We start from the raw sequence: 139,830 nt of genomic DNA on the forward strand, positions 1-139,830 counted from the left end.
AGCATTTTCGAGCGCAAAGTTGCGGCTGACAGAGAAGGAGCTAGAGCGAGAAAGAGAGAGGAAAAGCCTGTTTGGGTGAAGTGTGGGTGGGAGAGGGGAGGGGGGATGCCGAGAAAGAGAGGAGTAAGAGCAAAAACTGGTTTTTCATGTTGCACAGTCAATTTTTGATATATGGTGAAATTGATAAAAAAAAACAAAACCAATAACAAGAAATATCCAAATCAGAAATATTGAAAATCAGTCGGAACTTGACTTGAAATTTTAAATATTTTTTACATATTGAACACATACAACACATTCCAATAAGAAATAAAAAAATGCATTTCTATGGCACATATTTATGGTTCCAAATAGAAGACAAGAAACAAAAAACTAAACCAAAAATGTCATTCTTATTTCACAATTTTACACCTGACATATTCCCCTTTTTTTCAATAAAACCTAATCAACATCTACTAAAAATATCATAAGAGTTAATTCCAAATTAGAAAGAATATTTACATTTATTTGGTTAATTCTAAAGGACTGTAAAAATCCAATAAATTTAACTCCTATTAAATAAAATGACTTCTTTTTTGTCTACTACCTTTTTAATACTTTATTCTGGTCCGTTTGAAGATTCTGCTCCCAAACACTCACACTATTTCTACTGCTTTTTTGAGGCCTCTTAAAAACGCTCGCTCTCCTTTTTCTCTCTTTTTTTCAACATATAAAAATCAAAATCAAAAGGCAAGAGCAAAATGCAATAGCAACAACCACAAGCGGAGAGAATTGTACAATTGCAGTTTTTGTTTTGCTTTGACGTTCGCTGGGCAGCGCAGTTGGCGTCACTGCCTCCGCTCATTCTACTGACTCTTCTTCTTCTTCAGCATTTACCTGCTCAACAAGATCTTTGTGTACCCACACACATACATGGGTATACCCACACTAACAGACAACCTACCCACTCACTCTCAGTTGAAACGAGATAGAATGTTCTGTTCTGAGATCAAGTTTGAGTATACCCTTTAATTATTTACTTGTCACTAGTTTACTTATTTAATTTGCATAAAATGTTCTTAACAGCATTTAAGTGTAATACAATTTTTGTAATTTATTATTTTAGATTTTATGACAATTTTATGTTGATTAAACATAAGCAAGATTCTCTGTATAGCAACTGAGATACGACATTTAATATACCCACAAGCTCATCGACTCATAAAGGGCACACAAAGAGCGAGATTTTTTAAGTTTTTTCTCTCACCATGCCACCGCCTCCTCCCCATCACCACTGGCCCCTTCTATAACTACCTGCATGCATGCATGTGCATGTACAGGAGAGGGAGCGAGCGAGAGCGAGAGAGATTGCGATTGCACTGGCTGCGGCCTACGTTGCGCCTACGCCGCCTCGCTGCCGACGCCGCTGCCGAGGCACTGTTGCCGTAGTTTGAGGCTCCAGTACGAACAGTTCTTTTTTAGCCGCGGAGCCAGTAAGACGTGTTTCCTGCCCTCATTCTTTGAGTCTGCGACACGTTTTAAGTGCTCTTCCCCAATTGACAACAACAGCAAAACGAAAAACAACAAATTAATGCCATCGCGAGAAAAGTTGTTTGTGTTTTTAAATCAGTTCTGAACACGAAAAAGCTTGATGAAAAACGCAAAAGAATCCGAAAAACTAACCAAACCATCGAATACTTGACTTGAGTGTTGCTTGACAAATCAAGAAAAAAAGAAAAGAAGAAAAAACAAACCATAACAAAAAACTGCACGAAAAATGCAAAAGTTTCTAATATTCAAAATCTTGCGCAAGAAATACAAAATCAATTAAAGTGAACTCTAACCAAAAAGTTAAACGAAGAAATAAAACAAAACAAACCAGCAAAGAACAATCAGAAGAAGAGCAAAGTGCAAGCAAAGAACAGGAAGGAAGGAAACGGATAAGGACAAAAAGGAACCCAGCTCTCACACACACACACCACCACAATGGCCGTGCCCTTTTATTTGCCCGAGGGCGGCGCCGATGACGTAGCTTCGAGTTCATCGGGAGCCTCGGGCAACTCCTCCCCCCACAACCTCCCACTTTCCTCCAGCGCATCCTCCACTGCCTCCTCCTCGGGCGTGTCCTCCGTCTCCTCGGCCTCGTCCTCGTCGTCCTCTTCCGCATCTTCGTCCTCGGACGGGGCCAGCAGCGTTGCTTCGCAATCGCCGAACACCACCACCTCGTCGGCCACGCAGACGCCGATGCAGTCGCCTCTGCCCACCGACCAGGTGCTCTACGCCCTATACGAGTGGGTCAGGATGTACCAGAGCCAGCAGAGCGGTAAGTCTACAAATATCTTGGAATATCTCTAATAACTTTATCTTCTATACTTTATTATTTTACTGTTAGGGAGGTAATATTTAATTTATTTTAGAGATTTTTATGTTTTGTAGGAATTTTTCATTTTTTTATAGAAATAAAACAATTTAAAAAATCAAAAATTAAAAGATATTTGGATTATTTTTGATTATCATACTGTTTTTCAGACCATTGTATTAAAAGTGACCCCAACTAATTTGTCTCTTGGATTTTGATAATCATTATAGATATTTCAGCAAAAACAAACACCTCAAAATTTTAAGTTTTTTTAAATCTGATAATTTACTTTTACTTACGTTTACTTTCCAATAAAAAACAAAAATATCAAAAACTATCTCATAGTTGAAATTAAGCTCATTTGTAAAATATTGGAAGGACAGTTTCTATTCAAAAAGACACGATCCAGACAAAAGAACGAAACGAATTTATAGTTTCTTGGATGTTAATCATTACTTTATGATTATAACAATAAACAAAAGAAAGTGCAGAGGCTTTTGACTAATTTTAGAGGACATACAAAAATGTTTACTAATGTTATGTTAGAGTATAAAAAAATGATGTAAAAAACAAAGAAATGACGACTAAAAAAGCCGTCCTCTTAGGAATGTATTTATTTTTCTAAAAAATAATGATCGACGATCTGACATAAAGTGACTGTTAGGAACTGAAAAGTGACTAAAACTAGACAAATGTGATATTTATATTAAATCGGTTGGAAAAGTTATCTTAAAATTTGCGTAATTTCACTGTTGCAGTATACCTTTAGAAACTCCTACTAGGGACAAAATAAAAAAGAAAATTGACAAGTTTAGATAATGGTTTTAAGTATTTGAAACCTATTTTGTGTTTCATCTAAGAGTGATCTGAAACTAATTTTTAAGTAAACCTATTTTCAAGAATTTCTTTCTTTCTCTCGGAAATAATTTCCTAAATCAATTACATTTTAAGAAATATTAAATCAAACTATTTCTTCTTTTGGGATTAATGCAATCATAATCCACTGACATATTTAATTTTGTCGAATTCACAAAGATATATTGGGAGGCAAGAAAGTTTTTCTCATTTTTAAATGGGTCAGCAATTAGCCAAGTTGTTGTTGTGACTTTATTTGTTAAATGCTTCAGTTCCCCTTGTGCAAGTTTCACTTTTCAAGGTTGTTGACTCATCCAGCGATTCGAGCAACTGCGTCAACTGCCTCCAGCTTGTTTTTGTTTTCTTTTTTCATTTTTTTCTTATTTTTTTTACTTATATTTTGTGTATGGTCAGGTCAGCACTTTGTCAGCTTATCAGCCAAGAAAAAAGGGAGAGCGGAGGCAACACGAAATTTGCATTAAGTTACTCGGCCACACTCGAAAGGAAGCCGCAACCGAAAACGGTAATTCAATAAAAATTAATCGAACAAGTTCAAAAAGGGGAAAATTGAGAAGTAATTGAGAAGTTTCGAGTGGGGCAGAGGGAGTTGGCCAAATAAACTGGAAGTCACAAAAATGCAAAAACACAAACATGTGGGGGGAATCACTGGATCAGGTAACAGTGAATTGGTAAGCATGTTTAGTTAACTTGGTAAATAGGACAAGATACTCAGATAGGATAAACGATATTACATATTAACATGTGAAAACTCTAAGGTGATCAAGGTAATGATCAATGCGGCTGTGATCATTATCCATTTATCCAGTATCTTTAAGATGAATGCATTTTAGCCTGCACTTGAAAATGAAGTAATAGAAGTTATAACTAGAACAATAAATCAAGCTAAGATCGATATCCTTCGTTTAAAACCCCTTAACTAGGCTCATAAATCTTCCGCCAATCCTGGCTAAAATCTGCTAATGTGGTAAGCTCAACAAACAAAAAAGCGAGACAGATGCAAGACAATTGCCAAGTTGGCTGTCAGGCGATATTATTACCCGTATATCTTGGCAACATAAAAATTGGGCGTGTGCTGGACCAGCAAAAAAAGAGCTGGCCAAAAGCAGGGGAACAGAAACATAAACCAAAAGCGGCAAAACAGAGCTGGGAGCAAAGAGCTAAGCACGTTTAATTGGCACGCGCCAAACTCGAGTCGAATGTCTTACTTTTGAGTTTTTCGAGTAGTTTGAGTCTTTTGAGTATGTGTGGCTATGTATCTGGGTATCTGCGAGATACGTATCTCTGTGGCGTATCTGTTACAGTTCGGCTAACCCAAATTATTAAACGCCATTTGACCTTAGGCAACTAGTTTTCCAATTTTCCAATGGGGGCCGTACAGGGGCTGAGGGTGTGGGCCATTTGCAAAGTGTTTGACTTAACGGTTGTTTAAGTAGCTTTTGTGCTCGGCCACGTTGAGTGCGGTCAGTTTTCTGCATTGTTTTTCTGTTTTTTTGCGCGCGCGCTTTTCATGTTTGCTTTGCGGTTTTCCATTCGCGTTCCTTAATTTTTGTTGCCTTTGCATAATAGATTTTGTCGCTGTCGATGATTGCCAGCTGCGGTCGGTCTATACCGAATCGTTGTTTTATTATTTTCGCTTTTTTATTATTTGGTTTGTTACCTTTTTCGCGACTGTCAGCAACAGTTGGTCAGCCAAAAATAAAAAACTGAAAAGAGTTCCCTTCTTGGTTTTCGGGGTGACTCACTTTTGGGCGTTTCTATATTTTTCAGCCGTTAAGATCATATTTTATAATTATTTGGAAGGGAGAGGTTTAGGCTAACTAAAAATTGTGATTGCAAAGCTTTTTTAATCTGATTTTCGGTTTTCAATAGCTACCCTCCAAAGTCAAGTCTCATTTTTCCCAAACATGTCTTTAAACAGCCCTTAACTACACTCAACGACCATGTACTTCAGTTAGCCACTCGAGTGGATAATTTATCTAATAGTGACACATCCCGAAACTAGTGAACAATGCTTAAGGCACTCGAATCAAGAACGGGATAAACTGTAGTTAACCAAGAAGCGGGCACCCTTTTCCTGGTTCCCCTTGCATGCATCGATGTAAGCCAGAATTACGGAATACTTTTAGCCACAAACGCGCTTAGTCATCAGCCAGCTAGCTAACAACCCTAAAAGCCTAAAAATGCGAGGCGCAAACAACCCCGACAAAATTCCTAAATACCAACAGAGCTTTTCCCTACCAAAAACAAAAAAAACCCAAAGGGAGCCTTTTGTTTTGGGAGAGGATTAAGCACCCAGCAGCCAACATCCAAAGAGCCCAACACCCTTTTAACCCATTCCAAACGGCGCCCAACAAAAGGTGCAATGACAGCAGTGGTTCCTAATCAGTGATGAGCAAAGATGGTACTTTAAGTCGTACCCAGTTGAAGTTTATAGATATTTCTTGAATAGACTTAAAAGATTGATTTTAACAAGCAAAATCATACCGATTATTGATCAAATTCTTAACTTTAAGTTTGTACCAAGTACCTAGATTTGCATCCTAAAAAGTACCCCAAGTTCCGAGCATCACTGTTGCCACCTAACATAACCCCAAAATGTTTATTCGCTCCGTTTTGGCCTGCCAATTCGCATCATTCGCTTGGCTTGGCTTTATTTTGCCGCTGTTGCCAACAGCTGTTTTGCTGCTAGGCGTTGTTTTCGCTGCCGGCGTCTCTGCCGCACTTGACATTTTCAACCATTTTGTTTTGCTCGGCAACTTCGTGGATGCCACTGCCGAAGCTAACGGTAAAAGAGGCTGCATAATGGCGGCAAAAATGGCGACCCTGCCGCATCCTGCCTGCCTGGCAACAAAACACAGCTGACTGCTGCGCAGAAAGAGAAAGAGATGTGATGATGCCAGTAGAAAGAGAGGGCAGACAAGGGCTCCGATTAACCGCAAGTTTTGAACTCTTTTTTTTTTTGTACAGCCTACCCAAAAGAGGGTGGGAAAGGGGAAAATGGGAGGAGGATAGGATGTTGCTTCTGCTTTCATCATCGTCATTTGCATCTCGATTTGTTTGGCCTGTTGCCAAGCTGATTTATACGAAGCTTTTTTTTTTTATTTATTTTCCACTTTGCTTTTTTCTGCTTCTTTTTTCCCTTTTCTTTTTGCATTTTTCGTTGTTATTATGGCTTTGCCTTTACATTGACCGTGAATTTCTGTTTTCCTCTGTTTTTGTCTTGCGTTTCTTTATTTTTCCTCAGCAAATTGTGTTTTTATTGAGCTGCCTCTTTTGTAATTGTTTTTTGTTTCATTTCATTTAAGACAACAGTTTTTTATGGTTTTATTTTTTCGTACAGCTTAGTTTTTTATGAGTTTACTGGCTTAATAAACATTTTTTGATGATCTGCCCGAAACAGCTGCGACAAATCGAATCGGAAATCTTTACTCGAATATTATTTGCTCATAAAAGTTGAAAGTAGTTGGTGAGGGAAAAACTTAGGAGCCAGCTGTGAGACACATTTTTCATTTTGAATTGGCGAGAGAAGTGAGAAGACATCTTAAAAAGTTGGTTTATTGAGAATGCATAACTTCTATCTTGAGATTGCCAATTTATCAAAAGGTTTTTCTATGATTAAGCTTAAATTCTTGCAATTACTCGTTTCACAGCAACTATTCGGTCTGTCAGCAAGCTAGAGAAAAACCTTCTCCAGCCTGTTTACATTTAACACCATTCAGCGCAATGAACTTTACACATTTTTCAAGTTTAAATGGCCGCCAGGCACTCTGTCTAATAAGAAAAAAACGTATTACCTGAATATGAATATAAACTTGACACTTTTGAGGCACTATAAGCGTCGACTGATTCAAGCTCTGGCTCAGACGACAGTCTGCCAGGATCCCTAAGTTGGCTTTTGATTAAGTCTCCGCTGAGGCCGTGCTAAATTGTTTGCACTGAGGCGTTTGGGTTAAGTTTCGAGGGGGTGCGGAGGGGCTAAGGATAGAACGTGCTCAAGTTTTTGTTATGAAATTGAGCCTAGACAAGCCAAGCCATAAGGCCCCAATCCTCCTCGCTGACAACTCGACTCCTTTTCAGCAAACTGAGGACAATGGAACTTGTGCGACACGCTCAAGGCAGAAGTGGAAAAGGATATGTATCAAAAGGCGGAAAACTAAGAACAGGATATACTCCTCGTCACAAAAAAAGACGGCAGACAGCATACCTGGCTACTTGTTATAATTGGCAACCTGGCGAACGCTCCAGACACCAGTTAACTTTCAAATTTTCCTCGCGATGAGCTCTCAAAGGAACATTCTCGCTGAAGGTGTTCTCTGATTCTCAAAGGGGAAATGTTTGTAAGGCTTAATGAGAGATGGGAGAGATCTTTGCTTTTGAGGGTTTAAATTGGAGGAAAAGTTAGCGAATTTAATCATTTCAAGACTTTATATTGAATCCTAACGAAGTTTTAAGTTCTTCCAAATGAAAAAGGCCTGAAAAATATCCATAAAAACCTACTTAACGAAACCCGATCCCACTTCCCAAGCATCGATATCAACTTCTTTGGTAAACAAATCAAATGCGCTTACTAAATGTGCAAACAAAGTGCCAAACGACAATTAAATCAACAAATAAGCTGGTGTAATTGTGTACGCCAAAGGCAGTCAGTCAGTCGGTGGGTGGTGGGGAGGTTCAGTTGGCTTACATGCATCGGTGGATCGAGTATAGATAACCCTTCGGGCACGCCAGCACCGAGTGGCTGTGGCTTGGATGACGCAGCGAAGACAGCCAGTCTGGCCCAGTCGCATATGCAATTCCCATTCATTTATTAATAACTTTTTTTCCGCGGCCGTTGAGACGTGCAGTTTGCCGTTTTGCGGCTGCAGTTTTGTATTTTTTCTCTTTTTCACTCTTTTTAATTATTTTAATTGCGTTGCATCTGATCGAATGCTGGCGTACAGTTTTATTTATTGTTTAATTGTGATTTTCGCATTTACGTTGTTAATTGCATGGAAGCTTTGGGCGGAGATTCGGTTTATTCATAAAATTTGGTTAAGTGGCGATGGCAAAATTTATGGCCACGGTTTTAGTGCGGAAGTTTAAAAAATGCACCAAAAAGGCTATTACTGAAGGAATAAAGCAGTGCCTTGCTTTGCCAGTTAAAGATTTAATGAGTTTTAGCTTTTAGGAATTGATAATTTAGTTCTAGTCCATAAAAATGTGGAAAATATTCTCAAAGATATTGCCTTTTCTTTAAGACCTTTGTTTATATTTGTTTGATCCTATTTCAAGCTGATTCAGCCAGTTATATTTTACTGCTTTCCCCCAGCCATTTTTATATGTTCCTCTGGCACACAAAACACATGCTCGCCACTTTTTCACTCCTGCGGAAAATCCTTTAGATGCCCGGAAAATATGCAAACAACTGCAAAGACCAAAGACTTGTGTTTCGCTCAGTTTCCTGTCAATCGATGTGCATCGTATAAGTTCCTTGGGAACGTCGTCTTATGCCTGATTTTCCTTTGGCTTTTTATAGCCTTTTAAGCTGTTTTCCCTTTGTTGTGTGTGTGTGTGTGTGGGCTTGGAGTGAAGAGAGGAAATTGAAAAATTGCATTTGTCTGTCGCTGATAAAATATTGAGCAGCTTGCACATTCTGTAGCTCCCTGGCTCTGGCTGGGCTGTCGTGATAAGCGTTTGAGCTATTTCCAGAAAATGCTCTCATGGGGTGGAGGTTTTCGGAATTCTATTCAGCTGTCCCTCAAAGGGTTTTCCTCATTCCTTAAAGCCGCCGCCCAACGGCACTAAGTTCTTGAAATATTTTATTAAATTCCTGCATATTAACTCTAAGATTGCGTGTTGGCTGGCCCCGTTTTGTTTTTTTAACCTTCATTTGAGATGATTAAAAATATTTTTTAAACGCAAAGCTAACTGGACTGAATTGCCTCATCAAAGTCTGAATTAGAATTGCCGACGATATGAGATTTAATTTCTTTAAGCACTTGACCTTAGGCTTTATTATCAAGTGTAATGTGCTGATGCATGCGGCCGTTTGATAAATTTATATAATATTTGTTTTTTGTTTTGATATCTGAAGAATGCAATGCGTGAACTTGATTCCCTCTGAAATCGTCAACAAAGAAACTTTCTCTTTGTCTTTGTGGCATTACGCAAGTTAATTAAATTGCTGTGGATCAAAGAATCATCCTTGTAACATCTCCAGAACTTTCTCCTTCTTTTCTCAATGAATCACTTGTGGACTTTCCCAAATTTGTCATTAACTTCCGCATATTTCTCACCGTTCTCTTTTGGCCATTTATACAATGTTACAAACTTCTCGGATTCCACAAATGGCTAATTAGCGGCTTACCAAAATTGGTAATTAACAGCGGGATATCTGATCTATAGATTGAAGCTACGTACATAGATCGACACCTGATTGACATGCAGTTCGAGACAAAAAAGTTGATCGAATTGTGAAAAACAGCCAAAAAAGGCATCTTTTGTCATATATAGAGAACACAGAGTTTCTTAATCGGGCTTAAGCGACATTGTTTCCCGAATTCTCAAGCAATTTCCTGAAGATCAATTAATTAGTCACTTGCCTTGGCCATGAGCAATAGTACCGTTGATCTGTAGTAGAGGGGAAAACATTGGCAATCGGCAGCTGTTTGTTGCCTAATTAAATCGAGGTGATAGACGACGATCAACTGAAATGCGAGTTGGCCAGCCAAATTAGTAATCTCGCATCGTGACAGACGACAAATCGCCTTAAATGAACGACTTCAAAAATGTAATTTTTGTGGGATTTTATTCACTGTTTTTGGTTGTTATGGCTTATTGTGTGCTTCCTCTTCGTGTGTGGGCGTTTTGTGTTAACTGTAAAATGAGTTGGCCAAGTTATTCAGGCCTCTGACATGCATTTCATGTTGTAATCTTGAGCTTTGCTTAACCCCAACACGGAGTTCGCTGTGGAGTGTTCCTTTGTTCTGTCATCTTGAGCTTGTTTCGGTTCTGTTTTTCTCTCTTCTGTTTTTTTTTTTTTTTGTTAATTTTAAATTAAATATTCATCAATGTCAAGTGAAGTTGCCGCTGGCTTTGAGGAGTCTCGAGATTTTGGGAGAAGAGATTGCAGTTTGCTGAAAGATTCAACGACGATTGGAGGAGTTTTGAAGGCAAAAATGAAACATGAGATTGTTTGGTTGGAAGAGGGATTTATATTCGATGTTGTTTGATCAAAGATATCATTAGGTTTCAGCCAGAATATACTTTAAGCCTTTATTGAATACTGATTATTTTTTTAAAAATTTTATTTAATATTTAAAGATACATTAATGAGTAACCAAATGATCTCTCTAGATTACATAACATATTTAATTCCCATCTCATTGCCAGGTCAGCCACAACTTCCTTCCTATATCTCAGCTCAAGCTTCCTTCCCCGAGATATATATCTGTCCGATCCATATGGCATTTCCCATTCCGTTCCACTGACCAACTTATAGAACTCGCACTTTGCAAACTCGTTTGGCCGCCGATTCCGAAGTGCGACGCAATTGTTCGAGTTGGGCTGTTTGAGATACGAGTACTCGTATTTATTCATACTCACCCGTGCGGTGCGGTGACTCTAGTATATTTTTATGTGTAGTTTTATTTTTTATTTTTGCATTTAGCCAGCACTTCAAGGTTATAATGAGCAACATATGCTGCGGGTAAGCCAGCCACCAGCCACCAGCCACCAGCAAACTGCAATTGCAACTGCACTGCAAATGCAATCAACTGCAAAGGCACAACTAAAAATGCATTTCAACGTTGCCGACGACGATTTGTTCTTTTGTGTGGCAACTAAAGCGAGGCATTTTTCACGTTTTTCCGCTGCCTCCGAGAGCTGTTCTTGAGCTTTTTCTAAGGCGTTCTGCTTAGTTAAACTTTTGCCTGATTGATGTTTGTCAGCTGGTGCTAGTGCTGCTGCTGCTGCTGCCCAGCGGCCTTAGAAATGGTTGCAACATCGCCTAGAACCGACGGAGAATTAAAGTGAATTATCCACATAATTGCATTTTTTTCATTTCAAACTCCGTTCTTCTGTCCAGATGCAACTGCTTGGCACTCGTAATTCAATTAAACATTTTGCACATATTGTCGCCCCTGGAAATATAACTGAGATCGAACAAAAAACAATACTGAAGTAATCCCAACAATCGGTCACGTTTCGTCACCAACAACTACGGCAGTGCCCGCATCGAGTTGTGATCATAAAAACTGTTAAGGTGTCGTGAATGATGATTGTGCTCAACTGGCTTATAGAGGTGGTCAGAAAAGGAACTCCACTTGGAATATTTTATACTTTAAACAAGAATATAATATTTTCTGTGTGATTTTAGAGAAGAATTCTAAGTTATCAAGCTTGTTTTTATTGAATTTATAAACCAATAAACCAAGACCCTTGATTAGCACCTATTTAAAGCGTTAATAAAATAACATAAAATTTACCCTTAATTAGTATTAATGTTCGTTAATATAACCTTCTTAAATAATCAACTTTATAAGCTCACAAATAAGCACACAAAAATTCAGATAAAATCAAACCTAATCACAGGTTTTAGCATATTCGCAAATTTGTTCTGAGATTTTAGATAAAAGTTACTATTGTTAAACCAAATTACCGTTTAACTAAGGAATCTAAAACTTGCTAACTAAGTTAAAGATTAAATCTTATAGCAGATAGTTAGCCTACACATTTTCTAGATCTCGGATTAAATCACAGTTTAGTAAGTTACAGCAACTTATGCGATTTCCAATCACTTGGCTAATTTAAATTGATGATGTAGAGAAAATATAACTCATATGTAAATGGGAAAGCCAAGGAAATGTGTAGGTAAATAATTTTCCAGACAATTTGCGATTAGCAGAAGTATTTTTATCGTGCTTTGGTTGTGGATTTTATACCTCGTCAGTTCGATCATAAAGGCTGTACACAGGAAGAAAAGGGAAGAAAGTAGAACTTGTCTTAATGATCAAAAATGATACTAAAATGTTATAGAAAATACATCTGGTACTTAAAGTACCATCTTTATTAATGAATCGTATTTGATATCAACAAGATAATTCTTGAAAAAAGTGTTGGAAAACCCAAATATTAATTTTCGAAATGGAAAAAGATTTTAGAGGAAAAGTTACAGAATAATTGACCATTTAAAGAGTACTTTTTTCCAAGTGCACCAGCAGCGACATGGCTTGGCTAGTTATATAAGTTGGCCAGGCAGTAATGATCCCTGCCGTTGGCTTCGCTTCGTTTTTCTGAAGCTAAAGCTGAAGCTGAAGCTGAAGCTATAAAGCTGGCAGATTTTCAAGGTTAAAAGCGACTTGGCGATGGCGCGCGGTGAGCGCACGTGAGTTGGCTCAGCTGCTGGCATAGCAAACTAGTTTCAAATGCCTGGCACAGTATCTTACAGATACAGATGCTAAGGCTGCAGTACAAGGAGTGGCTCTTGGCTCGCTTCGCTTCGCTTTGGTTCGGTTCGGTTCGGTTCGGCTTGGATCTTGGCCTGCAATTAAATACAGATTTTTTGCGCTCTTGCAACTGCAACTGCAACTGCAATAGCAAAGGCAAAGGCAAACGCAACAGCTGTGGGCTCGTTTCGATTCGATTCGAGTTCAAGGCTATTGGGTCAAATTGCAAATTAGTCGCCTGCAGGTTGACAGTGAGTGACATTATTGTGTACGAGTATCTGCAAACGGCTGACCACCGACAAAGCCGAAAGACAGACAGATGGATGTATCGGCTAGATTGTTGGACATTCCCTGCGGTCAATTATCGTTCCTGCTGTCTGTTAATCGTAAAGATACTTCTACTTTTGCCGGCGGCTGCCTAGCTAGCTGCTGGCTGTTGGCTGTTGGCGATTTGTATAAATTTTGCATTACAATCAATCATTTGTCGCTGGCCAATGGCTTTTTAAGTAAATAAACATTAAGAAATCACACAGATGAAAATGAAAATGAAAATGTACACCCAACTAATGGGGGGAGCTCACAATTTATGCGCATATCAAGTGGCCAGCTAAGCTGGGCGCATTTACCTATCAACGCTTTTGTTGTCGATTTGCATGAAATTGCAGTTGTAGAAGAGTAGAAAAATTGAAATACAACTGCTGGCCAAACAGAAGATACAGATACGCTTCTCTTTACATGCATAAATGATGCTGAGCTGAAAGATTCCATTGTCAGATACAGATACTTTTCAAGTTGGCCCAATCAAGTAGATGCTCTTGGCAATGTTTGCCAAAGATACAAAAAAAAAAATGAAACTTTGGGGCAAGCCAGCTTCAGAATCGGCAATGATGTGTAAACAACTCAGATACAAATGTATCTTGAGGCGGCTTTTGAGATACTTAAGACTGCGAATAAGTGGATTATTATTTGCCATTGTTCGTGGATATGTATCAAAAGGGAAATAAATCGATCAAAATGTGTACTTAGGAAGTGATTATGACTATCTTTAGGGTTATAGTCCCTAAAATATTCCATTTTAACTTACTTAATACTTTTAATGTAAAGTTTTATTGTTAATTTCGCCATATTACTTAATTAAGCGACTTGAAGTGAAGGTAAAACCGAAACTGTATAACATCTTATTTGTGCATTTATCTTAAAAACACCATTTTGTGGTTTCCTGCTGCACTTCGCATATGGAGATATTCCATTTTAATGTTCACTGAGGCCTGTAACTGGCGGGGGCTACCAGATCTCGTTTTATGGATGGTTTTACGATCGGAGAGGACTTGCCATAATTACGGCGGGCTTTACAGTCAGTCGGCTAAGTGGCAGTTGGCAAGACAATGCCCCGACCTTAGACACTTCCCTACATTGTCACTGACTCAAGTCGTCTTGCTTCCAGACCCGGCCAATGCCACCTTTGTTTACCTCATCCATTGTTGGGTGCTCTTTATGGCGGGTATAAATTATAGGCACAGTAAAATATCAAAAGGGCGAACTAATTTTAATATATAATAGAATATTAGTCACTAAACTTGAATGTGATTAAATGTTACTGGAAAAATGACTCTTTATGGCGGGTATAAATTATAGGCACAGTAAAATATTAAAAGGGCGAACTAATTTTAATATATAATAGAATATTAGTCACTAAACTTGAATGTGATTAAATGTTACTGGAAAAATGACTCTTTATGGCGGGTATAAATTATAGGCACAGTAAAATATCAAAAGGGCGAACTAATTTTAATATATAATAGAATATTAGTCACTAAACTTGAATGTGATTAAATGTTACTGGAAAAATGACTGACAACCGCAAAACTGCAACTAAAAACTTGTATTTGCTTACAAAGCGAGACTTAAATTAAGATAAAAGTCTTCTAACTTTTTAATCTTCATTAATCTACAGAAAAAGCTTAACTTTAAGATATAATAAATTTACAGATTACGTCGTTAAAGTAAATATTTAAATCGAATTTAACTTATAAACTATTTCCCTTTCGTTGCAGCCCCGCAAATCTTCCAGTATCCGCCACCGCCGAGCCCCTCTTGCAATTTCACGGGCGGCGATGTGTTCTTCCCCCACGGCCATCCGAATCCGCACCCGCGCACACCCCGCACCAGCGTGAGCTTCTCCTCCGGCGAGGAGTACAACTTCTTCCGGCAGCAGCAGCCACAGCCACATCCGCCGTATCCGGCGCCATCGACACCGCAGCCAATGCCACCGCAGTCAGCGCCGGCGATGCACTGCAGCCACAGCTACCCACAGCAGTCGGCGCACATGATGCACCATCACTCCGCCCCCTTCGGGATGGGCGGTCCCTACTATGCCGCCTACACGCCGCCACCCACTCCGAATACGGCCAGTGCGGGCACATCCACCTCGTCGGCGGCCTTCGGCTGGCACGGCCACATCCATAGCCCCCTTTTGTCGACGTCCACGCCCCTGTCGGCGCCAGTGGCGCCCAAGATGCGCCTGCAACGCAGCCAGTCGGATGCGGCCAGACGGTGAGTAGCCAGCCATGCAGGGTGCCAAAAGATACAGCACTGCCTGGGGGACATCGATGCAGGTTCAGATCGATGGGCTGCTAGAAATCAGGTGGACGAACTTTGGAAATGTGATGAGAGGTTATCAGTTAGGTCAAACAAGAACTAAAGGGTAGTAGGAAGTCAGTAGAAAAGGGGCAGTTGGTTACAGATGAAGATTTGTTAACATTTTATGTCATAGAAGGGTTTCAGCTCTTCGGCTTCGCTGATTCTTTCAAGCAAATATAGTCTATAAAATATGCGCATGCTATATAATAGATTCAAAATAAATTACTCAGCTAATATCAAGACTATTCTACGCAATCTCAGCACCTTACGTCCCACCCGACCCCCATTTCCATTCCCATGACACGACGCCAAGTTTTTAATTAATGAAATCGCCAAGTTGTCGCTGGATTATGCGAACTGAACCGAACCGACTGATAATTGCTGATGACGTTCCCAAGTCACTCGTCTATATACTGTACATTCATACGGCGATATTTATAGTGCCCATTATGCGTCTCTTCCCACAGCAAGCGATTGACCTCGACGGGCGAGGATGAGCGCGAATACCAGAGCGACCATGAGACCAGTTGGGATGAGTTTGGCGATCGCTACGACAACTTTACAGCCGGACGGGAGCGGCTCCAGGAGTTCAACGGACGTATTCCACCCAGGAAGAAGAAGAGCTCCAACAGCCACTGCAATGGTACCAATAATCCAGTCTGCCAGATCAGCAACAGCCAGCCCAGCAATGCCTCGTCCGATGCGGAGGGCAATGCCACCAATAGCAATAGCAGTCAGCAGCGGCAGGTGGAGCGGGAACGACAGAAGGCGAAGGCCGAGAAGAAGGTAAGAAAGTGTTAGTTTTTATAGTAGTATTTGGTACTTTTTCTGCGATTTCAAGTATCTTTTTCTAATACTCATCAAAGTTTAGATACATTGCAAAATCCAAAATAGAACTTGAAATTCATATCCCAACATATCCAAAACTAGTTGGTATATTTAGAGAAATATTTAAAAAGTGACAGGCCCCTTCTATACGAAATTCGCTTGCAGCATTTCCCCTTGCCACACCACACCTAGCCATCCGACAATTAGAATAACAAGAGGAGATAAGTTGGGGAGTTCATTAACTTGGGGGACTGCTAAACATCTGCTAGCTGGTAGCCGTGGCACGTGGCAAACATTTTTCAAAGGCTCAACGAGAGAGGAGAATGCTAAAAATAAGCGGCAAGGAATGACAAATTGCCACACGCGAAAGGAGTCGCAGATTCAGAATCGCACTACAAAATGTATCTGCAACTAGCGAAGTAGAGTAGAGTGTGTATAGCACTTTTTGCACATGCTAAATGTGTGATAAAAATTAATTGCGCAGTGCGGAGGAAAGAGTCGCTCTTGTCACTTGTCTCCGCTGCTCTCGTCCCGGTTTACATATATATATATGTTAATCAAGGCAGGCGCCTCTATATAAGCCCATATATTTATATTTACGCGTCGCGTTTTTTAGTTTTAGTTTCTTGCGCGTTTGCCTGCGCAATTGAAAGAAATGCAAACTTGAAGAAATTCAATCGCAATCGCATGACACACACATTGACTCAGAGACCTGATACCATTTTCCCATTTCAGTCCAGTCCCAATACAATATTATTTCTATTCACTTTGATTTGTTTTTATTGTAATTGATGTTGGATCTGGTATGGGCTGGTTGGTCGGGCCAAGCTGCTGCTCCTCTTATCGCCCATCACGTTGTGGGGGCTCATCCTTGGGGAAGCTGGGAGCTGATCGGCAGCTCTCAGTCAGCTCTCTGGGATCTGACCTTATCCGAGACTCTGTCAGCTGCTAAATGAGAGCGTGAGAAATTCCGTAATCTGAAATGAAAAGGCATATATACTAGTGATTGTACTTTTGCAGATGTTAATGCATTTGGAACATTCTATAGGGTTCTTGTTCTTCTAAGGGAAGGATTTTAATGAGTATAACTAACAGTTTATTATATTATATTTTTATGACTTTTCCTCAGTTTGGTAGTTCATAGTTAAAACTTAGATAAATATTGAGAAGTCATACAATAAGTAAAAGTACAGAAATGAAAATAATATTCATTTCATACAAATCATTCAATACCCAATTACCCACCAACTCATACCAAAAATCGAATCAATATATAGCCACATGTTCGATGGCCTTTCATGCCATTAACCGCAACGACAAAGCCACAAAAGTCCTATCAAAATATAGTCCAAAATTCAAACAAATTTTCCTGCAAAACTAGCAGAAAAGCAAATTTGCATAATAAATATCCGAAGGGTCAGTTGGATTTTTGGTGGTTGCACTTGCACCACCTCACCGCTCGAACGTGCAGCCAGTGAAGCGAGGACTATTGGACAAATAAATGGTGTAAATTATATAACCATTGATGCGGGTTGTGGGTGGTGGTGGGGGAGCAGAGGAGTCAAGTGCGTTATATAGAAAAATAATTACACCAGTGACCGGAGAAAAGTTGACCGCCCATTTGGGTCAGGCCACATGAAGTTCATCTGTTCAGCTGGACAGTCAATAGTTTCGCTTGATTTACGGTTCAAATTGATTTAGGGGAGGAGGGGTGGTGATGTTTTTCAGAGGGGTGGTTAGGTCACGTGTGTGGTTTTAGATATTTTATGCCACACAGGGGAGCTATTGGTTAAAGTGAGAGAGAGACTCTTTTGAGGGGTGGGCGATGATAGATACTTCTATTGTCTCAAATATTGAATTAATGTTGCATTTAAGCAGTGTTTTTATGAAAAAATATAATATTACTATATAAAATTACTATTTTCGCTTCATTTCAGAAACCACAAAGCTTCACTTGGCCAACTGTTGTGACCGTTTTCGTTTTGGCCATGGGCTGCGGCTTCTTTGCGGCGCGATGAAACCGCGTGGACGATCGATCTATAGTGAAATCAGCTAGTGCTTAAGTTATATGCCGATCTATGTCTATATATAGATATAGCCAAACCGTAAATAAGTGCAACGAATTTATTGAGCTGCTAATTCCGGAAGCAGAAAGTCATTAATTCGTAAACGGATTGTTATATATATACGAGAATATACAGCCAGAGTTAAGATTAAGAAGGTTGACGGGACACAAGAACAATATATATATATATTCTATCTGTCTATGGTGAACTGCATTTGTATTTCTAAATCGAAACGAAACAGATCTTTCCTCAAAACTGCTCAAAGTAACGAAAACTCTTAGACTGGCAAGAGACTCAAATCACACTTATATTTTGCTGCTGCTGATGCATATTTTTGTACAACCTTTTGAGAGAGATATATACAAATTATACAAGTACAAAAACAAAAAACAGAAAACAGAATGGAAAACTGCCAACTTTTGAGATACTTTTGATAATCTTTGATTTGCATTTAATCATTTCCAAACAAACACACTTGCATTTTCTTAGAACAAACAAACAAAATTACTTTCATTTGTAGAACAAAGTAAACTGCAATTTCAATGTCTTCGCATTTGTAATTCCGAATTGCAAGCAAAACAAAAATTATATATATTTTAAATATGTTTAACTAGTAGAATTTTTTAAACGTAAGTCCACAAAAAAATCACACACCTAGCTTTAATTGTTAAAACAAAAGCAGAAAAAACGCAACAAACAAACAAACAAACAAAAAAATGAATGAAAAATCATTAAATTAATTTTGTATATAGTTTTTATGCCATTTTTGTGATGTTTTGTGTCTACGGTTTATGTCATGTTATTTTAGTTAAATTTCTTATGATTTATGTTTATGTGTAACGTTTTTTTTGTCATTGTTTGTTCATCATCATATTCAAATTGGTCTCACAATATACATATATATTAGGTAATAAGCTCCACGCCCAGGAAGTTGATGGCAAAACGATTGAAACTTGGCCAGGAGAGAGATGGTTTTCCCATTCTTACACAGTCTTTTTTGGAATGCACATAAATGATCTCTCACAATGGAAATTAATGCAAATTGATCTCCACAGCTAGCCAAAGTAAAACAAAACAAGAAATGAAAACATATTTTATAGGCAATTTTCACTATTTGCTTAGAATTTCCAGGGCGTTTCAATGCTAATCGAATACCGTGACATGAAAGCAAACATAGCGACAAATATTAAGAGAAAATCAATCAAAAAGAAAGAAAAAACAATTCCCAAAAATCGCATTGATCTCATGGATTTATACAATACAAATACATCAACCGTTTTTTACAATGAGAAATGTTATAAAAAGCAGCAAGTGAAACAGAGAAACAGAAACAAAAATTAACGAAAAGTCTAGGATAAGTTTCGCCAAGCGTTTTAGTTCTACATTCTAGAGTGTCTAAGTCGGTTTAGTGCGTTTATTGAGTTTATTTGTATATAAAGCAATATTATTTGTTTAGCCTAAGTGACGATCCCAATCAAAGACCCAATCCAGTTCCCCCCACGACAACTCCCAGCCAAGCAATAGAAAACTTGTATCAATCTTAATTTGAATTACCACAAAAACAGAAAACAAAAACAAAAACTACATCCATATACCCAAAATGAAAAATTATTTTTGTAAATTTTTTGCATCAAATGAACTGGGGAAATGTGAGCCATGGAATTTTCCTGGCTCCTTCCTCGGTTCATTGCTAATTAGTTTTCACAATGATCTCGGTAAAGTTTTGTGGCCTTGAGTCCGGAAATCTGTTTAAGATTTCTGGCTTGCCATGAATACTCGAACAAAAAGTTAAAGAAAAACGAAGCAAATGGATAAAAAATCAGAATGAAAAGCACACAAGAAATTTATATTTTTGACCCAATGCGACTTAATCCGTTTTTAAATTTAAGTATCTTTACTCGACCTTGTATATAGCGCAGTTCGAATCATAGAATCAAATGCCATTTTTTGTATAGAATTTTGTTTGGTGCCAAAACAGTGACAGCTAAATGTCTATGATCACACACACACGTGTATTTCGCATATTATACATTTACATACATACGCTATCGTAAACTTCGATCATAAGTTTTGATTCAGCACTTTTTGTCAATTCAGTTTAAGAAAACATTTTCTGTCTTAGTTTTATGTTCGAGAGCAGAAAACACTTTGTTTAATTGTACATTTTTTATTATGCTGTAATATTTTAATATACATAAATATCATTACTGATCTCATGAATATGTTCATAAGACAACAAAAATTATATATATATATATGAATACATCTATGTGTATGTGTACATGAAATAAAAACGCATAAATATTATGTAAGATTTACAGAACAAGTGAAAATAAAAGAAAAAAATGTTTGAAAACAAAAGATAGTTGTTTTAAATAAATGGCCATTTTATTTCATTTCCAAGACCACCGAAACATGAAAAAGCTGCTATTAAAATTCATAATTATGGTGGATTTTTGAATATGTAAAGTCTATCACTAACTTCGAAATTTATAAGCATTCTCTTATAATTCTTAACATTCAAAAATAAACCCTTCTCTACATTTATATCTGATTAACAAATTTTTACATGAATATTACACCGATCAATTCAACAATGAATTTTTAGAAGCATACTTTTAGGCTTATTTGGAAACCACGATCACTGAATCATTGCGTGCAGTTTTTCCTTCACCAGAAGAAAACGGACCCCTCCCCTTCTATTATTTTAAGGGTTGAGATGTGCGTGCTGGAAAACTCAGATTTAAATGCCAAATGCTGGCCACTTAAGCGGCAAATAAGCAATTTGTAGTTCGTATTTCTTTTGTAATTTGCGGATTAAGTGGTCATAATTGCTGCTTCTGCAGGAAGGCCACGCGACTTGGTAACAGGATACTAGGCCACGTTGGTCATGTCACAAAAATGATGTGTTATTAGCGGCTTAGGCAGGCGATGACGATTATAATAGAACAAGGTGGCCTTGCTGGGCAATTATGTTAACCTGGCCACCCGCAAAACCTCAGGCTCAGCGGTCATGACATCCGTTTCCGCCTTCAATCACGGACACATGCCGGTGTCAATCAAAACGGCATATTAAAATCTGTAACTGGTATGTTCATTGAATTCGTGCGCGTGTCCGTTTCGCCTGAATGGATTTCGAATAGCGAGTCTGCTAATCGCGGGAAATCTTACAAGTTTTCAATTAAATTTGAAACAAAACTAATCAATAGTGCCATTCCCTACGCTTGGTTTAGGATAATTACTTTTTGGTTCGACACCTGCCAACGGCAATAAACAAAAGGAAGCAGGACTTTGTGGCATATATTAGCAGAGTTTGAACCCTCCTTCCCCTCAAAACACTCACCGCAAAACAGTCCGTTTATTAAAATTATTTTAAGACTAATAACATTTGTGCTTTGCATTTGCCAATTTTCCGTAAATTAAACTTAATTGACTGCCTGCGGTTTTTGAAGGGTTGGCTGTGAAAAGTGTTGAAAGGGTTTTCCAATTTATTATACTTTAAAATGTTTAAGGTACTTTTTAATATAACAATACGTAAAACTGTGAATACAAACTGGTATAAGAAACAAGTTACTTAATAGTCTTACTGGCTTACACTTAAACAGTTCCCATTTGGCTTTAATCTTAATGATTTTTCTTACCCAACCCCACTTAGTTTTTCCTACCCAGGAGTAATGTTTTCATATGTTTTAATTAGATTGTACCCTGCTTAACTATTCGCCACTTGAAAGCCACTTAAAAGTAATTCAATTATAAATAAAACTCATTGAGAGTGTAAGGCATCAGCTTATTTCAGCAAAAGAAAAAGTTAATTTCATTAAAGGAGAAGCTCTCCCAGACATCGAATAGCCTAACCCTGCTGGTTGTGTGAAACACACGGGTAGCAAAAGTGCATTAAAAATGTATAGCCAAATGCACACGAAGGAAAAATCCTTCCTTCCCTTCCTCCTTGTCGAAAGGAGCCACAGGTATGGATGCAGATAAGTGGCTCATGGAACATGTACACAAATGTAAGAAACTTGTCTCGTTTGTCTGCGATGTAATTCCCATTCCTTCTGCCATCCTCCAGTTACATGTGAAATTTACCACAGATATTTTCACATGTTTTCATATTTGATTTTGAGATGCGGTATGAGCTTAAGAGAACATAAATACTTAATCGATATTTTATAAATTTTATGTTTAAATTAAGCCTAAGGGCAATTTACAATATATTTCAGTTTACAGTTGAGCCAACCTCCCATTTAACTATATTAAAGCTCTCTTTTGGAAACAGTAATAGGAAATTGTTGTTCAATTATTTAGTATAAGATATTTACTAGTTTCCTTATTCATTTTAAAGTACCAGCCTTTGATTTCTTTTCTAAAAAGGTCTGTTTACTTTGCTTGCCCTCGGCACTTTAGTATTTACTCAGCTCAAAGTTGTTCATATCGAGAAACTGATAACTGTCGCTGCAGAAATAGGAAAATAGAAAGCACAAGGACATGCCTCTCAAGGATTCCGAGAAAACAGCTAAGAAGTACGTAAGCAAACGGAAGGAAATAAACAATCTCATATCTGGAAAAAGGTTTAAGCACAACTCGTAAATTTTCCTGGCCTGCAGGCCATCAGCCGGATAGCTCATATGAGAGGCAATATATGGTGATCATAATCAACGTCTTTTGGCACTTTATTGACAAACTAATAAAAGCCCAGAGAGAGAGGGAGGATATCCAAGCTCAAAAGCATGTCCGACGACGAGAGACGAAGAGATACTCATAGATGGTAGCAAACGATTTATTAAAATCCCTGTACATGGCATACATAATAAAAAGCCACCAGAACAGGAGACCCTTGCTGACCGTTGATGTGATGAGTAATTTGCTTTTGCCTTTTAATACTGGCCAAATGCACTTAACAAAAATTGCATACTTTTCGGGATATAAGAAACGCGAAAACCTTATATACTATATTTTGTGATAATCACAACTTCTACAGCATTCAAGTGTTTTTATTACTTAAAAAATTTCTTCTTATCTCTGATAATCTGTGATTATAATTTTTCCAAGTGCATCAACCCGGCCAGACAACGAATAGTTGCAGGACACGGAAATTAGTGCGGAAACGCTTACTACGCTTAGCAATCTGTCAAAAAGCCAAAATGTAATAAATGAGACCCGCACGACGGATGGGTGGGGACATGAGGGGGCCATCAACATAATTCATACGACATATCCTGCCATGGCAGGACAAAAGGCTGACCAGCCAAGGACAAAGGCGCCAACCGAGAGGGTTGGGCTGTCTTTTATGGCAGCAGATGCACCATATTTCATTACACGTTGATAAGTGGTCATTTGTCCAGGACGAAAAACGTTAGCAAAATGGCTGGAACTCGGACTGAAGTTGGTTTCCTGCATGCCAACAGGCATTTCATAATAATTTTAACAACCTTTTTACGCAAACCTGCAGCCGGGACTCATTTTTATTAAATACGAAAAGAGTAGTTTTGGTGGTACGACATCGCATTTTAATCCCTTCTTGTGAACAGGAAATATACATTTAAGGTGATGATCACGTTCATATGTTTGTTAATTTATGTATAAAATATACTTATACAGGTCCGTACTTTTTGTAAATAATAAAATAAGCCTTCTTTTGACTATTTTGTAAAATTATAAAGACCAAGCAGCGCTGACTAGCGGTATATTTTTTGCTATTTTATAGAAAGATAAGTTCTGGATTATTATTAGTCTAAGCAAATGAACATTTCATATTTGTATCTTAATTTAGAACGTAAATGAAACTGAAGTTTCATTAATGCTTTTTAGTGCGTACCATTTCCAAGATTCCGAACACGATAAAACCATTTCTAAAACTATCAGTTGGAATTAGATGGCATCTTATCTGAATATCGATACTTTGTAACAAACCACGCAAATCGATAATTCGACCCTTTATTCACAAAATCTAAAAGTTGCAAATAAGCTGGACAAAAAATCTTCAGTTATTAATATCAAATGTTAGACTTAACAAATGTTACCTTTTTAACCAACCTAAGTATTCAAATTCTGTAAATTATTTATAGAGTATAATATCTTATTTCAATTTTAATGCAATTTTCGTTTTGTTTATTTTATGTTGTATGTTTATATGCAGAAATGTTACATTTCTGGTCTTTTCTGAAATACCAAAAATTTATTTAAATCAAACGACCAATAAATCTATAATTAATTATCTTAAAGAGACAATTATAAATTCAAAAGAAACAGTCATACCACATTATATCATAAATGTCCTAAGAATGATTTTTTCCGATAAAAGTTAAATTTATTTCAAGTGCTAATTGATAATTAACAGTCATAATTTCCATATTTTCTCGTTTTTACCAAATTTCTTAAAAACGAAACAAACAGCAACTTATTAATTTATATTTCTTAAAAGTGAAACAAGTGGAATTTGAACATGCTAACCGATTTCGATTAAATTTCAACCCTGGAAAAAGTTTTTACTCCTCTCAAACCGCGCCAGTTCCAGTATTTGCTGACTTAAGCCCTGGGCACGGAAGTTTTGGCAAATCTCTAAGTCATATCTCGTTTGATTTGCTAAAAGTATCTTACAAAATGATAATAATAATTAAAATCGTCATTCCATTGGAATTTACTGAGCGCCTTTTTGAAGGCTTGAGTCATGATCATCAGTTGCATTTGGCCCTAAGCAATCCAGTTTACGCGCACGTTTTTGCCAATTACTGTAAGCAAAAGTACACAACTCTAGACCTCGATAAATTCGAACATGAGGCTCAATATCTGTCTCATATTATACCCATTTGTGGTTCCTCCGTGGAAGAGATAACTGGCGATTCATGTCGCTACTCAAATCTGGAACTCATTCAGCAGCATTGTACCAATGTAAAATCGATTACACTAGCCGTAGGCAATTTGTCGCACTATACTTTTGTGCAAAACATGAAGAGCATCACTACTTTGAATTTGTTTCTGCACTACGATGATCCTGCCATATACGATGTCCTGCAGGAACTGCCTCTTCTGACGGCCTTGTTACTGACACCCTTTTCCGAGACATATAGTAAGTTTAATATGATTGAATGAAATATTTGTGGTTATTAATGAGGTTGTTTTTCTAATTAGTTGACAAGATTCTGCGATTGGTTGATCTGGAAATGTTGTGCCTTGGATACGGCAAGAAAGAGTGCCCTCTCAACATCATCCAGATATGCAACACATTCAAGAAACTAAGCTTTTTGGTTATCCAAACTGGTGAAATAACTGGCGGGACTTTGATTCAAACTCACTCATATTCCACTCTTCGAATGGTTTCCTTAAGTGCCGACAAGGTCGCCCATTTGCCATCCTTTCCAAAAGCTATATTCTTGAGCATCGGTGGCGACTCATTTAGGGCCAAGTATGACTGGAACAGTTGGATCATGAAGCATGCAAATACAGTCCTGGCCCTGGAAATAGGTACTACTAAAAATGCCATTGTGGCAATTGAAAGCTGCAAAGCATTGCGGGCTTTAAAGGTATTAATCTGGTCTGCTGAGGCCAGCGAGGGTTACTTAAGCAGCCTTTTAGAAGTAGCTCGTCGTAAGGGCTGCTCCTTGGAATTGGTTGTGAATTGTCTGCTGGGCTATTTAACCGTAAGCAAAGTGGTAAGCGAAGTTACAAAAAATAATACAAATTAATGTATAATAAGTAAACCATTCTATTAACAGTTGAAGGACACCCCAAATACTGATTTTGCATGGGTAACCATGACTTGCTAATGCTTTACCTTAAAATATTGATTAAAAAGCTGGAGCCCAAGTACAGTTTTCATTTGCAACTATAAATATTTTATATACTAATGTACTTTTTTTTTGTAATCACTAATTTTCACAAAAATAAACATTAACTTCAACTAACTTCCAAGTGTTTCTCTTTAACAATATCCTGTAACTTAAATGGGTTTTTCTAGTTTTAATCATTTTTGGCAATCTTTCAATGAGGTATTAAACACCCTTCAATAGTTTTATATTTCAAATTTTACCATGCTAGCTTTGGGCTTTACCCTATTGCCATATTGTACTACAAACTAAAAAACAAATCGCCGACTCATCGACGACCTTTCATGGTCGGGCAACACACCCAGATATACTCCCACAGGCGGATATAAAAATCCGGCGACTTGCCATTCATCAATCATGACCCGAAGAAGGCAGTTCGCGCTTTTTGCATAACTCAGCCGAATGTAAACAAATTGCGAGACTGCCGCAAAAACCGAAATGCGAAGCGGGTTGAATGACAGACATTGGCACAGATTTTGGACTTGGGGACTAAGTTCGGGGAACAGCCCACGATATTAGGATGATATTTGGTTTTGCTTTCGTTTGACCGCCAAATCTGTACCAATGAGAGCCCATGGATGCTGGGTTACCTCAGAGGCGATAAAAAGTGTAAATTATTATTACCAACAGTTAAGATGGGGAAAAGAAAGCCGCTTTTGGGGGGCGGAGGAGGTGAGCGACTAGAGCAGAAAATTACTCAACTCGAGTCTGTTTCGGTTTTTTTGGTATCTGTTTATGTTTCTGTTTCAGTTGGGTTCAGCTTGGCTGTTGTTGGGGCTTGTTAGTTGGTTAGCTGATTGGCCTGCTCTCTGGGGCCTCAACTTTCACTCAGACTGACTGACGACTGACAATTTGCTGGCCGCCTCGCCTGTTGGCCCATTATAATTAAGCCATTTGGCTGGCCAACTGCCTCGTTGGACAATCATTTCTCACTCGAAAAGTGTAACAAATGCGCCAATTAATCGCCGCATTGCAGATGTAATTGTAATTGATAACGTCGTGTGTAACCGAGTTGAATGGTCATCTGAAAGGAAAATGCTGGAAAATCCGATTAGTAAGTGCAATATTTTAAGTAGTTCGTTGGCAATATTTCTTAAATGCAAACTATTTTATAGTTTCAGAGTTGGTTGGAAATTTTAATTTTGATGCCTAAAAGGTAGGAATACTTTTTTTTAATGTTTCATTAAAACATATTTTTGGTCTTTTTGTTTAAAACTCTATTTTTTGTTGGTTTTCCTGTTAAATGGGATTTTTTATCAAAATTTAATCAGTAGTTGAAAAATCTGTTTTTCAAGTTTAAATTTCGTTGAAAAACCCAAAATTTTCTAGTATTATACATTGACCTTCAGAGAGGTCTCTTTCAAGTTTCTGCTCTTGTTTAGCCAAGCCAGGCAGCTCTCCGATGACGCTAATCTGAATCCACCTGGCCAAGCCAAGATTGTAGTGGAGTTGGAGCTCTCTCTGGCGGACCAGCAGACTTCGGCTGAATCTCCAGAGAAATGGCTTGGTGGCTTTTCTGTGCCGGCGTCGCGTGTCAAACGATCGCCGAACTTAAAGCCGGAAAGACGTCGTCGTCGAATCGTCTGCGTTTTGCCTTTAGTTTTAGTTTTACACCGCTTACGTCTGCGGTTGCGTCTGCGCTCGGGCTCAAAAGTTAACCAGTTTTGAATCGAATTTCGCTTTCAGTTTCGTTTGAGACACGCGGAGAAAAAGAAGCAGCGGCGTGTCCACACATAAAGTGCAGTGAGTAAGTGAGTAAGTTGGGTAAAAACCCACGGCGAAAATCGAAACTGAAAGTGTGCAAATCAAAATCAAAAGCCGGGCCCCTTAAAAAACACAAAACCTCTTCAAATGTAGCAATTCAAAAACCAAACAAAGCATGGCAATTGTGTCTAGAAACGAGCCCGGCCAATTTCCGAGTTCAGCCAGCCAGGAAGGGCGAAAAGAAAGTTGTGGAAAGAAGTGGCTCTGGCACCATCACAGAATTGCGCAAAAATGGCATTACAAAAATCGGTGCTTGCCAGTGACTCATTTGGGTGCACAGAGAAAATTGTGTAAATTTAATTTTACGGAGTTGAATTTTAAGCAAGATTGCAAAACAAACAAGATGTGCTTAATTAGTAATGATTTAAGCGGTGGAAAAATATACAAAGCTAGTACATGATAACATACGGCTGAGGAAAAGCTGAGGAAAAGTAGCTTTTTCATGTTTTTAAAGAATTCCAAACAAAGATGCCTTTTTAAATGTTTTTTTAAATGTCAAATTTAAAGAGATATATAAAATATATATATAAAAAATTGGTTAATAAAAATATATACAAAATGAGGATTTAAATTTTATGAAATCTGTTTTTAAATTTATAGTTAAAGTTACGACTAAAGTAAATCTCTTTATTTTATGAAGTTCTCTCTCTACTCTTCGAAAAAATAATAACAAAATTTAATAATACGATAAAAGTTATCAATATAAAAAAGAAACATTTTTTTGAAGTGAATAACTAAACAAATATTTAAACTGATTAAAACAAGAAACGCCTTTCCTCAGGAGTCTTAAAATAAACATCAGCAATTCCATACCCCTTAAAAATATCTTGGAAATTTGAACTTGCAAAAACTTCAACTTAAATTTCTTCCTGTGCCAGTCCAACAATAATAAGACTCAGATCGAACCTCAGCACGCCTTGGACATTAAGGCTAATTGGTGGGCGGTCGAGGACGGGGGCGTGTTGAGTGGATTATGTAATTTGACAAGCAGAGGATACTTCCCCAAAGAATTCACAACACGTACGCCACATCCACATCCGCATCCGTATCCGTGTTCGTCTTTGCCCGCACAATTTGGAACGCATCTCGAGCGTAAAGTGTCCTTTCGTGTTGCCGCCTTCTCGTTCAGTATTTCGGTGTCCTTCCCCCATTCGGCCAGCCACCCCCTCAATGTGCATTTTGTGATCTGTGCACCTGCTGCAGCTAGACTCCAACATCTCCTGCCCCTTCTAAAATTAGCTGCCATTTCTTGTTGTAAACTTCCATTGCCGTCTGCTGTCTTTCGGTTTAGTGCAGCGCCCTCTGGCGCCAGCCAATGGCAAATGCAGTTTTCTGGTACCTTCCCGAATATCCCCCCTTATATCTTCCCCCCTTCAATGGGATCATAAAATTTTTGGCTGCAATTACAGCTGGAAAAGTCTGTTGCCCGTCTCTCCTAGCAATTGCTAGGAATTTAAATTTTATATTCAACAAGACATTTGGCAGGGGAGTTGTTTTTGTTTCTTATATTGCAAAAGCAAAAATATAAATAATATATATTTTAAACTCCGCACAGATGCTGCTAGCTTTACACTGATGATTTCCAAATTCCCTGTGCGTCATCTTTAAAAAGTCTTTAATATTTTTTACACAAAACACTCAGACTGTCTCGTACTACAACCTTGACTCCATTTAAATGCAAATGCAAATCGAAGAGCGCTAAATGACGCACTAAACAAGGCGACAAACTGTGCATATTTATACCCGTTACTCGTAGAGTAAAAGGGTATACTAGATTCGTTGAAAAGTATGTAACAGATAGAACGAAGCTTTTGCGACCCTATAAAGTATATATATTCTTGATCAGGATCAATAGCGAAGTCGATTGAGCCATGTCCGTCTGTCCGTCCGTCCGTCCGTCCGTCCGTCCGTCCGTCCGTCCGTCCGTCTGTCCGTCCGTCCGTCCGTCCGTATGAACGCTGAGATCTCAGGAACTATAGCAGATACAAGGTTGAGATTAAGCATGAAGATTCTTGAGGTCCCGGGACAGCGCAAGTTTATTACAGCATCCTGCCACGCCCACTCTAACGCCCCCAAATCGCGAAAAACTAAAATTGCTGAAATCTCAGGAACTATTGCAGTTAGAAAGTTGAAATTCAGAAAGTATAATCTTTAGATGGCAGCGCATCTTATAGTAGTACTACTATCCGGCCACACCCACGCATACGCCCACAAGGCTTAAAAGACGGTTTTCGGATTTTCTAGAAAAGCTGATATCTTGGTAACTATAAGAGATAGAAAGTTCGGATCAAGCATGTATGTTTCTATGATGCTCCCACTGCGAATTGTTTTTTTCCGATCACGCCACGCCCACTCTAACGTCCACAAAACCCGAAAAACCAAAAATGCAAAAATCTCGAAAACTATAAGAGCTACACAATTTTGCTTAGGAATACGTATTAAGGAGATGCCTCTGCAACTTGTCACGAAGTTGCATCCGGCCACGCCCACTCTAACGCCCACAAACCGCGGAAAACTGTGGAGTCTATAATATTATTATGAATGCCTTCGTTTGACCTTGTGTAACTTATTTCTGTTAATATCTATCGATTTACAAAAGATTTTTGAAATCGGAACATTATTTCGCTATTTATGAAGAAATTAATGTTATAAGGCTCCACATGGGCAGTGACGTCACTATAAGCATACTCAACATACTTCCTCTGACAATAGATGGCGCCTTGTGAATTTCCACTAGCAAAATAGTATTTTAAAATGTTGTAAAACAGTAACGGGTATCTTATAGTCGCGGCACTCGACTATAGCGTTTCCTCTTGTTTATGGTGAAATTTATGGTTTGCAGAAGACGAAAAGAGTTAACAAAATTGAGACCCCGATGATTGAATGAATGAACCGAGTGTCTGTGTGCTAAAAACCACAGAAACCAATAAGCCAATGAGAGAAAGATGATGAAGGAAACAATGGTTTCGGCTAAGAACATAAAACACACTTTCACTGATACATAAAATATGATCTGTGAAAAATGCTATAGAAATGATGAGAATGAAAGTCAATAAAGTTAAGAATGTGAATGGAAAATATTTCGAAACTAGCTAAATCATTAATGTTAATACAGATTCCTTAAACCTTAAAAAAATACTAAATAGTCAGACTGGGTTTTAACGCTGTTCAGTTTAACTTGAAACCAAAACAGATTTAAAGATATCTTATAATAATATTAAACTTCGTTTGAAGGGAATATTTCTTTTCCTTAAAAAGATGTTTCAAAAGTTTCACTATCAAAAAGCTGATTAATAATAATTTGTACAACTTTTTGATAATTATTTTGATAAGTTGGTATTTTGACTCCTTGGCCACTATGGATAGTACGGGTAACTACTAGCCATGATTAAAATATTAAACCGAACAAAGAACAATCATGAAAAGAGCTTCCACAATCACAACCAGACTAGTTAATACTCAGAAATATGCACCCAGACACTTGTCCTAATAGAACTCAAACATAAAAAGAAAGTCAAATCGCTGTGGGCATTAAACTTTTAAGGCCTGTCAGCGTCCCGCCAAATAAAACTTGACAATAATCCGAATAATTTTGCATGGTTGGCCGGGACCGAAGATGATGGGATCCGATTATTTGTGGCAGTCGTGCGGTTGCATAAACACGGCGCAATCATAAAAAAGCGGAATTAAACAAATGTCGTTGTCGCTGGCATGAGGAGAGCTCCTTTTCACGGCTAGCACGTGAGAATTGCATTAATATGAATGCAAATGTGCATCCCCGGAGGATGGTGGGTGGTAAATCTATAAATTTATGTGCAAATGTAGCAAGAAAATGTCGAGCACAAGTCGTCGGGAAATTGCGCGAAATTCTTTGTGTAGTTTGAGTTTGACAGCAAGTTTTTATGATGTTTTCCACCATTCCATTTTTCCTCACTTTAGGCGACGTGCGAAGACAGTTTGGCTTGAGCTTATGAATCGCTGACGTGAGCAGCGGGATTTTCCACATTTTCCCTCCAACTCCACAGCCAAAATGCAATTGCTATGGGAGCCGCGAAGTGTGCAATGGAAAATTGCAATTCTAATTATCGCATTAGTCCTCGACGTGTCCTGCATAAGAAATGGCAACGGGTAAGTTGATTGAGCTCTGAATTATGCAAATTAGCCTGAGCCTCTGCCGCAAAATATTTCTCAAGCATGAATTAGTATAAAAAGTACTTTAACGTATTACTTATGTTTATTAACGTTTCCAGTGATGAACAGCAGATATCCGCAAAGCTGAAAAACTTCTTTCCCTCGGAGCAGATCCCAGAGGAACGGAATCCACCAGAAACTTCAGCCAGAGTGACAACGGGCGGAGGATTCCGACCCTCTCAAATGCTGGACTTTACCCCCTCGGATGTGATGCCCCAGGCGGGATTGAATCGCTATCCCCCAAGCTATTTGGAACCCAACTATAAGCATGATGTGACCAGTTCACTGAGACAGCAGGCTGCATTGGACAAACAGTTCTCCTTCCCCCAGGAATCCCATTCGGTGTTCCAGAGCACACCGCTGCCCACTACGCCGGTAGTTAGCTACCTGGATCCGTATACCCAGCAGAACTATCGGTACACACCCACTCCACCTTCCATAATTCAGTATCAAAGAGAGCAGCCAGCTCAAGATGATCAGGTGTACACCGTACAGTCTTCCTTGCTGGTGGGAAATCATCAGCAGAACCATCAGCAGCCGCATCCTGGCCACGTGGAGGATGTATATCTCAAGCGACCTGGCTACGTCTTCGATGAAAGCCCCGCCCCTTCATATCGACGACCCACAAGGCCACCGCCTTCGCTCCCGGCTCCACCTACCACCGCCTCCCACAAAATCTCCTATGATAGCCATGATTACCCACCGCCCAGCTATGCGGCTGAGCAGACTTCCAATTTCGTGCCCCAGCAGCCAAAGCAGCGACCACTGTACCAACGCCAAGACATCAATGCAAATCGAGGGGGAGTTGGTGGTGGAGCAGGAGGAGCGGGTGGTCTAGGCGGAGCAGGTGGAGTGCCACCTCCAGGCTCGTCTAATTATGCAAACAACTTTGATAATTATTCGCAGCGGCCGAAGCCACTGCAGACGCAGATACAGAACCCCAACCAGGTACACAAAGAAAAAATTTTTAAAGATTTTGAATCTTTAAATCTAAATTAAACTTAACGTTTTTAAATATAACTTAAACGAAATAATTAATATATAATTCCATTTCAAATATTAACATTTTAACTTCCTAACATTCTTTTCTGTGCAGATACAGACGCAGTTTGGTAACTATCAATTCAAGCCACAGAATGGAGGAGGAGGAGCAGGAGGAGGTGGTCCCGGATCTGGACTACCTCAGCGACCCAGACCGGGACACAATTACTACGAGTACCAAATTGGCGAGATACCGCCACCGCAGTCCCAGCACTTCCAGCAGCCACAGCAGCAGCAGTTCAACTATCGTCCTGCCACTCAGTCATCGGGTGGTGGAGGAGGTGGTTCTGGAGGCGGAGTGGGCGGTGGTTTGGCTACTCTGGCCTCGCTGTATGCACCACAATTTACGAATCTGCTCTTGGGAGGAGGTGGTTCCCCATCCGCATCCTCGCAGTCGGCCAGCCCATTAGGTAGTCTCCTCGGCGCTTTCACCGGGACACAAGGAGCAGGACAGCAAACAGGATTTCTGGGAGGAGGAGGAGGAAGACCGCCCAACACACAACTCATTAGGGCACTGGAGAACATCGCTCGCAACGACGATTTGCAGTGCGTGCCCAAGGTGCTCTGCCAGATGATTGCCGGTCAAACGTTACGTGGCCAATTGCCCGGATTCGTTACCTCCCCTGCCATAACCAAGTGAGTACTCCAAAGAGGGGGAAGGGTGGGGTGTTTTAAGGTTCATTGAGAGGAAATATAGTGGATAATTATTGGGATAATGTTTTAATCTCTTAAATTTAAGATCTTCAAATATATTTTCTAAGATGCTGGAAGGGGAGATTCTTGTCAGAATTTTTTTTATATCGCAAATATTCTGGAATATATAATAACTTTTTTTCTCAGTGTTGAGGCATGGACTGGTACCCATTTTGCAGGGGCTTTAGTTGTGAGTAAATATTATTAAATTTGCATTTTGAGGCAGATGGGGGCATCTTGTTTCTGTGGTGCAGCTTTAAATGGGATTAGACTTCATTACTGCCTTGCAGACCATATTGATTGTTCCATTAAATGAGCTACGTCTGGGAGGGGGGTTTTCTCCGGGAAATGGTGAGCTGAGATGGGGAAAAGGGGTTGCGATAGCACCCATTGTAAATTGAAATTGTTTTGGCTTTGGCAAATTCTTGGCTTCGAGTCAATTAAGTTTTATAAGCAGCCTAGAGAGAGGCCATAAGGCAGATGGAGTTGCATTACTTGTGTAACCAGATGGGAAGCTCAAGGGGTTGAAGTTCCCTGCAGGACGAACGTTTCTAAGGTAGCCATTGTCGTTGACTGGCTGCAGCTTAGATAAATCCAGCTTAACTCTTTAAAATTACGAAATATGTAGGTACGGGCTATTAATGATGAAATGGCGCTTTTACTTCCCTGTATCTTAGTATCTAAAACACATGCTATTGCTGCCCCTTAGATCAGAAAATAATATTGATAAAAGAGATTTCGATAAATGAGCTTTAATTTATTTTTAGTTTTGAAATAAATCATATTGACATTTTTCATTAATTTAATAATTAATACTATTAATCTGATTGTTATAACATAATATCTCTCAGTCTTTTCTTTTAATACATCAATTACATAAAAGTAATCATTTTCTTAAATTTTTCTTAAAGTTTCCTGGCTGGATTCCCTGTGGCCTCACCAGCTCTCATTTATGGAAGAGCTGCCCTTCTTGGGCTGAGTGGTGGGGAAAGAAGTTGCATCCAGACCTACGAGAAGTGTCCTAAAAATGATGTAAGATCTGAAACCAAATTGAAATCAATGACAAATTATGGAAAATGTGGAAATAATAAAAGCTCTTTTTAAATAGATGGAAATAATTCACTATTTGAACAATCATCGTGGTGGCTTCTTCAAGTTCTTTAGCGAGCCAGAGGAGAAGCCTGTGGCCTCGCAGCAATCAGATGGAGGCACAGGATCCTTGTTCAGCATTCTCTCAGCCTTGACTGGAGGCGGTGGTGGAGGAGGTCAAAGTTACACCACTCCGCGACCAGTGCCCAAACCCACTCAGCGACCCTCCACCGATATAGCCAGCGGCATCGGAAGCTTCTTCACCCAGGTGCTATCCGAATACCTAAATGGAGTGGAGTATCAGAGGAGGAGAAGGAGAAGGAGTATTCATATGGACGATGACTTTCACGACGAAGAGGACAACCTGGACACCCAAATGAGTCAGTTGGTGAAGTTTCAGGATGATGAGGAAGAGGAGGAAGCCAAGGCCCATACAGAACTCATAGGCGTCCTGCAATTTCCCGAAGACGAAGGTGAAGGTCGGGTGGTTAACTTCAAGGACATTCAAAGCGAGGAGCAACACGAAGAAGGATCTATTCGATTTCCAGATCCCACACCAGCTGATGCTATCAGGGAGTTTAACCGCGATGCTGCCCAACGAAAGCTGCGATTTCCTCAGGATGAGGATGAACCATCTGAAAATGTTAGAAAAGCCAAGAACTTGTCCTTCATGGATGGATGGAAGGTTGTTCTGCCAAATGGTCTTTCCCAGTCTGACATTGGCGGGGACAAGCGCAGAGGAAAACGCATTGTGTTCAGGGATACCAACGACCATCTGGATGAGCAGAGGTTGCAGGAGGAAAGGATCAGAGAGGATGAGCAGTTCAGGGAGGCTGAGTTGAGGGAAGAAAGAATCCTGCAGGATCAAATCAGGGAGCAGCAGTTAAGGGAAGAGCGATTTCGGGAAGATCAAATCAGGGAGCAGCAACTCAGAGAAGATCAAATACGGGAAGAACAACTCCGAGAAGACAGAATCCGACAGGAACAGCTCGAGATCCTTCGTATCCGTGAGGCTGACACACATAACCAACAGTCCTTCAAGGAAGAGACTCCTCCTCCAAATGCTGTCTACGATGATGCAGCTCCACCGCAACGTGGAGCCCGTGTTATCTTTCCCGATCACTACGAACAGCATATAAGGAAGGGCAAGATCCTTAATAGACCGACCTATGCTCCCACCTACGAATATAACGAGATTGGAGAGGCCAAGGAGGACCGACTGGTGGTCAGCGATAAACAGAGGCCTCATAACCACTACCGACTGGAGGGGGGATTCAATAACTTGAACTATGGTGAATACATGCCGGGAAACACGGTTCGTTTTGAGAGCCCAACGAATGAGAGACCCCACTACAACTATCCTAATGCCAACTACATCAGCGATAATCGTTATGGAAGCAGTCAAAACCAGAAGCCACATTACGAAGATGACAAAAATATTTATGTGACCAACTCGCAGGGTGTTAATGAGTACTACATTCGTCCGGATGGCAGTAAGGTCTATCTAAAAACAGGTTAGGTTTAAGTAATAATTACCTTTTGATTACAAATCTTAAAACTGTTTACCACTTTGTTTTGCAACTGTAAATATTTTAAGGCCTCAACTGACTGTTATCGTTTTTTGTAGTTTAATTAGACCAACTTGAATACTCTTCTTTAAAATATTTTCTAATTTATATTAGCCCTAAAAGCAACGTTAATCGGATCAATGGGTCTACTTTAAAGACCCGCCAAGAGGCAGGCCACCACTTAGTCGCATAAGTCTGTAAATATTAAACGCTTTAAACAAATATTTATTAATAAAACACAATTCAATCAACCGAGTGTATGCAAAAAGATAAACTTTCTTCATCTGCGGCCATTGTTTCAACAAGTGAAACGAGTTGCCAGTGGAATTGTCGCATAAATCTAGCGGCAAACGGCCTCATCCTGGGAATACGTTTGAAAAATTAAATGTGATAAACCCGGACTATAATGGAAATGGAAAATAAGAAAACAAAATGTATTACGAAGTTTTAGGTGAAATCCTGAATACCCTGTGTTATTATTTTGTTATATTTTAAATAGAGAAAGATCGAAATTTATTCCACAATTTAAATTTATTAGTACAGCTTTTATAACCTTAATAACCCTTAAATTTTAAAGGTTAAAAGATTTATGTTTGATTAAACGAGTATATATTCCGTTTTAAATATTTCGCCATTATAGTATTATTAAAAAAAAGTGAACAATTTCTTATATTTATTTAAATATTTTTTCGCTCTTTAAAATATAAGTACACTTTCTGCTTATATGGGGTACAAAAGAGACAGCAATGCTAGTTGAAACCCCTAGAAGCACCGAGAATTTTATTTATTTATTTTTTCCCGCCAGCGTTTTCCCAAATGGTTGAGCGTTTGTCAGCAGGAAAATCACACAGAAAATTCAAAAGTGAACAAAAAGTGCAGCATACTTTTGTGCGGCCCAGGCGACCAGGGCTGTCAGGGTTGCCATGGCAAAAGGCAAAGCTCGCAGCGACATTTGCTGGTGCAGTTGCTGTCGTCTTATTTTATTTACAGCACTCGGGACGACGACAGCAGCCACCGTTTGCATGCAAACCATATGCAACGAGTTAATAAATGGGAAACACGGACTTGTGGATTTGGAGTTGGGGTTCGGGTTTGGAGACAGAGACCCCGACATTTGGTTTTCCTTTGGTTTGTTTTCCTAAATGGAAAGTTGTAGGTGGAGTAAGAAAAAGAAGTGTTACGACCAAAGGTAGGAAAGGGAACGACTGGTAGTTGATGTATATTTAAAAATATTTTTAGTTGTTAAATGTTTTATTTTCGTAGAATATTTTTATAGAAGAGAAAAAGAAAATACAAATATTTTTATAAATATATCGTACTAAGCCTAATAGTTTTTGAGAATACTTTTACAGTATAAGACGTGAAAAATGATAATTTGAATTTACAGAATAAAAATCTTTCAATCTAAAGTTTTGTTTACAAAACCTTAATAGAAAACAATTAGTTTAAGTACCTTAAATAATTTTGCGTCTTAAGTAAGCTCTTTCAAAATTTTCTTATTTTGTAAGCCCTATTTTTGATGCTTACAAAATTGTTGCGGAGCCATTTCGTTGTAAAATAAAAACAAATTTATTGTTATTTATTAAATTAACTAATAAACACAAAAATAATCAACTTTTTTGGTATAATATAATATAATAAATTTATGTATATATAATAAATTTGAAGAAAAACTAATATGTATTGCTGCTAAATGTAAATTCTCACCTGTCTGAAGCTATAATTTTTCCAGGGTATTTAGAAACCCGTTCCCTTGCATCTTAATGCCTTGCGTCAACAAATTGCGAGTGGCATTGCAACGGGCCCGAATTTTTTGTTGCATGCTCTTTGGCGTATCAATTTTTCGCTTCTTCCGACGGCAAGAAAAAAAGGGAGAAGGGGAAATGCATTGTCCGAGCGGAAAATTGAGGGAGTCCAGACATGTCCCGGCATAGGAACACACAAATTTTGGTTGATTTTTTCCAGCTGGTTTGTTTATTTATTTGCTTACACATAAATCTAAGCGCCTACGTCCGTTGGCAGGGGCGCGTTCGTTTAAATTAAAACCCTTAAAAGCAACTAAAAGTACAACAATATGATGGGGTGTTCGAGGACAGCACATGGATGCTGGGTGCGAGTGCCGAAAGATGGATGATTAACAAAGATGTCCAATGTGACTGACTAAGGGGACTCCATCCGGATGCTCTCCTCCTTCTTCTTTAGTACGAAATCCCCCCCGAGAGGTGGTGGAACCGACCAGATCTTCACCGTGGTTGGGGTGGCGGCAGAGGTCCGACGCCTGGACAGGGCATCCTTTTGGCCAGATGCTTGCAGAGCGGCACATCCCGCACAGCATCGCCGATGAACAGGGATAGCAGATACCATTGTTTCATCCCACTGACGCCCGATTGCACTTTGTAGTTCCTGTTGGTCGTTGAATATCCATGTTGCAGCACGTTGCAGGTTGCAGGCGGGGAATCGGAAAGCGGATTACAGAAATAATTACTTATAAGTAAGTGGGTAATATGCACACATAACAACAGAGGCTGGAAAACAAAAGCACTTTTCAACAGCAAAAGGAAGAGTTTTCCTTCACAATGCAGAATATGTTTGATGCGGAGTGGGCTTAGCTTGGGTAATGGTTGGTACTGGGTGATGCTTATAAAGGATTGAAGCTGAAGGAATAATTAAAGTAGAACGACCGCCAATAAGTAGCAATCATTCTGGGTTTACCTTAATTAACCATTTATGTCAGTTAAGATGCAATCTTTTGTTTAAATTTGTAGGAAAAAACAAACAAAAGAAAAAGCTTGCAAAAACCAAACTGATGTCTTTAAACTAACGTAGTTATTTATTAGTTACTAAAACTCTTCAATTCCCTCACCCATTGTGTGGAAAACTACAAAAGTGTCCTTTTTGGACAGGATCCTGCTGATTACTTTGTGATAACTTTCCATTGCCTCACGAAAACCCTTTACTTCACCACCTATGGACCCATGGACAGTTCAAATTTCACACGTCTGCAGTGGCATAATTTAATCAACTCGGTAACAAACACATCTGCAGCTGCCCTCCGGAAAAATGGGAGAACGGAAAACAAAACAACTGAAAGAGACGTGGAAAACTGACCAGAGCCTGAAACCTGGAGAAAAGCCAGCTTTGGAATGCCGTTCCCCACTGTGCACTTGCATAAATTTAATCAAAAACTTTAATCATATTTTATTATTACAAAACACGTCGAGTTGCAGAAAACTTCTTCTAATGCCAATTACATTTGCAGCGCAACGAAAACTAAACAAAAACCAAAACCAAACGAAAACATCACAGCCAGACCCGTTCGGGGCTCGTAGCTGAAGGTTTGAAGGTGAGGTCTGTCCTCAGACAGACGAACATTTCAGAAATAATTTTGAATATTTGCTCTTGACACGTTGGCCAAACAACTTTTGACCATTTTTCGGGGATGGAGGTGCAGGGGTAAAGGGTGAGTGTTTTTGCACATTAAGTGTGAAAGTGTCAGATGCATGTGGAAACCTTTTTGCGATAGCACAAAATATTAAATAGAATGAATGGAGAAAATGTTACGCATACGACATGTCTGCCAAAGGGCTTTCCTAAGAAGCTTTTCTTTAAGCTGTCCTTTGTTTGTCCTGTTTGCCCGCCCTTAAATACTAGTATTTCAAAATGAAAACTGGTGGCAACAATAAAAATGTTTTACTACCAATGACCAGCCAAGCTTCCTTGCTTTTATTACACAGAAACGCCAATAAAAAAATCAAGGAAGATGCTGCCGACGAGACAAGCGCATTAATTATGAATCACAGCAGTTAGCATGGTTTAGCCGGGGACTTTTGATGGGTGAGAAGAATAACTAAATGCCAAAGACGAACATTTCCATGACAATGGGGAGCTGCGAGGGCAACCAACTCATCAGGATCCAGGAACTGGCAAGCCAAACTTCAATTTATGTAAACTTACAAATTCAAATCCAAAGGCAAACTCTTCTCAGTGGCGGTCGTGACATGCACTTTTAAACTTGGGAACCCTTAAGAAACATTAAATTATGCACAGATGAGTTAGCAATGCCAATGACAATGGGCGAACTGCGAACTCCAGGATGAGACAGCGACAACAAGGAGATATAAAAATTGATTGGAAAACATTTTGCCTTAGCTAAAAACAAGCCATTCATTTGCCAAATGACAACAGCAGCAGCGCCAAACTGCCAACGTGGCCATAAGAAATGCAATCGCAGAACAGAAATTCAACCAAAACGAAATGAACTTCAAGTTGTTACTGCCAGTTGGAGTTGAGTGAGTTCCCATAAAGTCAGCCAGGCTGCACTTGAGCTGGCAGTAGGGGAAAGCGCTCGAAAGAGATGATGATGATCCAGCACCTCCTTGAATGCCCTTAATCAGAAGGAAAAGAAAGTATGCGGATGTGGAAAGAAATCATTTGGGAAAAAGTAATTATAAATGTCGGGTAATCAGTCTTGGAAATGGCTTCACAGGTACTTTAGGGTATCAGATACAGATAGTTACATAAAATCAAGTAGACTATTAAGATTTACCATTACCCTCCGAATTGGTTACCACACCCTTACCATATATCTTGACCTACCTCAAAACCTCCGACCAGGCGGCATGTGGTTTTGACTTTCCATCGCCCGGCAATCTCCGTTCACTACTTCCCAAATGCTTGGAGGCGTGGACGCGGCATGGCTCCTCCAGGATGCAGGCCTGGGGTCCAAACTCAGCCAGAATCTGTTTCTGGGCCAGCTCAGCATCAAGAGCTAGTGGGTGAGTGGTGTCCCTTCTGCTGCGGGATCTGTACGTACCTGGAACGGAAAAAAAGTAGAATTTATTTGGTTTTTTTGATGGTCCTCAAAACGAATTCCGTATAAACGAAAATAAATTTGGGAAACTTCATTTTAGTGGAAATGTATGAAGAATATGTAAACTCTTTTTAGTCATTAAATGTTTAATAGTTAAATAGTTAATTCAAAGAGTAAAATGAAAATGAAATATAATTAAGCCCCAAAAAGATTATTATTCAAGGGGCGTAGTCTCTATAAGGTTATTGATCTTATCAATATATCTCTGTTTTCTTTCTCTAACAAAGCTTTTAATTTGGCCAAAAAGTTTCGATAATTATTTTGATTTGGGGTATTTCCCTGGTTACTCATGCCAAAAGCTTAGTCGCTCAACTGTCAACACCATCAAGCTTCCCTCTCTCTAAAAATTGAATTTCCGGCTTCGCGGAGTGGTGGCAGTTGTTATGGTTTAATAGTCGAAGCCATTGGCTTGCCGACAGCCTTGACCCCATTTTCACATTTTGTCGGCTAAGTGGACGAGCACGATAGTTGGCAGCCGCTTTTGTCATCGCACTTGCAGATCAGGTTTTTACGGTCCAACGCAATGGGTAACGAGTCACAACAATCAGCAATAGACACGCATTAACAAAATGGTTCGGTTTTACCACAATAAAGCGATACAAAATAGTACAAAGCCGGTATTGGCATTTTAAGTTTATAATTACCGAAGGGTACACGAATTATTGTTATTACTATAGAGCAGAAATATTCAATTAACTGAAAATTAATGTAAAATGTTATCTTAGCAGAAAGTAGTTTAGTTTCCCAGAAGTAGTTAGCCTCACTGTTTAGGTGTTAGAAGCGTTGTAGTGTCATTTTCTATTGAATAATTTTAAGTTCACATAATTTTTGGCATAAGGCAATAGCGCTTATATATGGTTTATTTTGATAATAAATATAATATTAAAAAGTTTCTAATTGTTAAAAATTACAGCAAGAAATGCAAAACCATAAAATAATTAGTACTTTTTTTAAGAACTGCTTTTAACTTTCTGGAAAAATAACGTACACTTTTATGAGCTTCACACATTCTCAACTCTGTTAGTTAACTTAAAAGCGAAAGGAGAACCACTTAAAAGCTGATTGGCTATAAAAATATTCATTAAATATTTGGCAATACAGCAAACCCTTAAAAGTTTCACATCCACTACCTTTTGGCTTTCCCCATTATTATTTTACTTTAAATCAGTTAATAAAGATGCATAAATTAAACTGTAAAAAAGCTCACTTGAATGGCAATAAAAATCGCCGGCCATAATTTGGACTGCTTAAATTTCGGAAATTTCCTCACCAAATTCCTGCACTGATTTAAACAATGCAAAACACTTAATTTATGCACAAAAAATATTTTAAACTTTCACTCGATGAAGAAAAGAAATTAAAGACTGATTGCGATGGGCGCCAGACATATTGTCAGACTTACTGGGACTGAGGGAGTAGGCCAGCTTCTTGGCGAACTGGGAGAGCCGGACGGAGAGCACGATCACGGGGAATCCAACAAGCTGAACGGGAAGCTCGAAAAGTGGATCGGAATTCTGGGCCAGGCCCTCCTCCACGAATTCCAGCAGGAGCAGCAGCAGCACGCAGAGCGTCGGCAGAAGAGTCACAGTGCAGATGTACCGCAGATTCATGGCCGCCGAATGTTAAGTAATATTTCGTAATATTTACTATATATGCGATCCCCGGATCGTTTCGAGTTTCTCGAGTGGAGCGGCTGGCGACTTGGTGCGCTTAAAGTCTTGGACTGACTGAAGCGACCTGCGTCGGCTTAAAGCCGCCAAAGCGCCGCTTTAAAAATAAACCGAACGTTAACTTTAAAGTTAACACAAACGTAAACAAAGAGAAGCGGAGACCGACAGTCGCTGGACGAACCTCAAGTGTAGGCCCCAAGAAATCACTTGTTGTGTAAAGCGCACACTCCCATGTGTGGGTTTACTTGATTCAGGGGCGGAGGGGAAAAAATGAAGGGAATTTTTTCTATTTTTCCAGATTTAAGGGATCATTTTTCTTGGTTTTTTTCTTGTTAATTAAATGTTTTTGTTATTTCCCATGATCCAAATATATTTATTATCTAATCAAATTAGCTTTAAAAGGCCAAATACAAACACTTGTGGAGTACAAAATAATTTTTAATTAGTTTCTAAATTTAGTTGAAAACAACAATCCCCTTTGAAGAAGCCCCTGACCGTTTCAGGTTTTTTGCGGGCCAAGTTTGTTTTGCATTTTGACCAAGTTTCGTGCGGAAGCCAAGAAAGACAAGACCAGCAAGTGAAAGTGAGGCCCACCAAGCGGAGGGCGCAGCCTGGGCACTATGCACTCTCTCTCTCTCTGTTGAGTCCCCAAAAGTCGGGGGACCATATACTCATAGAGTGGGTATATCTCTTTCTCTCTGGCATTTATGAAAAGTTATGAAATATTCCAAGCCAAATGTCTGGCCATTCGCACTTGCTTCGACGGGGTTTCCTTTCTGGCTCTTTACTTCTGCGGTTTTATTTTGGTTTTGGCGTTTGGCTTGCATATCAATTACCTCATTTCCTTTGGGTGTTACCGGCTGGCTCGTAAATGAAGTGCAAGATTTCCTATATTTGCTTAGTCAGTGATTTTAGCAATTGGTTTTAGTTGGCCTTTAGTTTGGGTTTAGTGAGGGTCAAGCGGCTGGGTTTGTCGACTCTCAACAGGTGAAACTTTCTGGTGGAACAAATTGAAAATATATTTAGGTGAAAGCTTAGTTCTGAGTGAAAAACTTTGGATAAAGTAAACAATTATAAAAAAAATAAATTTTTTTAAATGAGTATTAAAATAGCGGTTTAAAAATATATATTTTAGGAACAGTGTGGCTAAATAGTATATATTATTTTTTTATAACTTTTTAAAATTCAACTAGTCGCGTTTCAAAAGCATATTTTGCTTCATAATTAAGATAAAAATATTAAAAACAAAGTGCCTAAAATGTAAAATATTTAAAAGAAAAAAGAAACTTTAAGCCGAAGAAAATATTTAAATAATTTTTCGTAAAATTTACCCCGATTAAAATGAACCAGCAACAATTTATTGAACTAGTTCCGCAGATAATTGGGCATATCTAGTGCCGTTTGGCCAATAGCGCCATTCAACATTTACTTCGTAGGCTCAGTTAATTATCACTATTGAAGTTAACTGAATGCTTATGCTCGTGTTTGGCAAATCATTTATCAAACGACGCCATGGAGCACGTGTCTCTGGCCAGGTTGGCCATTGCAAGGAAAGTAAAGTGGCAAGGAAATCAAATTAATATCTAGGAAACCCATTTTAAATAACTGTGCAGATGCAATGAGGCCTCCGGCTATAAGAATAATTGACGACTGGAGGCAATCGACCATCAAAGAGTGGTTCAATCAGTCAGTTGGCCAAGTTGCCGGGACCCGTTTGAAAAACACCTCGACCAGATCACGTAGCCACCGCCGGAGTTATGCAATTGCAGTCCAATCCAAGCCACAGTGGAGACTCTCGAGCGGTACTCAAATTGTAAGTGCTCCCCACTACCGCTACGGGAAATTCGCTTTTCTCTCGGCGATGATTTAAAGTTCGTTTTACATTTTATGCACATCAACCGTACACTTGATTTTCTCCTCGTCTGCGACTCTTTTCTTTCTTGATGTGCAGCAGGAAAGTAGGTTGGAAAATGCAACTTTTTTAGTGGAAATTTTCGTGTTTTTCCAGTTTCCTTCATATGGTGAAGGTTTTAGATATTAACACTCTTCCTTTGGGTGTTTAAATTTGAAGATAAGTATTTTAATAATTGCGTTGTTTTTGCTAAAGCTAAGGTTTGAGTTTATATTTTCAGAAAAAATAAATAAATAAAATAATACTTGTTTTCCGTTTCAAAACAAGAATTCCTTTGTATTTCAGTGTTTTATAGTTTTAGGAATTTTGAATATTATTTTGGTTAAAGTAATAAAACAGCTTTGTTGGCTAAATGCAAGAAAAGTTGAAAAATCTAAGGCTGATTACTTACGTTATTATAGCTTTAGTAATCGAGCCTTAAAAGCCTTTTGTTTATTTGGAAGAAACCAATAAAAGAAGAGAGGAAAGAGAAACATTTATTTCAGAAATTACGTCCATTGCTAAGAGTATTTAATATTCGTTAATGCCCGGCAGTTGCCAAATTTTTGCTTTCATTTTCGGAGTAGCAAGTATGCGGAAATTATTAACAGACAGAAAGAAACCAGCGGCTGACAGAAGTCTGAGACAATGCAATTGCACCTGGTGCACCTGTCCTCCCAGTCTGCTCCCTCCCCCTTAAGTTGCATAAGCCAAACAACTTGTCAAACGTCAAGCCCAAAAAAAGCAGAAATTGAGCCGGGTTTAAGCCAAACATGAAATTTGGGCCAGGCCAAACAATGAAAGTTGCGCACTGGAACACGCAACTAGCGTAACAACAACATTGGCCAAAATGCTGAAACAGTTAAGTAAATCTGACCCAATTTCTGTTTGATATTACGAATATGTTGACTTTTATTGTTTTTTTCCCGCTGCTTTGTGCAATTTCTGGCCCAATTTGTTGCCAAATCGAACGAGTATGTAATTGGAATTTCAATTAGGGTTCGATTTTCAATTTATATTTTCACTCCTCCTACCACTAATGTATTCATTTTTTTTATTTATTGCCTCGTGTCACTGACTGATTTATGCCTTATCGAAAAACCTAAAAATATAATCGGGTTTTTGTTTACTTTCTAGCGTTTTTTTTAATGCAGCCATCAATATGTTGGTCATAATTCGACAATTTCACCCGCTTGCCCATTTGTTTTTTTTCTGCTGGCAATTGTGATCGGAATAATCGATTGGTACGAGAAGCAATTGTAAACAAAGCGAAATATATTCTTATTTTTTTTGCACAATGCCATTTGGGTAATCGAATTTGCATTTAAAGTGTGCACTAAAATGTTTGGCTTTGTTTTTGTGTTCAAGGTGTGTGGCATAGTTTTTGGCCGCGCCTGAAAGTATGCAGGGGTATTATGTTCTTGGGTTTAAGTAAAGAAATTATTTTATAAAGTATTATACCCTGATTATCCTTAGAAATAACCGATATAGAGTGTCCTGATAAGAGTTTTAGCTTTAATTTGCTTACCGTAAGAAGTACTTTATAAAATATTACAAATATTTATCCCACTCAGTAATCAGTAATCAGAATATCATATCATATCTCGCCAAGCTTCCTATCAAAATGATCATGCAATAGACCACTTTAAACCCAATTATACTAGACCAATTAAACTGCGCCCAGTCAAACGAGAAAATCTCCAATGATTCATCACAAAGTCCGTTGAATTGATTGCCGCAACCTTACATTGCATAACAATTTCTAAAAATACGATTTCATTGCCAGCAGGTCGAATGCCGCTTCCTAGCAATTACAAAAGCCACATGAACTTGGTTGCCTCAATAAAAAGTGTGTGTTTTTTATCAAAGCCATTTCTCAAATCACCCGAAGGTGACAAGGCAACTATTAAGATGGATTCAACAGATCATTAGGCAGTATGCACAAAACAGTGTAATTTATTAACAATTACAGGACTTAAATTTAAATGTAATGCTAAATCGGGTCGTGACTAGTCACACTTAGTATAAGTACTAATATTACAAACTACCTAGGACTCGTAGCGAGAAGATACAAGTGCTTATAGTTCTACAGTCACTTCAGTCAAGTCGGGACTAAGGTCTAATCTATATTTAAGGTAATTTACATTAGTTAAAGGTAATCCAACGGTGAAGACATATGGTACAAAAGTTGAGGCGGTCCTAACTAATACTTAAGATACCTAAGATCCATCGGCTTAGACCCTCACTTTGTAGCTGAGTTTCATTAGCTTCTTGGAACTGATGGGGCAGTTCGGCCAGAGATTGGCACATCCCATCGGTCCACTGAGATTGTCGCCCGTGTGGCGCATCAGCTCGCCCATGTGGGCCGCAAAGTACCATTTGCTCGGCGGCATGTTCATCATCCAGGGCATTGTTGGAGATCTGCAAATAATGGGCACATTAGACGGAAGTTTCTCCACAGACGAATACGAGTACAACTGAACAAATGTTAAATATTATAATAAGCCATTATCATTTCACGCTTCGCCTGCTTTTTCGCTGGAGTTTGTTCAAGTTTCGCTTTCAGTAGTTTTTCGTATATCTAGATTCTAGAATGCCTCAGCCATTCACCTTGCTGTTTACTGACTCGACTCTACTGTACAAATATATATATTTATATGTTGGCCGGGCTTTTACATTAGCTTCGGCTCACCTTCGTCTCAAGTGCGAGGTTACAGCTGAAGTTGAGGTAGGTTACGACTGATGATCTATGGGTCCAGCCGGATCTCAAATATTTGCCACATTTAGCTAGCCTAAACAGAGCTTTAGTTTCTCTAAGTGCTGCCCTTTGGCTGGCTGATTGAGTCATCTACCGTTTGTGTAATCGATTCTGGAAACCAACTACTTTATTAGAAATATAATGGCTTGCAATTGTGAAAACTGCACTGGAACCCTTCGAAACCTGTTTGCAAACTTTCGTAACTGTCTGGCATGCAAATGTTTGGTAGATCAACTCAGAACTGGTTCTACTTGCTGCACTTTAGCTACAAATATTTGAAACAGTATTTAATTTATTTAGTTCTAAAACCTCATTTTTAAATATTTTAATGAGGGTTCAAGCCAATGTTTAATCCCGCCTTAAATTCCAAAAAAGTGCTGTTAATCATGATAAAACCAGAAACATCTAGAGTCTTTCTAACAACTTCAGTTTTATGTCAGATGTAGATTTCTCATCGAAAACTAACATTAGTTGATGCTTTTTGTGCAAGTCAGTCACTGCAAACCAGTTCCAAGAATTTGCTTAAAACATCCATAAATTTGTATATTTGCAGTGTTTGCTGACATTTATAAACAGTTCGTTGTGTTAAGTAATTTATTTGAATTTCTAAAACAGTTTATCAACTAGTATTGAATTTACTTCGATCTCAATAAAGTTTGTTATGCAGCTTACTTTAATCTGATAAATATATACTATGATTTCTAATTTGATATCCAAATCAAATGGCTTTTAATTAACCTTTTAAAGGTAATTTCTTCCTAATTTTGATTTCTCCTTTACTTTTCTTCCAGTGTACTTGTCACTTACCTGATCAGTCTCAGCAGCTCCCGTTCTTTTTCGCTGAGCTGGTACTCTGGCTTAGAAGCCAATTCGCAGAGCATCTTCGGCAGACACGACTCCTTGATGGTGTCCGTGAGCTGAGACTTGGTCTTCAGACTTGCCCCAGTAACCAATGCCATTCCCGGCTTCAAAGCCGCTGCTGATAACTCATTGAAATCGTGCTCTGAAAAGAAAGAATAGAGTACAATTAAGCTGGGAATGTTGGCATATTAATCAGGGGGCTGGCCGCATTTAGATTTTGGCATTTGGTGGTTTTGTTTTTCCCGCTGGCGCTCATTTGCATAGCTAACTGCTTTGGAATTAAGATTTCAGATTTCGGTAACTGCGCAAATCGTTAAATAAATTTATTTATATAATATATATATTGGGGGAGAAGAGAGATGGGGGATTCCGTTCCCAAGGTTGCTAAATCTAAATGACTCAGAAAGCTTAGAACAAAAATCGTCAACAAAAGGCAACAGATTGTTAACATTTGAGCAAATATGCTGTCAGGTAAATACAGGTAGAAATTGAGAGTTTGGAAAGCGTTGAAAACAAAGGGAATTTTTGTTGATTTTTTCAGAGTGCATAGGCGGTGAGTAAGTTAAATATTTATTTGGCTAAATATGCGTCCGATCAGCTGTTGCGAATATATACGGGCATATCCAACACTCTTTCAACTCGACTCCTATGCCCCGAACAAGGCCAAGTCAATGCGTTGAACTTTTGTTTGAATATTTGTTCAGTCATTCAACGCTTAGTTTCTTATTAATTATGGTCTCTAGACGAATATTCATTATGCTGATACCAACTAAGGCAGCTGGTTTTGTAGGATTTTTAGCTTTGAATGCGGAACCGATGCAAAAACCCTATCGCGGTGTGAAAATCCAAGCTTTGACCTTTTCCTTACTGATTAATATTTTGGCTAAAAAGAAATGCAGTCGAGCATGACGCAGCTGGATTTGTTGTTAAATTTAAAGATATAAAACGAAATAAATATTTGGCTTTGTTTTTATTGGAAATTTTTATATGGGTAACTTGTTTCTATTCAAAACAAATTTGAAGACGCAATCATAAATAATTTTAGAACGTCTTTGGGAGAAAAACATATATTAATTAAGTAAATGGAAATAGTATTTCCTTTGAATCAGGTTTGAAGTGGTTTGTTGTTAATCCGACGACGTTTCATAATAAGAGTTATTTTATATCAAGATGCCGCAAAGGTATTATACAAATCTGTAAAGAATGAAAGCATTGAACTTGATTCATTAAAACTGCTTAAAATGCAATTCCCTGGGTGATACCAACGATATATAAAGTCAATTGAGGTGACTTCTTCGATGGAATCAATTTGGTTTCCAAGTGCACGTAATTGAATGGAAATAAATACAAATTGAAGTGCAAGCTCGGCATGTTTATCACGCACTGCATTTCATTTATTTTTTTGGCCAAGAGAGAGAAAAACGTGTAAAGAAACCGAAATTAAGATTCAGATAATGCCTTGACTATATGGAAAAGCACGTGCTAAAACTCTATTGAAGTGAACGGCATTTACGGCGATTAACGTGAAACACCTGAGATTACCAACTTCACTCTCGATTTCCGTTGAACTCGTTTCTAGCTCTAGACAACTTCTTCAGTTGGAACGGATTACGTCTGGAAGCGGAACCGGTTATAGTCGGACATATATGACTGAATATTTCCCAAGCCCGAAAGACCGTGTCTTGGCTTAGTTCGATAAATTAAATGTCACAAATCAAGTCAAGTTTTCATCACTTCCTGTTCGTTTCAGCCAGCTAGAATAGTGAACTTTGTTCTTCGATAGTCACCGCGGATTTGTCTAGACATCGCTTACAAATTGAGAATTTTAATTTTCCAATGAAAAACCTTATGTTTTCCCAAGCTTTGAGACCTAACCCACGCTAATGAACTGCCACTGCTTTTCCCTGGGAAAGTTGCGATGCAATTCAAGACCCTCTCTCAGCATGCAAAGCGAAAACTTGTTGTTCGCTTGGAGTTTTATTACGTCAAGTTTATTTGCCTGGCATTTTTCCACTTTCACCTCGAAAAGAGCACAAAAGAAATACCAACTTCCAATGACTTGGAGATGGTTTCAGCCATCTTAATGAACTGTGAAGTGGTCTCAGGGTATATTGCTTTCATTCACGAAACATGGACTTGAAGGGTTTTAAGGTATAAGTGGAATATAAGTTGGTTTCATGTGGAAATATTTATTTCAGCTATTTATTTTTTTATTTTCAAATATTTTTATAACTTTGCTTTTGGAAAAGCTAAACAAAAGTAAAGGAACCAGTGTCAAAAAATAAAGAAAGGTAATCTTAATATTCTACATGATGATAAGAAAAACGTTTTAAAACAAATAACAAATTATTAAAACGTCTAAAAATATATACAAAATACGTATAGATATATATATCATTTGTTTTATAATAATAAACTCAGATATTTATCTACAACATTTTTATGGCTTTGTTCGTAGAACTCTTAGAGATACAAGAATTATATGTTTTAAAGATACCAAAAATACTTATCATGCCCATTATAAACCCAAAATAAGGTCAATAAGAATTGATAAAACTACAACATTGTTGACTTAATGCCCTAAGACTGCTGTATTTTAATGCTTCCATGCGAATTCAATTTCCTAGTCGTTTAAATCAAAGCTAAAGCCACTATCCACTGAACTCTCGACTTTCCTTTGATTTGATTATAGTTTTATTGCCTCCACACACATTCGTTCGGATATCTTTTCCGGTTTGGTGTATACCTACGACTTTTGTTGTGCAATAACCCAATGTTATGTCATTCGATAGGGTTCGATATTGTGTATGCAAATCAGCGAGAAAGTGCCGACGAAGAAGTGTATTTTGAATCGCCTTTGAATGCTCTTGAACGTTCGATTTGGACATGAACTTCGATGGCGTTGAATAATAATTTGAATAATTTTATTAGTTTTTTTTGCGAATTTTTTGGAAATAAAGATAGGCTTCTTTCTTACTTTTAAGTATTGACAATAAATCTTTAAAAAATAAAAACTAAGCACTTTCCACACCTCTAGCAATTCACATAGGGAAATCAAGTAATGAAGTCACTTTCCTCAAAAGCTAGGTCATAAAAACACATAATGACTCTGTTGTTGTTAATGGAAACTTTTGCCGTCTGGCGTGTCTGCTTAATATGCCAGACAACGTTGAACTCTAGGAAATATTTGAGTACTTAAATCTCCAAAACATTTCCTTGGAAAGGTTTCAGAAGCATTAAACTCGAATGATTATTCTTAATATATGTAATTATACTCTATTCTGTTCGTAATAACCGCTTCATTAGTTCAAACACACCAAAGAACGCTTTGCGTTAAAAACATAATTAAAACAAATATTCTAAATGATAGTTGGATTCCTTAAAGTACACATTTTTTTTAGACTTAAGCCCTCTCCCTCCCTTAATGTATTTTCTAAATCGACTTCATTACCTTTCAGAAGTTAAGCTACACGTGCGTAATAAACAATCGCACATTAGTCTCCCGGGCCTCAGTTCCGGTTTTCACCTACAAAGCCGCCAACAACAAAAAACTTAATTAAACATTTAAACCCGAATTGAAGCTTACACGTGCCTCCAGCAATTTATAAGTAAGCCTCCATTTATAAATCGAAATTAACCTTGATACAGCCAAAAACAAACAAAAAGTTTATGGTAAGAAAAACTTAAACAAATTCCCCTAAATATTTGCAGTAGGCGATTGAATTAAGTAAACAGTGTTACTATATTAAAAATGTTTAATAGCTAAAACAAATATTAGGCTACTAAATTTAGAATAACAAGAAGAATTTAATACCTTTCTAGTTATATTGTGTCTAGACTTTAGACTTAACATTAAACATGTTCCCTTATTCGATGTTCTACTGTGTTTCCAAAATCCGAAATAAAAATCCCCAAAATTTTGCAACGCATGCCAAGCCAGGCGAGCAAATTATTTTGTCAATGAAAAATGGCAAAAAGTTTAAAAAAAAATAAGATGGGATGTCAAGACTAACCTTCGGTTATATCGATTTCAGCATTTTTTGGCTGGAACTTGCTAGCCGCTGCAGCCGCCGGACCCGTTGGGGCAACACCTGGCCCCGCACCGCCTGCCGATCTCACCGAGTGCGGATCGGGGTGGTTGGACTTCATGGCACCACCGCCGTAGCCAAAAAGATCGCCCACCAGAAGCAGGGAGACGACGCCGAAGATCATGAGGCGGCAACGCCAGGCGGTGTCCATGAGAGCCATTATAAAAGAAGATTGACCAATTCACACGCGTTTCACAATTTGATATTTTTTATTTTTCTAGAGGTTGAACTTAACTCTTTTTTGGTTTATTAGCACCTGGGTGTTGACACTTTTTTCAATGGCAAGTCGAGACGAAAAGAAAAAAGGAAAGTTCGGGGGAAAACGAAAGTAGTTTCTTACTCGCTTTTCGAAAACGTTTTCAAATTACTGCGCTGACGAACATGCAAAGAGCGGCAATTAAATTTGGCATTCAAGCGCACATAACTCGTTAGTAACTGTAAACCCAAAATACAGGTACAGGTAACACACGCGATATAGTAATAGATCTTTCGAGAGCCACGATACACGTCCGATTCGGCCGAAAGTTGCAATGCCACTGAACTGAAGCGGGTCCAAGATATAACACTAAAGCTATACTCAGAGGATCAGCTGATCGGGAGAGTGAGTAGTCAGAGTGAGAGAGCCAACCCAGGTACAGCTGTTCGAGAGAGGTTCTCCGAGAGATCTGGGTTTATCACAGAGAGAGAGAGAGAGAGGTAGGCTACCTGTTCGTTGCCTTTTTGCACCCACTGTACTCTGTTCACTGGTGCTAATTGTCTGTGGCCAGTCGCAACCACAACTGTCCATCATTCGGTTAAAAAAAGGTTTGATTAAGGCTAACGCAGAGCACAAGTCACTTACTCACTTACTTACCATCGTAGATTTGTATAAATTTATATATATACATAATCTCAGTTAAACTGGGCGACTTACAGGTTCGATTACCCGCACGGGCTAATGACCTGAGCTAGGGAATTATGGCCAACTTAGTTTGGCGACTATGGAAAGGAATTCCTCGGGTAACTGGAGTGAAAAGATGTGGAAAGATTTAAGTGGCCTACTCAAGTGGTGCTATATATCAAATGATTTAGATTATTTGTTGCACTTATTTTTACTGAAAATAAAATGTATTATAAATTATAACAAAATTAAACAAGTAATCCCACTCAGGTCTGCATGGGTTCAGTTTTGTATTTTCCGCCAAAAATAACATTATAAATAGGCATTTTGCCGTTGGATACTTTTAGCCATCTCTGTGAGGAACAATTAAAACAATATGCCACCAATATTTATCATTTTTTGTAAATACAATACAACATCCAAGTTATAAATGGTTCCCTAATATCAAGCATTTGTATACTCTGCACAGTCTTCAATATTTTAAAAGTCTATATTGGGTATCTTTTTGTAAAAAACACTTTTTATGACACAAACATGTGTGAAGACTTCTCAAATTCCACAGAAAATGATGTACAACATGTGTCCAAAAGGATGAGCAATAAAACAGATACAGCCTAGATCCTTTCTGTACTCGAACTACTTATGGTAATAACCATTCTTTCTCTTTTCACAATCGTTAAGTGTTTTAAGTAATAAATGGGAAATATTTGAAAGTTTAAGCAAGTTAAATATATATTTAAGCAATGACTGACTACCTGCTTCGTACTTGAACCTTTAAACTGGTCATAACTAATAAACATAACCAGCTGCAAAATACTAACAAGATGTTCCTACTTATTAATCCAGAGCATCCTGAACTAAGGTTAACCCAAAATATAAACCAAATTCTTTACTAATGCATCAGACAAGTCTGACACGTGCCTGTCACGTACACCACTTAGTGGCACTGTAAATATTTAAGCGACTTCCTCGGCTTTTATTTATTTATGATCCCTAGGACAGCTGCAAATTGAATGCTTATCGAACAGGTAGAAAGGTCATCGAATGGTCACTGACAGATTTATGATTGCGCTGACGAGGCCCACAGTGCAACGCAGTTAAAAAAGAAAAACCCGCCTGACCCTGCCAACTTGCAGTTTATGCCAGGCAGCCAAATGTTGCAATTGCCAAAAAAAAAGGAGCCAGCCAGTGGAGAGTGACTTTTTGGCCAAGAAACTTAACCAACCGGACGGCAAGTTGAATGCGATAAATGTGCAATCGGAACGTGACTTAGCCGTGGCCAACAATCACCCAAACAAAACCACGATAAAAACCAACACCGAAATGTACTCAAATTAAAGGTAACAACAAGAACAGCGACAATTTTTTCCCCTTCTTAACTTGACCAAATCGCAGTCAAGCGAAGTGCAACCGTCGAGAAGTCGAGGCAATTGCCACTGCTAACTGCAATCTTGAGGTTGACCAGCTAGCCAGTGCTTTTGGAGAAGTAAAAGGAGGGTGGCCTCTGGCTAAAAAATAAATTAAAGGTTCTTAATCTACCTTCTAATATTTTTAGAGTTCAGGAAGAAGGTTCCTGGAACAAGCTCAATATTGATTATGAAGGTATAAAAATAAAGTTAAAAAATATATAAAAGCTAAACTGAAGTATATTTTAATGAGAATCAATAACTCCCATAAATACCAACAACATTTAAAATGCATTAAATAGCTTTATAAGCTGTATTGATGATTGATGGGTTATTTCCATTACCATTATTATGTTGTAAAATCGTTCAAATAACACTTATTGTCTCTTTTTAGCAACAAGTTTACATTTAAGTTATCCGATTTTATTTCTTCATTTCAAGAGCAGCTCCAAGAAATGGAGCTAACACGTTGAGGTTGTACGAGTGACGGAGGGGCAACTGAGAGTTGACTGTGCCACTGGAAACTCAGCTCAGAACAGCTGCAAAAAGCATTCACCCCGCTCTGGCTTCGACTCCCAGAATTCATTTGCTTTGCTTGCCTTCAAATTGCAGTTGCCGCTGTCCTTCAGTTGCAACAACGCCCTGTCCAAAAAAATCACCATTAAATAAATTGCCTTTAGTCGACTAGTTAGTATACCCTAAAAACTAGTATGGTTTATGGAACTAAACTAGAAATTAATTTTTTGAAAAAATAAATAATTTTTTTAAGATTCTCTATGGTGAAATAATTTAAATACTTTATGGAAAAGAACTAAGCAATATTAAGAAAGAAAATAGAAAATACTTTCAAAGTATTTTCATTTTCTTATTTCCAAATATAAAATAAAACTCAACTAACGTACATGCTAGACCTGTATATATATATTTATACTGATATTTAACCTATACCGATGATGTCTTAACCCCTTTATCAAGAAGAGTATGTGGAGAGAAGTAAGCAAGTACTCATTTATACAAAACATTTTGCGCCTCGAAGGTTAAGCATCGAAAACCCAGCAACAACACCGCGACGTGGAAAAAGAGAAAAAAGACTTCATTACCGGCGGGGCAGCCAAGCATGAGGCTTAAAAAAAGTAATTTAAAATTATTATTTTTACTTTATTAATGCCGCCAAACACCTTTGGGTCCGATGGGCTGATTAAGTTTAAGGTTTCTTCGGCCAAATGCAACATGTTGGCACATCATTTTGATCGGGATAAAAATCATGAATGAATATTTAAAGGCTTTATTAAGTGCAAGAAAACTAAGTAGAGATTGTTCAGATTGCAGCTTCTTTTTGAATGTGCTTTTGGTTAAATCAAGCCAAACTGGTTTTAAGTTTTCGTTATTCCCCTCTGCATTACGCAGATATCATAAATGCAACTAGAAAAATCTGAAAATCTGACCAACTGACATTTGTCTTAGCTAATTTAATCTTTATTGAAAAGTAATAAAAATGTAAATATCCGAGTACATTAAGTTCAATCCAACGGGGCTTTATGAAAGGAAAATTATTGGAACAACTTCTTAGCTGAGTTAGTGGGGCACATAAACTGGTTTGCTAGCAAGTTCTCAATAAAACCATAACAATGGCTTTTTATGAAAGTCAATTGAATTGGACATCTAATGGTCTCGGACCAATAATTTTTATTTATTTATATCTATTTGTTAGCATTCATTTGTTAAATACAAAGGCCGAATGAGTTGGCAACCCAAAATTAGAGATGAAAAAATAAAGAAATAATTTCGACAAAAATAAATGTGTTTGATAAGCATATAGCTATTATTTAAAAAAAGAATTAGATTCTATAAGAGTAAGTGATATCATTTAATAAAAAATTATATTTTAAAATATTTAAAGCATAACAGAATTTCTCCAGATTTAATTCCTAATAACAGCCAAAAATGGGTATACAAAATAAAGAGATATGGATTACAAATTGTTTTAAAACAAAATCTCTTTAATACGTTTGTGATAAACCCTTCTTTTAATGAGTTTTAAGAGGCAGAATGGATCTAATTGAATCAACATTCGCTAATTAAAGACATTTAATTCCCCGAGCTTAATGAATCCTTAGATTGGGTTGTCAATTAAATTAAGTTGAAGCAATAAATAGGCACGTAACACCAACCGATTGAACTCACACCATTCTTTGGAACGGAAACGGAAGCAGCAGTCGAGTCTTTGGTGGTGTTTGAATTTTTTGAACTTCTTTGGGAAAGGGCGTTAAACAGGCTGAAATCGTCTCAAACACCTCTGGTAAAATGGACTCAAACCGCAGGAGCAGGAGCAGGAACAGGAACTGAAGTGAAAGACACCGCCCGCGGCTTCCATTTACAGCCTGCTTAATTTATGCTAAACGCGTCGCGTCTTTGCATTTAATTGTGAAATTAAATTTGATGCGATTAATGTTGACACAACATGCGATTAGTGCACGAGTTATACACTGTGAAAAATTATAGGCTATAGTTTAAAATATATTTTAAACATTTACAACTATACAAAAATGGATAGGTTATTGACTTATATTATGTCTTAAAGTATACTATCTTTCCCTTTATTAAATTGTCATGTCTTTATGTACTTTCATACACTTTCTTAGTTACGTTCTTAGAAATGAAATAATTTAAGGAAATTTATTTAAGTACCTTGAAAATATTGCAGTTTTTGTTCATTAAATTATATAATTTATTTTCAGTGCTTAAGCTTTTGTCCACTTGCGGTTTGCCCTTTGGGCTTGGCTCGGTTGGCTTTGGCTTTGGCCAAGAGATGGAGATACTGGCAGATATCTATTAGCCAATCGCCTCGCATTTGGCAAATTATCATTGTTTATAATATGACAATATTCGATGGCAGCGACAGCGACAGCGACACGGACAAGCCTTGCATAAACAATAATTAAATGTAGCCAAATTAAATTTTACACAAAAGCAGGACACAAAGTGACAGCTGGGCGGTGCTTTCCACGACCCCCTCTGACCTCTTCGATGCCATCCTCCTCCGCCTCGTCTTGGAAATGTCTGCATAATTATGTGGTACATGTGTGGGTGGGCGGAAATGCCTCAGTTGAGTGGTCGAGTGCATGTGTGAGTGCCGTGGCTGATAATATGCAGTTTAATTACAGGACACCAATGCCCACAAACAACAATAATGAGAGGACGATCGAGTTTATAGATATTCGATGACCAAATACCCTTTACGAAGTAGAAAAAACTGATACATAATTATGATCCGTTTAATATATCTTAGAAATATTTATAAAATAATTTAATTGCCAGAATTACATTAGTACAGTATAGGAAAAATGCAGAAACATCATGTAATTATTTTTGATTCTGATTTTATTGTGTCTTCTTTATGGGAATATTTTATAATAGCTCTTAATTTTAAAATCATTAACCATCTTTTATATTCGATGGAAAAAGTCCTACTCTCTGTGCAACAAAAATAAAAATGGAAAAGTAGATGATTCTTATCTTTAATGACTAAATTTTTAGCTTTAAATCTTATCTAAAAGCATAAACTAAGTATGACTATATTTATAACCTTAAAAATTTCATTACTAAAAGACCTCTGAAACCCCAAAGCCACGTAAGAGTACCCAGCGTTGTGGTCTAAATTTTGTTGCATAAATTCAAATTAGTTTGAACTGCCTTATCCACCCTTTCAAAACCGACCCAAGGAAGCCTTTCCCTGCAATCCCTCCCCAATGGAACTCCCACCTCCTTTCGTGGCTACGCATCACTTTTAATTTTGGATGTGAGACAATGTTCTTGGTCCTGTCAGGTGCATAACAGCATTATATCCTCATATACCACACAGGATGTTGGTGGCCGAGTGTGGATCGCTGTTTATTGGCATCCATTAGATAAGGGAATTTACGCGAAAGCAATTGTTGGGCTTCGCCTCGACTTCAAAGGCCCATTGTCGAGCTTTGTTCAGTTAGTTCTGATTAGTGGCATTGAATGGCATTTGCGATTAGGTGGAGGCATTGAATTGCAGTTGTGTTGCTGTTTGGTGGCTACATACAAAAATATTTAAATAATAGATTAATAATATTGCCAAAGTTACTGTAAAGGAAGATAAGCAACAAATTTGGATTTTTAATGTATAAAACCGCGTTCTTTTAGAAGGATTTTAAATCTTCAATTTTTGTATTTCTCCAGAGTAAGTATCGCCATGAAACTACATTTTTTGGTTATTATAAATAATTTTATATTACTTTCAGGCTTGCAGTTTTAGACTAAAGTTTAATAACTTAAGTCAGCTTGATATATAAATATATATAAATAATAATTTCTTAATGGTGTAAGCCAGTTCTTTGTGTTAAATTACAGCAACTATTTGTCCGATATAATAATGATTAAAATATTACACATTGTATGTAAACCCTAAGGTCTCCTTTATCTAAATATTACATAATTAATATTTTTTACATATCTCTAGCTTTAAAAAACCATTAAAAATTGAGATTATTTTAAAATATATACTTACTAGATATACAATAAGCTTTAAACTCAAACAAAAAACACTTCCCATATTCACTTTTAACAATTTTGTGTTAATGAATCTGAAATCTGAGCCAGCTTTAATTATTTTAATTAAACTCACAATAATCATCATTATGCCAATCATTTGTCCTTTCGTTTTAATAAAAATTGCCTGAAATGCCGGAAGAGAGAGGAGCTGCTATATACACCGGTTAATATTATTTTTTATGAATTGTTGACCGGCAAATATTATTTTCAGCCCAGCCCCATTCGCTTTAATTACAATTACTCTTGTTCGCTTTTTGCACTTTTTTGTCGGCCAATAACTTTTTTCGTGTTAATTAGTGTAGATGTGGGACAGGGGAACCACCTTAGTTGTTGTACTTGTCACTATGAATAAAAAATATAAATGAATTGAATGACAGTTGGTCGAGAGGAGAGCCAACAACACAAACTCCTGAAGAGTGTATTAAATGACAATCATAATAAAGTTCCTATCGCTGGTGAGCAATTTTAAATGAATGTTTATTCTATGCGTAATAAATGAAAATAAAACAGAAATTATATAATTGACACTCTGTTTATCCATCAATGTGGGGAGCCAAAGGAAGATATTTGCTTAGTTTTGTTTGTTCTCAACCGATGACTCAGGTAATTGCAAATTTATTTTAATTTCATTCAAGTTTCGTAGTCTGCTAAGTTTTCATTTATTTTGGCGTTTTATTGACACATTTTTAAGGTAACTAAAAAGAAAGAACTAAAGTTAGAAATGTAATCTTTTTGCTACTCTATTAATCTGTACTTATGGTATTTAACTTTGAACAAAAATTGTGATTTTTCTCATGGCATTCGTTTTTAGGAAATAGAAATCACAATTTCTCTCCACGTATACCCACAATTGGGTGGCCCCAGCTTAATAGCCCGTCAAGTTTTATGAGCCTTATGAAATTTGTATGCAATTGACAGAAGAACAATCCAAATTATAATTTAGCAAATAGAACAAAAAAGCAGTGGAGAGGCTTAAAGTGTATTTGTTTATGAAATTTTTGTTCGATTAATCTGGAATCTAAGATATTACCTAGTTGGATTTTGCAGTAACTAATACCATAATTTCTTACTTTAAAACCTTTTTAATGCCTACTAATTTATTGGGTTCTTAGATAAAAAATGGTGCACTCATTAGTTTTAAGTTATTTTCCTTGAAAACATGCAAATTAACCAATAAATAGGAACTATTTTCTTGAAAGTAGTTAACTCTCAGATTTAGTATGGTAATGCGTAAAAATTTCTAAAGCAAACTTATTTTTGGTTAATAAACAATATATATAATTTACACGCACATAACAAATAAGATTGAGTTAAGTATTTATTATTTTATTATAGATATTTTGTAAATATTATGAACTTAATCTAATCAAAGGATTGCCAGATGAATGGTTCAGAGCTATTAGTAGATGAAAACTTGTAAAAATATAATTTGAGAATAATGTTAAGGTATAGAAGGAAGTATGAACTAAAATTGTGAACAATATTTTTGGGTAGTTAGAAAAAAACCTAGAGCATTGCGAAACCGACTTAGAAATCGGCGATTCTGATTCATAATGTTTTGTTTACATCTCCGCTGCCTGATGCTAAGTACTTAAAGGCGCCTGGGGGCGAGCAAAAAGAGTCACTTCAATTTCGCAGCGGCATCGATTTGAATACGCTTATAATATACATATTGGGCTGTACGAATTTCGTATATAATAAATATGCGCAGTGTTAATACCGCTGTCGACCCGACAGTTGCTCTTAATCGGTGCATTGCACAATTCGAAACCAAGTTAAACTTTAAGATTGCTCCTGCACTCGGAAAAATAAATAATACTATGAATCAGTGAAACTACCTCAAAATAATCTTATGTGTAATCCTAAAAATAGAGTGTGCGAGTATGTGAAAACTATATAATAAAATATATATCAATTTTCTTACTTAGAACCATAATATTTGTAGTAGACAGGTGCCAAATAAAAAGTCATAAAGTGTGGATGGGTAATTAATTACGGTTTAGCAACTTTCAAGTCTTAATACATAATTTTTGTGACTTTAAAATATAGTTATGAAAGATATAGTAAAACAAAAATAATAAATAGTTTAACAAATACAAACATCAGCACCAAACAAGCAAATCAGAGAACAATTTTACTGTTTTTAATGAAATTGATGGGCAGTTATTGAAAAATATGTCTCACATCGGCTTATAGTTCTTTTAAATTGCCAATCGATCACCCGATTTTTTCCAAGTGTATGTCTGCTCGACAGCCAAGTTTTATGACCCCTGGGTCCGGTGACCCTTTAGTAACCGTCTGATCTCTGCGGCTGTGTTCCGCTTAAAACGCTTGATGCGACATCGTTACGAGGCAGTTGCTATCTAGAATCCACATCGCAATGTTCTGGCTCGGATTCGGTTTCCTCCTTATCGCGTTATCCTTGTATCTGCTATATGTCTTCGAGCGCCAGAACAGGATCGATCGCCTAACCCACAATTGGCCAGGTCCACCAGCCTTGCCGTTCATTGGCCATCTGCACATCCTGGCCAAGTTGATGGGTCCGCATCCAATTCGTCGCGCCAGTGAAATGATTGGCGATCATCTGAAGGATCATCGCGGGAAACTGTGGATGGGCACTAAGCTCTACCTCGTGGACTGCAATCCCAAGGATATTCAGGCGCTATGCAGTGCCCAGCAATTGTTGCAAAAGACGAATGACTACATGGTCTTTGAGAACTGGCTTTGCGAAGGTCTCTTCACCAGTAATCACGAGAAGTGGGCCCATCGGAGGAAGATCATCATGCCAGCCTTTAATTACGCCATGGTCAAACAGTTTGTGACTATCTTCGAGAAGCAGTCAAGGATTCTTTTGACCAATGTGGCCAAGTATTCCGAATCCGGCGAGGCAATGGATTTTCTTAATCTGGTCAGTTGCTTTACGTTGGATACCATTTGTGAAACTGCCCTCGGAGTCACTGTGGGTGCTCAATCGAACGCCAAGTCAGACTACCTCGAAGCTGTGAAAGAGTAAGTTAGCTAAATGAATATTGTAATAACTTTTAATAGAAATATTTCATTGGGACACAACTTAGTCTTGTTCAAATCAGCAAATATCAACGTAAGGCTTAATCATTTTCACACTTTACTAAAAGTTAGCAAACATTTGTTCAGACATAAAAGTGATAGTTTACCCTTTCATTCAACAAAATGTAAAAACCGGTAATCTATTTGAAGTGTAAATGTCTTTAATTTATTCAAACACGTTTTCCGAAACTGTCCGATTTCACATATTTGTCTAGCAACAAATATCTGCAGGGTCAAACTTTTTGGTAGTGACAATTCTGCGAAGTCCCTTAGAAGAAGTAAAAAATTTGTTATATCTTCTTAATTTCCTTTTTTAAGTTTAGCTATAAAAAGGGGAGAACTTATTCAGCTGAACGTAATCTTATAAAGTAAAAGTAAATATAATTCAGACTGCTTCTGTTTTCCTTACAGAATCCTTGTGATCATGGATACACGTCTGAAGAACATCGTCCTTCGCAGTTCGTTTATTTTCAAACTGACATCGCATTACAAACGAGAAAAGGAACTAGTGAAAATACTTCATGGATTCACGGAGGGCATTATCCAGAAGCGTTTGGATGAGATCAGTCAGGACGCGGAGAATTTCAATACCCAGAGCACTAAAAACGAAGAAATGGACGAAGTAAAGCGGACCCTCTCCTTTTTGGATAGTTTGCTCCAGGCAAAGGGCCCCGATGGTAACCCTTGGTCTGTCAAGGACATCCGCGAGGAAGTGGATACGATTATATTTGGTGGCTATGACCTTACGGCTACCACCCTTAAGTTCTTCATGTACAACATGACCCTTTATCCGGAGTACCAGAAGCGGTGCCGGGAGGAGGTGTGGTCAGTGTGTGGCAGGGACAAAAGTGAACCCATCTCCATTGAGCAAGTGCGTCAATTGCAGTTCATAGAGGCTTGCATAAAGGAGACGCTTCGAATGTATCCCTCGGGTCCACTCACTGCCAGGAAGGCCACAGCCAACTGCCAAATCAGTATGCTGAGTTTAATTGTGTTTAAGAATAATTTTATGTTTATTAAACCATTTGAAATATTTTCAGATGAATTCTTCATTCCCAAAGGCTGCGATGTGATCATTTCCCCAATCTACATGGGTCGCTGCAAGGATTTCTTCCCGGATCCCTTAGTCTTTAAGCCAGATCGCTGGGCAAGCGGAGCGAAGGCCAAGATTGAGGCCACTACTTTCATACCCTTTATGGCGGGGGCAAGGAGTTGCTTGGGTCAGCGGTATTCTATGGTGATGCTTAAGATTGTCCTAGCCCACCTGCTGAGGAACTTCCTGTTTGAGCCTCTTGGCGAGCGACAGGTGAAAATGAAGCTCAACTTCGTGATCACCTTGCACACCGTCGAACCATATCTTTGTAAGGTTAAAACTATTGATTGAGGATAGCCAAGAGTCTCTTCACCAAAATCGTTGTGAATAAAGTTAGTTGAGTTTTTAGTTTTTATTTTCTGAAAATCTTTTTGCTTTTTTTTCTCTTTTTCAGATTTATGTTCCTAATTATAATTTTGCATAATTTCGTGACTTTTTAAAATAGATTTTAATAAGTTTTTTTTCCTCAAAGATCTTTAAGTTATTCAGCTATTTCAACTGCCATCCCACCATTGAACTCTTGACTTTTGCCCTTATCAATTCGTTTCACTTGGCTCCTTTCAAAATGGTTGAGTTTCCTTGCTACGCAGAACATTTCCGCTTTTAATGATTTATAAAAAAAGAATTCTGTACAATTTGGAGTATTTTCTGCCTGCTCATTTTTATGTGATTTAAGCGGGGCGCGTTCGTCTAGAAAATAATTTCTGGCTGGCGCGGATTTTTATTGTGCCAGGCGAGCAGCGGAAAATCAACAAACATTTCCTGGCGCTGTAATAAATAAAAATGCATAAAGGCAGCCACCAAACCGTCGCCAGTCACTCACTCGGTCCGTCCTTATCCTGGGGAAAATTCAAACATACTCTCCCATATCCCATATCAACCATTATCCGCCGGCATCATCATCATCGGATTCCGGTGCAAATTATGAGCGTTGCCTGCTTATTATTGTGGCAGTGGCACGGGGCGGGGTGGAGGAGGCGGCATATAAAATGCAATTTATTTAAATAAAAATCAAGTTTAATTCGCAGTGTCGTAAATTTTTCTTTTATTTTTTATACCCTTCAGCTCGTCCCGGGCATTGAATTTCACGCTTTTGTTAACAAGCGCATAAAAGTTGCTTCTATCTGCCAACTGATAGGTTCCTGGTATTGGAAGTGGAGTTGGTTGAAGGGGTTCGAAGATTGTTGAACTCGCTGGCTGATTGGTGGTGGGTTGAGCTTTTATTTAATGGTAGAATGGTATATGAGGAAAGGAAGCCATTCCAGCCAATTCTGAAGGATTCCAAATCGATTTCAAACAATGATGGAAAAATATAACCAAAGCTGTAAATATTTAACAGAAAACAAGCTTAAATACCGGACTTTGTAAGGGTAATATTATGAAAATATTTTATATTTAGAATTGCTTTTAATAACCCTTATTGACCCAATAAAAGTCATGATTAATGGGTTCATCTTAGTACTCAATATATTATATTAACTTAAAATACAATTTAAAGGTAAAATGGATTGGTTTCTTAAGTTCAAATGCTTTTGGGTTCATCATGATAAGAATTAAATATTTTACAAGCACAATTACCTCATTTTAAATGTATTAAAAATCGATAAATAAAGTAAACCAAAGGGCAAAGCTCTGCGGTATCAATAACTGGTTCATTGAACAAATTGTTAGCATTTACATAACTTCTCTGGGCAACCGGAATTTGAGCTCGGACGTCACAACTTTCATAAATAAATTGTAATGTTTGCATAAATTCGTAACTGAATTAAAAAATATTAAAAGCTTTACAAAAAACAACCAAATTTGATAAACAAATTAAGAGGAACATTTTTTAATGTCCACTGTGGACTTTTATGAGCAACCCAACTCCTTTCTAAATCCATCTTGAAATTAAAATGTACGCCTTAGGAGCATGTTTCTAAAATTTCTGGCTCCTTGGCCAAGGTTTTACGATCGTTTTATTGGGTTTGCATTTGGGGGGAGGCTTTAACCCTTCTGTTGGCACCCGCCATAACTTAATTATCCATATGAATCCTTCCATCAGTTTATTGCGACCTAACCCCGCGGCTTTAATTATGATGAGTACTCCGGAGTGTCTCTCCTTTTTAGTGTCAGCTGTCATATTTTTATTTATCTGAATTCACAGATCTTCACGGTGGCTTTCTTGGGGTGTCCTTTGGCCATTAAAACGATATGAAATCCAGGTCCATATCCTAATCCCGGTCCAGACTTGACGCAATGTTTTATTGTCGCTGACTGGGCGCAGTTTTCATTTACACAATTTTTATGTCCAGCATCTGTAAGTTTATGATGGAGCATAATTCACGGCGTTGGTATCGTCAATGTTTAATGTCCTAACAGGCCCAAGGCGAGGGTTCTTAATTATAATAAGTTCGAGGAGTGTGAGGGTGCTTTGCATTGTAACTTTGGGAATGGGTTAGGAATGTTTGCAAAGAAACACGTAGGTTAGTGTAACAAAACTCTTTTCTGCAGTCTTAAGTCTTGTAAACTTTTTGAGAGTCAATTTCTCTGAATTAAAATTAAATTAAAGTTAAAGCACAGAATCAATTTTAACTTCAAACCCCAAGCCCCCAAGTCTCTTCAGGCTTGTTACGACCAAATGTGGTTTTCCTCACCGCATTCCGGTCAATTCACATTTCTCATTGTTTCAAGTTAAGTAAACCAGCCTCTCCCTTCCACCCACTCAAAATGTGAAAACAAATGAAAGCCGCCTACGAATTGTGGTTGTTTTTGGGTGGTGAGCTATGACCAAGTGATGTGTGATGGTGTTACTGGGGACTGGGAAATCCCTGTAAGGTGGGTGGCGACTTTGAAGTAATCGGCCCCGGTGACATTGCCCCTAAGGCTAAGCCTCATTTGTGGTTAAATTGTGTCGCCGGTCGGCAGCTGAAAGTCGATTACGTCAATATTGTCCTAGGTTTACGACGACGGCCCACGGCTAATGGCTAATGGATGGTGCCCATTTGGTTCGGGATCGGATTGGGGTTTGAGAGCACATATTTGCGATAAACTGTAAGTTTGCGGCCTCAGCCAGCCGCAGCTCATATGCTAATTAGTGTGGCATACTTTAAGGCGCCCCGAAATGCATTTAATCGGAAAACTTAACGATCTGAGGAGGGGGCGGCCTTAAACTACGCCCATATGGGAAGAATCCCGCCATAAACTTACTTTGCAAATACATAAAAATAAAAATCCGTTGGAATACATTTAGGAATCGAATTACAAGCGAGTTGCAAACAAAAAAAGGGCAGCAAATAAAAGGAGTAGCTGCTCTACACATTAAAAACGCATAAAATCGATAAAAAAAAAAAACAGTACAACAGCCAAAACAGGAGCAAAAAGCTACAAATAAAGTGGCTATGGACATAAAAATCTTGATGGGATTGCAGTTGGGTTGAAGTATGGGAGGGAGGAGGCTTTTGGCCAGAAACCAATTCAGGCAATCAATTAAAATTGATCAACGAAATTGAATCACGTGTTACAATATTCCGCATCCAGTTACATCGAGCATGTGGGGATGTAATAAAGTTACAATAAAATTCGAATCCATTAAATTGTCTCAAGTACAGAGATTTGTGGGACTTGCTTTAAAGTATTTAAGCTATAAAAAAAACTTTAAAATTTAAGTAGAAGGTTTTAATATTAAATATAACTAATTACGAATTTATTTTAAGAAGGTAAACAGGTTCTCAAATAAGCACACAGTGGCATTCTTAAGAATATAGCAAATTATATTTCGAAAATAAAGACGTGTTTTTATGTCAATGGCAAACTTTTAAACAGTCAATGAAGTTAAAGAGAACTTCTTAAAGATTTCCCTACCTTTTCCTTAATGTCAACTGCAAATTCCGGAAGGGATAACAAGCCAAAATGCAAAGCAGAAACGCAATCGTTTTGCTAATGTAATTAACCAGTCTGCAAGTAAAATGCACAAAAGCAAAGAAATTAGTAAGGAAATAGAGTTGAGGAAAAAATGGTAATGCCTTGAATAGAAAGGGGTAAGAAAATTACAAACTGTTGGTTGCTACACAAAATGTCAACTTAAACTTTTTATGCACAACAGGGAATGGAAAAAATGTACAAATACAGGAGCGAAACCAGCAGCTGTCTTGGTCAGAAGGTGGCTAATTACACTGCACAGCAAACAAAGAAATGAAGCAGAAAAAAAGTGAATGGAAGGGAAAAATTAAATGCAGTCCCTTTGGGGTCGAAATTTGTTTTGGTGAAGACATTAAACAGAAGCCAAAGCGAGGAATTCCGGGCACGTAGAAGTCGCAAAAAATAGTAATACAGAATTAATTAAAACAAAAATTGCTTAAGGAAATTGTATTTTATCTATATTATTGCAGCTCCTAAGAGAGCACAAAATTACCCAGCTTGTCAGCAGCACATGATGCAGAAACTCAAAACAGCCACAGAACAATAACAGAACACGCATATCCAGTAAAGTTTCGTGTGTTTTGCATAAAGTTCTGTCGATCTGGAAACCAAACATTTATACATGGCAGCCACTTGAATGTAACAAGCCAAAGTTCAAAGCTCAAACTTTCGGCCCACACTTCGAAACACCGAAGTGGCAACAATGTTGTGCCCCATATCAAATATCTACGGTTGCATGTGCTGCATTGAGTGTGGTCAGGGTGAAGCAAGTTGGACAAGCGAAAAGTTTGGCTTATATAAGGGCAGAGGTGGGAGGTATATTCCCCAAACTGAAAGCTGAGCCTTTAAATAACAATATCAGTCTTATATCTACTTCTATTTAAGACGAAAGTTTTATAAAATTCTTTATTATTTTGTAGCTGTTTGTTTAACTAAGTTTAAGTTTGTGTGAAGGTAAAGATATCCTGTAAAAGATTAATTTATTTAAGATTTAAATAGTTAAAAGGATTAAAATATCAAAATAGTAATACGCAGATGTTTAAAAAATGGTCCTCAAATGGTTTCAATCTGTTTAGCAGACCGAACTTAATTTTATTGAGCTTAACTCTACTCCCTGGCATAACCCTTAAGTAACCACTAAGTGTTTCAGTTTTAAGCCTATTAGACCTCGAATTAAACAGCCTTTTCAGATGAACAAGATAAGGGACTTGCACCCATCAGAAGTTTAAAAGTAAAATGTTAAAGAGTTGCCATTTTAATTACTCACAAAGAATTCAACGCAATTGGATAGAAAAGCCATTAGGCGGGGAAACAACTCGTACTCCCAACTTAAGAACAAATAATGATACAAATATAAATGCCAGACTCTGTCAGTCAGAGATTCAAGCTCAACTAATGAGTGACCATGCATAAACAAAAACGAAAAATGAGGGGGAAAATGGGAATTTGGACTTAAGTCCATTGCCATGGACGAGCACCTTGCCCTGGGAGACGCTTGAATGTCTCAAGTCAAGCGGCTCCCTCGGCCAACACTTATTTTAATGAGAAATTCTAATTTCACCAATAACACAAAAGACATCCTGGAAAAATGCGCAAACAAATAGGAAAAAATACAAAAATAAGAAATGTGGCGAAAGATATTTTTGCTTTTCCTAGCAAGGAGCTGCCGTGATTGCTTTTCGCCACTCGTCCGTGACGAAAACAAAAGAGGCCGCCGTCTTTCCCCTATCGAAAAGCAGGGAAATCTCTGAACGGAAAAAATACGAATTGCCTGCATAAAAATATCTTGAGTATTTGCTAGTCTGCAATTAAATGAGGGCTCACTTCTCCTTTTCCTACACCAGAAAGGAGGTGACTGAGCTTAGCAATAATAATTACAGTTTGGATGAGTTTTGGGGGGTTAACGTTGAAGTGTTGCTGGGGCTAAAGTTCTTTTGAGTCGGTTGGCGATGGGAGATATGGGGGAGTATTATAAAAGAGTCTTGGTAATCAGTCAACTAAGAACTTAGGATTGACAGTAGGAAGGAATTGAAAACCATACGATATTGGCAAAAACAGAAAATGATATTTAAGACCAAGCTAACAGCTTTTAAATCAATTTTTCTATTATTTAATTTTTCTATTAATAATTTGCCGGAAACCTTTTTTATCCAAACCAAAAATACACAGCAAAGGAAAGATACACCACAAAAAGACAAAGTTCAAGGATATAAATTTAACTAATACACCACCCCAGCAGGCTACGTATATCGCAATGCATTAGGCAACCCCAGCAAAGGGGAGATTCAGAAGAGAAGATACTCCCCCTTTCGGAATGTTCGGCAATAATCAAGCTGGATAAAGCCAAGTCGAATTACAGTTACAGTTAAGGTAACGGTAACGCATGGCAATGTACATAAAATGACACTGAGTGTCAGTTTCAATTAAACATGTTGACAGCTGTAAGGATACGGCCTGAACTCAATGGCCAGCCGAAATATTCACTCCTTCCCTCACATCTCTGAGATACAATTGTCCATGTCTGTGGTGGATTCCTGTCCTCTGGCTATTTCGATTTTAATACAAGAAATTCCTTGCATTGTCGCCTGGCCATAAAGAAGTCCAAGTGAAAACGTCGAAGGAGTCGAACTCATATGACAACTTTATCGGCCCAAAGGAAGAATATTTGCTGAGATTTTCAGGTTGTTTTTGGACATTGACATCTTAGGACCTTATGACACTAGGCTAAAAGGGGAGATAGAGATTTCGATGGATTAAAGTAGATTTGCTTTATTTTTCAAGCAATTTTCTTTCTTCATTATACTCAAGACCTGAAATATCTGTTAAACCTGTTTTCCGACAACACAATCTTTTTAATAAAATGATCAAAAACATAAGCAATATTTCACTGTCTGAATAACCAACATTATTTCCAGTGTTAAAAGTTCCTTTCATATTTTAGACATTTGCATATCGTGCAAGGACTTTTATTTTTTGACAGGTCCAAAAGGAATCCAGTTCAAATTTTAAGTAATTTTATGTGTATTTGTTTTAATTTACATTCGAAATGAACGATAAGATTTGCTTTGGCAATTTTCTGCCTTGTCTTTGCCATCTTGATGCATTGACAACTTGTCAAACACTCTAATATCCTGTACGGATTGTGGGCAGGATGTGGTGGGTGGGACCCATGAGGGAATTTAGTTTAATTAAACTGACAATGTTTGAATGCAAATACAACGATTTTACTGTTTGCATGTTAATTTCCTGTAAGTCTAATTGAAGGTGACAGAAATTGATAATATTTTTCAGCTAATCGTGAAAGGTTAATAAAGAAATGTATATTCTTGAATCTAGTAATAGTTGGAATTATATATAGAAATGTATATCAGACTCAATAGTTAATATCGTAGTGGCATCTTTTAGATAAAGCAGATTTTTTGCGTGTAACAGTTGCGTTTTGTTAGGTCAAATCAAAGAAACATTTTACAAATATTAAATCGAAGAGCTCATATTGAGCTCTCTCCTTTAATAACTTGAATAACTTTATTAATTATTAACTTTATTTATTATTTAAGCATTTGAATTTCTTTCCTAATAACTACTATTAAAGTCAATTGTTCCTTTTATGAAAATCCATAACCCTTGAACTGCGACCTGACCCCAAAAAGCCTTTTTGACACTTCAATAAGTCATTTAAGTCATTCTCATTTCAATATCCTTCTCGTTACCCTCCCTCCATAATCTTTTTTTTTTAATTTTCTTGAGGGTGGAAAGTAAAACCACTCGATGTCATTTTGACGCCAGCAAGCCAGTGACTTTTTCCAGTATTTGCCTAAAATATTAGCGTAATGCCTTTGACAAATCAGTCGGCAAGCGATTTAGTTGGAAGACAGAAGGCTGAGTGCCATTAACCACACCCTCAATGGGCGTTGGTCACACCTCGTGCCAAAATTATTTGCCCAGATTGCTTTCAGAATTGGTATAAAAGAGCTTGTTGACGGTTCGGATCAAACGCGAACGAAGCTGTGATAAAGAGGTCTTGAAAATCATTCTGATTGATTTGACAATCCTCAAAGTTAGAGAGCAAACAGAAAATATCCAACCACATCAACCGGTAATTTTCAAAAAGTATTATTTTTCATTCTAGATGCTAAAGCTGAAATTTAAGATCTTTAGTATTATTAAGTGAAAATGAATGTAAAATTTAGTATGATTAGGTACTAATCAATGGAAATTTTAACTTAAATATAACTTTGAACTCTACTAACTACCTTCTATGCTAGTAAATCCAAAAGTAATACTTACTAGAAGGCCTAGAACTCAATAAATTTTTGAGAAAAAAAGGAACAAAGGAAAACCTTTTTGTATGTGGGGTAACCCCTTTTATAAAGCCAATCACCATAAATATTCAATTTATTTTGCATGATGCACTAAGGAAAGTGTTTCATAGAAATTCGTATACTAGCAGATGTTGCCTCTTGGTAACACGTGCTCTTGGCAGTTGAAAGCTGAATCTTGTGGGTTGGTAGAGGGCTAAAAATATCTCTGCGATTTGATAAGTTACTTCGAAACTTTAAACAAGTTTTTTAACAACAACTCAGTTTAATAGAAATACAAATTTGTAAAATTAAAATAGTAATACAGAAATAAGTAGGGTATTCAAATCATTTATATAAGTACATAACTTTAAATATTATTGAAATACGAAATTTCGAATTTATTAAAAGTCTTATCGGAGTTGACCATTCAATGCCCTCAGTGGTTCCCAGCTGCTCCGCGGGAGAGCAGATGCATAAGTCCACATATTTCTGCTGATATTTCCGATAATGGGGGACCTTTTTAGTAATAAGTTATATTAAGTATTATTATCTGATAATGATAACTCTTATGAAAAGTACACGAAAAGCCTTCCAGTGGATTGCCTTTCTAGCTGGAATGGGCCTCCTTGGCAAAAATAATATGCTTCCGCCTTTTTTAAATCCTGATTTTCTGGGTATAGGATAATGCCTCCCTTTAGACATATTTCAAACCTTGTACATTTATTATTATTCACCAAGGTCTTGAACTAAATCAGACAACATATATATTTAAAAATACATAAATTTTAAATGTAAAAATAGCACTAATATTCCTAAGAGTATGGATTTTCTTCTAAATATTTTACTTTATGGGATAATAAACTTTTAACTATAAAGGTACCAATATTTATAGTTTTTAGTGTAAATATTTTATTTATAGTGTACAATAATACATTCATTTATAAACATATATATAATTTAAAGAAATTTATTTACAAAATTTAAACAGCAGACAAATGATTTACTTAGGTGAATTATTTTCTAATCCGAGTTACTGTCATCATCGTCCACAAATTGGAATTGTTTCCTCGCTTGGAAAGCCCGAAAGGGCGCTACTTTTGCCACTTTTGATGGAGGTTCGCCTTGAACCCTTGATACTATCTCTTTGTTCTGCGGGGAATAGTTTGCCTTGAAGATCTTAAGAAATGTCGGAACCGGAGGAACAATGCCATCCGAATGGAACTTCACAATCCCCTGAATGTGTTGTGGTCGCAGCAGGCTGCATAGCTGACGGAGATGCATCCTGGTCGGTGCCGGCGACCACTTCAGGTTTTCTATTTCCATAGGGACTACCTGCGTTGGCTGATAGATCAGTTCCAAGCCCTTCAAAGAACCGCAGACATAAACTTTTAAAACACAATCCTCTTCCTCAAAACGCTCCATATCGGAACTAAGGCATTTATAGCTTTCTGCAAACTTTTTATCCAGTCGTATATGCCCACGGAGATGCGTGTGTGCCAGCCTCCAGAGCATCTCCTCGTAACCGAATTTCGGCAGATTCAAATACACAACGCTCCTGTTCTCCTTACCGTATTCCTCGATAGTATTCGCCATCTCATCGAAATCCACATGAGCAAACGGTTTATTAACGGAGGAGAGGTTAAGATATAGGTTCTCGGTGCCCTCGGCGATCCATGAGTTAAAGGTGGCGTTGCCCAGCAGCTGACCAAGATTATCCAGCCTCATAAAGGAGTAGCAATAGAGCAGCCTTCCACCTCGCTGCCGCCTAATGAGCAGGATGAGGCTGTTGTCCAAATAACTTCCAGAGCAGAGCATCGCCTCTAATCGCTTACCGTCGCTGAGAACCAGCGGAAATGGCTGCCCCTCCTCCACCATCTTGAAATCCTGCTCATTGATATTAGCTTTTCGTGACTTCAGGTAAAGAAGCAACTGGTTGGCTAGCGGACGGGTGGTATACATCCGGCAAAACCGGCGAGGCAGCATTTTGAGCTGATTCTGCACATGGCATAGGCTGGTTATAAACACCTTACAGTGGGCCTCGTAGAGCTTAGGGATAACATCGAAATGAAGGTCCGGGTGCTCCTTGGGCCGCATATTGATTGAGGCAATTTAGGAATGATCTGCAAGCAGAATATCGAGGTGATTACTAGAGTTCTAAAATGTATATTTCTTGTATAATTTTAAAATTGAAATATTTTTATAAAAGCCATTTTGAACAATTGCAAAAACTTCGATTGCGACGTAACTTTTCTCGGAACTATCGACTTTTCTTTAGTAACGTGACTGTAGTTGACTTCTGAAAAAGGATTGTTTACTCTTCACGCGACAAGCTTTAGCTTAAAGTATTACTTTCAGGTCGTAAAATTGTTGTAATAAATTTGTAGGAAGTTTGAGATATGAAGTAGTTGTTTGACAGGCAGAGGTAACTGCACTATGAATAATTTTTGTTACCCATTCCGAGTGACGACGCTGCTCTTTTTATGGGCCAACAAATTTTCCGCATTGACTCACACGGAACGAAAACGTCATAAAACTTGTCTCGGATGGGATGATACCATTTTATCGATTGCAGTATTCAAATCCTATGCAAAATGACATTAAAAATTATATTGAAAGTGCCGAAACCACACCGACCATAAAAGTTTCCTTAGCTGCCATGTAAGAACTCCGTTTGAGGTAATTAGTTTTTTGGCCCATGTCTGAGATGAGCTCATAAAAGTTAGCTGACATCGACTGGTTGGTTGCCAGAGAACGCCATTAGAATTTTATCAAAAATAGCACAGAATTGGTTTAGTTTTTATTGCTCCATTCAAGCGAGAAAATGTCATAAAAAAGTGTTTTGGAAAAATGGAAAATGGTTTTAACAATCATGTGTGAGGGATGTCACTTTTTATTGATTAAAAGTACTTTGACTGAGTAATTGCAATTGATTTCTTTCTATATTTTTTAAAACATAATAATAAAAACTAAATCATATAAACAAAAAACTTATGACTTAACTTATACAAATTATTTATTATGATTTATATTGATCACTCCAAAAACTCTTGCTTAAACTTTGCGAATCAGCTTGTAATCAAAGTAATGATGGCTAATAAATAATTTGACACAGACAATGGACCAAAATGGCACAAAGTACTTAGTTGCACGACTAGAGACCTGCCACACCCTGCCACAAAGAATTTACATATGAATACTTGGGCGTCTGAAGGATTTAATCATATATAAGTCCATCCCTTCTGCCCCGGAATGTGAAAAATTGAGAAGAACACATGTGATTACGGGGTATCTGAGTTTGTGGGGTTGGCCAATGACTAATGATTCTTTCATTTATCTTTAGATTGTTTGCCGTGAAAGTGTTAATACCCGTAGACTCCACATAACCTATCTCAGGATGCCATGTGCGCATATAATTACTTGGATTGCTGGAAAAGCTTTTGTCATCATTTTAAAATTATTTAAATTTTACTCTGAAATGACTAACTGGCTGAATGCAATGGCTCTTCGTTGATAAATGAGCCACTGATGAGTGGCGTTGAAGAAAGGCCCAGGCTAAATGAAAAATTATCGCAATTTAGGTGTTTGCTTTTAAGCTTTTCCAAACGCAAATGGGGATGTGGTTCTGCGAGAGATGCTCGCTGATAATTATAAGGGATTTGCATATGTAATTTTCCACAGTTTTTGCTTTCCCCGACTGAAAGTGCCAAGTCATTCAATCTCAGGCAGTGTTTGCAAAGGTCGAGCCATTTAGGGAAGTATACAATTCTTTAAGACTTAAAATATATGTATTTTTAAATAAATACGATAAAGCCAAATAGGAAAGAAACTCTGGAAAATTATTTCCCGAAACTATCACAATACCCTATTATCTTTAATACGACAAACAAGTATAATGACGATTATAAACTTAACTTAACTCATTCAATTCTTTAATTTCATACATAATCTTTTTCAAGACAATAAAACTAAGCCCAGTAAATCCTTTAATGCTTCTAATTGATATCGCCAGCCATTACACGAAATAAAACGAGAAAAACCATTGGGGAGAAGGGAGAAGAATGTGAACGGAAAGGCCCAACAGAGATTTGCCAAATGAAAGATTTATGGTGTGCCAGGGAAAACATTTGTGTTTATATTCCAGTGTTGGTTCTCCACTCCTCCAGTAACTAAAAGGACATGTGGAGTTTGCGGCGGAGGATGTGCCGAAAGTTCATTAATTATGATTGGAGACAGTTGTACAATTAATAAACGAAGCGAAGCGACTATTTCCCCGGATTGTGGTAAAACTCCTTGGATTCGAACTTTTGGGGATAGAAGGAGAAAATTCTTAGCGGAAGCGAGAGTTTCGTTTTTGGCTTTTTCTCTCTATTTGTTTAGCCCGAGATTATGATCGGACTTTGATTTATGGTTGCCTGTGCAAATTTATTGCTTTTAATTGTATGCCCCTTAGGAGTCCGACTTGAACGTTCATTTCCCAAACATCAGCCAGTCGCTGAGTAGTTGGCAGCTAATTGATAAAAGTTTCTTGAGTTATTCTGGCAGGAAATGGTAGTGGATTACATAAGAAGAGGTCTAGAGGGTGTTAAATAATAGTAGATTAAAGTATTTTCGTGTTTTTTTGTTTTTTTGTAATTTCCTATGCTTTAAGAGCATTAGAAAAATATAAAATAATTATAAATATGAGAATATATATATACCAATATGCATTGACATTTTTACAATCCCTTTCTTTCTTGAATTTTGAATCTGCAAGTCTGATTCAAAAATCATCAACAACCCAGCCACTTCCTCAAACTTCTTGTTATGTCTTTGAGCATCCCCAATGGAATCTTCATTTACACATCTTTTTTCTATGCATTTTTGGTTTCGAATGCAACTTCTCTTTGGCAGACGAGCGAAGGTGGGAGTTTTGTCCTTCCAGGGCCTCAAGGCATTAATTGCATTCTGCAGCATCGCATTGCACTTTCAATTAGTTTCAAATGCCTAGCCCGAAAGTAAGAGAGAAGCCGAATCGAAACCCCCGCCCCTGGTAACAGGAAACGGAAGTTAAGTGCTGAGGCGAGGCGTTAAGTAAATGCAACCCCAGATGAAAGCAAAGGAAGCAACTTCTATCATGACACTGGAGAAATACGCATTAATTGAAAGGTGACGAAGGAGAAGGGGAATACCGGTCTTAGGGGTTGACTGTGTTGCAACTTTTGGCCACTGTCCAGCTCCAGAAAGTTGACCCCTTGTTGCAAATTCTGCAGTCACTTGGCTCGAAGCCATTTCCTTAACAATTTCAGAGAATGGGAAAATACGGCGGCAGGTTACCTGTCTCTAATGCATTTCAAAATTGATTTATGAGTTTCTTTCGGCTGGCTGGCAGCCTTAGACAGATTTCTGTTTGCATTCGGGGCTTCATGTTTGTTTTCAATGTTAATTAAGGTTTACAATTTACCCATCGGGAGTGGATACAAAGAGGTAAAAAGCAGGGGGAAATGGTAATTGACCGACAGCAGAAACGATTTGTGTAATTTCACGTGATAATATAAGATGATAAAAAGAAAATGCTATATATAATAGCTAATTTTATCTAGCTATGACAATATAACAATAGCTTTCCCGTTAAATAAATTCCTTCAAAATTTTCCAACTTTTCCCTTTCCAAATCAAACGGCTTAAGTTGACTGCTCCCGAACAATAGCAATAAATTGCTTTTTAAACACTTGAAAGACGGACAAGCGTGTTCAAAGTAACATTGGCGTCGAATGCACTTTGGCTCCCACGCTCCTCCAGGATGTTCCTCCTTGAACCTGGCTCCTGGATCCTAGTCCTATATGCTCCCCGATTCGCTTCGCTTGGTTTCAGTTCGAGTCGAGTTGGCTTACACTTGGCAGCTGACAACTTTCTAAGAATAACTGCAAAGCGATTTGCATATTTAGCTGCATGGAGTTGGGCCAAAATGGAGGTGAGAACTTTATCGCTTCTAATGCAGCCAGCCGAGGCACATGCATCACACACTCACACTCGTAAGTCTTGGCCAGAAACTTTGGCAGACAAGAAATTTATTTATAAACACAAGAAAGAGCACTTGAGCTGGTCTGTACGCTCAAAATAAAAGCAGGGATTTGTAGAAGTTGCAACAGGGTTAATGAATCAATAATATAGAAAGGAATATACAGAGGAGAATAAATAAAATTGTTTACAAAATAATTGCAATATTTAAAAAGACAGTAATATTCTGTAGCAGTAAATTTATTTTTTATATATTTCCTAGAATATAAAAATGGTTTTCATATAACAAAAAAAAAACAGTTTGTTGCGTTGAAAATACTAAAAATGGCAGACTACAAAGCATTTGAAATCTAACAAAGTGAGACGGAATATTTCCTTCTTCAAGGAGTTTCCAGAATACCCTGCTGATTAAAGTAGACCAAACTATCCTTTACCGTCTGAAGCACTCGCTTATTATCATATAATTGGCGGCGTTTCTTTAGCATGGCTACTGAATCTGTAAAGGTGCTAAGCCCGAAATCGGCGCTGACCTCAGGGGCAGCACAGCAAATGGGAAGCTCGCAGGTAACTGCATAATAGCCATAAAACAAGCAGCGCTGCATCTCATCCTTTAATAAGTCAAAAGTTGGCAACGGTCCTTTGAAGCCACAATGTTTTAAGGTCTCTTGTAGATTCTGCAAATAGTGTTTCAGAAGATCATCCTGGTGTTTCAGCAGTATTTCAAGCTTAACGCTGGTGTAAAAGAAGAAGTAAAGGTCTACGGTCGGGCTGCCCCAATAACAATTCTGGAAATCCACCTAAAAATTATTAAATGTTTAAAAAATTTAAATCGTTTAAAATAGAGTTTTTTACTCACAAATACTGCCTTCTTATTAACTGAATCAAACATTATGTTATTTATCCAGAGATCACCATGAACAACCGCATTTAAGGATGACTTATTAGGATCCACCACATTTTTCATTCTTTGCGCATATGCAACTGGTATTTGAGCCCTCATTTTCTTTGATATTTCTGGCAGTTGATCTGCATAAACATCGGCCGCATATTCAGTAGCATCTAGCATAAGAGCCTTGGAGAAAGGATCCGTTAGCCCATAGGCATAATGAGAAGGTCTCAGTTTCGCCACCAATTCTGGTTGATTTTCGAACAAAACCATAGAAGAGCCGTGAAACTGGGCCATTTTCCCTAGGCAAATCTTGGCCTCTTCGAGGCTGGCACCTTGAAAGCGGTTCAAAGATCCGTATCCTAGGGCGCCCAGGTCCTCCATTAGGTAGATCTCCTTGCCAGCTGATGCCTCGGCTAAAAGGCAACTAAAAAGGTCAAAAAAAAATCGTCTTCAATTTCCAGCTGTTTTGTATGTTATCTTCGAATCTGAGGAAATATAAACAAATGCTCTGCTCTTTTATTTATTCTACACGGCACTGATATCATGCCACTTCTTCTTTAGGGTCATTATCTTTAAAAGTATTGCAACATGCAAAAGCTTTGTTAATTTCCTTTAGAAATTTTTGGAATGGTACATTTTTAGTACTTACTCTGCACTCAGCTTGTTTTCACTGAAATCCCTTGGAGTTTTATCGAGTATGGCTGACATGGCTGGCAGGAGTTGCTCGAACATATCCTTTTCGTTTGTGCCCAATTCAGCGGCAACGGGCAGGAGATCTTTCAGGATGTATTTTCCTGATTCTAAAGCTCCATCGGGGGACCTACGAAAGTCCAACACCACCCGGTAGATGACGCTGCAAAAGTTTTCGCCTGTTTGGCTCACTGTTTCGATGTTAAAGTTCTCCACTCGCAGCATTTCGCAACCGTAAGCTTTCGCCAAAGCTCTCTCGAAATATTCAGCATTATAGTTTTCCCGTTCCATATCACGACCGTTCTGAACAAACCTCGTCAATCGACTGAAGCCATTTGCGGTGCACTACTTATGAAATTCACTCAGGGTTTCCCCTTTAAATTACAACTAGTATATCTCGGAGCTTTGTCGTTATCACGATCCACACTAAACACAAATTAGTTGCCACTTGAGATTCACATATTTATTACAGCTTTTGCATTTTAATATAACCGAAATAATGTTAAACAATTAAAGAGTTTGTCGCTATAAATTCTGTTAAGGTATTCAAATATTTAAATATTCAATTTAAAGAACATTTTTCACTACAAAGTTCGAACAAATTTGGTTTCCAACTAATATTTTATAATTTCTTGGATAATAAAAATAATTTTTATCTCAACACATATTTTCTCTGCGTGTAGATGTGGGAGAACTTTTTCTTAAAATCAAATAATACGTGTTTGTTGATCACACCCCAAATAAAGCGGAATTGTCTGTGGCTTAACTTATTAACAAGCTTAAAATATAAATCATAATAATGGGTAAGTGGTATTTGGTTAATTTCCTAAATGATGGTTCAGGTTCCACGTGTAAGAGAGTTATGTTTAAGGGTTAATTTTGTTTACCAAATTCCTTTTCAAGATATACAAGGATTATGGTTATACGAGATCTTTTCAAGCTTAATCTGTACAAGAAGTAATTACTTGTCAGATTATTAAACATGAATAGATTTTATAATGCAATCTTCTGATCTTATGCAAACGCATGTAAATACATAGTATGTTATAAAATAGCTTGCAAAATGGTAATTGTTTTTTCCTTAAGAACTTCAACAAAACTGTAAGTCAAGTACTTTCCTAGCGAACTCTTTAAATGCGGATAGGGCATTAAGTTAGCTTTCTTAAGAAAAGATATATGGAATGACTTATAAATCGTCGGTAGTTGGGTTAGTTAAGAGAATAGGAAGATCGGTGTCCGGTACTAACGGTCTGATTTTTTGAAGGGTTGAGCACTTGTTAAAAATGAGTTTAATTGATATGTCCAAGATTGCGTGAAATTAGAATTGAGGGTAGAGGAAATCTGTATAGCCAAGTCATATACATATAAATTAGAATTATTTATTATTTAATTCTTCTCAGCTTGTCGATAATATATTTTATATATGAATAAAAGGCATGCAAAATATAAAAACAGAAATTAATTTATTGAAATATTTAAAAAAAAATGTAAGCCCTTGGAGCTGTTTTAAACAGTGTTTTGAAAGACCAATCAATCGAGCGCAACAACCCAATCCTTTAGATCTTCAAGAAGTTTAGTATTTATGAATTACACTGTAAAAGTGTAGCTTTAATAATTTAATTCGTCTATTGGTCGACTAGCTAAAAATTCCTTTATGCCACCACCTGGCATATAATGTTCCTTAAACCCAAAAAATTATAAAATTATGCAAAATCTGCGAATATTCGAGGATATGCCAATATAAACCATTCTCAAATAGTGTGTATTTCTAATTGAAGATACGCCCTCGTTCACGTTACTGTTTATTGTTATATTTATAATAATTACAATAATTTATTATTATCAGAGTATATAATGTGATTGTTTATATTTACCAACCTTTTCAATTGCGATTGTCAACAAACCGGAAAGAAACAACATCGATAAGCCTTTGGGCTGAATCCCACTTCACTCTGCAAATTGCAGTTGATGCACGCAAACTTTGAAGCGAAATGCATAAGTTTAAACACGATTAACTCGCGATTTAGTTGTTAAAATAAGTAAATATGAATGGAATTTCTGAAATTGAGAAGAACATTGCGCTTAGGCTCTAGTTCAATGCGATCCGGACCGGTTCAAAAGAGCAATATCAGCTGTTTGAACTAGTTTCCGGGGAGCGATAAAGAGAATCAGCTCAATACCTTTATGCTATCGATTAATTTTTCCAAAATGAAATGCTATTTATTGGCGGGTAATTTAAACATTTAAAAATATACAATAACCAAAAAACTAAACATAAATTTGGGAGTAGTAAAAACAATAATAATATTTTGAGTTAGGTTTTTCACAAAATAGAAAAGAAATTAAGGTTTTGTCTTTAACATTAAAAAGAAAACAGCTTATATATGACACTTAAACTTTATAGCACTTTATTAACAGACTTGTTTAAACTTTACAACTTATCGAAACATTAAAATCCTATAATGAAGTAGATATAAACTTAACAGATAACATTATTAATACAACTCAAACGTGTTCTCCTTCCGTTTAAGGGCACAAAAGAAGTCGATGTCGAGAAGTGTACTAGGATTAGCTATTCCAGCTGACTTTACAGATTTTTGGGTATCGGCATTCTTCACAATGCGATTCCACTCAGAGAGGTCGTTGCCTGGATTCTTGGGATTGGCTTCTTGATGGAGAAGTTTCAGCATGAAATGGGCTTTTATCAACTGGTTTAACAAACGCACTAAAATAGTAGAACACATTAGAAATAAAGAATAAAATAAAATGGTTTTTAATATACAATGAATCGGCTGAAATCCAAGCAAATCTGCATGCTCACTCCACCAGTTGCAAATAAGGCTGAGGTAGTGTTTGGTTGTCTCCTCGCAGTCGCGGAAAAGGCAGGTGAGGTAGTACTCATGAAAGATGAGGGTCAGCAGGTGCACCGCAACGCGGGAAATTTCACCCACCTCATCAGTACCTAAAAAGGTTAGCATTGGATTTTAAGAGTTGTCTTATATTGCTAAAAGCTCAATATTATTTAAAACAAGTTAAATACTACTTCATTAAGCTGTTTATAAATTAAACTAACCTTTTTTCCTCTCGTGCAACATCCATTGGTGCATCACCTGGAAGACAATTGAGACCGCACTGAGGCAAAGCTTTACATAGCACTCGCAGCCTTTACCGCGCTGCGTTGAACTGGAAGTTGAATTGGAATTTAGGTTTGAGTTTGATACTGATGCTGATGTGGATTCGCTGGAGATTGATCCTTGCACAGCACCAGTGAATGCGCAACTTAAACTGCTGCCTGCTTTCATTAGAGTACTTTCACTAGAATCCTCCTCGCCATCTTCTGCAAAGTACGGCAGCATTTCCAGAATGAAATCCGGTGGGTTCTTGAAGCACTCGAAAGCAAAGCGTATATGATTTCCTCCGATTTTAAGTAGTAATTGAAAGTGATCGCTTTTTAGAGGAGTTTCACTAAATAAACATATCTCCAGTAAGCCCGCATAGACCTGAAGAAAACAGGAGTCGGGACCAAATCGATAAACAGATCGAACTCGATCCGACACAAAGCAGTCCTTTGGACTATTTACACATAACTTAACCAATAGTTGAGGTTGTCGAAGGCAGCTGCAAAGGCAAGAGCTCAGCTCAGCAAATACCCAGGGACTAGGACGCGTAAAAACTAGTTGCTTAAGGAGATCAAAGAGAAAATCCTCATTCTGTTGAAGCAATCCCTCTCCTTGTAGAAGACTATTCAGGAGCGATGCCAAAGCTTCCAGCAAACCAAAATGTTTGTCAACCTCGTAGGAAAATCCCAGTTTTATAACAGCTTCAACGGCTACCTCTAGTAATCCCAGATCATTTTCCTTCCACTCTAGTAGAGCTCTGGAAATATTTTCCTCTTGCCGGCAAATCAAAGCCAATGTAGCCATGTAGCGACGCAATGGCACAGCTCTTTCGTTCTCATGCATGCTACCCTGCTGCAAAAGGGAGCTGTGATGAACTTGCTCCTCGAGGTTGTAGGGATTATATGGATATAGCATGCAATTGTGTGGAAAACCCAAGCTTTGAGCATATGAAGCAAACTCCACAAAAACCTTGCTGGCGGAGGAGAGAACTTTTGGGACGAGGTTATCCAAGGTTTCCGGTTGCGCCTGCAAGTGAGCGTAATGGAGGAGCAGTTGCTTCAGCTCAAGTTCAAAAGGGTTCCTTCTCTTTTTTCCTTCATCCTCTTCCTCGTTATATTCAAACATACTACCATTATTCGGCTTCACTCTGGACACAGATCTGTGCACGTTAAGCCTATGAAGACGGAGTAAGGAACGCTTCTCAGATGGGTTTGACGCAGCCTGCACAATGCTCATGCTTAAATTCATACTTCTTTCATGGGCCCTTTGCTGCGTTTTTAACTTGGTATACTCGGCATTTGTTATCTTTAACTCGATGTCCTTGGCTGCTATTTGTTTGGCCGCCTCCGCAACTTTTTTGTTGCAATCCCGGTTCGTTTCGTCGGCCAAAGCCAGCTTTTCCATCTTGCTCGCCTGTAGCTGCTGTCGCACGTGCTTCAATTCATCGCGAAGCAATGTTACCTCTCCCGACTTGACCTCATTGCGCTGGTTGCTGTCGCCCAGATTCTTTTCCAGCTGGGCCTTATCCCGCTTAAGGGCTTCGATCCGTTCCATGAGGAACTTGATCTGGTGTTCCTGCTGGCGAGATTGAGTGGCATTGATGCTCGTTGTGGATGTGGTCGTGGTTTTTTGTTGAACACTTGTAATCCTGGAAGTCGTGATCCTACTCGTACTTGGCTTCGGTTCTGGAAGCATTTTTGGCTCGCTGTCGATGAGAGTTACGGCCAGAAAATCAAAGTCATCGTCGTCTCCAAAAATGGCATCCATGTCCAGAGCAGTGGACGGTTTAGGCGCCGGTGGTGCTGGAGGTGGAAGCATTTGCTGGGTGCTGGTGGAGCCCTGGCCCATGGGAGCGAATTCACTGAAGGTCACCTCACTACTGGCAATGTCCACCTCTGTTACAGCCTTCCTCTTACGCTCTTCGGCTTCTATTTCTGCCTCCGCCATCTGAGTGGCCATCAGGATAACATCGTCGTCATCGTCATCCCAGAAAACCCCTTCAAAATTATTTCTCGGCGGGCTGGGCCGCGTTGATCCGCGGGTCACGCTGACATCCAGGCGGGGTTTTTTGGCCCGCGCAAAGTCTTTCATGGGGCCATATCGCTTAGAGGACATGGTTCCTTTTATAAGTTATTTTCTGCCCATGGGAAAAAACTATTTTGCCGGTTTGTTTTGTTTATAAAAACACAAGAATGTTGCCAGATCATTATCGCTAGAGATGTCAAATTAGCGATGGCAGTATACGAAGAAATACTGGTTGGTATAAAATGAAAAGTATGTATGAAATGGAAGACATGCTAAACCTCTGAATTACTTATTGGGCTTGCAGTTGTATTAACAAAGTAGCATATTAGCATTGCCAATGCTTTTTTTGTTAACTCAAAAGAAATTTTGCATTCACGCAGTTCCTTTAAAAATTAATCTTGTAATTTAATTTCCGTTACCATTAAGTATTTAAGTAGTGATACTGAAATCTGCTGGTCACACTCATAACTATCGACTGCTGTGTATCGGCATGTGGACACTCGGTTACGAATTGCCCAGCACTGCATGCTTATTAACCTCAAAAATCCAAAGAATTTAACGAAAATCTCGAAAGAAAACAAGAGTTCTTTCCCAGTATTTAGAGCGTAAAACCTTCCGTTTTACAAAAAACGGGAGGCGCGAATGGGACGCCATGCCAGCGAAGCGGGTGACGACAGCCACAGCAGCAGCTTCGTCTATTAGTGGAGCCAGTGGGTCCACTACTAACAATAATGGCCCGTCTGGGGGCGGGACACGTCCCCTGGAGGCGCTCAATGGTATGACCAGGCTAACACCCGCCCGCGACTTGACTCTCGGTGGACGTGGCGCTGGAGTAGCCAGCAAGAAGGTCTTTGCCCCCAATTTAAATGCAGTCCGAAACAAAAATGCGTTAGTAAAGCGATTTCCTAACGAAAACAATCATTTCATCATCTCAATTTACCTGCAGCAATGTCAAGACCTCCAAGGACACTACCCAACCCAGGAGTGGTCGCCGGGGTGGGCGTGGAAATGGCACAGGAGCAACACGTGGTCGTGGTGGAAATTCCGGTGGCAGCAATTCCACGCTTATCCAAACAGTGGGACTTTTCTCTGAGGGAGCAGGCGATGTCCATGTGCGAAGGTCCACTGGAAATGGTACAGCCTATTCCAGAGGCGGCGAAGAAGTGTCTGTGATCAGGAAAAGGTTGGATCGCAAGGACGACAAGAACCAGGATCAGAGGATTAAAGAACTCCTGGGCGAATCGGAGGCCAGCGATGCCGAGCTCAGCGAAGAGGAAGCTAACAAGACTGAGATGGCTCTCAAGCCCATCCTGCTGAAGGAGGGTAGGTGTTGTCATTTACTATTAAGAGTTTGTTTGCAAAACTTTTTGCTTTTATTTTGTTATGGATATAATCGCAAAAAAGGATGTATATAGTACTACAAAATCTCTCAACGCAATTAATGTTAATCCCTATGTTGCTATAGGACTTTGGGTCAACCAGAGCACACCTGTTGTGAAACAGGAGGAGGATTCCAGTTCAACATTAACACAGAAGGGTAAGATTTCGCCGCTTTAATCTATAAAAGCTAATTAAACATTACCTATTAGACACATTGGCCGTGGCACAGCATCTACAGCAGCTGCATGTGGCTGCTATGTCTGCCACTTTGGAAGAACCACCTGTCCAATACGGCCGATATCCGCGCAGTATAGGCAACTTTCTTGACTCCAGTCAATCGCAGATCTTTATCATGCAGCTGCCTGATGTATTGCCATCAGTGACTGATGATTCTGAGGAAACAGAACCAGCTGCAGGGGATCCCATTGCACCCAGTGATTCGGAACCCCCAAGTCCTGCAGCGAACCCCACCAGCGGATCCAAGGAAAGTGTATTACGACAGCTGGAAGAGGGTCAGATTGGGAAGATTCTGAGGTACAAATCGGGCCGCGTCAAACTCCAGCTGGGAGACACCCTATTCGACTTGGATATGGGTCTCGATCCTGGTTTCCTGCAAGAACTAATGTCTGTGACAGCCAACCGCGAGCAACGCAGCGCTAACATGATTAATTTGGGTCCAATTCAGGCCAAACTCAAGGCTACACCTGATTGGGTGCATCTCTTTGGGCAGCAGGAGGCGGCATCCAAACGAACGAATCCCTTACCGAGCACATAGCAAAACCTGCATCCTATCACCATAGTAGATATCTTATTTTGTAAATAGGCTGCGCCTAAGCTTAAGTTATTTCTATTCTAAATGCCGTATATAAACTTTAAATATAAAAAAAATTTATATATGATTTTCTAAGGAAATTACGCTTTGAAAGATTTCCACAGAAATAATAGTCTACAAAAATTAATTATTCAATCATCTGCTAATGGTTTCCCTATAAATCTTAGGAGAGTTGAACGAATTGAGAATTACATGTTATTGGACTTTGTATTAAATTTAATTTATTTACCTAACATTTAGGTTGAACAGGCATTTAAAAAAAGTTCATTGTCTTTAACAATCCTATCATCAAAGAACAACTTTAAGAAACTTCAGTTTCCCATTATCATAGTTAGTTTATGTAATTGAAAACGTTACAAATAATGATTTTGGCTGAATATAAAACCATAATTGCGAATTTCTTAACTTTCGTTTGAATTCCTAAGAAAACGTTTCAGCTAAAAAAGCACTTTTAATGTAACAACAAACTAAGACAATCAATTAATTACTCAAGACTTGCTGGTTGGGTTCAGGACTGACATCAGGAAGCTGAGAAGTGCTTCGCCCCGGGTAAAGATTTCCGGCCAGGTCAATGGCAAAGTTGTGGTCCACGGGATTGGCCAAGGCGGTCTCGATGGCTGCGTCCAAGTTCTCTCTGGTAATGTACGTCTTGGACCGCTCAATCTCGAGCAGAACCCTCTGCTGAGCCTGCTCTCTGCGCTCCTCCTCGCGCACCTGTCGTGCCTCCAATCGCTCCTGCACATAAGCCACCTTTTCTTCTCGCTCTTTGGCTAGTCGCTGGTCACGTTCCTTGGCAATAGCTGCGTTCCAAGCGGCATTCGCTTCCAGGCACTTCTGGAATTCGGCCTCCTCCTGCTCGACAGTAAGCACGATGTGGTCTGCGGTGGAGGTCTCCTCATGATGAATTACTTCTTCCCTTAGGAATTGTCGCACTGAGCGGAGTTGAGTTCTGAAATTAAGCGTTGTTATTATTAGAAGCTCTTCTGAATAAGAAAACGCCGTAAAAAGTAACGTTTCACTCAAAAAAGTTTTTAAGAATTTGAAATCGTAAACATTAATGCAACATTTTAAAAGATACTTGTGTTAGATTTAGAGTACGGTTTTAGGGCATTTTCTGTTGTTGCAACCAGAAATAGAACTGGGAGACAAAATTTACAGCTGGTCCACCTACTTGTACTGGTTGTGTAGCCTCATGAGCTCCGTTCGCTCCTCCTCGGACTGCTTCTTGCGCTCGGGCACGCGGAACATTTTGCTCTTGGCCACCGGCAGCCAACGCGGCTTCCTCCTCCAGCGGACAAATTCCAAGGCGAAGCTATTGGCGCCCGTTTTGCCGGCGGGCAGGGCGGACTGCGTCAGTAGTTGGCATCCCGCTCGCAGCATTCTTAAAGCAGTTTAATTAAAAAATATTAATTTTTACTTTGCTGCTGAACTGTTGTGCAACTCTGTTGGTAGTGAACTGGTTCCACGAAGTACGGTTACTGATTCCGTTTAGTGATGGCCAGTTGTAGTATGAAGCTATCAGCTGATAGAAAAATCCCACAGAATTTCATGAAAAACATCGTCTTTTCACTCTAAAAGGACGTTATTGCATTGCTTGTTTAAAAACTTTATTCGGCTTAAATTTGTAAGATTAAATAGCGGTATAACTACAATATATTTTGGAGTAACTACTTTATTTGTTTCATATCAAATATCTGTTAAGTTCAATGTCTGATCTTATTTCAGCGATTGTAACCCAAATTTTAATTTTTGTGATTTAAAAATGTGTACCCTAAAAAACGTTTTAATAGATAAAGTTTTATATTTTTCGCATAAAAAGCCGCTGGTTTTGTCGAAAAATTAGCCAGATATGCAACGCGCTAGTGTTTTACTCACGCTTGCGCTGAGCTCGCGCTTAAAAGCTTCGGTCGGCCAGGTGAACTTGACGGGAAGGTACGAAAAGTAACTGCTCAATCAGTCGCCGATATATCGCCGCGCTGGCCGCATTAACATTCGAGAAACTCCGCTTTTCCGACGCTTTTCTACGTGGGCCAGCTTAAAACAAAAGTCGCCTGCGCAGCCGGCGCGCCTTTAAAGTTTGTGTGTGTGAAAAAAGAGTTAAATATTGCAAAGTGTTAAGTAATCAGAGTAAAATTAGTGTAAAAGTGCATTATTTGTTGAGAAATTCCAAGGCAAAAAGTTCTAAAAGTTAACTCCCAGAAATGCACACACGCATACCAATGTAAACGAAAAGTTAAAGCGACGATCATTCATTACTTCTTCTTCTTCTCTTTGCGACGTGTTTCGCTTACCTGTCAAAACGCGTGTGTATTTGTGTGCTCCATCGCGTCCTCTCACTCGCTCTCTCTCGATTTGCACATGCAAAAAGACAGCAGCAGCAGCAAAAACAACAACTCCTCTTAAGAGCTTTCAAGTCGAAGTTCTTAACGTCGACGTCGGCAGAGCCAGCAGGCAGCGCAGCAGCAGCGAACAACTCGTACAGGTTTGTTGGCATTTTTTTGATATTGTCGCTTTTGATTTTTGTTTACCTCCGATTGGAATGGGAATTTGCGCTGGTTGGACTGTAAATATTGTCTCATATGTGGGGTGTCGCAATCGCTTACCACGCAAAGAACCCAATAAGAACGTTTCACGGTCCGATCGCTTTAAAATCCGATCCACTTTGCCTATCAAAGTCGTCGAAAAATTTGCCTTCTGAAAAATAAATTTTCTATATAAATCTGTTAAAACAGAAATAAAATACTTTAAAAACCGTATATTTTTCTTAATTTTGAATTTCTATTTGCAAAGCAGCTCGGCAATGACTTCCTTTTTAACTTCGAAATTAAAAATCGGTTGATCTGTTTTGCGTTTGGTTAAAATTAAATTTGTTTTAAATTTGTATTAAATTGTTTATATATTGTTTATTTTTTTTAACAGAGAATTAAATATTTTCGTCTAAAGTATCAAACACATCGTTGTGGCATTTGATCTTATATTTCTTATCGAATGGATCAGTCTGTTTACTTTCACATTCCCCAGAACTGTTTGTTCAGATATTAATCATTTTATTATGGGATAAGATTTCATATCTAGCAACGTGATTCAGATGAGTTATGATACACAACGATTGTAGAGCTATTGTACGATAAAAACTCGCCTTTTTAAAAAATAAAAGAAATTTAATGAAGTAAAGTATTTATATCGACTTCTTTATCCAATTGATTAAATATTTAGAATACAACATTTGCTAAACTAACTTTGGATTGTAATGGCTTTTGGGAGCAACCTTAAAAGTTAATTAATTTGCAAAGTAATAAGTTAGTTTTATATCAATTTTTATTTATAATTAGTTTCAATATTTATTAGTACCTGTTCTGAGAATATGATTATTTTTATAAACAAGTTATATACTGAACAAATTAAAATTAAAAGTAATAGTAAAGTTTTTGCAAGACTGCTTAAAACTCACAATTTTCTCTGCCAACCACTTACAATTTTCCCAGCCACATAACCCCGTTTGGCTTATCAACAAAGCTCATTAAAAATTCCAAAAAAGATTTACAACCTAAAGTCACTGCACTACCCGACGCAAAAGTCAAAAGTCTTGGCCTGAACGCCTGGGCAAGTGAAAAATCTGCTTGCAAATTTATTTACCTTTGTAGCTTCAACTCAACTCTTTGAAAACCTAAACACAAAAAATGTATAAAAATAATTATGCCAGCAGCACAGGCAACAGCAACAATATCAGCAAAACGAGTGAAACAGTTTAAATGACTTTCAGTCACGGCAGCTCAGCAGGTGTTGGTTATGAGGGGAGAAATCTGGGGGGAAGGGCTCTGACTTCAAGTTAAATATGCAAACTTTTCCCCAGTGCTCTGAGAATATTTGCAAATTCTGATAAGAGTTCCACCAACTGTAAAACCTAATTAGCAAATGTTGCGAGGCAATTAAACCAAATTACAAGTCTCCCTTCTAGCCATGTTGTAAGTTGGAAAACAAAATAATTGTCACAAAATGTCGCAGTGCAGTTTTGCACTTAATTAACATTTTTTAGTAGGCAAACAAAAGCGAAACTTTTGGCCTGCAAATAAAAATGTTTATGATTTCATAGTACATTTAAAAGATTTTGAGTAAAGTAAATTATATTTTTTGCAATTTTATGTTGTTTTTTCAACAACTCCCAAGTGCTGACATCATTAAGTTAAAAAACAACCCGAAAAAACCGGTAATCAAGTAATAGGGTAACGACAAAGCCAAATCACATTCTAAGGTCTAGAATAGGAAACGAAGAAAATTGGTCCGAAGCACTTCAGAAAATCCCTCAACTTGAAGTTTTTTTTCCTGGTTACTGTCATGATTTTGCTGGTAACCATCTTAGCCTTCCATCAAAGCGCCCAGCCAAGCGAAAGATTGACAAACTATATTTACGACTCCCTTCTGATGATCTCAGGCAAATGATGACAATCTGACACGCAAGGGAATTTATTACATTACATTTTCGCAGATAAAAGGTTTTAGCCAAGTCGACAACAAAGCCAGGAACCTGCCACATTTAGATAGCCGTCTGAAGAACTGACCTCAAATTTAATTACCAACTTAACCTTTTTGGGCAAGCAGGAAAATGTGGGTGCAGCCAATGTGACCTAATCCCGACCGAGTTGACCTATTAAGCGCAGGAAAAGTCAAGTTGGGGCAAGGAAATGAGGACATTTGACGTGGGATATGCTTACGTAAAATTAGCCTTAGCCAAAGTAAGCGAAAGTGTTGGCCTGCTCAATGAACGTTTTATTTTTATTCTCAACCAACTGGGAACAGTTGTCAGCCAGCCGATGGAGCGTTTTACGGGCCCATAAAACGGGGATAATAAAAATGTCCTGAGACACGACATGGCTTTTTCTTTTGGGTCTATTTTCGGACCAACATTTTATAGATTGCGCCCACCAATTTGACAATGGGAATTGAATACTAAATGATTAGTTGAGGTTGCTATCTTATGAGTAAGCGTTTGCTTAAATCGAATTGATAAATAAATAAATAAATACATTTTAAGTAAATCACTGTAAAACCTTCTTACTTAAGCAGTATAGTTGTAATTAAGTTTTCTGTAGAAATTGTAATGTTCTTCTTACTTTGAAGAAACATTTTAGATTTATGTCTGCCGATTTCCATAAACTCATATTCTTTGTGGACATCGTTAAATGCCAAACATATGAATGAAGATATTTATCTAGAATAGAGTATGCTCTTGTTCCTTGCAAAATGGCATTTCGTTTTCTTCGAAAGTGTATAACAGGCTAAGAAAGTTTCTCGGAAGGTTTGAATAATATTTCTTGTTAAGATCATTCGTAAAGTAAGGTTTGCTGGGGAAGATTGATGCGATAATTTAGCAAAACAAACTTAAAGGTATATATTATGCATTTCAGCAGAGTAATAGGTAATAAAAAGTCGAGACATTGGATTCTAGAGTTTTATCTTGTTAGAGCTGCGTTGACAGAACCTTTTACCTCAACCATGATAAGGATGATGAAGCTTGTTTATGCATTTTACACAGAAGTTTTGTTTTCGGTTTATTACAAGACTTGACTTCAGTTGACCCTGGCACGCGCTTTTCACCGAAGAGTTTTTAAATGGTTTCCCTCATCTTCTTTTTACGATTCGTGATGGTCACGTTTGGGTGTCTTATCTCTCATTTCACTTATCAAGTTTCGGGGAGTGGTTCGAATATATGGCTATAATATGCAAATGATGTTTAAAAGAAACTGGTTAGAGTTGAAGTCGAAGTGAATTATCAAGTTATTGTACAGAGATTTTAAACTTTGCTTTAGGATCGAGGAAAACGTTTTATCTAAGGAATAAAAAGTAATATTAAAAAAGTAAATTTATTAATTCTCAGGTTTTAATCAAATTATTAATTTTATACATATTTAAGTTTGTTATTATCTTAAATTTGTAATTAAAATAGAGAGGAATTCTTTCTTGAAAACCATCACCCATTTTCCAACGAAATGAAAACTCGGTCAAAACTCCACGGGGCAACCTTTTCTCCTCTCATTTTCGGCTACGAACTGAATTTCAAAATAAATTTCGTTTTCAATGCCCGAAAATTTGAAGAAAAACAACAAGGAAACCGGTTTTAACGGTTCGAAGAGCAAATACGCACACACACTCATAAGAAAAGGTATTTCATCTACCAAAAAACCAAAATCCAAAATGAAAAGTAGGTGACGTTAAGCACCGTTAGGCCTTAAAAAACTGGTCGTTGTTATGGTTCTTCTTCTTATTGTTATTGCAGATGCACAGAAAACAATTTGAGATTAATAATACGATTGTATTAAAAAATTTATAAAAACGTACATACATATGTGTTATAAGTGCAAAAATATTAATCATTTAAAAAATGTGTTAAATATTTTAGTTTTGTAGTTAACTTCCTATACTGAATAAAAAACAGAAACAGCTACTCAAATATTTACTTTTTTACATACATACATTTTGATTATATGCATCGTACATTTTTTTTAAATATTTTAATAGTTCCACATTTCTGTGCTGTATGTTGCTCTTCTTCTTTCCTTTTGTATTACCTTTTTTCCTAACAAAAAAGTAAACATTTTTCACGTTGCATGCGTGTTAAAGAATTTTCGTGTGTTGTTTGGCGACCACGCCTATCGGATTTTTCAATTTTACATAATGTGGGCAGGTCGACGGCATTGCGTTGAGCCGCCTAATACGAGGCGTGGCGCGGAGGGGCAGTGGGAAATGGGGAGCTCTGGTTGAGTAGCCAAATAACATTGAAAAAGCAACAACAGCGCAGACGCAGCAGCAGCCGCAACACGAAAAAACACTGGCGACGTCACAGTTGCGTGGTCAGCTTTCTGTGCATGTGCAAGTGGGAGAAAGAGAGGAGATACGGTTAAAATGAGAGGGGCTTGATATGAGGCATGTAGACAACAAGCCATGGTTAGAGAACAGTGGAAAAGGCTGAGTAAGCATCTTAATCAAAACAAAAATCTTGAAATATTGAAAGTTATTTGCTTGACTTATAAAGTATCACATGTTTTTGAAGCTTTGATTTTATTTAAAAATATTTTTTACATATGAAATTTTAAATGTGAAATGTTTGATCATACATAAATTAATAACTTTTTTCTTTCATAAAATATATAAAAAATTCGCTATTATAAGAGAAACTCTAGGTCCTTAAGGCGTTTATATATTGTTTATTTTTCAGTTTTGTATATAAGTTTATAAAACTACATTTAAGAAATCATTAAAATGTATGTATATGAAAAATGCATCATAAACCCAAGTCTTAGTATCAACATTTTCTTTTCATTGTAGCTCCACTGCAAAATTGCATTGGCTGTGCTGTGGTCTTCATGGTCAATCCAAACTTTAGCTTGTCTTATGCAAATTGACTTATTGCATTCTCTCCTACAAGTGTTCTATGGCCCTCCCCTTCTAGAATTGCTGCTATCACATTCGCACACTTTGACTGCGTAATTAAGTGCCCTTTTAATTGAGTTTGGAATGGCTTTTCTTCATCTTCCACAGGGTCCGTTCCCTCGGAGTTAGCCCAAAGCGATTTAGTATCTGGTTGTTACTTTTCTTATTTCGCTGCATTTTAATTGAAATTTATGCAGCTATTTAAGTGCACTGCTCTCTTTTTTTGGAGGGAGGATGCGGTTCAGCGATTCTTTTGTTAAAGTTTTGCGTTAACTTTGATTACATGAATCCATTTACTGTTCTATATTATGTTTTGTGAGTGTACGAGAGGGGGTTTTCCCAGTGCATTGATTCGAAATTGAAACTGCTTTGGCCATTGTCGAACAGGAAATTAGATGAAATAGCAGCTGCCCCAGACGGAAGCTTTCGGTTGCAATTAAACGGGGTGAGGCTTTCAACGAAAGTGCAGCACTCTGCTTGGGCCAAATCATTGTTAACTTAGCTTAATGGATTGCCAAAACTATTGGCTATTGTTTGGACACATTTCAAAAAAGTTTAGATAGGAAAATGGTTGTTATACGGAAAAGAGAAAAAAGAGTTTAGCAGTGCCAAACCAAATCACTCACTACGCTGTTTTAAGAGCAAATTTACAAAAAATTAATGGGTATGTAAAGAAATGGAATGTGGACTTGTATTTATTTAACAAAATATGCATAAAGAAAAAGATATATATATTAATTTCAGTTAGTAGTTTGGTAAAAATATTCCATTAGATCTCTCCTCCTAGTCAAATTTATTTAAACTTTTTTTAAAATAAAACATAATCTTTACTTTGATATTCCGTACAAATTTAAATTTGAAAAAACACTAAAACGCGCTAAATTAATTAGAATCCCCCTTAAAAATGTTAATTCCCGTCTTCCTGCTTATAGAAGTTTGCGCCGCGGTTGTAGAACAAAATTTTATTGGGTTTCCTTCATATCTTTAAGCACGCAATGGTTAGTAAATAGGAACAATTTTCCATTAATTGCAAGTATTAGCAATAATATTTATACATTCACGACTACCTTTTGTATGCAGATGAAGAGCTAAGATTAGCTACTCAAATGAATCTATTAAGAGTTGTTAAATAATACAAGTCTAATAAATTATTCTTCAGATTTTTATGAAATTGATTGGAAATGTCCATAAATCTCTCTCTTCATCTAGAAGCCAATCAATTTTCATTTAATAAACGCTACTCCGGTTACGAAATTGAACGAAATTTTTGGAATTCTTTTTTGGGTGGTTTCCAATTGCTCAATCGACAAAAATGCTTGAAGAGGTCAAGACTAAATGCTTCGACTTGCATAACACTCGAGAGCCACACAAAGAGACCACGAAATAAGACAACAATTTGCCCGCCTAGTTTTCAGCTTTTGTTTGGGGGTCAATTATAATTCATGTGAACTGCAAGTCTCTAATTAAAGTGTTTGTTTCTGTTGTACTCGTAGTTTTTGCCCAACCTAAAGGAGGGGAACACGAGGAAATTAGAAAGCCATCAACGAAGCTGTTTCGAATCGTTTGGATGCCTGTCAACTTTCGGTTGGGTTTTTAAGTACTTTTGATTGCTTTTCACCCATTGTCACGCCGCTGACTAACGTGATTCACGCAATTTTGTGGACAGGGACGGTGGGGCAGACGATTGCGAGGGGGTTCCATTAACCATTGTCACTGCCGGCGCAACTGGCATACAAATTTTTGTTGAAATTTTCTTGCTCGACTCTCCGGGTCTCTGGGGTAATTGTCATGCAATTTTAACTTGACAATTCAAGGCACGATTGCCCAGCTCAGCCCCTTTCCCCTTTTTTGATAAGAGTTTAAGTATTTGTTGCTATATTTGATGCAATGGATGTAAGCGAAGTTGCGTTTTGAGTTTATCTTTTAATTAAGGGAAGTGATTAAGGAGCTAAGATTGTAGTCTAAAATATTATCTTAGAAGTAATTATTTTAATTTGATGGGGAAATAATTGCCAATAAATAATCTTGTACGTGTATTGCTTTTATTACTTTACATCTATGGAAATGGGAAATTCCTTAAATTGTAAGCAAAGTTAAAACCAAGTAAATTCCCAAGCCACATACTACCATATGTGAGCTAATAAACTTCCGAGAATCCGTTCTGATTCATTGATTTTAAACATTGCAAGCAACTTTATTCTAATCTCTTGTGTGTATTTGTTTTACCTTTCAGATAGGGTAATATCCCACCCATAACGAATCCCTGAGTCATGGACTGTGGCAGAAGAAAAATAAGAGTTTGCCTAATTGAAATGGATTTATAAAATTTGTTAGAAGTAAGTATCTTCCGATGACCCAAAATAATAATTAAAACGAACATTCTTAGCTTTTCTAAGAATATTAAACTTCCCCAACATATTCTTAAGGTTTACTTTACTGAGAAAACAAAATATTTGCCGAATCAGCTTGAATTCCACACCAGCCAAAGCCAAGTAAAAGAATGTTCCCCACACTCTTCTGTCAAATAAAAATTCGCGGTCAAGGTTGTTAACCTGAACCGCGCCAGCCTCTGTCTTCGTTTTTTCGATTCTCATTCCTTTTAATTTTTACGCATTTTTATGAGCAGAAAGAGAATGAAATGTAACTGGTCTTGCGACATAATTAAATTATGAAATTATGTATACGCCGCGTAGAACCCAGCCAACAAATGCTAAGATACGAAGCTTGGATTGCCTATATAATCTATCTATGGCATCTATATTTGTGTTCTTTAAGTTTATAAGTTTCGATAATGTGTAATTTTGTCTTGTTTTTATGACAATTTTTATTCCAAAATTACATAATTTAAATGATTTCATTATTGATACAATACACTCTTGAACCTTACAAGCACCGAACAAAACAATCATAAATAATTGAATGAATGGGAGGGAGGCAATGGGGAAAAGACGACGACAACCGGTTCAATAACTGCCAACTGGAATGAGGCACAAATTAAATTACATTAAAAGGGCAGCGGCCAAAAGACGATCAACAATATTCGCATGACTCAACCGAAAGATACGCTTTTTTGATATGCTCATCCAATGCCTATTTAATCGAGCTAGAAATTCTCTTAAGTTACTTTTGAAGTATTCGCGGCGCCTCATTAGAGGCTTTTCATTTCGCTAACCTTTGCCTGCCCCTTCGTGGCAGACAATGAAAACTTGTTTTTCAACAATATCTGCGAGTGATTTACATTCTGTTAATTCCTATTTGATGTGGGAGTTTATGGAGGTATATACTCGGATATATATTTATTTATCTGCATATGAGAGAAACTTGTCTGGTCGACAATTGCCGAGTGGGATGCTTGGGGAAATTTGTGAATAGTTTAGTTTTGAGGTATTGTTATTACTTTGCACTCTCAGTTATGTGTTTATCAACCTTTTTTAATTGGATTTCATTTGCTTACACCAAAAGCTTAACAACTTGAAGTTATTAAATATTATATATGGGATACAGTTTTAAAAAATCAATAAGCTTTTTTTATAACATTATTCAAGATTAGGCCTCAAATTATCAAAGAGTATCAAGAACTTTTCCATACCTTCGTATGAAAGAGTAAATCATATTTAATAAATGCTTTTAAATACCTTCAAAAGCTTTCTCTTTAGGCTACTAATAAAAGTGTTAAGCACCCCTACTTTATGGCAGCTGTTTCTCCGGAAGCACTTTCAATCTGACGTGATTTTAATTGTTAATTAGTGGGCCAGCAGAGAGGCCATAACCAAAACATTTGCCTATTTAATTAGCCAACCAAAAAGTCCGAGTCATGGCAACAGCATTTTCATTTTGCCGTTGCCACGTCGGCTGACACAATCGCAAACGCCGTTTTGAGATGAGCAGCACGTGATTTATCGACTGCATCGCTAAGCAGTTTTCCCCTGAAAGCCCAGACCCAGAGCCAAGTCCAGACACACTTGAGTGCCAGTTGGCCATTCATCCATCTGAGCAGTTTATAGAGCCTCTGGGATCCCCTGGTGCTAGGCAGTTTTGCTGGGCTATGTTTATTTACTTATTGGTGTGAAGTTGCAAGTGTCGAATAAATCTGATAAGGCTGGAAAAGGTCTAATAGGGATTGGAGGGAATAAAAAGAGATAAGATAGGATTCTCTGGTTTTTAGTAGTTAAATCAATAAATATTTATGGTTTTTATTAGTTGAGCTCTAGCAAATACATTTGTAATTAGTTCATTAAACCATACACAATCTTGGAAATTCTTTAATTAATTACAAATTATAATTATAAAGCTTATACTCGCGTGTTCAAGCTAGAAATCACTCTATTCGTTGGAATATTTGAGAGGAAAGCAAAAATTGCTTCAGTAACTTCTGCTTTTGCTTAAGAGATATTTCTAAGTTCGTAATGGCAGTTCTTTCTTATTCGCATCTAAAAAAGAGACTTAAATAAATACCTTTTAAGTACTTCTCCATCAATCACCAACTTACTGAAATGACTAAAAATCTATTTGAAGACCTTGAATGCTTGCCAGAGGCTTAAATTTAGGCAAAATTAAACTAAATAAGTGGCAATAACTTCTTGGCCAAGAACCTTTCCAAATCCATGTAAAACAGCAAGCTTCCGCATTTCTGGGCTATAAATCGCTTTTTAACCAGATAACGGACCATCTTGGGGAGTTGGTTAGCTAGCTAGTTAGTTAGTTGGCAACGCCTTGGGGCGTGGAGAGCGGCACGCAGAATTATTAACTGACAGTGGCAGCCATTAACAATGCGCACACACATGCACAAGAGTCGTTCTTGCAACATCAGCAACATGAACAGCAGCAATATGAGCAGCAGTAACATCAGCAACAGCAGCAAGGTGTACACTGGGAGAAATATGCTGCGTTGTTTGATGATTCTAAAATTGAATTTTAATATACTTCCTTTTCTGGATAAATCTTATCTTCTTTCTTATCTTATAATTGTATGCAAAATATTTCTGTCGTCGATTCCTGAGTTAGTTTTCATTTCATTTTTATTCTATAACACACCAAGTCTTGTTATTTCTCTCTGTGTAATAACAAAACATGAGCTGAGAGATTATATCTAATCTTTGACCAGATTTTTGGGAACAAAATTGTAAGACAATAATTTCGAGTGCAGGCTGCAGCATCAACGGCCGCCTCGTTGCACTTTCCATTTGCCAAGTCAGTGAGCCGCAAGCAGCTCCATTCTGCCTCAATCTTGGACCGGCGAACGTCCCCGATGCATTGGCTACTTTAGCTAATGACTTTATTGAATCGACCGAGCCATATCCCCAGCCCGATCTAAGAGCCCCTGGACCTCCTCATGCCTCAAGCCGTCCGCTTCTGTTGACTCTTCGTGTGACTTTTGCCGTAGCAAGCGGGAAATTAGCACAAGCAAATTAAATGAATAGACGACAATGGGCCATCATCATTATACAGAACGTGTTAGCATCGCCTTGGGTGGCGACTCAAGCAGATCAAATTGGGTTACTATGGGAGCAAAGACTTCAAAATGGAAATGGAATGGGGTAATTATGACTGCTATCATTCGTTTAAGCTTTGAAAGCTGTTTTTGCTATGTTTCCCTAATATTACTAAACGTTTTTTGTTCTAAGCTAATGTAAGAAATGTTATTAACATTCAACGTATACGTGATGTGAGCATAGGAAGTTAGTGAATGTTACTAAAATGTTAAAACTTGGGGTTATCTTATTCTTGATTTTACTAGAAATGCCTATAAGATACTATACTATATAATATATTAACTGAGAAGCCAATAAAATAAAGCCATAGGTGCATATTCATAAAGCTGCATGTTTTACAACCACTAAACCTAAATAGTTTGACTTGCAACTAAGTTGAGTTAATGCGTGAAACGTTTGAACACGGCTGCTTCGACTATAAACATTCAAGTTTACTTAGAACTAAGACCTAATACCTGAGACTTAACTAAACATGCCCCAAGCAATGCCTCATTTCCAGCCACCCTTTCTTCCTGCCTGGCTCATAGCAATTATGCTTAATTGTTTGACACGGCCCAAGAAGATGGTTAACCGTTTCATGTAAAATGCAGCACATGTTATGTAAATAACGGTTTTACCTATGCAACAACATAACAACCAAGTCACGGGCGGTGAGGGGGTCAGTATAATATGATTAAGGGGGTTGAGATGGTGGGAAAGATGGCAAAGTGGGGCAACAACAGCTGGCAACAGAACAAAATGTTTTCAGTGTTGCGACGGAGAGACGCTTTCCCGCTCTTCCTTCCCTCAGCTTGATGACAATGTCTGACACACATATGAAAATGGGGTTGGGAAACGGGAGGACTTTGTGGGATGTTTACACTTGCAAAAAGTATGTTTAGGATTTTCAGGGGTTTCTTATGAATAAAAAGAGAAATTAGAAACTTAAGGCGATAAAGTAAAGGTTTGTATTTCCCTGAAATATCGGGAAAACGTAGGTTTATTGACTTTATAGAAGGCTATGGAATATCATCTAATCCACTGCAATAGGTTTAAAGTGAAGCTTTGTTTACAAACTGTTTATATCTTTTCTTAAATTTCTGTTTCTAGTTTTTCAGTGTAAAGGGATGGCTAACAAGTATTTGAGGGCGTTGGCAGTTTGATTGTTGTTTGCACAACTTGTCGCACTTGCAGCATGTTGCACGCTTGTCATAACGATAGATAAATACTAACTGAAAAGTATAGGAAAAGGAGAAAAACGCTGACAGTTTACTGAACTACTTATGGCTGAGTGCGAGCGAAAGAGATCGCCACCATATAGATAGCGTCTAGGGCTTTTGTTAGACAGAAACTTTCACCCAAAAAAAAGAAAATGAAGTGTTTCAAGAAGCAGCAACAAAGTAAAAGTTTTTCACAATTCAACGAAACGTGAAAATCTTCCAAAGAAGCCAGAGTGGGATAGGGAATAGGGATCCAGGGAGAGAGAGAGACAGCAAATGGGAGCTTCCGTTGGCAGCCTGAAGTGAAATGTGTTAACCACAAATCAAACAAGAACAGCAATTATAAAGCCAGCTGGAAAGATGACAACAAAGATGAACACAGCTTGAACTAACATATTTCCATTTCTTTAAACTAGTTTGACCCATTTACTGGACCTACCAGTGTTTCTTTTCCCTCAAGTTATAAATTGTATTTGAACAGAGATTTCCATGTTGGTTCTTTGTTGGCTCTAAAGCCTGGGAATCTGCTGCTCTCCAGAAAGTGGAGCTCTCTGATCGTCTGATAGAGCGGAAGTTGTTTCTTTCATTCCCATTTCGCTTCTTTTCTCAACTGTTTTAAGTTTGCCTTGGGAATCTTCAACTAAATTTTTGCTTACATTAGAAAAAGTAAATGAACTATCAAAGTAAAGTAAAAACTTGTCCAATACTTATAAGCAGAGTATTGAGTAGTATGAAAAAACCCTTGAGTATTATCTAAATTAAGTTTTCCATTCCAACCGACCGCAATTCCAATTAAACAAAATAACAGAATAAACCCAAATTTCGTTAACTGTCTGCTCTGTCACTCAATTAAGACAAGTTCTAACCTCACTTGACTTTGGCTTGGCAAAGTGTATATTTACTACCCCCAAAAAAAGAGGAGCCTTTGGCAAAAACAAAATTTCCACTCAGTTTTACACAGAGTTCAGAGTTTTCCAAGGCAACGGCTAAGGCAGAAACGGCACAAACTTTTCCCCAGCTGTTGTGGCCTGTTTTGCACTTTGCCATGGCAACAAGTGCGGCCAAACACAAACAAAACAAAGAAAATTCAGCACGGAAAACTCTTCACTCGCGTTGCCAACTAACAACGATTTAGAACTTTACTTTTGGTTGATAGACCTTGAGATACCCCTTTAAAAAAATATGATTTCCAAGATTAAATAATATTGATATTTATTTGATTTTGAATATATAAATTTTAACAAATGCTAGGGGGATTAGGGTTTCATTCGGAATAACTTCTTAGATAAACAAAGGAAAATTCCATGCGTAGACGTTTTCCTAAGAACTAATATGATACCCTTTAATTCAACAGTATAAAAATCAAACAATAATCCAACCACGATTCGGGTGAAAATCAATAGCTGAAAGGTGGAAAATGCAGGTGAAGAAATGTGAGTCGAGGGATGGAAAGGTGAGAGCCACCATTAGAGAGTCCGCGACACGTTTTTCCATTTGATTTGCAGGCGTGCGAGTCGATCCCAGTCGAGGTTGGCCGACAAATTGAAGTAAATTTCCTGTCTGGGTTTTTTTCTGTTGTTCCTGGTCCGACTGACTCGCTCCCACTGGTGACCCAATTTCCGCGGAAAAGCGACTTTTCATTAGTCTAAGTTCCCTTTTATTTGGGTTGCGCTAGGTTGGCCCTACGTCTGGTGAAATTTGCACATTTTGTTGATTAAGTGAGTGAGGCTAATGGGTCTGGAATGGATTGGCTGGGTCTGGACAGTCCTCAGAAGGTTGTTGGCCTTTACTTTTTCCGCTGTGATCTGTGTTAAATTGCTTTATTTGGCTGGCTTTCGTTTCCCAAGTTAATTGATTTTCATTCGGCTGAAATGCTAATGGAAGTACGACGAGTTGAACTTTAAGCTGGGAGTTGTGTCGCAGATAACTCGAATCCAGGTGACTAAGCTGGTCTTAATGGGCCCCAAGCACGGCAATTGACTGTGCTGTTTTCGTGCCAAAATAAAAGTACTTTAAAGAAAGAATTTACTTTACTCTATTTGTGGATACATGCAAGACTGGGCTAAGAATATGAATTATTAATTACATAAGAAAAGTAAAAAAAGAGAGTAGAAATCAATAGAAAATATACAATAAGTGTTTGGAAAAGGAAAAGAAATCGATTTATATAGAACTGAGGTAAGTGGAGAGAAATGCAATGTCTTAAGGGTAATAAATTAAGGATATCGGCTATATGATATCTTATATCATTCTAACAGCCTTAAACCTTACAGCAGTCTTTAAATATGCAATATTAACTTTTAATTTAATCTTAAGAAATTAACATTCATGGAAAGTGTATTTGCAAATTCTAAAATATGTATTATATTTGAGCAAGATAAACTTAATCTATACCCGATCAAACTCGAACTAAGTCAAACTTAGGTTTCTTCTCTTATTGGAGGTTTGATTCATGGTTATGGCTTAAGTTGGAAGATTGAAAGACCCGGGAAACCCACACGAAGTGGCTGCCACATCATGTGGCAATGCCAAGTGTGGTTGACTTGCTGGACGGCCCGCTGACAATTACACTTGGTGGCTTGGCCAGTCGTGTTGGGCACTCAATAAGCAACAGTAGAACATACATATAGCGAACCTTTCATAAGTAGATGAAATCTAAGTCCTAGCATCTCTTCTAGATTTATCTCAATTTTAAAGCATTTACTATTGTACAACATCCTTCAAGCTTATACCAACTAAGGGTAAATAAGAATATACATTCAGTAGACACCTTTACCTTTATGGTTATACTTCATTATAAAAGCTATTTAAACCACAGGTTTAAGCAATGTTTACTGTACATTCTTTCTTGACACCAACGCACGGCGTGTAAATCATATAAACATATGCACATCACCTCTGAATCACGCTCTTAGCCGGGCAATCAAAATGGCCCAGAGCTCTGTGGCTCAGTCTCCGATCCCCAACACCGCTTTGGGCCTCTTTCCTCTGCCTTCTCGACCACCTACACACGATCACCAATGTGCTGGAATGAAAAGAGTCTGGAGGAAAACAAAAATAAAAGAAGCCACGCGACGAGTCTTAACTTTGTGGTGGTTAGGGAAGAGGGAAGAGGAAGAGGAGAGGAGGAAGAGTCTCCCAATGGAAATTTATGCAAGTTGAAAATCGTGACACAATTGAGAAAAGTTCATTCCGTTGACTTTGACTTGGCCTGGCTTTGGCTTTTGATTTGGCTCTTACTGTGGCCTGAGCTCCGACTCGTAGGTTAGCTGCCATTTGTTAGCCACACAACAAAGTTGCAGAATGAATTGGGAGGAGTAGATTGAATAGGCCATAAAGAACTTGGATTTAAAGAAATGGGTGAAAAGTCAAAACGGTGATACCTTAAAGGTTTTTAATTAAAATGATGTTAAAGATTAATAAAAGATAATGCACATGTTTGAATGTGTATTACAACGTCATGTTAAACACATTGCACTTAAATAAGAAAAATCTATCAGAAGCAGTTAGTCTTTTTGAGATAAATTTGATCATAAGAAGAAATGTAATCATATATCATAAAGGAAAATTCTTTACTATTAATGATTGATGATTGCTCTAGTTTACTCAACAGTAAAGTAAAGATACTTATGTCTGGGCATTTCCAAAATAATGTATCTGCCAAGAACTATTCTCTCGAGAATTTCGAAATCTACGTTCCACTCTGGCAAGCAAAGCCGTGCCTTCCTCTTGGCCAACTTTCGAGCCAAGATGCAGAACCATCAGCGGCATTCGTTGAGGTAATTTAAGACGGGCGGCACACATTCTCCACCCCTCCCTTAGATTCGCCTTTGCATTCACTCCACTGTCTATTTACCGCTAAGAGCAACAAACAGCGTCTGGCAAACATCGTCAAAATCGGAGTCTCCACTCCAATTCAGTTGCCAAGATGAGGCAACCTCATCTCGGATTCATTTGGATTTCTCGGGCAGAGTGTGTCTCCAGTTTCTGGTTTCTGGCATTTCAATGCTCGCTGCGATCTCTCGTTGTCATTGAGGACTCTCAACTTACTTGCATGTGATACTATTTAAGCCATTACAAGGGGAGTGGGGAGTTGAGTGGGGCTTATTGAGAAGGCTGTTAAGTTTATTAGCATGAAGGTAGAAGGCATTCACTCTTGAGGTTCTCAGTTGATGCGTGGAAAAGATTCTGCAAGACAAATGATGATTGTAAGGGCTTAGGTGATAGTAGATATTTTAGATGTTTGTTAAAGGATCTTTATGCTTCGTAATTTCGTTAAGGAGTAAGAGTAGTGTAGTATTCCTTAAGAATTTTCTAATATTTTGAATCAAAATATTCAGTTAGGTTTCGTTAAGTTAGTAAAAGAATAACCTTAATTAATATGAATACCCTATTAGCACTCAATATTTATACTGCCACATTTCAAATAAAACATCGTGGACTATTTTTAACGTTTACTTTACAAAAAATACGTATACGCCCCGTTGATATAGTTATGCCAATTACCTACTAAATGCTATTTTGCACGCGGTCTTTAATAGCTCATCAATTAGCCGAGAGCTGTCAAAAAATAACTGGCATACCTCTCGTTGAACTTGTCTTTGGGGGTAGCTATAGACAGTCTATAGATACCCGAGAAATATTTCATAAAATGGCATTTAATTACATGTAAGAGGAAATCGGTTTAAGGCTGAAATCCGCTTACGGAAAAAACGCAAACAGAGGAAAACTGAATCGAGAGCTTTTGTGTATCTTTCGGATACAGATACGTGTGCGACCTACACAAACATAGATATTTCTCTGCGTAAGCATTCTTTTTTCTTGGTCTTTTTTTATGCAATCTCAAGGTCAGCGGCAAGTAGCTCTTTATGTATGAATGGGATCTAATTGTTCGTGATGAGAGCACACGGCTCGATGCGAGGATGACAAAGTGCTCGGCTGGGTGGGTTATGAGCTGTGTGGGTGGCTCCTCCTCCATAAGTACATTTGCTAATTCATGTAAGAAGATTTTTTTGGGGAACAGCTAAGCTTCTTCGGCGTTGTGTTCGCATTTCAAATGCGCTTGACAATGGCATTTTTATGTATCTTTTGGATTGGCAAATGTGGCTCAAAGTCAATAGGCATTTGACATAATTTGGGTGGATGTGTTCTTCATTATTTAAACAAGTGTCTTAAATGTCTTATTGTGGTTTATTATTTCAGCTCGTTGGATCTCAATTGCATTGTTATCGTAATGCTGTACAGTAAAACATGGCAAAGTCGACACTTTATGCTGCTGGGGTGACCTGTCTGGGCTTTGTTTGTTTCGCCTTGGCATCTGTGGCCATTGGCATACCCATCTGGGGTTACTACGATAGTCCATCGGGTGAGTGTGTTCTGTAAAATATTTTAATTTTGTTTATCTAATTGGAATTCTTCCATAACAGGCGGCTATGACTTCGATCGAGGTTATTTCGGACCGTTTAAGGTCTGCAAGCAATTGACGTACAATCGCGAGAAATGCGGCAACGATGTATCAAAGTTTAGGTTAAACAGTAAGTATTTTATATTAAGAAGCTATGAATTATGAAAGACTTAATAAAATTAAGTGAATTAAATGGACAGGAAAGCTCTTCAAGCCCTTTAAAGTTTCTATTTGGTTCTAATTTGATTTTAAACAGCTTTTCCCTAATATCTATGTACCTATTACTTATTACCTTTAAGTGCACAATAATTAATAAATTTCCCCTTCAGATGCAGTTTTTGTCAGTGGACTCTTGGCCATTGGCAGCTCAGCCGCGCTGGGCATCTTCTGCATTCTGTCGGTCATTCAACACGCGATGATCTCATCCAGGGAGAAGGTGGTAATGCCCTACACAAGTCTAGTGATAGTGAAGTTAATGTTAGCATTGCTGGGAGGTGAGTTCGTATGGGTTTGCCCAAGAGCGATAAAGAAACGTAATTTAATTGAAATATTTCCAGGGGTTCTGGCCATCATAGCGACGGTTTTGTTTGCTCTGCAAATTGATGAGCAGGAGCGCTTTGGCTTCAAGATATCAAGGGGCATTTCCTTCTACATACAGGTGATTAATGGTTAATTACTCATCCACTTAATGGATAAGGCTTGCTCTTTATTCAGATAATAATCATTTTTATTTCATTTCTCAGATTGTGGCGATTGTGTTGACCATTGCACTTTTTGTGGCCGCCCTGTACGATGTGATCTATTCGCGCAGTCCAGGTGGAGATCCCACAATGGCGCTGGATGCCTCATCTCCGGGCAGTGCCACCACCTTTAACAACCCGGGCTTCAAGGAGCCGCGCAGTCGCAACGGCGTCTCAGTGACGGACGCCTCCGGTAAACCGTACAGCGGGATCCGGAATGGAGCGGGAACAGCGGGCAGTGTGGCCTCCATGAGCACCACGGTGACCAGCGTCTCCAATGGCTCCACCCTCGACTCGGTGACACGTTCGCCACTGCGATCGAGTCTGAAAAAGCCAAGACCCCGGCCGGATCCAACGTTGGGCATTCAAAATCCCGGCTATTCCGGTTCGGGAAGTTCGCCACCAATGAGGCGCAATGGCAGCGTTAAGAAGGTTAGGATTCAGACGCACAGCACCGAGGTGTAAGATGGTTTCAACCATTTAGATTTAAGACCTTCAACAAGCAGCAAACAAAAGAAAAACAAAAGAATAAAAATTATCAAAGACTGTGTACAGTAGCAAAAAAAAAAGACACAAAGAAAAGTTAAGATGAGTAACTTTAGTAGGTGTCTCTCATTAATTAATTGATAATTTCCCAATGCAAATTGAAAATTCATTTTCATTTGTCTTCCAAGAAGGATGCATATTGTTCATTTGGCCAAGACCAAAATTTCTGTAAGCAACGGTTTCCGTCCACGGGCAAGGCAAGAGTATTTAATTCGAAATGAATTTCCCAGAAGTATTTGATTTTCTATATACCTCCCTTAAGTGCCCTTAAGACCACGCCCCAGTCCCCAGCACTTTGGAAAGCATTATCCTCGAAAACACTGGAATACCAATCTACATATAATTAATTTGCAATATTCTTATTTAACGACAAACAAATAAACGTAAGCATTATAAAGCAACATTTGTAATATATATAAAAAATCAGAACGACACAAATTGTTATTTTTAATTAAGTTTAAGTCAAGGCGTCATGAGCGAGTTTCAAATAGATTTGATAATTGTATGTTATTGTTAGAAATACTTTAAACCGAAAGCGTTAATTAAACTAATGGAAAGAATATAGCTGTTGCGCTAAGATTTCACTATTAAAGACACTTAGATTAATTGCTAAGCTTGTTTGTTTAGTTTTTTGTAATTTAATTGGAAAATGTGTTTCATGTTTTTCTCTGTAAGCTAAGGAAATACTAAATAAAAGCAGAGAATAAACATAAATTGTCTTGTTTCTTATTTGGGGCACATAAGAATGTTTATGAACACAAAATGTTAGTTTACAATTTTTGAATTTCTGTTAGTGGTTGATTTGAACTGCTTAACGCGCGGTTTTGCTTCCAGTGAAGCAGTCGATTATATACTGCTTGCGAACAAGCAGTTAAAGCAGTTTGTAGTTCAAGTTCTGTTAACAGAAAATGTTAGGCCTAGACTCTGTTAAGCTCAGTTTAAAAGAAAACGAACTAAAACTGGAATATAGGAGAAACGTATATATTTTTAAAAATATTTTTATAATTAAACGAGTTAAATTAAAAAATATAACAGAAATAGTAAAGTTATAAAAGGTATAAATAAGACATTTGATTCGTTACTATCGTTTTATATATTTTGCAATATTCTTTAATTATTGAGGGTAATGTCTTGAGCAATCGATGACCCCTTACAAGCCGCTGCATAGGCTTTTCCTTTGTTCTCAGAGACATATTAAACCCATTATCAGCTCGCGATTCACAATCTGAGATCGATGCTATTGCGCTCAGCTTTGTTTACAAATAGATTAGGTTCATTCAAGAAATACTGATAAGTACTCCCAGTGAATCCAGGTAGATAGTGCCGGAGTGTGGAGAGAGAGCGGGAAGAACCAATAGTCCCAAGATGCTTAGACGATCGAACAGTTTGAGCTGAGACCGCTGGGAGTGCGGACGTCGTCGTCATCGAAAGATAATACAGAATTGCTGCATCTAGTATAGGAAGCCAGACAACAACAGTATTTGTTTATATTTCCCCAAAGACCGCATATAAATAAATTATGAAATCAGAGACGTTGCACAAGTTTCTAATTCTCTGCTCGTTGCTGATTGCCTGCGCGTGGAGCCAGCCATGTAAGTTGAAATCTAAAGAGAGAATTACAGGGCATGAGACATGAAATCAGAAACAACCAAGATCTGTAACATAAAGAGTTTAATATTTGAATCCCTTCCCCTTTTTAGTAAATCCATCGCAACAACAAGCAACTTATCAACAGTTGCCTGCAGATCAACGGACAATAGTCTTAGTTAAGCATAACTTAAGGCCGCAAGATGCGAAGAACTACCAGATAACCATACCCAAGGAGCCAAAAGAGGGGGAACCCTGCCTCACGATCTCTTGGAAGACCAACCCAGATGGCAGTGGCCCCGGCGTGCCTCAAATATATATGGGAAATGGATACTTTGGGATTTTACCAACAGGAGAACAAAAAAGTCAATAAACGTACCCAAAACAAAAATATTTATTTATTGGAATTTTACTAAGAGCTTTTATGATATTTATAAATGATTTTATGTGCAAAAATACAAAATTTCCTAGCTAGACCGTTAGACCAAAGTTGTATGAAAAAGTGCGATGAAAATACTCATTAAAAACTTTTGATAAAGACGAATACTTTTCATGTAACCTAATATATATACATTAAGTACATTAGTCAAAAGGCCTAAAGGTACATTAGGCCTTAAATTTGATGTAAAGTTTTCGTTTTGATCATTTTATTAAATGGATTCTGCATCTCTGTGATAAGGATCTTAAAATATATTCATAGTCATCAAAATTGTAATTGGTTTTTATAAGTTCGACAATAAATTAAATTCAATTTAACTACACCAATATTTATTACCTATAACTCCCACCACAACCTACTCTCTGCTGAGTTTTTTTATTGGACAAAATAATTGTACACTGACCCATTGCGCTTCGGGGGAGAAGTGTGATGGATTTTGCTCGTACTTTCAGTGCCGGGATTTGGCAACACACAGTCTGGACTCTGGAATATCGGTTGGTTGTCATGGCAACCCTGCGGGTGGGGTTCGGAGCGGAGTTTTTGGGCTTGGAAGCCGGGTGTTAGCCAGACAGTAGAGTCCCAAACTCCGATGCAACTCCCCAAAAACTCCCCTTGATAATCTCCTACTCCCACTGTCTGTGTCTGCAAGTGACAGAGATGGAGCACCGCACATGGAGTGAGAAGAGAGTCCTGGCTGACACACAGAAATAGAGAGAGAGAGAGAGAATGAGAGCGCCAGAATGACTCCAATTTTGCAGGGCTGCACTTTTCGGGATGACTGCAAAAAATTTCGCTTTTTTCCATGCCCCGACTTTCGCTGCAGTTTTCATTTCAGAGCGCAACTCGAGAAGCAACATCAAAATCAACAACAACAACGGACACAGCCCGAAAAAAATGTGGCGTGGGAGTGTGTTAGTAAGGCTAATTGACTTGCCATACCTCCCGGGTCCACGGGTGGTATGATGAATATTCGGTAATAAGACTTAATTATGCCCGCTGCCATTTCCAATACCATAAGGTTTGACAGACTGGTAAACTATACGCAGTTATCTTTATATTAGGAAAGGTTAGCTCGAATTACTCTCCATATATCTTATAATCTACCCGTAGAAATAAAAACCGATTATTCAAAACATACACCATTTAAATAAGATTAAAAATAATAAAGTGATATAAAAGTTATAAATTTCTTAATTTTTATAATTTTTGAAATATTACATCTTTGCTTTTTTGTTTAATAAATGAAGAGACTATTATGTAAAACAATTTCAATGCTTGTAATAATGCAAAGGGAAAATTTGAAAGGTGTTTTCAATCCGTAATACGCGTCGTTGCTACTCAGCTTATACTTTAAAAGTAATTTATAGATCTCATAAAGGCCGTAATACAGCAGGATTCTAAAACGATAACATATATTAATATATTATTAAAATCAACTAGAAAATACCTGTTTAAATTGTGCATTATGTATTTATACTTTTCTGGAATGATAAAAATAATTTATTGATGTGAAACAGTTTTCTTAGCATATGGAGACAAAAAGGCCTTTGTTTCCTTGGTATTTAAAATTTAAGAATAAATTTCTGTAACTAAGCCAAGGAAGCTCTCTTTCTTTATAATAGTTTTGAAACTTTTAATCTAACAGCCAAATTATTACGACTTAATGGTTCTCAACTGCTTAATAACGACAGTTTTTTTTGAAACTATTTGTTTTCAGTGCAGTTATCGATATCAAAAGCTATTTGTCAGACGTCATAATAAAATTAAACCAAAATTATGTCTTTGCATAAAAATCAAAATTATTAAAATTTATGAATATTTTAAATGTATAAATAATCCCTTTTTGGAGTTGCCTTAATAGAAATTACAACGTTCTAGTGAAAATGTATATTATTTTGGCCGCCTGCGTTTACATCACCTTTGGATTTTTAAGTTTATATTTAATATGCCTATGTATAGTAATAATACTTTCCATATACTTTGACTTCAATCCGACCTTCACCTAACACATCTCTGAATTTAGCGGTAAGTTAAATTGATTTTTGATTAGTGATATTTAATTTTAAGGCTTTTCAGATTGAAAACACCTTAAAAATCAGAAAGCAAGTCAAGTACGTATCCAGAAACATCATTAATTTCCCGTTTTGCCAGGACCAACCCCGAAAATCTCTCAGACAGGCGGTAAGTTCCTCGATAAACCCCCAAGGAAAAGTTGACAAAACTTTTGTGCATTACCTTTGTCTACATTTTGGTCAGTTTGAATTGGTAGGAATTATGGGGATTTCGGGTGTGTTTGAGCTTTGTGGCTCAGACAACAGGCCGAGGATTGAGTGTCCTTGTTCTGGGGTTGTTGCCAATATAAATATGTTTCTTGCTATTTTATTTAACGCTCCAATGCATTCGGCTGCGATCCCTTCCTTACTTTCCTGCTAGCCGTCTCTGTCTGTCTGGAAACTCTGCTGAATGTTGGGCAGGATAGTTCTTTTCCCCCAGCTTTTACACTTCCCCCTTACAATTTTGTTGAATTTTTAATCAGCCTTTTTGGCCCGTGGCTTCCTCGATTTGATTGAATAAAATATTCGAGCTTCACTCTCGTTCCACATTTTTCGTCCTTCCTTGTTTGCTGCTGTTCTAGAAATTTTAGAAAGTTCCATTGCGGCTGCAGCCACCCCTGTGGCGCCACCGCCTCTGACCCTTAGTCCTACAATCCCACCACCCACTTCCCTCGGCTTAACCCCCTTTTTGACCCCCTTTTGACCCCCGCTCCCTTCAAACATTCTGCACTGCGTCACGTTCGCCGCATGCTGTCTGCCATTTTGGCTTTTCCTGCAGGAAGCTTGCATATTTCACGTTCGCCATGTTGTTTTTTCCTCGCTGTGTGTCAGTGTGTGTGTCTGCCAGTGTGTATATGCACTGGCTGTATGTGTGTGTGCAGTGTCTGTGTGAGCTGGTGCCCCAACTCTTCACTTTTATCGATTGAATTGTGTCTCCGGCTGTGAAATGCAGGTCATTGATCTGTTCGTGCCAGCTAAAAACGACGAAATGCTTTTTCGGTTTTTTCGCTCTCTCTCTCTTGCGGAATCCTTTCTCCGTCTCTCTTTCCCTTTTTGAAGGAAGAGGAGTTTGGCAGAAAAGCAGCTGGGCACTGCAATTCATCGTCTGGCTTTTTCTTTTTGGCTATTTTTATGGATAGTCAGCATATGACCATGGTTCTGGGTCTCCAGAAATCATTGCCATAAATCTGAATTCGTTTTGATAAATTTTTTTGATTTTTGTGTCAGCTTATTTAGATGTATTTTACTATTGAGGATAAATTTGAATAATTTAAGGCTGGCTAAGTGGCTTCTTATTTCCATAATTTGTTGTGATATTTGATAGCAGGGATAATCACAACTTTAACTTTAATATTTGACATATGTATACGTATATTAAGGTAGGTTTTACGATTCTAGACTGTAATTTATATATATTTAATTTATATATATTTATATAAATTTAAAATACGTAGATTTTTTTAAATAGGTATAATACATTATTATAGGATATATTAGTCTTGTTTTTAAATCAAATCAAAACTTTTTGACTTCATGTTCTGTTTGTCTTGTCAGCACAAAAGTAGGCAACAAAAGTTTGTAAGCAATAGATGGCGCTGGTAGTCCTGAAAACCTGAAAAGGCTTTTCATGAAGCGCTTTTTTTGATTTTAATCTAGAAGTATTTAGCGTACAGAGCAACTCCATGCCCAATCCCTTCCATTTTCCGACCAACACCAACACAACGACTGTGAAAAATATATTTCCTTTTCGAAGCTTTGGGGTAGTGGAGCAACAGTAGAAACCGGACTTCGGAGCAGGAGTTTAGGGTTCGGAGTTGGAAATCACAGCCAGACTGCCAGCAGAAATGTGTCCGACGATGGGGCAAACTGTACCGAGGCAACGAGAGAACAGAGCACATAGCCCAGACAGCGGTAGAAAGGGAAATCTACTACGACTTATGGCACCAGGATGTGTATTTTCGGGCATTCGAGTTTTCCGCCTCCAGTTTTTTTGGGGGTTAAATAAAAAGTACTTGTCCGTTTGGCGGTTCAATGACTACCCAGCCGGCCGGCGACGATGCTATCGGAACAAAGTATATTATTGCTAGTGACCGTTGACCAACGTCCGCTCCTTCCTACATATACTAATAGGTTTTGCCTTTATCTATCGCTAAAATACAAAAACCAAAAAATAAATAAGCATAATGTGCAGAACGAGTTGCAAGGTCGACGAACGTTGAGTGCGGCTCCCAATCTCAGTTTTCAGATCTAAGTTCCCAGTTCCCGGATTCCAAGCCCAAGTCAGTTCAGTTGACTTAATGCCCAGCTCTGTGAGCCAAACACGTTTTTCGCTATCGCATAATTTGTGGGTAAGTTTTCAATCAACAAGCTTCAAGCCAATAGCTTCGGTTTTCCTTCCTTCTATTTTTGTTCCACCTTTGTCCAGTGCTCTTGGAAGGCAATGCCAACTTTCACATCAAGCTAATTGGCATAACCCTGGCTTGGGTGGGCACTGTAGTAACTCATTTTTACGGTGGGGTAATTTTCCAGATCCATCAGGAACATGTGCTCGAGGGCGTTATTGCCAAGTGATTGAGGAAAAAGTTGTTAGTATTATGGTAGAGTTTCTACTACTCTCTAGGTGATATGAAAAACTAAACTCTTTGGAAAAAATAAATATTTATTTTAGTGATCAATTTATGACTTAATGATCAAGAAATGCTTGAGTATTTAGTGAAGATGATAATAACTAATTCTAGTTTTCTATTTCTTTTATAATTTAACTCATAAGTTCACCTAAGATAGTGCATTTAGGAAACTTCGCGGTCATTGGAATTGCACAGCACCAGCCAACGCAGCCAAAGAAACGCTAAGCGCAGGCGTCGTCACTGGAGAAAAAGGCGAGACTTGGTTACGGGGGAATTGAGAGAGAGTTACCGTAGAGTTCTCTCAGGCTGGGAATCTTCTCCACGTTAACTGACAAAGCCAGGCCATGGGCCTAGCACTCGGGCTAATGGCCTCTCGAGTCGCTAGCCGATGTTATAATCGCTGGAATCGTGGCTGCAGCTTTTGTTGCATTCCACAGCGCCGTGGTGGTTTCCCTCTCTGCTCCTCTGATTCTCGGAGTCTCTTGTTCTCTAGCTCTCGGGTTGTATGGTTCTCTGGCTCCCCTCCCACACTCTCACCCAGTTTCAGGTCGGATCTGCTGGCATTGACACTGACACTGCGCCTCGATGGCATTGGCCATGGCATTCTCGGTGCTTCTTGCAGCGGCTTCCTGCACCGCCACCTTGGAACCCCTTCTGCCATATCTATTTCCCCCTGATCCGAACTGGTCTGGCATTCATCAACCTCGGCTTTGAAGAGGAATGAAGAGGTACTTAGAAGGAGGCACATGCTACAGGGGAGATTAGGAAGTGGCAATTTGGCCAGAGAAACTCGTTCAGATATTTATATATGGACTATTGAGCCTAAAAACCAAAGTAAAATATGAATTTTTAAATCATTTTTATAAGATATATATAAATAAATATTGGAGTTTATTATTAAAAGTTTATTATAAAAAATAATAAAATTAGGCAACAAATATCAATTTATTTAAATTAATTTCAGAATATCTTGAATATTCAAGTTATATTTTTCCTGTAGGCCAGCCATGAAACGCATTTGTGATTTGCTTTATGCATTGACAGGTTTCCATTGTGGCCCCAAGACCCATTGGTGTCCTTTCTGTTTGCTGACAAAAACCATCAGAATGCCCAGGTCCATGGAGTACATGATAGCTATGATGATGACGCTGCACTGGCTGAGCTTGAACTGGATTCTTAATTGGCCTAGTCCATAGAGTGCTCCATTTGCTGGCACCCCATCTGTGTACACCATCTGATATCTGCTGGCCAAGGTGCCAGTGGGGTGGAAATGGTGGACAGATGCCCAGCGATAATGGACAGCTGAGATTTGCACTCGGATAGCAGTAACTGTGGAAACAAGTTTGAATTGCAAATAAGTGAATTGCAGATGAACTGGGAATTTTCCAATTGCTATTTGAAGAACTAAATGGTATTCACGCGGCAAAGGCAGTGTGGAAATCGTCGTAAAGAAGCTCGAATAGTTTAATTTTTGAAGAATACCTGGATATCCTTGGAGGTTGGGTAACGTTCACTAATTGGAAAGAGTATGAAAGGTTAATTCCTTAAAATATAAATAAAGTCAACCGTAGAATGAATGATTTTTATAATCATTCATTCATAATAATTTTAGGTTTATTATTATGTCTTGGCATCCAATACGCTCCTTGAATTAACTATCTTCACCGCCCATTTTCCACCCAAGTTGTCCTTACTCTGTCTTCAAGCATTACCAACTCCCCAGTTTAATCACTTCAGCACTCTCACCCCAATCTGAACCATGTGACAGTTTAACAAACTGATGAGTAGAATTAAAAAAAAAGTAAATTAAAATAAAAAGGGACACCACAATTAAAATGAAAATCAACGAAAAGCGAAAACTTTTTGTCATACATACACATTGTACTTTCATATATGTATATCTGCAGATATATATGTGCGATGAGCACACACACAGCCAAATGTTAATCCTCACAGACAGAACAATAACAGACTAACCTATTGTAAAGTGGGGGAAATATAAAGCGGAACGGCAAATATATGCATGTTTACATAGAGATATATGTACATCCCTTTTGGCCATGTGCCAAATGTACGTTTATGCATTTGTATGCACTTGCGACAAATTTTCCAAAATGGCGTCGACAATGACTAACCGTCGGACCCCGTCCTTTCCCCATTTTACCACCCCCATCACCCCCACAAAGAAAAGTGGGGAAGGTTCTTTTTGTCTGCCTGCGAAACTCCAGAAACTCCAGGTCAATGATACCAAAAGTTAAACACCCAACCAGCCCACGAAAGACCCCCTTGTGCCTCCCACCATGTCTGCGTCGCACTTGAGCAATTTTCACAAAAAAGTAAAAATAATAAAAATGCAGAAAAAAAGTAATAATAGAGGAAAGAGTCGACTGAAAGGAGAGAAGGAAAACAAAAAGCGACGGGCCGCACCCTGGGGCAAAAAGAGTGGGAAAAGCGGAGCGGGCGAATGGAGTGCATGCATCGTCAGTGTCAAGTTTACGCTAGGTTCACCACCTTCCGACCCCCACCTTCTCAGATCACCCACCACCCCCTCGGTCGCCTTTTTTCCAAACACAACTCCGTTTTCAATGGCAGCACAAAAGCACTTTTATCTTTTGTACGTTTAATTTGTGCAGAGGAAAGCGAGCGGGAAAAGCGCAGATTTCGGGTTGGGGAGGTAGAGTTGTACACTACAAAGAAAATACGTCTACTTAGTTTTAGTTAAACTGAAAAAATGTATTTTTAAAGTTGAGTTTCAAATTATTTTAGTTAGAAACGTTCATTATTGACGAACTTCGGATACATTCTATCAAAGGTTCAATTTCTGAAGATGAAACACTTTAATTTACTTATCATAACTTTTTAAAATGTAAAATAATTCTATATAGTTAGTATTTGTAACCGTTAAATCTTGAGTTTATAAAATATGCATAATAAAAGATTCTATTGGTATTAAATAATTACATAAATAATCATAAAATTAATATAATTACTCATTAAAATTGCATACTTTTTTCCAGTGTCTTAATAGGGAGAATAGCGAATGCGGCACCTAGCGGGCAAAACAGCAAAACAATCGACAACCATCTGCACTCATGCATCATTCAGTGTGCCTTCCTCTCTGCCTCTCTCTCTCTCTCTGTGTGTTTCTATAGCACTCTCTTTATCTGCATCTGCTTTTTCCGTCTGTATGTGCATACATATACAAACATATATATGCGTTTGTATTGGAGCTGCAGCAGCAACAACAACCACGACAACTTGAACAACGCGGTGAAGGTCATTGCTACCAAAATTGTGTCTCCCTTTTGTCCTACTCTACTCTCGACTCGATTCGCTTCGTCTCACACATACCCACTCACACAGAGGCACACATACTCACTCAACAAACACGCACACACAGACAGGAAAAGTTCCGTATCTGTGTGAGCTATCCATCCTAGTGGTATACTCCACATCCCGAAAACATACTATAACTTGAACGGGGAGTTGGGAGCTTGCTTCTGGAATGGGCGATAGAAATGGAGACAGCACAGAACAGAGAAGGCAATGGGAGGAAGAAAGAGATGGGGTGATGGAGACAGAGGGGCAGGGAACTGGAGAATTGCAATGCTCGTTTGGGGAGTTTTTCTTTTTCGCTTGGCATTTTTGTTTCCGACGTGCACGCTTTTCGCCAGTCTTCCCCTTCGTCAATTTTTTATAATACAAAATATTGCCAGATGGAACGAAATTCAACGAAATCAAAAGCAATCTTTAGTCTGGAAGAGAATAGCATTTAACTTTTATAAAAATGTGTTTTGAAAGAATTATTTTCAAGGGAATGCCCAAGCTGGGAAATTACGCCACAAATACCACCCATGGATGCCTCAAACTAAACTCGATATTAATTAGCGGTTTCATCAAAGCTTATGTTATATAACATGTACCGTTAAAAGTATTTCTTTTCGTTTCACCAAAGCTAATGTAATATTACATGTACCGTAAAAAAGTATTTCGGCTTGGAATTTCGCTCATCTGGCAACCCTGACAGACACTGACACTTGGCTTGCGATTTTGTAATCGCAACAGTGCCTGCAACTCCGCAACTGAAAACTTGTTCGTTTCCCGCACTCCTTTTCCTCTCCTTCTTCATCATCATCTCCCTTTCACTCCTTCACCCGTTTTGCTCTGGCCGCAAACTGTGTCTGTGTCACTCAACCCACTAAACTAGCGCACAATGCGAATTGCGAATTGCGAAATGCGACGATGTCGATGACGACGACGCTAGGCAACGACGATGTTGTTGAGTTCTTCCAGTTTTTCGTATACCCTTTCAAGAGCTATTCAAATTTGGCCATGCAGGTTGGACAATATTGTTGTACTTTGAATTTGAAATCAAACGGCATTAAAAGTTGCAAAGTACATAAAGCTCTATTCAATGACTGGTTTATAGACGCTGGAAATGATATTTTTGCAGACCCGAACAACGTCCTTAGTTAAAGTGCTTTTTCAGTGACAAAGGCCCTTTAATGCTAGTAGGAATACAACCGGCCAACTTTTAAGTGAGTTAAAATTGAAGATTAATAAAAAATGAAATATGTTTGATTCATAAAATCATAGTTCACTGAATTTATATACTCAAATCCCACAACAAATATAGAAATGTGTGTTTCTTGTAACGAAACTCCAGCGACTGCCTGGGTAAAGTTTTACTCAATTTGGTGCATAGTTCTTGGTTTATTTTGCATTATCCATGGAATTTTTGCAATAATTGTAAATTTACCCTATAATGATGAAAATTTGTGGTTAGCCATCTACTTATCGGGCTATATATCTTCCTCCGTATCCTATATTGTTGCTGGGTCTTTTTTGTTGATATCACTAAACACGGTAAAATAAAACAATTTCAAATTAGAAAAGCATTTAGTTATACTTCCTTTGGTTTCTCCACAGCACTCAAGATTTCACTTTAGATGCGGTAAAATCACAAGCTATTGTTTTCCGATTATAAATTGGTATTATGTATTTCCATTGAGTAAGTATTAAGTATGTACTCAGAAGAATATATAATAATATCACATCATAATTTTCTTATTTTAGTTGTGCATTTCGTGTGCGTTCCCAAATTGTGCAGATACATGAATGAATAAATTAGCAGAGGGAGAAGCATATACACCGTGTCAAGGAATCAGTGGTAAAAAATAAGGAAGTACAAAAAATAAATATTTAACCGTGTACTGTGTGGGCCGTAAAGCCTCGTATATATTTTATATTATAAATAATTAAATATTCCTTCATTTCTGTTTCAGGGTATTCGCGGAATCGGTCTCCTCTCAGTTTCCTTTCTTGCGTTCTCTTTCGCCCATAAAGACAGACATTGCCCTGCTTATTCGCTCTTTCTGTCTCCCTCTGCAGAGCATGTTGCCCCATTCACGTGCTGCACGCTTTTCCCGTGAGTTCCTCCTCCAACCCGTGCGATCCCCATCCCAATGGAACAACGCTCTCGTCTCTCGCTCTTTTTCTCTTGGCTTAGCTCTCAACGGAAGTTGGCGCGCGCAAGTGTGTGTGAGGGAGTGCTGGGTTCAATGTCTGGTGGTTGACCTACCCACACCACTTGGTTTTCCCAGAGTAGACTCGGTTCCCAGCTCCTGCTGCAGTCTGCTCCTCCAACCTCCTCCTTCACTTCTTTTTGCAAGTTGACTCATTTGAACTGCTTGTTCAGCCAATGCTTGGGTATTAGAAAGTGCCGCACCCAGAAAGAAAATAGAAAAAAAGCAGCAGGACTCCCACCTCGTCTCTGTGTCTCTGTGTGACAAGTGAAAACTAGAAAATTCTGCTGCACACCGCTCACTAAAGTAAAAGTTGTCTTATCAATGCGCCGAGTGGGTGGCGCTTCGGTGCCGACAGCTCATTTGGCGTCATTGCGACGAGACAACGATATGGCCATAAAGATATCATCAACCAGATATTGCATGGTTTAATAGATACTTCGAAACTCTCGTCTGGCATCAATAGGTTTGGACTTGACCAAGGGCATGGTTATAATCGTCGAGTGAAAATTGTACTTATCTAAACCTGTGGTTGTTGTATGTTGTATTTTTATTCATATATTATTAGTTATTGTATCCACATGGTGAAACAGAGTCAAACAAATGTCCCGTCAAAAGACTTAGGGCAGCGCTGGAGACTAACCGAGAATAGAAAAACGAGGCGTTTGGTTTTTTGATCTTTGTTCATAAACTCTCAGCTTAAAACTCAATTTATGAGTTGAAAATCTTAATTCTACTGTCATTTGTTCACATAAGTTTGGGAGCGAGATCGCTTGGAATATTGTTGTTGACATTTGAGAGTAGTGCTGCAACGCAGAGACAGCCACTTATTGATTTTAAGAATTGTTTGTTATTTAATAGCGGGATTGCTTGCTCCGGGTGTCGATTGTTTACATTGATTTGAGAGTGGAATCGCCCACACTGCATATTCTTATATCTCAGAACATATATAAATATATATAATATATTAAGGTTCGTATTTAAACTTTTTAAGTTTTTGAAGGCCAACTAAAACTTATGTTAATCTTCAATTTCACCGAATTAATAGTTTCTTCGGTCTTGCTTTCTAATTTGAGACGAAATTCTCTTATAGTTCATATTATTAATACCTGACTTAAAAGTTTTATTTACCAATATATATTTAGTGATCTTTTGACAATTTCTTTCTTAAATATCTGATCAAAAATGGTATTAAAGCCTTAACAAAAAAAAAACAACAATATTTTGGGATGAACTTTGTTATATATTATCATTTCTCTACTTACGAGGGTTACTCATATTTGTCAATAACAATTTATAACAAAGGAGCGTATTTTTGCTGCATGCCATTTCTCTATTAGTTAGGGGAAAACGTGCAAGTAGTTAGACTTGTGATGCCTCCAACTGGTTTTCCACTTGCAACAGATTCAAGGCTAAGTCAGTTGGGTCATTGCCATTGCGAGTTTTTCCCCAGTGCTGGAAAAACTAGTTGCATTCACCTGGGCGCTCAATATTTGCTTAGACAGATTACCCAACAAGAACACGAACCGGCTGGGCTGGTTTTCTTCAGCCCAACTTCGTCATAGGAAAAGTTCTGGAGGAGGTAGATAGAGAGAGTGCGCTAGTACCGGAGAAATGGAGAAAGTTGCAAGTGGCAAAAGACACTTCAGCCAGCCTATTGTGCAACTTCCCGCACTTCCACTCCATTTCCAGAGTGGAAACTAGGTGAGGTGAGTCACAGTTGCCAGTTGGATGTTTCCAGTTGCCACTTGCAATATGCGATATGTAACTACCCCTTTCAGCTTATTGCAATTCCTCTGAAATAATGGTGGGTTGTTCGGTTGCCTTTGCCCTCGAATGAAGAACTTTCCTAAAGGCCAAAAAACCCAGATGGTACAAAAAACAACTGCGAAAAGATGTAGCTTTTCCCTTTTGGGGCACATTTTTCCTATGCTGACTTCTTCCAATAAAAGCTATCAGAAGCTAGCTCTACCCTTTTTATGCTTACGTTTCTATATTTTTTTATAAACCCAAAATTTTCCAAACTTGTGACTTTCTTCAAGTTTTTAAGTATTCTCCATATATTGAGAAAGATATAAAGATAAAAAAAATGTGATATTTATTAAATAACCAAAATCTTTTTGGAGTTAAACTGGTCAAAAACATAAATTTTTTAAGATAATAAGAATTTTATCATATCATTGGAGAAATTTAAGTTCTTTTAGCTTTTAGTTAATTTTATGCAATTTTATAACTCATTTACTTTAGATTTATATGTATTATATTATAAAATTCACCCCTTTAAGGTTGAATACTTAAGTACTATCCCCTGTAAAAGCTTACAACCCCTTTTTTACGTTGTTTCGGGAACATTGAGCTTGGTTTATTGACCTCCATGCTGCACTGCATTGCGTCACCGGCTCATCTGGTTACCTCTTATCACGCAACTGGCATCAAAAGTGTCAGCCATAGCACTACACAGCTAAAAAAGTTCTTATAAACATTAGTCAATTATAATTAAATATTTACCATATTATATTAATGTGATCGTCTTTTTAATTTAAAGTGGTGCAAGTCTATTTTTTTTAGAAATCCTTACATAAGTAAGGAAAGTGTTTTTCTTGTGTACCCTAACATTTGTCCCCTGCCTTACCACGCTGCATTTTTTGTTTGGTCTCTTCTGCAACATTACAAATTAGCGAAAGTTTTGGTTAGAGAAGGAGGCCAACTGTCTGGGCCCAGACATCGTTGTTCTGAGAGTATGGGAGCTTAAGCTAAGGGGTGGAGGTCGTCACAAGGGGTTGATACATTACGCTGGCATAATTACAGTAATCTATATCATATTCCATAGTTTGCTTAATGTTTGGGTTAAGTAAGTGGCCATTAAAAGCAGTCAACTTCGAGGATAGACCACAGTTGGTCTTTGCTTTAAATATGTGTTAGAGTAGGGTTATCAATAAGTAAGTGTATATATTTTAATATTAGAAGATGGTTCTTTTTGTTGGAAATTTTAAAGATTACGAGAAATATTATCCATTGGTTAAACAGTTACAGAGTTGCCATAAAGATTGGTTATCTGGATATAATTTATGAATTCATAAATCAATTTCAAAGTAATGACCTTTTCAATTTTTTTTTTTTTTTAAAGAAAAATCTAAAAACTATGTCATTCTTATAATTTTGAACTTAACCGAATTTTAACAGTTAAAAATAAAAACCACAGGGCAATGAACTGAGAGTGGGGCAATCTCTCGTTAGTTTACTCTCTTTTTGTTTGGCTTCCCTCGGCAAAAAAAGCTTTTTTGGCATCAGTTTGCAGTGCACTCTCCGGGTAAAAGTGCAGCCAAAGAATATCACGGGAATGTTACCGATTTTTGCGGATGTGCTAAATAACTTTCTTGAATATTGAAGAACGCTTCGTTCTTTTATCAAACTTCTAAAGGGATTCTATAATTAGTTGCATTATAAATAATTGGAATCGTGCTAATTCTGATTTGCATTTTTAAGTGGATAAGGCTAACATATTTCGCGTGAAGAGAAACCAACAGTTATTCCGATTTCTCTCTTAGAGTTGGACAATTGCAATCTGCTCTTCCCACTCAGTGTATTCTTCCAGTTCTCAGTTCGCGTTTCGCTCTTGACAGAAAAGCTTGCAATGGAAAATCCACGGACATTAATCGATTTGCCGTTCGAAGTGCTCGATCTGATATTCAAAGAACTTAGATGTTTGAGAGAAAAAGTGAGACTAGCCCAGACTCACGAAAAACTGGGAAAAGCTTTTGCCTTTCATTCTCGCAATAAGTACAGAATATTTGAGCCGAGTAATTGGTTAACTGACGAATCGTGGGCTTTTCTTATACAAGAATGCGGCACATCAATCGAGGAATTAATTTTCAGTTACGAGTGCAGCTCCTGGAACGACTCGATAGCCAAGTCCGTGGTGGTGCACTGTCCAAATGTGAAATCGTTATCGGCGTATTTATTCACGCGTAATCGTGATAGCATTCAGCTTTTTTTAGAGAAGATGAAGAATTCTCTGATATCACTTACTTTGAATCAAAGAGATGATTTCCCTTTAGAATTCTTAAGAGTGGTCGGTGAAATGACCCAATTAAAACAACTATCAATAACAGTATATTTTGATGAAAATGGTAAGTATTTTGAATAAAGTGTGTATCAAATGCAATCCCGTAATCAACTCGAGAAATACTCTTACATTCGCGATCTGAAATAAAGTTTTAGTTCTTAAGGTTTTGGCGACCTCGACAGATAGACAGACTGGCGGACATGACTAGGGTTTAAGAATTACATATATTCTAATACAGATGTAATCTAAAATCTAAGCAATATTTAAATTACTATTTTATTCTTAGTTTACCATTTAGAGAAAATAATAGCCCTGGAAAAGTTGACAATCAAAATTCGTAATAATTCATCGAGAGTTCGTGTCGACTTATTACGGATTACATTATATGTATATAATGTAGAAATAATACCGTATAAAAAGCCATTTGTAGCAACATGGGCCAGACTAGAAACACTAAATTTGGGTCGTTGCAAATTGCCAATTGAACTGCCAGACTGTCCTGAGCTCAAACACTTAAATATATATATTCCCATATGTTACGAAGATTACGGCTACAAATTCATTCTCAAAAACGGTAGAAATCTCGAAACATTGTATGAAGAATTCGAACCACCAATCAATGCCGATAGCTTCCTCGAACTACTTCGGGGCTGCCCAAAATTGCGAAGTTTTTATACAAAGATGGAATTTATAAAACTCTATTCGGGCTATGTGTCTACTATTTTGGAGATTCTTAAGGATAATGGAGTTACCCAAGAGAATCCATCCGAATTGGTTATATGTAGACGGATTAAGTGGAAATGGTTCCGGGGATTAGTAAGTGCCGAAGATGAAAATATTTCATATTTTTAAAATCCTTATTTGCAGCTTCTTCGGGCCCCTAATGCCGGGTTGATCGATCTGTATGAGGGTACTGACTAGCATATAAAAATAAATACTGTAAGCCCAATTGAAGTGCAACGATATAAATAAGTACAGATATTTTAATCATTCAACGGACACTTTTTCGGCAAAGAACGAGAAGGAAAAGACACGAAAAAAATAAGGTACTTTTACATTGTTTTAATGGAATTTAGAAGATAATAAATAATATGCTTAGCTGCAACAAGTCGCCAGCAGAAATAGTAACGTCAGTGAACTCTAAGCAGATAAACCAAAAGCTTTCTTAAATTCTCTCTCCCTGAAATTGCGAATGTATTCCTCTCTTTATAGGATGGATTTCATCGCAGCTCTCAGTTCGCATTTCGCTCTCGAGGGAAAAGCTTGGAATGGAAGACGAACGGACGATAACTGATTTGCCGGTCGAAGTCCTCGATCTGATTTTCGCTTACTTATATCTACCAAATAAAGTAGGCTTGGCCGCAGCTCATGAAAAGCTGGGAAAAGCTTTTGCGTTTCACAGCCGGAATCAGTTCAAAAAACTAACCTATGACTATAGGTTAAGAACTGAGTCTTGGTTGGTTGTTATACGGGAATGTGGACCGAAAATTGAAGAATTTGATTGCTGTGGAGGTGGATTGTGTTGGAACGACTCTATAGCTCAGGCCATTACAGAATATTGTTGCAATCTTGAATCAGTAAAAATCTTGGTAACTACGAGAAACAGAGAAAGTGTTAACGATTTCCTACTTAAAATGAAAAACTCCCTGATGTCTGTCAAATTAAAACAGCATGAAAGTAGCTCTGTAATAACTTTAAACTCTGTAATGGAACTGCCCAACTTAAAGAAATTAGCAATTAACGGCGATCTTCATGAAAACGGTAAGTCCATTAAACATTATAAAATTTGTAACCCCTTTAATAGGAACGTTGTCATAGAGTTGTACTTAAAAAGAAGGCTTTGATTTTAATAGGATATTTTTTCCTGAAATAATAGATCTAAGAATTTTTCATAACACTTCATTTAATTCTTTTAAAGCAGATTGTAGTTCGTTTGAACTCTGGTTAGTTAGCTCTGTCCGTCCATCTGTCCATATAAATGAGATCTCGAAAAGACTAGAGGTAAGATAGATAGATAGGTTAAGCTAGCATATTCTGGAGAAGCCTTCCTGATGCAGATTCTACCATCTGATGATTTGATAAAAACTGTAAGATGGTACAACACATTCATTTATTATTAACTAGTTGTAATGGTTACCTGATTTACCTGACTGAGTATCTAAAAGATGTCTGTTATTTCAGTTTACAACATAGGGAAACTGAGTGGCCTAGAGAGGCTGACAATAGAATACAAGTATTATTATACATACCCTACAATTAACATCATCACTCTTTGTGACTCACTATGCAATCTTCGCGCCTTGAAATTGAAGAGAATAACATTAACTCTACCAGAAGAGGCCCCTACTAGAATCTGGTACAACTTGGAATCCCTTAAGCTGTTTCAGTGTGTTTTCCCCACTGAATTGCCCGACTGTCCTAAACTAAAATATTTGGACTTATACTACAACAAATGCACAGATAAAGACCAAATTCTGAAATTTATTGTCAAAAATGGAAAAAATATTGACACGATGTACGAAAAGTGCAGTCCAACAACATTTGACGCCGATGGACTTCTGCAACTGTTACGGAACTGCCCAAAATTGCGGTTTTTATTTACCCGGTTGGAAGATATAAAACTATATCTGGGCTATGTTTCTTCAATGGTGGAAATTCTAAGGGAAAATGGGGTAACGCGGGAGGATCCATTACAACTGGTTGTTTGTAGGCGTATTAAGTGGAAATGGATTCGACGACTAGTAAGTTCAAAATAAATAGATCTTCCCCAAAAGATTTACATATTATTTTTAGATTCCTCGAACTTCTTATCCTGAGTTGATCGATTTAAGATATTTCAATGACGGTGCTGACGGTTCTTAATCAAAGTTAAAAAATAGATATTTACAGTGAATTTTTAAAAATTGAGATTGCAAATATGAAAGTAAGTCATAATACTTTTTTGAAATTTAACCTTATTTAATTTGTATTTTGTAAGTAAATAAATTGATCTATAAATCTGATAAAGAACATGTTGTTTTTGGAAATGCTTTCGTGAATTATAGAAGCAAGAAATCTTATAATTATTTGAATATTTATGATGAAATACATTGTAAATTGTTTTGAGAAGTGCGGAATGTCAATAAATTGCAAGCGAGCAAACGAAAGCTTTTTCAGGTTCTCTCTTCGTTTGCGGATGCATTTTCTCTCTGCACAATGTATGAGTATTTTCCCACAGCTCTCAGTTCGCATTTCGCTCTCGTTGGAAAAGCTTGGTATGGGGAACCCGCGGACGATTACCGATTTGCCGTTCGAAGTCCTCGATCTGATATTCAAAAAACTTAATTGTTTGAAAAATAAGGTGGACCTGGCCCAGTCTCATGAAAAGCTGGGAAAAGCTTTTGCCTTTCACAGTCGCAATGAGTTTAGGATACTTAGGCCATATAATATATTAAGTGATGAGTCGTTTTCGTTTCTTATTCAAGAGTGTGGTGCTTCGATTGAACAAATCATTTTCCTTCAAGGGCGGTGCTGTTGGAACGACCTGATAGTCGAGTCGTTAGTCAAGCACTGTCCCAATCTGAAATCGGTAACAACGTATTTGCACGAGAGCTATTGTAACATCTTCCAGTCCTTTTTAATAAAAAAGAAAAATTCTCTAACATCGATTAAATTTATTCAACAAAATCGATTTCCTTTAGAAATCTTGAAAGTGGTGGGTGAAATTTCCCAATTGAAACAGCTTTCATTAGAAGTCTATGCTGACGAAAATGGTAAGTATTCGAAAGCACCTTTACATGCTAATTAAATATCTTGTTGTTGCTAGAAGTAACGCTTGTAAAAAGTAATAAGGTTTTTTTTAGTGTACCACATACAGAAGTGTGTCTCCCTGGAGAAGCTAGAACTCAATAGTGGTTCATACGGAACTATATATACTATCAACCTACAACAGATTTGTGCTCCCCTTACGAATCTCCGGAACCTAAGTTTGAATAACTTTAAAATTTCGCCCTTTGAAGACTTACATTCAACTGAGTGGGTTAGGCTGGAAAGACTGACATTGATTCAATGCGAATATCCCGAACTACCTTATTGTCCAGAACTTAAATATTTGAGATTTGATTACCCCACAAGTCTCATCGAAAATTATGGGTTGAAATTCATTCTCAAAAACGGAGCAAATCTCAAAACATTGTACGAAGACTGCCTACCACCAATCAGTCCCGATGGTTTCCTTGAAGTACTTAGGGCCTGCCCTAAACTGCGATTCTTTCATACTCGAATGGAATATATAAAACTCTATGCAGGCTATGTGTCTGCTATTTTGGAGATTCTTAAGGTGAATGGAGTGACGCGGGAGGATCCATTAGAACTGATTATATATAGGCGTATTAAATGGAAATGGTTTCGAAGACTAGTAAGTGCTGAAATAGAAATCGGAATATTTAAAAAATCATTACTTTTAGCTTCTACGAGCGCCTAATGCTGAGCTGATCGACCTGTACGAGGGTGCTTAATGAAAAAATACAATATTATAATGTGTAATATAATTATAAAGTAACTTAGGTAATATAAAAATAAAATATTTTATAATAACAGCTTTATTTTAATTGGGTAATAGGCAACTAATTGGGTAATAGGCAACTCTGTACGACTCTATCGCTCATGCCATTACAGAATATTGTTGCATTCTTGAGTCATTAAAAAGGTTGGTTGCTGAGCATAAGAGAGAAAGCGTTCACGACTTCCTACTTACAATGAAGAACTCCTTGACATCGGTCAAATTAAAACAGGATAACAATTTCCTTCTTACAATTTTAAAAACGGTTATGGAACTGACTATTCCACATATGAATATATTTTAAACAAGTTTTAACTTAAATACTATATAATTTCCTTAATAACACAAAAAAGTCATTTTTTACGCACAAAAATTATTCGTACTTTATAAATGTCGAATAAAAACCACAATTCTAAAGATTTAAGGATTTTAATCTTTAGTGGGTGCTTTGTTGGCCTTAATGGAAGCTTGTAAACATGCTTTTTATAAAGTTGCTCGTCTCGTCAGCATTAATTGAATCCCATTCAGGTATTAATGCGGTTGTTAAGGATTCCTTCGAGGATATGTTGTCCTTTCTGGACGATATCTCATAAGTGTTCTATGGGATTAAAATCTGGTGATTGTAGTGTCGTTTTGTTTGCTCCTTGCAGTGATATTAAAGCCACTCTTGGACTTAATACGACAAATATTTCGGGTCGTTATCTCTATGAAATACGAAAGACGCTGGATTCTGTCCAAGCTAAAGGGCACTTGGAATTAAATTTTGGCCTAAAATGTCTTTATACATAAATTTATTAATTTTTCCATAAAGACCATTCGATTCACTCCACCTGCACCTATACACCCATAAACCATCCTATTCTTGCCAACGTGCTTAAAAGTTGGAATCATGTTTTTTCCTTCATGGCTTCATTTGCCTTTTGACCTACTTTGAAAGGACCGCCGTGTCCAAAATTTTTAATTTTTGATTTGTCAATAAATATAACGTTTTCCCAAAACAATTCCGGCTTGCTTACATGCACTTTTGCGATCTCTAAACGCCAGCATTGTGCAGGGAGTTCCGGATGGTTTGGGAACAAAATATTTTATTTTTTAAGGCTTCTCTAGGGTTTAAAGAATTGTTGTAGATGTTGTTCTGGGATTTAGTAATGGTGTATTTACAACTTTATGCTACTCCCGCGGTGTCAATATGTGGTTCCTTCCAGATTTTCTATGTTCTACTGCAAATTCTCAAGTGATTACGTAGTTTTTTTTATGAAACTTCGCATTGTGGAAGGTGACTTGACAATATTTCTACCAATTTCGGGTTAATTGCGTTTCGCTTAATATAATTATACCCGTTACTCGTAGAGTAAAAGGGTATACTAGATTCGTTGAAAAGTATGTAACAGATAGAAGGAAGCTTTTGCGACCCTATAAAGTATATATATTCTTGATCAGGATCAATAGCGAAGTCGATTGAGCCATGTCCGTCTGTCCGTCCGTCCGTCCGTCCGTCCGTCCGTCCGTCCGTCCGTCCGTCCGTCCGTCCGTCCGTCCGTCCGCTGGGATCTCAGGAACTATAGCAGATACAAAGTTGAGATTAAGCATGCAGATTCTTGAGATCCCGGGACAGCGCAAGTTTATTACAGCATCCTGCCACGCCCACTCTAACGCCCACAAATCGCAAAAAACAAAAATTGCTGAAATCTCAGGAACTATTGCAGATAGAAAGTTGAAATTCAGAAAGTGTAATCTTTAGATGACAGCGCATCTTATAGTGGTACTACTATCCGGCCACACCTACCCATACGCCCACAAGGCTCAAAAGACACAAAACCCGAAAAACCAAAAATGCAAAAATCTCGAAAACTATACAATTTTGCTTAGGAACACGTATTTAGGAGATGCCTCTGCAACTTGCCACGAAGTTGCATCCGGCCACGCCCACTCTAACGCCCACAAACCGCGGAAAACTGTGGAGTCTATAATATTATTATGAATGCCTTCGTTTGACCTTGTGTAACTTATTTCTGTTAATATCTATCGATTTACCAAAGGTTTTTCAAATCGGAACATTATTTCGATATTTATGAAGAAATTAAGGTTATAAGGCTCCACATGGGCAGTGACGTCACTATAAGCATACTCAACATACTTCCTCTGACAATAGGTGGCGCCTTGTGAATTTCCACTAGCAAAATTAATATTTTAAAATTGTGTAAAACAGTAACGGGTATCTTATAGTCGCGGCACTCGACTATAGCGTTTCCTCTTGTTTTATTATAGTTTTTCGAAAATTTAAGGGTAAGTCTTGAACGCGACATATTTCGTAACTAACTAACTAACTAAACAACTTTGAGAACAGTACACCGAAGTTTGCTCCGAATTCCGTTTGTTGGATTCAGAAATAGAAGTCAAGAATGAGAAGTGTATGAATAATTTTTGTGCGTAAAAAATTACTTTTATGTGTTAATAATAAAATTAGTAATTAAGTTAAACTAGTTAATTTTATGTTTTAAATACATATCTTTCGTTTGAAATATTACATTTCAATTTCCGTTATATATTTCTCGAGATATTAAAGAATAAACTTGCAACTCATGGGTGTACGAATAAATTATGTGCCGACTGTAGATTAGGTAACCATATTATAGAGATGCCTTTGCAGTTACTTTAGGTGTTTAAAGTTAGACAATGATTTTTTAAGAAATGAAGGCTATATTCCACCATTAGATGACTTTATAAAAACAGTAAGATGGTGTATGGGATAATAACATCCTACAACATAGGGAATTGGTCGCCCTAGAGAAACTGACAATTAAATACATGTATTATTATAAAGATCTTGTACTGAACTTGGAATCCGTCAAGCTATTCCAGCATGTTTTCACCGCGGAATTGCGCGACTGTCGTTACAACTGTTACGAAGCTGAAAATAAAACTTTATCTGGGCTATGTTTCTGCTATGATACTTCAATGACGGTGCTGACAATTCTGATTCAAAGATCAAAGGTAGAAACTTCCAGTGAATTTTCAACAATTATGTTTATGTTTATGGAATTAAATAAGATAAATTATATTTTTTAAGAAAATAAATGTATCAATAAAATATATAAAAGAACTATGGTGTATTATTGCTTTCGTGAATTATGAAAACAAGTCACCTTATAATTACTTTACTAGTTATGGTGAAATAATGGTTTTGAGGAGCGCGAAAATTCAACGAATTGCAAGCGGCGAGAAAACGAAAGCTTTTTCGGATTCTCTTTTCGTGCGGATATGCATTTTTCTCTTTGCACGATGTTGAGTATTGTGCCACAGCTCTCAGTTCGCATTTCGCTCTCGAGGGAAAAGCTTGGAATGGACAATCCACGGACCATAACTGATTTGCCGTTCGAGGTCCTCGATCTGATATTCACAGAACTTTTGTATTTGAGATATAAAGTGGACCTGGCTTTAACTCATGAAAAGCTGGGGAAAGCTTTTGCTTTTCACAGTCGCAATGAGTTCCGCACACTTAAGCCGAGTACTGCGTTAACTGGGGAATCGTGGGCCTTTATCGTAAAAGAATGCGGCACTTCAATTGAAGAATTATTCTACGATGTACGGGGCATTTACTGGAATGATCTTATAGCCCAGACGGTTGTGAAGCACTGTCCCAATCTAAAATCGGTATCAACTCGCTTATACAGGGGCCAGGATATCAGCTTCCAGTCTTTTTTAAAACAGATGAAAAATTCTTTGATTTCGGTTACAGTTAAACAAGAAAACAGTTTCCCTTTAGAAATCTTGAAAGTGGTGGGTGAAATGACCCAACTAAAACATTTATCATTGAAAATATTTGCTGACGAAAATGGTGAGTCTTGAAACTAACCTTTCCTAATTTAAAACGAGAAGAAAATTGCAGTTATGTAATTTTGAAGTAATCATTATCCTGCCTTTAGTCAGCAAAAAGCATGTTTAATAACTGATGGTGACGTCACTGGCCATGTGAGTCCTCATACCTGCATTCCCTTAAAAATTGTTGAATAGCGTTCCGAAAAATCTTATACGAGGTCAAACGAAAACATAAATTTAATAGTTTAGCAGTTTTTGATAGGTTGTTTTGCGTGGTCGCTGTTGAATAAAAAACCATCTCGAGCTTCGGTGGTATCTTTCTAGCTCTTGTAGTTTCCGAGATCTTAGGCATCATTGAAAACTACTACTAAGATAAGACCAGAGTTCGGTGGGCATGACCGGGTAATTGTAGTACCTTAATATACGCTGCTTTATCACGATTAAACATACCCTATCCCAACTCTCTAACTCTTCTAGTTCCTGAGATCTAAGCGATTTTAATTTTTCGTGTTTTGTGGGCGTTCCAGTTGGCAACTCAAGAAGCATTCTTATAGTTCCTGAGATCTAAGAGTTTATATGGTCATACGTCATACGTACGAACAGACGGACTGATCAGGAAAATATGTACACTTCAACGACTACATTATATTCGTGAACGTAGTGAATAATTGGAAATGTGTTTATATTATTAATCTTTTTGACAAAACCAATGAATTTTGTTATTTTTGGAAAGATAGAAAAAGGATTCTGTACCAATAGTTTTAAGTTTAAATATTAAAATTATAGAAAATAAAAATAATATCGAAATTTCTTAAAGTTAACCAGATACATAATTGTGTCGGACTAGAGACGTTGGAGCTCGAGCATCATTATTATATGAGGAAACATTCAGTCAACCTTCTAAGGATTTGTGCTCCCCTTAAGAATCTCCGTGACTTAAGTGTGACTAATATAAAAATACCTCCACTGGAAGATTCAAATTCAAATATATGGGTCAGCATGGAAACCCTGGCATTGATTCTATGCGAATTCTCCGAACTTCCTGATTGTCCACAACTCAAATGGTTGAGGATTTATAACCCAATTTGTCACATAGAAAATTACGGGCTGAAATTCATTCTCAAAAACGGAAGAAATCTAAAAACATTGCACGAGGATTGCAATCCACCAATCGGTCCCGACGGTTTCCTTCAAGTTCTCCGAAGCTGTCCAAAATTGCGAGGATTTTATACTCCAATGGAATATATAAAACTCTATTCGGGCTATGTGTCTGCTATTTTGGAGATTCTTAAGGAAAATGGAGTGACGCGGGAGGATCCATTAGAACTGGTTATATGTAGGCGCATCAAGTGGAAATGGTTCCGGAGATTGGTAGGTGCCGAAGATAAACATGTTTAATATTTTAAAAATCTTTTCTTTTAGCTTCTTAGGGCCCCTAATGCTGAGCTAATCGACCTGTATGAGAGTGCTGACTAAAAACCTTTGAGATTTAAATCTAAAAACAAATAAAGCAACAAAATTATTAGTTTTAATATTTGATAAGTTTTGGAGGGCGTCTACTAGATTTTCATTTTCAGAGCAAGGAACACGGGGCCTTCATTCTTGTTGTTTTTGGGATTCATAGGATTTATGGTTCAATGACTTGCATTTTTAAAGGTAATCAAAAGGAGTTCAAAATTGAGTGGAAAGCAGGGCAGAGCAAGATAGCAATAGATTTCTGCCGAATAAGGCAGGTACGTAGAGCGGTGGAAAACTTGTTAGAGAGAGTTGACAAATGATGCACAAGAATTGAGTGGAAAGTAAAAGGTCAGAAACTGACTTTTGGAAATAAGTTAGAAAAGCGCCAGAGAGACGAGCGGAAGGTGCAATGTGGAACATTTAATTGGTGTAACATAGAAAATTCAAAGAAGCCTCATATATGTATTAAAAAAATTAAAGACAAAAAAGTATATATTATATATACATATATATTAATTATATTTTTTAAATAATTTAGAAGACAATAAATGATGCGCTGAAATGCAACAAACTGTGGGCAGATATGTAACGCCACTCTACGCAGAGAAACCAAAAGCTACCTTACGTGTCCACTCCCCCTCTCTTTTAGACTACACTCTCTTAACAGGATGGAATTCATTGCAGCTCTCAGTTCGCATTTCGCTCTCGAGGGAAAAGCTTGGTATGGAAAATTCACGGACCATAACTGACTTGCCGTTCGAAGTCCTCGATCTGATATTCAAAGAACTTAATTGCTTGAGATATAAGGTGGACCTGGGCCAGACTCATGAAAAGCTGGGAAAAGCTTTTGCCTTTCACAGTCGCAATGAGTTCAGGATACTTAGGTCATATAATATTTTAAGTGATGAGTCGTTTTCGTTTATAATACAAGAGTGTGGTACTTCGATTGAAGAAGTCAATTTCCTTCAAGGGGGTTTCTCCTGGAGCGAATTGATAGCCGAGTCGTTAGTCAAGTACTGTCCCAATCTGAGATCGGTAACAACGTATTTGCACGAGAGCTATTGTAACATCTTCCAGTCCTTTTTAATAAAAAAGAAAAATTCTCTAACATCGGTTAAATTTACTCAACAAAATCGATTCCCTTTAGAAATCTTGAAAGTGTTTGGTGAAATTTCCCAATTAAAAAATCTATCATTAAATGTTTATGCTGACGAAAATGGTGAGTCTTAAAAAACAACTTTACATACTAATTCAATTACGAAACGAAATTAACTTTACGTACACTTTCCATTTGATTGGCCAAACTTGATATAAAATTAATTAAAATAGTTACCACGATAATATAATAATAAGCAAAAACATGCATAGCGTACACAAACTCAAAAAATGTCAGCTTATAAATAAAAATATTTTGTTTAGTGTACCACATAGAGAAATGTTTGGTCCTGGAGAAACTGGAACTTGATAACCATTATTACGTACATAGACGTACGGTCAAGCTACAACAGATTTGTGCTCCCCTTAAGAACCTCCGTGATTTAAGTTTGACTAATTTGAACATCCTGCCGTTGGATGAGCCCTGTTCAACGATATGGGCCAGGTTGGAAACGCTGGCATTGATTCAATGCGAATTCTCCGAACTACCTAATTGCCCTCAACTCAGCTGGCTTAAAATTTATAACCCCACATTCCTCATCGAGGATTATGGGTTGAAATTTATTCTCAAAAACGGAGGAAATCTCAAAAGATTGGGCGAGGATTGCGTACCACCAATCAGTCCCGATGGTTTCCTTCAAGTTCTTCGGGGCTGTCCAAAATTGCGAAGCTTTTATACTCGGATGGAATATATAAAACTCTATTCGGGCTATGTGTCTGCTATATTGGATATTCTTAAGGATAATGGAGTGACGCGGGAGGATCCATTAGAACTGGTTATATGTAGGCGCATCAAGTGGAAATGGTTCCAGAGATTAGTAAGTGCTGAATCTTATCTTGCTTTATATTTTAAAAACATTACTTTTAGCTTCGTCGGGCCCCTAATGCTGAGCTGATCGATCTGTATCAGGGTTGGTGATGAATTAAAACGTTCAGTTTCCAAGTTTGAGTGGACTTTATTAATTTATTTTTAACCAGACGTTCCGACATATTTGGCTGCAGTCTTATCACTAAAAAATCTTACGAAATTCTTGAGAGTGTGGCGCAGCCTAAATGGTATATAAAACTTAAAAATTCCGAAATTAAAGTTAAATACAAAATATAGAAAAAAGATTGGATTGCAATATAACGGCTACAAGGTGTTCACCAACACGGATATAGAAATAAATTGACCAAATAACAATATTGTTGTTTTATAAAGTAATATTGATAAAATAATATAAATAACGTCAGCGTTCCTTTAATTGGATTATAAGAAATAACTTCTAAGCAAACATTTAAATGCTGTGGGAACTCGGAATAGACAAGGGCGATACTTTATAATATACCTTCCTTAAGAGTTTGAGTATCTTACAGTTTATTATCGTTCGTTGTTCGCTGGAAATAGTTAGGTTAGGTAAGGTTAAGAAGGGAATCGCGACTGACTCTTATTTTATACTTTATTTTTGGTTTTAAAGAGATCTTATATCCTTATGAAACTTCCATGAATTATGACGGTACCGATTTAGCGTTGGAAATCCTCGATCTGATATTCAAAGAACTTATGTTCTGGACCTGGCTTTAACTCATAAAGGGCTAGGGAAAGCTTTTGCTTTTAAAAGTCGCAATGAATTTCGGACACTTAAGCCGTGTACTGCTTTAACACAGAAATCGTGGGCCTTTCTTATAAAGGAATGTGGCACTTCAATTGAGGAAATATTCCACGATGGGAAGGGCTTTTAGTGGAATGATCTTATAGCCCAGACGGTTGTGAAGAACTGTCACGATCTAAAATCGGTAGCACCTTGTTTATGCAGGGGCGATTATGACAGCTTCATTTCTGGAAAAAATGAAAAATACACTGACTTCGGTTAAGTTTAAACAAGAGACAGTTTCCAGTTAGAATTATTGAAAGTGGTGGGTGAAATATCCCAACTAAAGCAGCTATAATATGCTGACGAAAATGGTGAGTCTATGAAAGCAGCCTTACATCCTTTAATACGAATCATCTAAGCAGAATAAATATTATTTAATATACGCAGATCTTAAAGAATTTGACAGAAGCATATTATGATGAGTAGGTTTTTTTTTCGACTTTGGGCATTAAAAGGGGTGTCGCAGGATGATGAAACCACCTTGCCATCTTAAGAATAGATATAAATTCTTATTCCTTACATGCTGCCTAGGTCTTATTTTTGTAGACGTTAGAGTGGGAGAGGCGAATGCAGAAACAACTTGCACTGCCTAGGTATTTCAAATCCTTAGATCTCTTATAACCAGATGTCGAAAGATCAAAGTTCATTCGAACGGACAGACGGACTCAACAGAAATATACATATGTATATGTATTTATTTATCTAAGGGTACCCATTAGTTAAAACTAAGAGCTTACAAAAGGCTAGGAGCAATATCAGCTAAGGCCTTCCGCTCGCGGATTGATTAAACATAACCTATGTTTAACATGTGAATATATATAAACAAAATATTACAAGGGTTTACTAATTACATTTTATTTAAATTCGAATACTTTACGAATAAGGGATACAGAAATTATATACATAATTCATAATATATATTTTATTTGAACGTAACGGCCGTTGTGTGCCTCTCAGGTCTAGTTGAATGTCCCGTTTATAAGATTTATCGTTTCTAGTTGGTAATTCGTTATTCGGTACTTTCTCATGTTATGCTAGCACGAGTACAAACGGATAGTTGTAACGAGTAAGGAGTAAGTGGGACAAAGCTATATATTGCTGTGGCGTCGTGCTTGGTAAGTGATAGTAAGTAGGATGGCGATAGTAATACAGGCGAATTGCGTACCTGAATTACTCGTCACAGAATTATAAAAGGAATAGAAGAAAAAGTCACCGTCAGACAGAAAGAATTTGGCAGCCTTTCAGAAAGCAAGCCACCAGGAGTAACCTCAAGCGTCGTTGTTTTGTGCATAAATCTATTTCTTGAAAAGGTACAGTAAGCCCCGACCCGACATATGTATGTCAATTCTTATTCCTTTCTACAATAATGATGTATTTGTGAATACATTTCAAAAATTTCCATACCAATATTTTATATTGAAATATCGACACATTAAAAAATAAATATAATAGTGAAATTATAGATCTCGAGGTTGGATCTCGAGCCTCATTGTTATATGGAGAAACATTCAGTCAACCTTCTAAGGATTTGTGCTCCCCTAAAGAATCTCCGTGAATTATTTGTGAATAATATAAAAATATCGCCGTTTAAAGATTCAAACTCAACTAAATTCTCCGAACTACTTGGTTGCTCAGAACTCAAATGTTTGTGATTAGTTTACCCCAAATGTCACGTCGAAGGTTATGGATTGTAATTTATTCTTAAAAACGGAAGAAGTCTCAAAACATTGTAGGAGCAATGCTACCCACCAATCGGTAGCGACGTTTTCCTTTAGGTTCTTCGAAGTTGTCCAAAACTGCGATTTTTTTATACTCTAATGGAATATACAAAATATAAATACATATATAAAACTTTATTCGGGCTACGTGTTTGCTATTTTGACGCGGGATGATCCACTCGAACTCTTTATGTATGTAGGCTTATAAGGGGTTCCGAAGATTAGTAAGTATCGAGGATGAAGATGTTTCGTAATTTAAAAATATTTATTCTAGCTTCTTTGGGGTCCTAACGCCGAGCTGACCGACCTGTAATTTAAATATAAATATAAATATACCAACCAAAATATAACTAATTTTAATATTTTGAAGGGTGTGGAAAGAATTATTTCTATTTTCAGGGGAAATGATACGGGCCTGCCTTATTCTCCTCATTGTTTCTGGCATTCCTTAGTCTGAAAGTAGCAATGAGTTGCATTTCTAGAAGAACTCAAAAAGCGTTCGAAAATAAGTGGAGAGCACTTCAGAACAAAATAGCAATGGATTCCTGCCGACTGAAGTTAGATTCCTGAAGAACTTCTTAGAGAGAGACGGGAAATGATACACAAGAATTAAGTAGAAAACCGGAAACCGATATATGTAATTTGTAATTTGTAATTTCGTATCTTGTTGGCAGGGCCTTTCATCGGCATACATACACACTTAGTATGCATCCGAAGAGAGTAACACTTTACAGTCCACTAAATTTCGTATTTATGATCAATTTTATTTTTATCTATTGCATTTTTAAAACTAGAAATATATTTTTAAAGTGAAATAAAAAAGGAAAACGCATCTTTCTTATCATCGCTGGTGTGATTGCATTGTCAGTGAACTCTAAACGAAGAGACAAAAAGCTCTTTCAAAATTCCTCTCTCAGTGTTTGGTGAGGCATACTTCTCTTAGCACTACACGAAACAGTTCTCAGTTCGCATTTCGCTCTCGACGGTGAAGCTTGTAATGGAAAATCCACGGACCATAATTGATTTGCCGTTCGAAGTCCTCGATCTGATATTCAAAGAACTGCAGTGCTTGAAAGATAAAGTCAACCTGGCACAGACTCATGACAGGCTGGGAAAAGCTTTTGCCTTTCACAGTCGCAATGAGTTCAGCACTCTTACGATCAGTACCGCGTTAACTTACGAATCGTGGGCCTTTCTTGTGCAAGAATGTGGCACATCAATTGAGGAATTATATTACGAAAAAAAGGAGCTTGTACTGGAATGAACTTATAGCCGATTCGATTGTGAAGCACTGCCCCAATCTGAAATCGGTATTAACTTATTTTTCCGCGGATGAAAGTGCCAGCATTATGTCTTTTTTAGGGAAGATGAAAAATTCTCTACTATCGCTTAAATTAATGCACCGTTATTCACGTGAAGATGAATTTTCTTCCGAAATCTTGAAAGTATTGTGTGAAATTTCCCAATTAAAACGGTTAAGCTTGTGTTATGTACATCCTGACGAAATTGGTAAGTTATTTCCTAATTAAAAATATTGAAAATCTCATAAACTTTAAGTACTCTTTTCATTTAATTTGCAAAACTCGATACAAATTTTATTAAAATAGTTACAACAGGAATATAATATTAACAAGAAACGTCAATAAATTCAAAAATAGCAAATGCATGTAGTTTAGCTTGTAGAAATAATTTTTTTTTTAGTGCACTATATACAGACGTGTGTCGCTCTGGAAAAGCTGGAACTCAATAATTTCGGTATGTTA

General features: G+C 37.8%; 15 protein-coding genes, 2 long non-coding RNA genes and 1 pseudogene across 19 annotated transcripts; 12 read left to right on the plus strand and 6 right to left on the minus strand.

The window, feature by feature from the left end:
- Positions 1–1,432: 1,432 nt before the first annotated feature.
- Positions 1,433–20,553, plus strand: LOC108108541 (cell death protein hid). Its single transcript, XM_017216616.1, has 4 exons — positions 1,433–2,302; positions 14,694–15,192; positions 15,747–16,065; positions 18,045–20,553. Exons 1-4 carry the CDS (start codon positions 1,966–1,968, stop codon positions 18,123–18,125), a joined length of 1,236 nt encoding a protein of 411 aa, XP_017072105.1. The 5' UTR covers positions 1,433–1,965; the 3' UTR covers positions 18,126–20,553.
- A 4,162-nt stretch (positions 20,554–24,715) lies between these two features.
- Positions 24,716–25,976, plus strand: LOC108108542. The gene is made up of 3 exons (XM_017216617.1): positions 24,716–25,239; positions 25,302–25,822; positions 25,886–25,976. The coding sequence occupies exons 1-3, from the start codon at positions 24,774–24,776 to the stop codon at positions 25,934–25,936; spliced, it is 1,038 nt and encodes a 345-aa protein (XP_017072106.1). The 5' UTR covers positions 24,716–24,773; the 3' UTR covers positions 25,937–25,976.
- Positions 25,977–27,547: 1,571 nt separating this feature from the next.
- LOC108108540 lies at positions 27,548–36,332 on the plus strand. Of its 2 annotated transcripts, none has more exons than XM_017216615.1 (6): positions 27,548–27,747; positions 31,700–31,888; positions 32,011–32,899; positions 33,048–33,628; positions 34,597–34,717; positions 34,794–36,332. In XM_017216615.1, the coding sequence occupies exons 2-6, from the start codon at positions 31,791–31,793 to the stop codon at positions 36,291–36,293; spliced, it is 3,189 nt and encodes a 1,062-aa protein (XP_017072104.1). In that variant the 5' UTR covers positions 27,548–27,747; positions 31,700–31,790; the 3' UTR covers positions 36,294–36,332. The 2 variants fall into 2 exon arrangements, with proteins under 2 accessions (XP_017072104.1, XP_017072103.1); XM_017216614.1 differs by having other exon boundaries at positions 27,548–27,743.
- A 1,965-nt stretch (positions 36,333–38,297) lies between these two features.
- LOC108108544 lies at positions 38,298–42,959 on the minus strand. The gene is made up of 3 exons (XM_017216618.1): positions 42,615–42,959; positions 40,939–41,155; positions 38,298–38,745 (listed from the first exon to the last, which is right to left on the minus strand). Exons 1-3 carry the CDS (start codon positions 42,820–42,822, stop codon positions 38,586–38,588), a joined length of 585 nt encoding a protein of 194 aa, XP_017072107.1. The 5' UTR covers positions 42,823–42,959; the 3' UTR covers positions 38,298–38,585.
- A 3,742-nt stretch (positions 42,960–46,701) lies between these two features.
- LOC108108664 lies at positions 46,702–53,008 on the minus strand. Its single transcript, XM_017216769.1, has 3 exons — positions 52,406–53,008; positions 48,339–48,534; positions 46,702–47,194 (listed from the first exon to the last, which is right to left on the minus strand). The coding sequence occupies exons 1-3, from the start codon at positions 52,638–52,640 to the stop codon at positions 47,008–47,010; spliced, it is 618 nt and encodes a 205-aa protein (XP_017072258.1). The 5' UTR covers positions 52,641–53,008; the 3' UTR covers positions 46,702–47,007.
- An 8,513-nt stretch (positions 53,009–61,521) lies between these two features.
- On the plus strand, positions 61,522–63,869 carry LOC108108430 (probable cytochrome P450 312a1). The gene is made up of 3 exons (XM_017216483.1): positions 61,522–62,353; positions 62,822–63,384; positions 63,451–63,869. Exons 1-3 carry the CDS (start codon positions 61,725–61,727, stop codon positions 63,792–63,794), a joined length of 1,536 nt encoding a protein of 511 aa, XP_017071972.1. The 5' UTR covers positions 61,522–61,724; the 3' UTR covers positions 63,795–63,869.
- Positions 63,870–72,657: 8,788 nt separating this feature from the next.
- Positions 72,658–81,378, minus strand: LOC108108650. The gene is made up of 2 exons (XM_017216753.1): positions 81,159–81,378; positions 72,658–73,824 (listed from the first exon to the last, which is right to left on the minus strand). Exon 2 carries the CDS (start codon positions 73,796–73,798, stop codon positions 72,725–72,727), a length of 1,074 nt encoding a protein of 357 aa, XP_017072242.1. The 5' UTR covers positions 73,799–73,824; positions 81,159–81,378; the 3' UTR covers positions 72,658–72,724.
- On the minus strand, positions 77,955–79,593 carry LOC108108649. The gene is made up of 3 exons (XM_017216752.2): positions 79,240–79,593; positions 78,558–79,014; positions 77,955–78,498 (listed from the first exon to the last, which is right to left on the minus strand). Exons 1-3 carry the CDS (start codon positions 79,569–79,571, stop codon positions 78,082–78,084), a joined length of 1,206 nt encoding a protein of 401 aa, XP_017072241.1. The 5' UTR covers positions 79,572–79,593; the 3' UTR covers positions 77,955–78,081.
- A 285-nt stretch (positions 81,379–81,663) lies between the features above and the next one.
- LOC108108433 (ATR-interacting protein mus304) lies at positions 81,664–84,592 on the minus strand. The gene is made up of 3 exons (XM_017216487.1): positions 82,354–84,592; positions 82,063–82,242; positions 81,664–82,005 (listed from the first exon to the last, which is right to left on the minus strand). The coding sequence occupies exons 1-3, from the start codon at positions 84,512–84,514 to the stop codon at positions 81,776–81,778; spliced, it is 2,571 nt and encodes an 856-aa protein (XP_017071976.1). The 5' UTR covers positions 84,515–84,592; the 3' UTR covers positions 81,664–81,775.
- A 325-nt stretch (positions 84,593–84,917) lies between these two features.
- LOC108108629 (DNA-directed RNA polymerase III subunit RPC4) lies at positions 84,918–87,033 on the plus strand. The gene is made up of 4 exons (XM_017216729.2): positions 84,918–85,312; positions 85,371–85,747; positions 85,890–85,961; positions 86,014–87,033. Exons 1-4 carry the CDS (start codon positions 85,077–85,079, stop codon positions 86,577–86,579), a joined length of 1,251 nt encoding a protein of 416 aa, XP_017072218.1. The 5' UTR covers positions 84,918–85,076; the 3' UTR covers positions 86,580–87,033.
- A 34-nt stretch (positions 87,034–87,067) lies between these two features.
- On the minus strand, positions 87,068–88,097 carry LOC108108630 (probable 28S ribosomal protein S26, mitochondrial). Its single transcript, XM_017216730.2, has 2 exons — positions 87,808–88,097; positions 87,068–87,585 (listed from the first exon to the last, which is right to left on the minus strand). The coding sequence occupies exons 1-2, from the start codon at positions 88,014–88,016 to the stop codon at positions 87,117–87,119; spliced, it is 678 nt and encodes a 225-aa protein (XP_017072219.1). The 5' UTR covers positions 88,017–88,097; the 3' UTR covers positions 87,068–87,116.
- Positions 88,098–88,579: 482 nt separating this feature from the next.
- Positions 88,580–108,159, plus strand: LOC108108640. Its single transcript, XM_017216741.2, has 7 exons — positions 88,580–89,118; positions 96,298–96,400; positions 105,958–106,120; positions 106,182–106,289; positions 106,489–106,653; positions 106,717–106,817; positions 106,903–108,159. Exons 3-7 carry the CDS (start codon positions 106,006–106,008, stop codon positions 107,362–107,364), a joined length of 951 nt encoding a protein of 316 aa, XP_017072230.1. The 5' UTR covers positions 88,580–89,118; positions 96,298–96,400; positions 105,958–106,005; the 3' UTR covers positions 107,365–108,159.
- Positions 108,160–108,844: 685 nt separating this feature from the next.
- LOC108108454 lies at positions 108,845–109,788 on the plus strand. Its single transcript, XM_017216508.2, has 2 exons — positions 108,845–109,037; positions 109,146–109,788. Exons 1-2 carry the CDS (start codon positions 108,965–108,967, stop codon positions 109,403–109,405), a joined length of 333 nt encoding a protein of 110 aa, XP_017071997.1. The 5' UTR covers positions 108,845–108,964; the 3' UTR covers positions 109,406–109,788.
- Positions 109,789–115,258: 5,470 nt separating this feature from the next.
- On the plus strand, positions 115,259–115,458 carry LOC108108484 (annotated as a pseudogene).
- Positions 115,459–118,785: 3,327 nt separating this feature from the next.
- On the plus strand, positions 118,786–119,404 carry LOC108108483. The gene is made up of 3 exons (XR_001772472.1): positions 118,786–119,018; positions 119,082–119,163; positions 119,229–119,404. It is a non-coding gene; the product is annotated as an uncharacterized LOC108108483 (long non-coding RNA).
- A 4,716-nt stretch (positions 119,405–124,120) lies between these two features.
- Positions 124,121–126,847, plus strand: LOC108108459. Of its 2 annotated transcripts, XM_017216513.2 has the most exons (5): positions 124,121–124,559; positions 124,611–124,789; positions 124,956–125,504; positions 125,925–126,484; positions 126,537–126,847. In XM_017216513.2, the coding sequence occupies exons 3-5, from the start codon at positions 125,012–125,014 to the stop codon at positions 126,603–126,605; spliced, it is 1,122 nt and encodes a 373-aa protein (XP_017072002.2). In that variant the 5' UTR covers positions 124,121–124,559; positions 124,611–124,789; positions 124,956–125,011; the 3' UTR covers positions 126,606–126,847. The 2 variants fall into 2 exon arrangements, with proteins under 2 accessions (XP_017072002.2, XP_041674157.1); XM_041818223.1 differs by lacking the exons at positions 124,956–125,504; positions 125,925–126,484; positions 126,537–126,847 and having other exon boundaries at positions 124,611–124,819.
- A 320-nt stretch (positions 126,848–127,167) lies between these two features.
- Positions 127,168–128,243, plus strand: LOC108108475. The gene is made up of 3 exons (XR_001772470.1): positions 127,168–127,495; positions 127,586–128,139; positions 128,189–128,243. It is a non-coding gene; the product is annotated as an uncharacterized LOC108108475 (long non-coding RNA).
- Positions 128,244–131,625: 3,382 nt separating this feature from the next.
- On the plus strand, positions 131,626–133,634 carry LOC121530016. Its single transcript, XM_041818336.1, has 3 exons — positions 131,626–132,121; positions 132,920–133,473; positions 133,525–133,634. Exons 1-3 carry the CDS (start codon positions 131,626–131,628, stop codon positions 133,576–133,578), a joined length of 1,104 nt encoding a protein of 367 aa, XP_041674270.1. The 3' UTR covers positions 133,579–133,634.
- The last annotated feature ends 6,196 nt before the right edge of the window (positions 133,635–139,830 follow it).

Source organism: Drosophila eugracilis, unplaced genomic scaffold (genome assembly GCF_018153835.1).
Source record: "Drosophila eugracilis isolate 14026-0451.02 unplaced genomic scaffold, ASM1815383v1 contig_2154, whole genome shotgun sequence".
Lineage (NCBI taxonomy): Eukaryota > Metazoa > Arthropoda > Insecta > Diptera > Drosophilidae > Drosophila > Drosophila eugracilis.

What these genes read in the sequence shown, in the direction of transcription:
- LOC108108541 (XM_017216616.1), top strand. Translation starts at nt 1,966, where the DNA reads ATGGCCGTGCCCTTTTATTTGCCCGAGGGCGGCGCCGATGACGTAGCT. An exon ending in GTACCAGAGCCAGCAGAGCG is followed by an intron (nt 2,303 to 14,693) that starts GTAAGTCTACAA and finishes CTTTCGTTGCAG; the next exon opens with CCCCGCAAATCTTCCAGTAT. An exon ending in AGGCGAAGGCCGAGAAGAAG is followed by an intron (nt 16,066 to 18,044) that starts GTAAGAAAGTGT and finishes GCTTCATTTCAG; the next exon opens with AAACCACAAAGCTTCACTTG.
- LOC108108542 (XM_017216617.1), top strand. Translation starts at nt 24,774, where the DNA reads ATGATAATAATAATTAAAATCGTCATTCCATTGGAATTTACTGAGCGC. An exon ending in ACCCTTTTCCGAGACATATA is followed by an intron (nt 25,240 to 25,301) that starts GTAAGTTTAATA and finishes TTTTCTAATTAG; the next exon opens with TTGACAAGATTCTGCGATTG. An exon ending in ATTTAACCGTAAGCAAAGTG is followed by an intron (nt 25,823 to 25,885) that starts GTAAGCGAAGTT and finishes TTCTATTAACAG; the next exon opens with TTGAAGGACACCCCAAATAC.
- LOC108108540 (XM_017216615.1), top strand. Translation starts at nt 31,791, where the DNA reads ATGCAATTGCTATGGGAGCCGCGAAGTGTGCAATGGAAAATTGCAATT. An exon ending in TGCATAAGAAATGGCAACGG is followed by an intron (nt 31,889 to 32,010) that starts GTAAGTTGATTG and finishes TAACGTTTCCAG; the next exon opens with TGATGAACAGCAGATATCCG. An exon ending in AGAAGTGTCCTAAAAATGAT is followed by an intron (nt 34,718 to 34,793) that starts GTAAGATCTGAA and finishes CTTTTTAAATAG; the next exon opens with ATGGAAATAATTCACTATTT.
- LOC108108544 (XM_017216618.1), bottom strand. Translation starts at nt 42,822, where the DNA reads ATGAATCTGCGGTACATCTGCACTGTGACTCTTCTGCCGACGCTCTGC. An exon ending in GGCCTACTCCCTCAGTCCCA is followed by an intron (nt 41,156 to 42,614) that starts GTAAGTCTGACA and finishes TTTCCGTTCCAG; the next exon opens with GTACGTACAGATCCCGCAGC. An exon ending in GCCTGGTCGGAGGTTTTGAG is followed by an intron (nt 38,746 to 40,938) that starts GTAGGTCAAGAT and finishes AACGACCAACAG; the next exon opens with GAACTACAAAGTGCAATCGG.
- LOC108108664 (XM_017216769.1), bottom strand. Translation starts at nt 52,640, where the DNA reads ATGGCTCTCATGGACACCGCCTGGCGTTGCCGCCTCATGATCTTCGGC. An exon ending in TGAAATCGATATAACCGAAG is followed by an intron (nt 48,535 to 52,405) that starts GTTAGTCTTGAC and finishes CTTTCTTTTCAG; the next exon opens with AGCACGATTTCAATGAGTTA. An exon ending in GAGCTGCTGAGACTGATCAG is followed by an intron (nt 47,195 to 48,338) that starts GTAAGTGACAAG and finishes CATTATTTGCAG; the next exon opens with ATCTCCAACAATGCCCTGGA.
- LOC108108430 (XM_017216483.1), top strand. Translation starts at nt 61,725, where the DNA reads ATGTTCTGGCTCGGATTCGGTTTCCTCCTTATCGCGTTATCCTTGTAT. An exon ending in TACCTCGAAGCTGTGAAAGA is followed by an intron (nt 62,354 to 62,821) that starts GTAAGTTAGCTA and finishes TTTTCCTTACAG; the next exon opens with AATCCTTGTGATCATGGATA. An exon ending in CACAGCCAACTGCCAAATCA is followed by an intron (nt 63,385 to 63,450) that starts GTATGCTGAGTT and finishes AAATATTTTCAG; the next exon opens with ATGAATTCTTCATTCCCAAA.
- LOC108108650 (XM_017216753.1), bottom strand. Translation starts at nt 73,798, where the DNA reads ATGCGGCCCAAGGAGCACCCGGACCTTCATTTCGATGTTATCCCTAAG.
- LOC108108649 (XM_017216752.2), bottom strand. Translation starts at nt 79,571, where the DNA reads ATGGAACGGGAAAACTATAATGCTGAATATTTCGAGAGAGCTTTGGCG. An exon ending in GAAAACAAGCTGAGTGCAGA is followed by an intron (nt 79,015 to 79,239) that starts GTAAGTACTAAA and finishes TGACCTTTTTAG; the next exon opens with TTGCCTTTTAGCCGAGGCAT. An exon ending in TTAATAAGAAGGCAGTATTT is followed by an intron (nt 78,499 to 78,557) that starts GTGAGTAAAAAA and finishes AATAATTTTTAG; the next exon opens with GTGGATTTCCAGAATTGTTA.
- LOC108108433 (XM_017216487.1), bottom strand. Translation starts at nt 84,514, where the DNA reads ATGTCCTCTAAGCGATATGGCCCCATGAAAGACTTTGCGCGGGCCAAA. An exon ending in GTTGCACGAGAGGAAAAAAG is followed by an intron (nt 82,243 to 82,353) that starts GTTAGTTTAATT and finishes TAACCTTTTTAG; the next exon opens with GTACTGATGAGGTGGGTGAA. An exon ending in TGGATTTCAGCCGATTCATT is followed by an intron (nt 82,006 to 82,062) that starts GTATATTAAAAA and finishes CTACTATTTTAG; the next exon opens with TGCGTTTGTTAAACCAGTTG.
- LOC108108629 (XM_017216729.2), top strand. Translation starts at nt 85,077, where the DNA reads ATGCCAGCGAAGCGGGTGACGACAGCCACAGCAGCAGCTTCGTCTATT. An exon ending in GCCCATCCTGCTGAAGGAGG is followed by an intron (nt 85,748 to 85,889) that starts GTAGGTGTTGTC and finishes ATGTTGCTATAG; the next exon opens with GACTTTGGGTCAACCAGAGC. An exon ending in TTCAACATTAACACAGAAGG is followed by an intron (nt 85,962 to 86,013) that starts GTAAGATTTCGC and finishes ATTACCTATTAG; the next exon opens with ACACATTGGCCGTGGCACAG.
- LOC108108630 (XM_017216730.2), bottom strand. Translation starts at nt 88,016, where the DNA reads ATGCTGCGAGCGGGATGCCAACTACTGACGCAGTCCGCCCTGCCCGCC. An exon ending in AGGCTACACAACCAGTACAA is followed by an intron (nt 87,586 to 87,807) that starts GTAGGTGGACCA and finishes GCTTAATTTCAG; the next exon opens with AACTCAACTCCGCTCAGTGC.
- LOC108108640 (XM_017216741.2), top strand. Translation starts at nt 106,006, where the DNA reads ATGGCAAAGTCGACACTTTATGCTGCTGGGGTGACCTGTCTGGGCTTT. An exon ending in ATCAAAGTTTAGGTTAAACA is followed by an intron (nt 106,290 to 106,488) that starts GTAAGTATTTTA and finishes TTTCCCCTTCAG; the next exon opens with ATGCAGTTTTTGTCAGTGGA. An exon ending in GCATTTCCTTCTACATACAG is followed by an intron (nt 106,818 to 106,902) that starts GTGATTAATGGT and finishes TTCATTTCTCAG; the next exon opens with ATTGTGGCGATTGTGTTGAC.
- LOC108108454 (XM_017216508.2), top strand. Translation starts at nt 108,965, where the DNA reads ATGAAATCAGAGACGTTGCACAAGTTTCTAATTCTCTGCTCGTTGCTG. An exon ending in CTGCGCGTGGAGCCAGCCAT is followed by an intron (nt 109,038 to 109,145) that starts GTAAGTTGAAAT and finishes TCCCCTTTTTAG; the next exon opens with TAAATCCATCGCAACAACAA.
- LOC108108459 (XM_017216513.2), top strand. Translation starts at nt 125,012, where the DNA reads ATGGAAGACGAACGGACGATAACTGATTTGCCGGTCGAAGTCCTCGAT. An exon ending in CGGCGATCTTCATGAAAACG is followed by an intron (nt 125,505 to 125,924) that starts GTAAGTCCATTA and finishes CTGTTATTTCAG; the next exon opens with TTTACAACATAGGGAAACTG. An exon ending in GGAAATGGATTCGACGACTA is followed by an intron (nt 126,485 to 126,536) that starts GTAAGTTCAAAA and finishes TATTATTTTTAG; the next exon opens with ATTCCTCGAACTTCTTATCC.
- LOC121530016 (XM_041818336.1), top strand. Translation starts at nt 131,626, where the DNA reads ATGGACAATCCACGGACCATAACTGATTTGCCGTTCGAGGTCCTCGAT. An exon ending in AATATTTGCTGACGAAAATG is followed by an intron (nt 132,122 to 132,919) that starts GTGAGTCTTGAA and finishes AATTTCTTAAAG; the next exon opens with TTAACCAGATACATAATTGT. An exon ending in GGAAATGGTTCCGGAGATTG is followed by an intron (nt 133,474 to 133,524) that starts GTAGGTGCCGAA and finishes CTTTTCTTTTAG; the next exon opens with CTTCTTAGGGCCCCTAATGC.